Source organism: Pongo abelii, chromosome 7 (assembly GCF_028885655.2).
Source record: "Pongo abelii isolate AG06213 chromosome 7, NHGRI_mPonAbe1-v2.0_pri, whole genome shotgun sequence".
NCBI lineage: Eukaryota > Metazoa > Chordata > Mammalia > Primates > Hominidae > Pongo > Pongo abelii.
This window is the reverse complement of record NC_071992.2, coordinates 34,487,267-34,631,445: the sequence shown is the minus strand read 5'-3', so window position 1 is coordinate 34,631,445 and position 144,179 is coordinate 34,487,267. Positions and strand designations below refer to the sequence as shown.

Sequence of the window (144,179 nt, the reverse complement as noted above, 5' to 3'; positions counted from 1 at the left end):
GTGGTGTGGCAAAAGCAATGGACAGACAAGAAGCAACGTACAGACAAGGTGATCATGGGGTCCATGGAACACAATCCTAAATTAGCACAACTATGGGAATGAGATGAAAGGTGCTGGTCTAACAGACTGAAGCTGTAGTCTGCTGAGCAACACTCCCAGGTCTCCACAGAGTAGCATTTTTATTGCAGTATGTCTTTCATGGAAAATGGACAAAACTTTAAATAAATCACAATTACTTATTGCTTAGTATTTTGAATAATAAATTCTTTAGTTTATCAGTACCTCACGGCCTTCAATGTGCATTCTTCAGATAGTTTCAGTTACATATACATTCTTTCTCCTGAACAATAAATTATTCTTAAAAAAAAGAAAAGGAAAAGATATATAATTTTAAAGCAAAGAAAAACAAAAGAACATATATTTTTGACATTTATCTTAAACTTATATGAAAACAACTCTATATGTTAGATGCTTAAATATAAATAATAAAGGACATTATGTTATTTACAATGTTACATAGTAAGTTGAGAGAGTAAAAACTGACATTAACTCATAAAGACAGTAAATGATATAAGAAAACATCCAAGTAATATACAATATGTATTTACAAAAGAATATATAATAGAACTTGTGATATGTGGCCATTTCCTTCTGCCTACATTTCTCTTCAGTGTTTCGTAGGTCTTCGCAGATAGAAATCTCTGGCTGGTGGAATGCAGCCAGTATTATTAATACAAGATAAGACCAGGCCTTCCTTATTTTCACAAATGTGAGCCATGCGCCCTTTAACCCCAGGCCATAAAAAGGAATAGTTACTGAGCAAGTTACCCTGGATAAATTCCACCTCTAACAAGACAGTCACACTGAAACAAGAAAGAGATAGCAGGTTTGGGACACATTCACCTACACAGAGGACCATTTTGTGGAAACTAGAATGCTGTCCAGGCACTCTTGGGGGCAAAAGTCATACTAGGCAGGAAGGGAAAGTAAGATAGAAAGTGAATCTTAGGTGAAACAAAAGGAGTTTTGCATGTATTTGCATGTATTATGCTCCACTGCATACACCTCAGTGGGATACGATTTTAGACCCGGGAAACAAAGTTGCTGTCAAACTCCTGGGCAATTTCTACTACCTTAAAACCCAGGATAGCTTTCCATATGCTGGGAACATAGGTTCACACTCCGATCACCACTGCACTGTCGGAATTTATTAACAGAGGTGGTCGACAGTGATGTGACAAGCATCACAGAGATATCCCTGTAAACACAAATCTAGTGGCCTTGGCAGGTGGCACTGAACAGTCAGTTGGCCTTTTTTATCAAGGGAGCAAAAGACGTCCCAACTATAATAATATGCCACCTCTGTGAGTGATCAGAATCAAGTTAGAAATACAATTTCCTCCTGTCTTCAATTTTCATATATATTTGCAATTTAAAAATGCATAGCAATTCTCATTTTAAGAAACATGTTGCTCATGGTTCTCAACAGAAACTTCTATTTATTCTTAAAATTCTTCCATGATAGGACATCTGAGTACCCAAATGCCCAAGGAATTTGAAACAGAATTTTTAGGGTTTTAAATTCATGGTAGGAATTTCTTTATTGAAATAGCTAAGGATGAGTCAAGGCCTTCACAGGCCATGTTAAAATAATTTAGAGAACTTCATTGGACTGACTGTCTTCTCCATGCCATGAGCTTACTCATTACTGCAGAATTGGAAAGTCAGTGCAACTTGACAAAGGCTCCTCAGCGTAGGTTAAAAAGCAAATGAGGATACCACTGAGCACAGAGAAAGTGGCACGTGAACAGTGATGGAAAATTTGAGATACCAAATACTAACAGTAACTTCAAGAACCTGCAGACAGGCATCTCTGTGGATTGTAGGAGCATGTGGGAGCGTAACAACATGACTCATACCCAGCCTGCATTTTTCTGCTAGGACCTACTTGCATGCCATTTCTTCTTTTTAATTGTTAACATCAAGATTTGGTGAAGAAATACATTCAGTTCACCCACAAAAAAGAAGCAATTACTCTCACTGACTTCATGAACCCCCCGATAACCTGTTTCCCATTTATCCCATGGTTCCTAGGAGGCCACGTGAATCCTAAGTAAAGCTCCAGCCCTGATTTCACAGATATCAGGCAGGCCATGAAATGGGTTCTGTGTTTCAAGTAATTTTTTTTCTTCCATTTTCCTGAATTAGCAGTTATTTCAAATGTTAATACTTATAGGCCTTCCTTTGGATTTACCATCACAAGAGAACATGCAATGCTTAGACCAATCTTAGTCCTACTTTATGACAGTAAAGCAAAAATTAAAGGAGATGGGGGAAATGGGTGAGAGAGCCTGTAAATGGAGAGATCAGGACACAGGTGGGGGTCACTTCTGCAAGTAAAGGTGCAATCTTTCCAACAGGATCGACATTTCCTGATGAATCATTACTTGTGATTACAAATCACATACACATTGGCCATTCCTGATAAAAAAATGTTCATGCATAGTTATGACCTGATCAAGGCAACATGGAAAAATAAAAGAAAAATAAGGGGGAGAAAGGGGTGGTCATCCACATTTTAAAATTTCAACTGAGTCACTAAGCTTCTCTCTACCTATACAGTCACTCCTTCTGAACACTCTATGATGGAAATACTTCCCTATGATGACAAGTCACCGCTATGTACAGCAGGCACGTTTGACTCTAGAAGTATTTCAGACAAAATGCTGCATGTGCTGTCTGGGCTGGGCTTTTTGTGCCGTAATATGCTTCTTTTTGAGTCAAGAAGACACAACCAATCACTAGCTTCAAAATCAGTGAAAAATACAAGTCAGAAATGATTGCACCTTTGTCAGCCGTGGTTTGATCGTCAACTAGATAAGCTGCTGGATCATTCCCCCAGAGAGAAAATGACATTGAGTCCTCTTGTAAGGTGTTAGATTTACCCTGATAGCAAGCCAGAACCCATTTTCTAAGCTATCCCTAAAACTGTTGCTTTTTGTCAAGAAAAATAAATTCAAATAAAGTAAATGAGAGCTCCTTTTAGTAAGAGCAAGCTGTCTTCTGATTAATAATATAGTTTTTTTTTTAAATCACAGTATTACTTTCTTCCTAATATTTAACATTACTTAATGCAGTTTCTTGCTGTATTTAATAGTAGCATGCTATTGGATCTACTATTATCTCAGAGCCCAATGAGGCAAACCTTTGGCTGGCAGAGTAGACACAACTCATTTCATATTCTGAAAGCAAAGAAAACTTCATACACAAGAGAGGAGTATCTGGATGGATGTGCCATTACAAGACATACTGATCGGGTGCTACTACAAGCAAACAGAGGGACAGTTGCAAGTCTTGCAAATCATACATCCAGTCAACATCATAATGCAATGCACAAGAAGCCAGCAAAAACTGAATCTATGAGAGGTTTTGCCGAAATACCGTGGAAAAGCAATCACTGTAACTGTACAAAACTTGCTCTCGACATAACATAACATAAAGGCACCATTGATATCTTTCTCATTTTGAAATACTGTAAAAAATTGCTACATATGGCACATAACACATTTTTACATACATATATTTAATTTATAAAAGTTTTTTTCCTGTTTTCTATTTGCAGAACTGCTAAAATAAAATAAATTGTTTAATTTAAGGTGGAATACTTTATTATATAAAATAAAGTTTTACAGGTGAATCTATGTGTTTATTTAGGTTTTATACAGCAATAGGGTCTTGGTTAGCAATTACACTAGACAGCCTGGCCTGGATTTCTTCCTGTGTCGAGAAGCGGCCTGCTGGGTTAGTCCTGCTGTCAGCCAGGCGGAAGGCAGGTGTTGCCTCAAGACTGGCTGCCAGGGGGTTCTGTATGCCCAGGAAAGGCGTATCTTCACCTACTCTTTCATCTTCTGTTTCACTCTCTGAGTTACTGCTCTGGGAGCTTGTGTTGCTGTCCACTTCCAATCTGTTAGCAATGTGGCCATTGGGCTTGGTTCTTTTGGCCCGCCGGCTATTGGCGAGTTTCTTAACAGGCTCTTGGGCTGGCTCGTACTCCTGGGTCGTTTCATACTCCTCATCCTCCACTATCCTCAAGGGGCTAGCGGGGAGGCTGTTACTGTCATGCGCGGGGTTGTGGTGGAAGGAGCTGAACTGCTGAGGGTGATGGTCAAACTTCTTCTCCCGCAGCCTCGGTGGTGTCACAAGAAGTAGAGGTCTCTCTTCTTCCACGAAGGGGCTGACCGCCATGGAAGGCATGGACACCGTCATGCTGGACACAGGTGGAGACATTTCCGAAGGGGGCGATTTGGGGGAGCTTGGCGTGTGGAAATCTACAGGTGACATACGAGCCGGGGTGGTCATGGCTGACACATACCTGTGTGAGCACAGAATACCCTGCATAAGTGTGGTGCAATAAAAGGCACATAGCAGGGAAGGTAAGGGGACAGAGTTCACGATATTACATCATCAGAGAACAGAGAATTTCTATTCATTGTAGGCTGCTCAATTATTTAGGCTAGGAAATTCCACACCCTTGGAATCGAAAATTAGGTAGCCAAGAGTTTCCTCACAGGAGTGCATGCAAAGATCAGCTAAATTGCCTAGCTCATCAAAGCTTTTGGGATTTTCAATATCACAATTATAAATAAAGGCATATGAGCCAAGACAAGAAGGCATTAGGTCCTGGAAACCTCTCAGCTTATATAAGGACCAAGGCTCAGGGATTCGGAAGGGAAAGAAGTATTACTTAAATACTATACCTTCCTAAAGGCCAAGGGGTCTTAGAGAATGAAGCCCAAATGGGGAATGGAAGAAGATCTAAGATGAGTTGCTGATAGCTGGATCTGCATGCATTTGGATCTGTGTGCCTTGTTTCTCCTTAGCTCAGCTATAAGGTTATGTCTTATGAAAAAAAAAGAGCATAGTAACTTAGATTTATTCCTGATAACAGTGTCATACATTTGTGTGCTTTTCATTTTTTCCATGAAATGCAACTAGTTAACATTCAATTTGGAACTATCCATCCCAGTGTCCAACAAACACAGTCAAAGGTAAGCCTGAGAGAACCTAATGTTGGCTTCACAGTTACCACAATGGAGGTTATGTCCAATCTTTGGTCTATCTCTCTTCCAAAACCAACAGCTATATCAGTCTTTGGTTAATCTCTTTCATGATGCCTCAAGGGTTGGCTGTACCCTGTTACCTTCTATCATGTTATGTCTGATAATGCTCAGTGACTCTTGCCATCAGGCCACCGAGCACACTGTTTTCACCACACCATGCATTCTTCCCCCAGTATAAGAAGTCCTGACTTTTGGCACTGAGGAAGACGTGGCTTATTCAGAGTCACATTTCTCAGCTTTTGATAAAAAATGCTACCAACGTACAACACTAAACGACTCTTTTCTTCACACTGGCATTCACAGAGTCTAATTTGACGTGACCTGAAATGACATGGAATGCCATCATCTGAACTCTCGCTAATAGGAACAGAAAACGTATGAACCTCCCTGCTTCTCCAGGATTCACAGTGATACAGATGTGAGAGCTAGCTGCCTCTAAACTGGGAACGTGCCTGAGAAATTGAAATATGTGGGCCTTGAGTCTTCAAACTTTTGGCTTTGGGGGTACTTAAATTAAGCTCTCTGAGAAATGCTAATTTAAATTCAACCAACATATAAAAGTGATTCATCTTTTCTCTCCATAATCTCTAGGTTCAGGAATATTTCGTAGTCCTAGATATCATCTAGAAGCCCAGCACAGTGGGGAAATGTCAACATTTAAGGATAAATATCACTTGTAGTGATGAAGAATGATTTCATCTCTAACTTCCTTTTCATGTTTCAAAAAAAGACTGAAACAGAATGGATAGACTTCCTTAACACATAAAAAAATTATATGAATTTAAGACTAAAGTTTTAAAACAGTTTAAACCCTGCCTACTTTTTCATAGATTGGTTGCAGGGAAACCTCTGATTTCATAAATTCCATAACGTTCTAAAATATCATTTTTGGGGAAAGGCCCTTGAAGAAGTAACCAACAGGCTTACAAGTCCAGAATGTGTAGTTTTTTTTTTTTTTTTGAGGTGGAGTCTTGCTCTGTTGCCTAGGCTGGAGTACAGTGGCACCATCTCAGCTCACTGCAGCCTCCGCCTCCTGGGTTCAAGCAATTCTCCAACCTCAGCCTCTCTATTAGCTGGGACTACAGGCGAGCACCACCATACCCAGCTAATTTTTGTATTTTTAGTAGAGATGGGGATTCACCATGTTGGCCAGGATGGTCTTGATCTCCTGACCTTGTGATCTACCCACCTCAGCCTCCCAAAGTGCTGGGATTAGAGGCATGAGCCACCGCGCCCAGCCTGTCATTTTTTTTTGTAAGTACTCCCCAGTCCATGAGTGGAAAGAGTCTATAAAAGTCATCTCTACCCATGGAACTACCACATCAGTATGGATTTGACATTATGTAAACCTTTCAGTAAATGGTCAAAGATTGGACTAAGATGACAATAAAATAAAATAAAAATAAATAAAATAAAATAAAATTCAGCGGACTTGCAAACAAACAGGTAATAGCTTACCTCTGATTTCATAAATTCCACAAAGTTCTAAAATGTCATTTTGAAGGAAAGGCCCTTGCAAAAGTAAGCAACAGGCCTTCAAGCCCAGAATGTGTTATTTTTTATTGGAAGTACTTCCCAGTCCAGGAGTGGAAAGACTCTATCAAAGTCATCCCCACCCATGTAACTACCACATAAGTATGGATTTGACATTATGTAAACCTTTTAGTAAATGGTCAAAGATTAGCCTGAGATGACAATAAAATAAAGTAAAACCCAGCAGACTTGCAAACAAATAGGAACAGGTAACAGCTTACTGATGGGCTAGAAATACTGGTCATCTTCCAGCTCAGGTGAAAATGAAGAAAGAGAATCTATGAATTCAATATTACTATTTAATATCTCTTTGTTTACTTTCCTCCATTCTTCATTTTACCTTTGCTATAACTCCCCCAACCCAACCCAATCTCCCCAAAGGAAAGCCAAAACATTCTGGAATAAAGGGCCATCTTGAAGGCAGTATCTGCTTTGAAAACCACCCGTGAAGACTGCTAGACGCAGCATCCAAGAGATTTATTTATTCATCCCTTCTTGGAATTTCATAAAATAGATACTATAGGGTGGAAGGCAAGCAGTTGCCCCCCTTGACATTCAGCAATGACATAGCCCTTGATTTGACTTAACTGAGGCTAGAAGGTAAGACAGGGTTAGCAGATAAGAACACGAGGCCAGCTCGACCACCGAAATCAGAGTTTGGATAACTGGCAAATTGGAATTATAGAAGGGTCCTTATCAAGCATTGATGCCATCTCTCTAATGTTACAACTGAGGACACCGAGACCCCGAGTGGGTCTGAGCCCATGGCCAGAGCTGGAAACTCCATGTGCTGCACCTTCCGCATCAAAGCATCCCAGCTCTTTAAGAGTCTGTTGCCTGTCCGTCACTGGGACGATGAGAGAAGCTCAGAAGAAATAAGTTCCGTCAAACAAAGAGATGACTTCATCAACTAGGAGCACTCCTAGAACAGGTAACTGCCGCCCCTTATTCTGATTAGAGTAGATTTCCTGAGGTGAGACCGCAGGTGCTCACGGGGATTCTCTGACTGAGTTTCTCCTCTGCAGTAGCTTTGCCCTTCGGTTTTACCTTTCACTATGAGGAGAGTCTCGGTAGGAATCAGGGGTTTCTCTGGCATGCCTGAGGAAGCTGTTACATTCACGAGGGCCTCCTGTGCCATTAAGACGTCCTCTTGGGCCCCCAGTTGGGCTGCTGTGCCTACTGTTTTCTACGGATGACATCACGATTACAGAGTGGCTTTCGGAAAGGATGCTTTCAGTGTGTCCATTGCTCCAGCTGCGGAGGAAATGGGAGAGGCAATCAGATATTTCGTGCAAAAATTATATGCAAAAAATGGAAATGAAAGGAATGGATTCTGACAAATGTTTCAAACTACTGATGCACCCGGAGCTCACTGTAACATCACTTGTCTCTGAATAGAATCGCCACAAAGGTAATTTGCTATAGAGAGGATCTTGATTCAGATTGGCTTTGTAAGGATACAGTATATTCACTTGTTCACTCATTCAATAAATATTTATCGAATGCCACTCCTCAGTGTATGATTATAATCTTTCTGTTCTTGAGTGGCTTAGATTAAAGAAACATTTCCTTGTATGAGCTACATTTGGAGATCTAGTGTTGGTCTTGGTAGAGTAAGTGCACTCAGGTGGGGATCACCAGGGCAATCCAATTACTGAAAGAAATTGACTTCTAAGTATTTTGCAGAGCCAAAGACAGACTTGTCCCAGTGTAGCAATTCGGTGAGTAGCAAGGCATGAGTAAAGACAATCTCAGGAATGGGAAACAACGGCCCTGTGGAGTTACCTAATTGAGGTTCAAATTTATGCAGGAATTAAGGGCAAAGCCAGTTGATTTTCAAAATCTGTTGCTGCCCAAAGACCATCCATTTCACTGCCTCCTTTCTTAGGCAGTGATTATCAAAAGGCAATGTGCAACAATTCATTCTGAGAGAAAAGCCGTGGAATTTTTAAATTCTCATACCTGTGGCTAGGAGTCTGGGTGACAGTAGTGGAGTGATGGGCTGTGGAAGTATAGTGACTGGTGGAAAAGGATGTCTCTGCTTCTCTCTCAACAATATGCTCACTGGAGATGACGTTTTTAGATACGTATTGCTGGATAAACAAAGACACAACTTGAAGATTCATGTCAGTCAAAGCACTAATATTGTCATGTAAATAAAAATGCTAACACTGTCACAAACACACAAATCTATTTTTGTACAGATGCTTTGTAATAAATTCCATTTCCCCAATGGCCAGATGGAAAATCCTGTCCTGGCTACTGTGGCTTTTAGATTAGATGAATAGAGTTAAAAAAAAATACTCTCTGGATGTGCATCCAATGTATGGCCCATCATCCCAACTACATTTTATCAGCAAAAGTCCTATTTCTTCTATTTTATTTTAAATTAATAACATGACTAGAATTCCATACAAATATCCATCCAATATTCATTTGTTTCATGGTATTGCAAGGTGAAGAAGGCTAAATGCTATTTGAAATAGAAGTAGACAGGTGGTTTGTATAATTTCAAATTTCAAAGCACTAGAAAAAAATATTTAAAATCTCTATATTTTGGGCCTACCTTTCTCCTTCCATTTCCTAGTGCCCATGTTGCCCTACTAATGTCATTGAAATGTTTAACTTGTTAGCAGTGGTAGGGCTAACAAGGCTACTGATAAGGGACTTAACAATTGTCAATGCACACATCTTGACAAAACACATAATATATGGAGGACATTTCTATTTAATGCAGGTAGATTCTACTTTTCTCTCTTCTTTCTTTCTCTTTCTTTTCTTCTCCTTTTTTTTTTTTTTTGAGATGGAGTCTCACTCTGTTGCCCAGGCTGGAGTGCAGTGGTGCAATCTCAGCTCACTGCAACCTCCACCTCCCAGTTCAAGTGATTATCCTGCCTCAGCCTCCCGAGTAGCTGGGATTACAGGCATATGCCACCATGCCCAGCTAATTTTTGTATTTTTAGCAGAGATGGGGTTTCACCATGTTGGCCAGCTGGTCTTAAACTCCTGACCTCAGGTGATCCATCCACCTCTGCCTCCCAAAGTGCTGGGATTACAGGTGTGAGCCACCGCGCCTAGTCAGAGTCTACTTTATCTTCATCAGCAAACCACAGTAGTTTTTACTGTTTCTATTAGGGAGGGAGGTCCCCTTTTGAAGTTGTGTTTTAATTGCTGTTAGTATTTATACCAAATTGAGTTAAATAATAGGAAAACCAATAGAAAGGAATACTCTTTGATGAAATAAGGCACTTTATAATCTGATGGTCTGTGGGCTCTAAATATATTCAGGGAGATCCAAAAATATACAGCTTGAATTATGCTTGAAACTCTAGCTGGTTCTCTTAGTGGAAAGGCTATTCCATGTGGATCTTCCTGGGAAGTACAGCTAGCTTGATTTAAGGAAAGGATACACAGTGACCTACTTCTAGTCCCTGCACCATTTCACTATTGCTTCTTGGAAGGCAACATAAGCTCAGTGAATCTAATGAAAAAAATACTTAACAATTATTGAACACTCACTAAATGCCACTAGGCTAAGTGTTTTATGCAAATTACCTTATTTAAGGCTCACAAGGAGTCTCTGAAGTAGGTATTATTTTTAGGTCTGTTTTTATATTGAAGAAATAAGGTTGAGAAAGGTTAAAGCCCAAAGATGCACAATGTGAGCAGTAAATGTAATGCAGGCAGTCATTCTATGGTTTATATATTATAACATGCAGAGTGACAGATTGTAGTTCCTTTTGTAGTGAATATCGTTATCAAATGTGGAGAACATTGTGATGAACACTGTTAGAGGGTGAAAAAGCAACAGAGTGTGTTAACCTATAAGCACCTTGCTCCAACAAAGTCTCGAAGGTTTTTGCTACAAGACTTGCTGATAGTTTAGTAACCACCAACTCTGTAGTTGGGTCTATGATATATCTGTTCCATTCAAAATATGACTTTTTCTATAGGATAGAAAATGGTACTACAATATAAGCTTCAAGCTTTGTGTATTAAAAAAACCATACATCAGAGCAATAATTTGAAAACAAGAAGGATGATGCTGAAATATAAAGAGCAATACTCAAAAAGCCAAGAGATAGTACAGCTCTGGCCCTTATCTGTAAAAAGAAAAAGAGAGATTTGAAAGATAATATCTTCAAACTCTCCAGAACCTAATATTCTATGATCTAGTTGTATTTAAAAAACTGAATGCTGAGTGTTTGGTACAGTATGAACAAAATATTTTAATGATTATGAATATATTTCATCTGGAGGGCTTGACATCATTTAGAAAGGTCCAGGGAAGAAGCTGGCATGACACTCTTCTTTTGCTACTGAGAAGGGTGTTTGGTAAGTCACTTGACCTTTCCACGCCCTAAAGGAAATCAGAATCCTTTGGAAATCATAACCAGTAAATCATCAGGCACTGTGAATTGCCCCTAAGAAAATAACTCTAAAGCTCTTTGCTCGGTTATCTGTGCTAATCAGTTACAGAATGGAGTAGCCTGTATTTCCAAGTTATACATGAAAACATTCTTTTTGATTATTGTACTATTAAATTTGTTTTCTCCCCACTCTCTCCACGCAAGCCCCAGCTCTGGCCTCCTTGCAGAACAAACCCAACACTATTATTCCAACCCCTTAATGAACACTTTATAAGAGGAAATGTGCTGATTTTACAGTAACCAAATCCACTTTTAAAAATGTTCCCATTATTTTCTCCTGGCAAAAACCTGGATTCCTGGAAGCCATGGTGATTAATGGCAGCAGCTAAAAGCTTAAGAGCTTTCGAAAATAAACTTCAAGGCGTCTGAACAGAGGAGAGAGGCTCAGTTTTTTCCACTGGCCAGAGTCAACGTACATTCACCAGCTGGACATTCTCGGGGGGTGGGTTAGGATGGTGAGGCCCATTGGCAATGTTCATCATATTGTTTCGTTCAGACCGAAGGCTCTGCCGAAGACGGTCATGAAGCTTTTTCCGCTGTTTCCTGGACATAAGAAAGGGAGCATTTATTTTTTTCGATTATTTTCATTTCATAGTAGAGGCAAATCTTTATTCTACCAACACCTATGAGTAGCTCAAGGCAGTAGATTGGTGATGAGGAAGAGGGAAGGGAGTGTGTCCACTGTATCCCAGAATAAGTGAAACCACACATCCTTACCAAATAGATTTTAAAAGCCACCTGGGATTCTTATGGAAATTTAGCTGTTTTACTGAGAGACAAGAAAAAAAGAGGATAACACAAATAAGTTGATAATTGACTAAAATCACAAATTTCCTAATTAATCCATCTTTGCCTAAGTCTTACAAATGGACACTTATTTGTCTTAGATAATAATTTGTGCTGGGCTGGGCGCGGTGGCTCATTCCTGTAAGCCTAGCACTTTGGGAGGCAAAGGCAGGAGAATCAATTGAGTCCAAGAGTTTGAGACTAGCCTGGGCAACATGGAGAAGTCCTGTCTCTACAAAAAATACAAAAATTAGCTGGGCTGGTGGCGTGCACCTGTGGTCCCAGCTACTCGGGGGGCTGAGGCATGAGCATCACTTGAACCAGGGAGGCGGAGGTTGCAGTGAGCTGAGATTGTGCTACTGCACTCTAGCCTGGGTGAAAGAGCCAGATTCTGTCTAAAAAAAAAAAAAAAATGTGCTGTAGAATTTATAAGAATGATTTCATTTATAGCTTTTCCTGGGGTCTCTTAAGAAAATGAACTGAGTTTTGAATATACACAGTTAGCATATTTGTGAGTGTATCCCATGTATACGAGTGAGAATGTGGACATATTTTGCCAATGGACATGGCACATAACGTGTTCCTACTCTGGTAACGCTTTTTGTGCAATTAGGCAGCGAATATTGAGATGGAATCTAATAAGACTCACCAGGTTGACTCCAGGAAGGCTTATCTCTATACCTTAATTCTGGCAACACACTAAATCATGGGATATTGAGAAAATACAATCCATGCTTTGGATTTTGTGGCATAAAAGCATATTATTTTTCTTCCTCAATGCAACATTCAGATTATGAAATATTCCCATGGATGGTTTGGCAACAGAGTATTATGCAGCAATATTTTTTCAAAAACCTTGTTAATTTAACATATTAGGCTTGAAATATAAGTTATATGTAGGAGAGAAAAGTGAAGAGAATCCATGTCACATAGTAATTGAATTTGTTAACATGGACCAGACTTCAAGACCAAACATAGGGAACCCAAATCTATTCTAATATTTTCTCTTTTACGTTTTCAAAGAAAGTTTTGCTTGATTTTCCTCCCCTGAGATTCCTTTTTTATATCTCACACTGTGAGAGCATTCATACTGGCAACCTAATTAGATAGAATTTAAAAATAATAATAATAATCACTATAACTCAGAAAACTGCATTTCAGATACCACGAAAGGTTTCCTTTATCTCATAATTTTCAGTGTAAATTGGATTTGTTCTCAGTAGTCCTTTCAACTGAAGATACTACTGCACCCTGAATGCAGTCAGTCTCTAACTCATAGAAGTTTTTCTAGGTGCAAGTTAGTTTCTTTTGGGGTTAACTTAATTATACTAAAGCCCTCAAATGGACTTTTGGTACCCTCCCTCTCCTTTTAGAATGAGGTGCCTTCATTCTGTCCCACCCATACACATACCTTCCATACAAGCCTGTCACTCCAGCCCTTTATCCACTCAGGGCCTGTGGTCATTGAACAGAAATCTTTACACGAATAGGCAAACAGCTTTCTATTTCTGTGTTTAGGAGACATCCTCAAAATCGATTATTCAGAGGAAATAATCTCCCCCTGCCCCTCCTTTTTTTTATCCCCAAGACTAGGCTGTGGAGCTCAGATTCTGCAAAGCCCTGGCCAACTAAGCTGTCTCTGCATGAAAGAGAGAGAAAGGCATGGAGAAAGAAGGTTTACTTGGTTTTGCAGTAGGCCACCACACACATGATGCCGACCACGAGGAGGGCGATGCAGATGCCGGTTATGGTCAGCACTCTCTTCTGGTACAGCTCCTCTGCCTCTGGAAAGGGATGAGAGCAGATATCATCACAGGTCCCTTCCACTTGCCAGGACTGACAACAACCAAACAGTGGGCATGCTGCATGACACTGTCCATGTTCACAAGAAAATAAATACATGACAATTCTTTACGTTTACACACATAGCTAAGGTACAACATGCTCTGCACTATGCTTTGAACATAAATATAAAAAAGCCAGCTGGGGCCATTGACAATACAAATATTACACTCAGAAATTACTTCTAATTATAAGCTGCAGATATATGTATATAGTTGATAGTAAATTGGAAATCATAAACATTAATTATAAAATAACTATTTGGTTAAAACTCTGTAGTTTTATTTTTTTTGTAGTCTCTTGGAAAATAAAATATAAAAAGCTCTTGCAAAGACAACAGGAATCAACACCAATTAAAGGAGCTGGGATTGGCATCACTGAGCGCCCCCCACTTCCTCCTTCCTCCCCTCTTTATCCCCTAGCCCCTGGCCTTTTTGTATTTCCCAGCTATTTTATATCATCACTTTATATCCAGTGGTCTTTACAAAGAGTCATTTCTAACTTAAATATATTAAATTCAAAGACATTTGCAAACATGAACTTGGCTTGTAGTTAACTAGTAAATTGAGTCAGGCTCTCTGTGATTTAACAGTAAAATGTAAACACAAGAAGCAATACAATATGAGGTAGCAGGGCACTGTATCAAAGAAAATCCTATGTGATGGGTAGGACAGTTATGGGCCCAAATGGTGACTTGTCCTTTGGAAGACAATTCTAATTACTCCACCAATTGTACTTAGGAACAAGTTTTATTTGTCCAAAGAGGTCACCAGTACAAATGATGTGTGATTTGGAATAGAGTGCACATTCATACGTTGGCCAACTTGGCAAATGAGCTAATGTAGATTATACTAAGGAAATGTGACACTTAGAACTTTGAACTAAAGATACTACTGCACCCAAAATGCGATCAGTCTCTAATTCATAGAAGTTTTTCTATTTGCGAGTTAGTTTCTTTGGGGGATAAGTTGATTATACTAAGGTAGGTCAGGTTCTTAACAAGATTTGCTGATTTAATAGGGACCCTGATCCCTTAGGACCTGAGCTTCCAGTGAGTCTAATTACATTTATTGGAAGATCTTCACAAGTTCACTCAGAAAGAGAACTCAACTGGTATGAAATAAGCAGTGTAAGCTGTTCACTTGCCATTATGATCAATAAATTGGTCAAGAACTGGGGAATACTGTACAAGCAGAGCTGACTATTCTGGACATCAACAAGGGACACTCAAAGCATATTTCCATATTACATCTGTAGTGGCACAACTACACCTTTACACCTTTTTCTCTTTTGAGAGAGGGCAGCTTGCAGGAAGTTTTCTTGAAATGAAAAAGTGAATTTTAATTTCTAGGATACAGTGGACCTTATCATGAAACAAAACATTTCCTACAAGCCGAGCCCATGATAATCAAATTCCAGTAAACAGGTCAAGAACATTGTCAAATCAAATTAATATAGCACTGATTATTAACAGGAGGAGAAGGAAAAGAGAAGTCAGTGGGTAAAGGACTAGAATGCTGCATAGATTATACAAAAACAAATCAAAAGGGTTGGAGGTGGAAAGGAAAAACAAACCAAGAGGACAGACAGACTGACAGAATGACAGAGAGACCGAGGAAGGGAAAACAAGGTTAAAAGTTAAGGAGCCATCTGAAGTCCCTGGCACAGCATGCCTGATACTAAGGGAGAAAAAATAAATAAAGAAAAGAAAACCAGAGGGAGGAAATGCTTGGGTGGGAAGAAAAGGTGGATGCAAAGTTGGAAGGGTCATTCCATACAGCATAACTCCTAATCTAAGCTAGCAGTCATGTGGAAGCCACAATTAGAAAGCGAAGCGGCTGGGGCATTGCGGTGAAACAATGCACCAGGAGATATTGAGTTGGTATCACGGATTTTATGTGCAGCAAAACTCAGATAAGGACATGGAATGTGAGTGCTTATATGTTAATTGCGTATGTCTGCTGCCTCCCCTCCCCCATAGCCACAGGACAGGGAATTAATTTCTATGGGGTGTTATCTGGTTGAAGCTGCTGCTATAGCCTCTCTTCCTGATCTTGGTATCCTGATCAGGTTTGAGGATAGATGTCTAAGAAGCAGAGCTGTCACCCCACTGGTCCTTCTCTCCCTGGGACCCAGGACGCAGAGCACAGCTCCCTGGGCTGTGATGAGTTGGTGAAGAAATAGGAGTGTAGGTATTATTGCCAAGAGATGAAGGCCCTGTATGACTGTCCTCTTTTCCTTCCTCTATTGTTTTCTTCTTTGAAGATGGGCAAGCCTGTGGTTATTCTTGTCTACTGACATCTTAACATCCTATCTTTAGAAAGAAGCTGGGAAACTGCTTCTGCAAACTTCAAAAATGGGGACATGGACAAGGGCTAAATGGGAAAAAGGCAACATGCATACTCTCAGGGATTCTTGGGACAAGTTGTCTTTTGGTTGTTGTTAATTACAGAAGAATAGATTGAGCTGCGTTTGGAAACATATGGTGCATGATGATGGGTGCATTCTTTCTATGCTGTGTAGGCAGACACACATTTTCCAGTAAAATGATCATTTCATGGAAATAAAGAGGTAGCTCAGTAAAGGCCAAAGGGTAATGTAACAGCACTAGAATGAGCTGATTCAAGCGAAGGCCCATAGAATACAGACGTGGGATTAAAATCTTATATTCACATCAGCATTGACCAGAGGCACTACAACCCTTATCCACATTGCTATTTGAATTTTTCACGGTTTGGCTCAATCAGGTGATCCCACACTATGAATGTGATCAAGGAAAAATACTTGGTGAAAAATAATATAAACAATGGATTCTTTAACCTCTTTTTTTCCCCATATTAATTTTTTTCTTATGTGTCAGGTCATCTGGGGAAGAGCAAATTAGAGACAGACAGGGCTAAAAACAAGAGTCCGTCATTCCGATCGGTGGGTCTGTCTCTCAATGAGCACAAATGCCCCAGAGTCTTCATGGTTTGGCTGGACTAACATGTTTCCAGATCAAGCACATTTTTCAGTCTGATCTGGCCCGGCCAAGAAACAGAGCCCTTACCTTTCTGAGTTGTACTTGACCTTTAAGGTCTGATTTTCCTGAAGGATGTGATGTTCTGGTTTAGTACACCGGCAAGCCTGGAACTATGAGCCTCTGGAAACTGTACCTTTGAGAAGCATGCGGATAGCAGCACTCTGTGTCTTTCCTAACCCATAGAAGATCTTACTGAGGGGGAAGTTATATATCTCAACTATCTTTCACTTTACTGTTGGGGACAGAAACAATACATTCTATAGTCAAACCCTCCACCTATAAAAATGAGAAATATGCTGTTAAGGATAGAAGGGTACAGAGTAATGGTATAATTTTTTCCCTCCCTGCAGGATAGGCCAATAATCTGTTTCATAAGTGGGACAATTTTTTTTTCCCCGAGGGAAGAAACTCCAATAGATAACTCCCCTCAGTACACAATGTGCTCCCTAGTAATAGAGGTGCTCCCCCTTGTGTTTCTCCCTCTTGGGAGATGTTCTGCAAGGCACAAAGGCCCATTCACATGCACCTGGGGGCTTCTCATCAAATTGATAGTTTACCCGTTTTTTTTTTTTTTTTTTTTGAGGAAGCAATGGGCAACCCATTGAGCAATCCTTGTAGCTGCTAGAGCTTGCGACTGCTTCATTTCCTGCAAAGTCTGGAAACTACATTATGTGCAGCCTGTGATGTCATCATCCAAAAGAAGGCAGCGGCTGTAGGATGCCCCTGCTGCATGACGTCTCTGAAGCCAGCTGGATGGGGACCGGATATTCTGTGAATCAGAACATTGTGTCACTGACCCAACCATGGTCCGGGACTGCAGGCGGCATTGAAAAAGACTGACTGGCCTGGCCCTGTGGAGTCTCTGGGAAGGTAGCACAGCTCCTTACTCCCCAGAGACTGGTCTTCAATCCCAACTATGTAGGATGAAGGCCTTCCAAAAAAGTGGGTCCAAATTTTGTATACTCATATATTTTTCTTTTACTTTGACAGTGTGAAATTTTCTATTTGATTACTTGTCTGGATAATCTTCATGACTCAAATTTAATTCCATTACCACTGGAATCTCCACCTAAAATAGCACAAGGCTGCTTTCTTTCTGTTTTCTATTTCCTTCTTATAAGATAATGAAGTTGACTAGGGTGGTGCTTGAGTATCTCCAGAAAATCTGAGTAATTCAAGTCTGTGCACTTAATATTGTGTTGTAATGTAAGGGCTTTCTATATACATTATTTATATTAAATAGATGATTTTTACATTGTATGCCAAAAATCCTACCAGGCTAAGATGCTGTGTGTTTTTTAAGCAGATGGATTTAAAAAGTCTTTTGTTCTCAGGACTCTGAGTGGATAGCCCCTGTATCCTTTATGTGCTACTACTACTTACCCCAGCTTTTATATAACAGCAGAGCTAGATCCAATCAGTGGGTTAAGCAGCATGGGATATATGTGAATTTGCAGCAGGTGGGGTACTTTTAAACTCTAAGTGAAGGATGCTTGGGAATCTAAAACCTGCTGCACTCAGTAACATTTCAGTAAACTAATCATAGATTGAAGGCAGAGAAATCATTGTTATAGCTGTATGATCCCTTCTAAAGAAAAAGGAAATTAGTTAGGAACTGAAAGGTAAGAATAGGAAGGGAAAAAGATTTCAGCTCATAGGCTCTAAATTCTGCAGGCTAAAAGGAATGATGATTGGTCCATACCCATAAATTCAATCCCAAGATGCTCTGCCAATGCAGAAAGTTGACAAAAAAAAGAAAGAAAGGGAAAAAGTTTCAGAAAAGAGCAATACACTGCACTCCAAAACACATTACACATGACTATTATGGCTCTCTGTGCGTGCACATTGAACCAGACAAATGGTGTGTGGTTAAGAAGCAGTGCTCAGGTACGCCTCTGTGAGTCCACATAGGGAACGTCTCTTTTTATGAGGTGTGCAAAATACCAGCACACTGTGTCTTTATTAACCCTTAAAAGACCTTACTGAGGGAGAAGTTCTGTCGCTGAACTATCCCCTACATTATTTCCTTGTGTGGGAATGGAAAGATTATCTTTATAATCAGAAAAGGCATTTGACACTATTTCATTCCTTTTTTTAAAAGGCAGAAGCAAAGTTCCAAGGAGGTGAATTTTATTTAATTAAATTAATTAAGTAATTATTTTTTACCCAAAGACACCCATTGGCAGAGGCAGGAGCAGAAGCCAAGAGGATGGTAATTTGGTCTGAAAATGTTATCAGGTTGGACTTGGATTTTTGATTGTTTGTGGGTAGTTGGCCTCGAATACTTCTTGCTCATTGGTTATGTAATTATTTTCTTAGCTGTATCTCTTTTACTTCTTCTAATCTTCCACTTTCCTCATCACTTGTCTGTTTCATTCACAGAAAGCAACAAATGCTTCTGCCCCAAAACCCCAAACAGGGACTTGGGACACTGGAGACTCCTTCTAGTTTTTCTCATAGAAGTTCTGTATGGCATAGGACAATTCTACGCCTCACTTTTTTCAAACTGTAAGGAAAAAATAAGTGGGATGGATCCAATTCCTAGAGTTTTTCATCTTATTACTCCTTTAAATCACAGACAGCCAGCAAAATCACTTCTCCAGAATGCTGGACTCCCGTGCACACAGCCACTCAGAGGACCTGCAGGGCTGCCCAGGGAAGTGGACTCAAAGGTATGAGCCAAGAGCCAGCAATCCTGGCAGCTGGGACTCCAGAGACTCCAGGATTGCAAGAACAGCAGAACCTGCAGAGGCTCCATTGAGGAAGTGGGGGAAAACAAGGACAAAAAAAAAAAAAAAAAAAAATCTCCAGGGATGACACTTTTCATTCTCAAAACCAAAACTTATAATCAAATTTCATGATGCGGAAGGCTCTAGGACTTCCTTTATCTCTCTCTGTGTGTGTGTGTGTGTGTGTGTGTCATCAAGAAGCAGGTTGGAAGGAGAGACAGTATTATCAACAGAGATCTATATTTTCTTTCTTTGATCACTGCCTCGAGAGATACTAGGGCTATTTTTCAATGATATGGCAAGGTATCTCTTAAGTGTGAAAAAAATGCCGTGGAGGGGTGTTTCTCTTACAAAAACTTGCATTTGGGCATGGAAAAAGTACCTCATATAGAAAGGGAAAAAGCAGGAGATGAATGTGCTGGAATCATCTTGGTTTCGGGTCCTGCCTCTGCCGTGGACCTTTTTAGTGACTTTGGACATGTTAATTTTTCATTAACAAAATATTTCTTATGCAAACACATGCCTCACTGGGCATGCCTGGGGAGTAAAGGAGACATGAAATATGTTGGCAAACAGCAGAAGAGGTTAACAGCTTGGGAAGCAGACACATCAAGAGATGTACCCTGGGCCACTTGCTGTATTCTCGTTAACTAGCCAGAAAAACTCTGTAAGCTCTGAGGATACTTGAAAACTTAAAAACTTGCTGCCCTTTAAGGAAATAAAGCTTCCCAGATTTTTTAAAGTATATATATATATATATATATATATATATACACGCACACACACACATATATCAAAAAGTACATTGCATAACAAGGATAATGGGAAGCACTATATATAATAATTTCCTCTGCCTTGGGTCCAGTGTACACAAGCAAATAAGCTATATTTTTCATAAATTAAAAGCTAGGGGATTTAGTTATGATTAACTTTGTTGCACAATATTCACAGCAAAATAATTTATTCAAATCCAGATAAATTTCTCTTGCTTCCGTGCAACATTCAATTGGTCAAAAATTGGTCATTTTTTTTTTCCCATTTGCTTTCTTCATACAAACTTTGGAACATCAACGTGAAAACATTCATTTTCCAAGAAAGTCAATAATAAATTGCCTTACTCATTTCCATGAAGGTGGGACCCAGATTTTCTTTCTAGAATCCCCTCCCTTCTCTTGCCTTTTTCTCCTACCAGTCAGTAATACTTTAAGGGTTAAAATCAAGCGACGTCTACAGAAACTCCTTCCAGAGAGTCAGGATTCCATGCCTACATGAACACTGCTCGTGATCTATATTAGTTGCATAGAAAGCTTGGTTAAGTCTTCAATAAAATTAGTAGCATGCCCATGCATACATATTACTGCATTTACAGTTTTATAGGTAAGTCTGTCAGCCTAACTATAATTTCATTTCACGGGAAGTCATTCATATCAGGCAGCTCCAATTTCAAATAATTCAATGGGAAATTGGTACTTAAAACTGGAATCTCTTCTGGCCATAAGCCCTAACAAGAAAACAAGCAGAGGGAACATGCATCAGTCATACTAGACCCAGAGCAAATAATGCTCTAATTTATTTTTACTATTGGTAGCTACATTTCTTTCATTGTGAGTCAAAAAAAAAAAAAAAAAAAGCAGAATACAGGAACACTTTTCATTTTATGAAAAGGTTATTACTTTCTATCTGTTCTACTTAATCTAATGTTGGCCTGGGCTCATTAAGAATCACATGCTTCCTATTGAACTTCTGCCTAGCCAATACATTTTTCAAATTAAATTAATAATTCAAAAACACAAAGTTTACTGTAAACAATCTAGTTTCCTTTTCTACATGTGATTTCCTGCTGTGCTCTGAGCAATATAAAAAATTAATTTAAATCTAAAAGTCTTCAGAAACTATTAAATATTGACTCACGAATCCTTTGTCTTAGGATTTTATAATTGCTTGAGGAAAACTGATTAACCTGTAGGTTAATTTAAATTTTCAATTGCATTAAAGGAAAGAACAATAGAACAACTTTCTTTTACAAAAATTATATATCCATGCAATCATGGTTCCTGTTAAAATTTGAAGACATTTAGGATTTTTCTCTTTAACATCTTGGGCCTGTTTATGCTAATCATCTCAAAGACTTAAAATCTTAAAGTCTTGACTTTCTGTACCGCTGAGATTTCGAAAGGAGTTCTGTCAATGCCAATTCTAAACAGGACCAATTTAGTGTCTGTCTTTAAATTTCAGACTTACCTTTATAAAATGGAGATACTTTTTTTTTTCACACATGCCAATCCGTAGTGTCACTGGGCCCTTTGAAATGTTAACAGGAGACTTTCTCCTTAGTTCCAAATTCCATGTGCACATAAAGCACACTCACAAACACACACACAGTAAAATCTCACTAACACTTGGCTGGAATTTATGGCAATTTTGTCACAGGTGAAGTGTTCCTCTATTCTACTTTTAGCAAGATACATGTTTGATGAACAAGAATAATTTCAACAGGTTGCATTTAGAAATCCATGCAAATGATGGATGCACTAGTAACCTGTGATTCAAAACTACTTTTAAGGATATCTGCTAAATTTACTCAGTGTGAGAATGTTCCTAAAAGTTCTAAAATTACAATCTTTTAAAATATTCTAAATTTGAGCTATTCTATAATTAGGTCCTATTATATGTTAGTTTATATATGACATACCTGCTCTGTACTGTCCCTAACTATTGAAAGTGTGGGTGCTTTTTCTTTTTTCCTCCCTAAAATCTGTACATTGATTATGGAGTGCCTGTATACACACGCATATGTGTGGACACACACACGAACACACACACACACACCCCCCACACCACATATTGATGAACACAATTTTTTTCAACTAGGAATTCTGTGTCAAGTTAGGTCAAATTTGAAGCAGACTAACCTTGACAATATTTTCCTAGAAAGTACTATAAATATAATGTTTTATTTCGAGGCAAATGGCTGCCTTATAAAATATACATTTGTCCCTCTCTTTCATATTTTAAGTCAGTTTTTATAAATCAGTAAATGGCCCATTGGACATTCTGACCAGAATCACTGTATCAAGTCCGAATAATGTAAGTTTTATGTTAATAAACTTAAAAAATGATCCATTCTTTAGAATGTTATTTTTCAACTGAAAATGCAGTTTGGTAAGTTTTGAATGTTTATCTTTGAAGCTGGGGACTATCTTTTCCCAGTTTGTGTTCAAAATTTATGTTTTCCAGACTTTAAGACTACAAACAATTAAATTTTAAAACGGTCACTGTGGTGACATTCTCTATCTTTATTCTGGCTTTCATTGTTACTTGAACATAAAGTTCTTAGAGCAGCACAAATTTATTTTTCTGACTTCTATGTAGGGGTTTGCAGAGATAAAAACTGAAAATTTAAGACATAGAGGTTAGAACATTAACTCTCGGTAAGACAACACTGGAAAGCAATTTCTGATTGGAAGCTCTTGCTTTTCCAGACATGAGGCATCTCTGCTGCACAGCCATTACATATATTGTTCATAAATGTGCAATCAGTCTTTGTTAAATCAGGTTAAATATGAATGCTGCTTTCCTGGATGTTGTCCAAAAGTGGCATTGAAAGTATTTCAATTTCTTAAATAAATTCTTTATTTAAGGAATTTATTTAAGGAATCACACTCTGAACTTCACAAATACATAGTGGTTATTTTAAAATGATATCTTCTGAAAAAGCAAACGGTCTAAAAGAGAAGTTGAAAATATTTTCTCTGGTTACTACTGTCAGATCTAACTACATAATTATGCTGGAAAATAGCTTCATTTTTAATGCTTTTGTTTATATAGTGCCTGAACATTGCCTTCAAAGCAAAGTAAAACTCTAACACCAAAAATGTAAGTGTAACTTAATTAAGTGATCAGAATTGTCATTAAAATCTAAAGTATGATTTTACTGTATTTATCTAGCCACATGGATTTGCTGAGTCTATGTTATTTAAATACAAATACACATTTCTAAGAGAAATGCTTTAAGGTATTAAATAACATTCTATTTTTCCCTTTTATTTTTATTTTCTATCCCAGCTTTAAAAAATTAAAAATTAAATCAAGCTATTTGCTTTAGCTGTGGATAGAAAAATTCTCCCTACTAAATGCATATTATTTAAATGTTCGTGAATAAAGTGAAGGCTGTTTGGAAATTTTGCAATGCCAGTTTACTAATTTTTCACAACGAAAATAGCCTAGGAAGCTGTCTTTGATACGTAGCCTATGTAAATAAATAAATACTACCTCCCTAAACAAATGATTGCACATTATGGGTCTAATCTTAACATTATACATTATAGAATTTATTCTGGAAACTTCTATGACTGTTAACAGGAATTACAGAAACTTATTCTCTGCATGCATCAGAACAAGGGTAAATTTGATTCTTTTAGGACCCCTAAATAACCAACTTACATCACTGTTTCTTATGTTAGGTGACTTTAAACTGCAGTAAGCTATGTGACATATTTTTCAGGGTGAGCAATTGACAATCTAAATCAGTGGTTGACAAATCCAGCCCACTGTCTGCTTTTGTAAATAAAGATTTAATGGAACACACCCATGCACATCAGTTTTATGCATTGTTTACAGCTGTTTTCATGCTGCAATAGTAGGTTTGAGTTGTTGTGACAGTGATGGTGTCACCAGAAATCCTAAAATATTTGCTCTCTGAACCTTTACAGAAAAAAATTGCCATTCTTTCGTCTACACAGATAACTACATGATATGCATTTTAAATGCAATGTTTTGAAAGCTCCAGGATCAGAAGTTATAAACCCGGTTCACAATAGGACAAATACATGGTTTGGTTTATATAATTATGTACAATGTGAATTGGGTCTTTTAGGAATGATGTTCAAAACTTCAGGAAGCCACGAACATCTATCCAAATTTCCCAGTTTTGCCTTAAGTTTATATATATATATATATATATATATATATGTTTTGCCTTAAGTTTTATATATATATGTGTGTGTGTATATACACACACACATATATATACAAACACATATTTATCCTATAGTTGAGTTGTTATATCTCAAAATAAATATTTAAACAAATAACAGTAACTATTTTATTCTAAATTACTTTTGAAACTAACATAAAGAAATGCTAACATAAATAAATAATTGTTTAAACTAGTGCCTGAATTACTTGTTCCCTAAGCAACATAAACAGAAGCCAGGATATCTCATTTGCTGTGAAATGTTTGTTTTTAATTTTCCTACTTGATGCTTTTTTTAAAAAATGCCTCAATGCAAACTGTTTGGTTAATGAAGAAAAACATCTGAACTCCTTTTATTATGTTTATTTGTGACAAATAACACATTCTGAATCAAAATTAACTTACCATCATTTCAAGTGCATATCGGTTACAGCTTAGCAACACCCTTTTCAGGATGTGGTCATTGTATAAAGAAGATGGACTGTTCAGTAGAATGATTTTTATTTTATCAATAAAAGTGAGACTTTGAAATGCCTTTATTATCATTTCACTGCTTGATATTGACTATCAATTTGTATCACATCATTCAATATCAATTCCAGAAACATCCGGAGCCTCACACACCTATTAGTATCTCAGAGCCAACTAGTCGCGAACAGAGGAAGTAATACAATTGCTTTTGTTAATGTTCTCATGCGACAGGCAGAGGCAGTCAATATTAGACCTGGTAAGACACATCTAGCTCTAGGTGGAATCTGAGGGGAGATGCAGCAACAAGAAAGCAGCACCAACTGAGCATGCTCCTATTCAGGCAGAGACAGAAAGGGAGTGGACGTACTGTAGAAGCTGGCCATTACGTAGTTTTGGCAGCGATCACCAGTAAACTCATTTGGGCACCTGAGAGAAGAAACAAAAAAACAATGGTAGAAAAACAGAGAAAAAGAGAAGAGGTGAATATATGCTAGAAAGAAGCTCCTTCAGTGTCATTTGACTGAAACTTGGTGAATTCACCCTCAGGAACTGAATCTTTGCCCTGATCATGGCTTTCAGGCTCTGGCACTTCCCCCAAATGGTTAAAAATGTAGACAGAATGCAGTTCTTAAGTTGGTATGGTGCAAAGATGCCAGCACTTTAAGTGGTTGCCTTCTTTCAAAGGGAACCCCTTAAAATGAAATCTGACATTTTATTCATCTCAGTTTTCCATATGATGGCTTTGGTCACACACGTTGGAAGAAGATGTTTCTCGGTTGGCTTGCCTGCAATATTTTGTCAGCATCACGGGCCATTGTGACTGGCCATTCTTGTAAATTGATGACTTAGGGACCCACTTTGAGAGACAGTTAAATAAGGTAACACTGAATGGGTTTATGCCTTGAGAGGTTAAGCCATAATTAGAACAAAATGAATCAGTTACGACTGAGCTGTAAAAGCACCAAGTGGTAGTGATTGTTGCTGTAGTTGGGAGAGAAAGCAAATTTCAGATTATTTTAACATACTTTCTTGGTTTTGGACTTTCATGGGCACATTCTCAGTACATCTTGCTCCAGTGAATCCAGGTTGGCACCTAGAGGGCAAAAATGTGGTAAGCAAAAAAAAATGCTAAAGACACTGAGCTTTCAGACTGGCAATTTTCCTCCTATGGAATATGGAGATTCCTAAAAATGATCTGGTACCAAGCAACATAAAGAAAAGAAAAGACACAACATGTAGAAAACCATGTCCCACGAAAACTGTGGGTTACAGATTTTTGTTGTTGTTTGCTTCAGTCTTCAAATGATTGGTTAACTGAAATTTAGCTAGAGTGAAGTTGAAATGTGGAATAAGAGGCAGGATGGCCCGGAGAGCTGTCAATTTCCCTTTGGCATGACCCTATTTGCCACTGATCATTGATTCTCACTATGTTGAAACACTGGTTTTGATAAGCGCTAACATGATTCCATCCCTGTCTCTTATCAATAAATGATCTTGAGCTTTTTCTTTTATATACTTATTTCAATTGTGTATTTATTTCATGGGTGTTTTATGTTACAAGTTAAGTCATTAAACAATAGAAGTCAAGTACTTTCACACTATAATGATTATTGACAAGAAAAACTACATTCCCTGTTTTTTAAAAAGACATTACAAATAAACTCTTGTTTTTAATGTTCAAAGATACTAGCAACAGATTTTTATCAAGAAAAATTTCACTTAATTGCATTATCCCAAATCAAAGACAAATACATTTTAAAATTTAGATCAGTTATTCTTACACAGAATTAATACATGTCACTTTGCATTTAAGGTAAAACTATTTTAAAACTGTATAAAATTGTTCACGTTATTCACTCACATATATTTAACTATCAAAATTCTAGAATCTTGATACAATATTGTTCTTAAGGTCATGCAATGGGGCTGTGCTTAAATATGGAAGCTCTTTATAATTACCACTTTTGTTGTTGTTGTTGTTGCTGTTACTCTAATAACTAAAGCATTTTAAGTAGGATTGATTTTACCAGTATATCCTCTAATAAAAAGGGCCACTGAAAGGTTCTAGGAAGCAATATACTTACAGATAGAAAGACCATCATTTTGAATCCTCAACATCCATCATCATAATTATTATTAATAGTTCAACTATACAGCAACCATCAAGCAAAGAGCCTATCTAAGTTAGCTCTGGTAGCTCATACCTAGTGATTTTTACACCACCCTTTTCACTACAGAGTAAATAAAAATGCATACTATATTTTTGGCATCAAAGAGATATGAGCAAAACTGTTCCTTGTTACCAATATAGGGGTAATTTCATTTCCCTTCAAACCAATTCACCAAGTGACTTGGTATATGTAATTCTCCTACTTTATGAAAATGGCCTGTGAGATAAAATACTAGCAGTTTCAGATTTTTTGCCTTGTGAGTATGTGTTTAAGCTTAAACAACAAACATCTTATATTGACACAGCTCTTTCAAACTCTTGGAAACACCTTCATATAAGTAAACAGATTATTTTTGTTTAGAATATTTTTGCTGCAGGGAATAGAGGAAGAGCTACCTTGAGAAATATGTCAATAAGAAGTATAAGCTTGGCCGGGCGTGATGGCTTATGCCTGTAATCCTAGCACTTTGGGAGGCTGAGGCGGGAAGATCACAACAAGTCAGGAGTTTGAGACCAGACTGGACAACATGGCGAAACCCTGTCTCTACTAAAAATACAAAAAATAGCCAGGTGTAGTGGCGGGCGCCTGTAATCCCAGCTACTCAGGAGGCTGAGGCAGGAGAATCACTTGAACCCGAGAGGCAGAGGTTGCAGTAAGCTGAGAACGTGCCATTGCACTCCAGCCTGGGAGACAAGAGCAAGACTCTGTCTCAAAAAAAAAAAAAAAAAAAAAAGAGGTTGGGTAATTTCTCAAAAAGACGCCATTTCTCATGCTTCAATAAGAACGTCTTCACATTCTTATTGAACACATAAGAAAAAACACAGGGGAACTTTTTTCATGTAACTTATTTGACAAAATTATTTCTGAAGTAAATACAGTTTTTATTTGTTTCTCAACCAGGACTATAAGTTCATATAGATAAACCCTATAATTAAAGCAGGTGTTTCCAGAATTAATGATGTATTCAGTAATTATCACTTCACCTTGCTTCTTTGAATTCTTGATAAAAGTTAAAATTCTCATACTGAGCACAAATAATCCACTTGTTTCTTACAAAAGAACATGGTGTAAGATATGTGAACACGCTGTGTATGTGTGTATGTGTAAGAGAGAGACACATACACACCACACAATTGCTCAAGGCAGGAAACGCCCTTATGTTAGTAAGAATCATGAAATTAACAAATAGCTAAGGAATCATGAGTTCCTTAAGAGAAGGAAGGCATTTATAAGAAAATTGTCATTAGGCATCTTATAACCAGTTCTGTGATCAGAAGGCACAGGACAACTAGGTAAAGGGAGTCAGAAATCCTATCCAATCAATTTTCTAATTACTATGAATTTCTAACATGATGTTTCCTAGGAAGCTAGCATGAGATGATGGCTTATCTCTATCATAAAATCATACGGAAAACTGGGTGCACTAACACTAGAACTACTTGAGGTATGCAAGTCATTTTTTGGAAATACCAACTACCTCTCAACCAGAACTATCCTTTTTGCTAGTGTTTGTCTTCATTTGGGAGATGAATTTCTCAGCATAGTTTCTTAGTATTATAAGACCCTGTTATTACTTAGAACTGACAGCATCAGCATCTCCTAGGAGCGTGCTAGTGTAAATGCAGGCCACAGCCGAGAACTATGGAATAAGAATCTTCATTTTAACAAGATCCCTAAGAGATGTGGATGTAGAATAAAGTTCAAGATGTAAGGTACCCTGAACTGGGAAAAGGGAGGCAAACGCCCTCTCTCTTAGCACTGTGGTATCTTGCTGTTTGGACATGGACAGGCTATTTTGCTTTACGGGGCCTCATTTTCCTCCGTGATAAAATGAAGGAATGTAATTAAGTGATTATCAAAGACCTCTTTTTCCACTAAGGTTCTGGGAAACGATACTTATTCTAACACATGGAATCACTGCTAGAAAACCCCAACATCATTTCTTCTGAATGCATTACCAGTCAGGGACAACAGAACTCAATGACTTCTAAAAATCCTTCTTGATAAAATGGATTTTTAAGACAATTGTTGAGGTAAAACAAACTGCAAGGGCCTAAGCAATTCAAGTGTTCAGCAACAAAAGGATGTAGCCTTCAGAGACATCTAAATTTGTTGCCGAACGAGATGGAAGGGAAAAGCAGAAACTGAGATAGTTTCTGCATAAGCGAACTGCACACTGCATTGATTGTGATTGTGTAGAGAACGCACATGCAAATGAAAACCCAGTTGATCTATAAGCTCTGTGAAATTCTATGGAATTAATTCTAACAGACTAGGGAGACTGGCTTCTGATACATTTCTATTATCAACATTGTATGTTAAACATTCAATCCATCACTTTCCTGGAAGATAAGAATAACAGTAAATCAAACCTGAATTTGAACAATAAGCTTTGGCATGAGTTTGAGCAAATTCCAAGAATTCTATGTCTGAGAATAATCTAAGGATCTGAATAACAAGTACTACTTGTTGTAGCTTTAAATACATATGTGTGTGTGTGTGTGTGTTTGTGTGTGTGTATATGTATATACCATTTGTTTCATTAATCAGATTAGAAGATGGAAATCAGGGTTTTTAAAAATTTTAGTATTTGCTCTTAACATGATCACGTTTGTTCTATATTTGTTATTAATGGGGTGAAAATTCAGAACTTAGGCATCACTTTTTCCCTGCCCTCCACCTCCCCATCACCCACTTCTGTGCTCTGGGGAGAATTCTCTCCTTGGCTCTTGCATTGCACCCTATCCTGACCTCTTTCACTGCACTTATCTGTATTGTGATGATCTGTGACACACTGATCACATTCTTTCAGACAATGATCACATTCTGATCATTTTGTATCTCTAATGCCTAGCACAATGCCTGGCTCATAATGGGCTCTCACAAATGTCGGTGAAAATCAACTTAAGATCAGACCACAATGTCCGTATCTGATGAACAATTGTATCAAACGAGACTTTCAGGCCGGATGTGGTGGCTAACACCTGTAATCCCAGCACTTTGGGAAGCCAAGTGGGCTGATCACTTGAGGCCAGGAGTTTGGGACCAGCCTGGCCAACATGGTGAATGTCTCTATCAAAAATACAAAAATTAGCTGGGCATGGTGGTGGGCGCCTGTAATCCCAGCTACTTGGGAGGCTGAGGCAGGAGAATTGCTTGAATCCAGGAGGCGGAGGTTGTAGTGAGCAGAGACTGTGACACTACACACCAGCCTGGGTGACAGAACAAGACTCCATCTCAAAAAAAAAACAGGAATATTTTCATACAGTTAATTGATTTGCAAGCACAGGTCAATCTTGAACATCTGTTATTTTTATAGTTTATGATACACTCTCCTCTGAGGACTCCCAGATAATTTTTTTTTTTTAATTTTTTGAGACGGAGTCTCGCTCTGTCACCCAGGCTGGAGTACAGTGGCAAGATCTCAGCTCATTGCAATCTCCACCTCCCAGATTCAAGCAATTCTCCCGCCTCAGTCTCCCAAGCAGCTGAGATTACAGGCGTGCACCACCATGCCCAGCTAATTTTTGTATTTTCAGTAGAGACGGGGTTTCGCCATGTTGGTCAGGCTGGTCTCAAACTCCTGACCTCAGGTGATCCACCTGCCTCGGCCTCCCAAAGTGCTGGGATTACAGGCGTGAGCTGACGTGCCTGGCCTCAAATAATTTTTACAGAAATTCCCAGTATCCTTCTCACAGACTCCCTCCCTCCAATAAAATCCTTTAACAACATGTTTGCAATTTGGAAAAGACTCTTTGATTCTTTAAAAGTAAGTCTGTTATTTTGAATTTAAATACTGTTAGTGAAATACCGGTTTATTTCAGATTCAATAAAGCAGTGCATTCTACTAACCAAACTTCTGCCCAGCACCAGTATAATAAAAACTGTGGTTAATAATAACTTCAATACACTGTTAATATCCTGATATGCTTACTATGTAATCAATCATAGATGTATGTATTTTGAAATAAATTTAATGCTTGGTGTATTTTTTATATTCCAACTGAATAAATTATTTTCCATTTCTTCTTGGTGGAGATTCTAGACGTATTTAAAGATATTCACGGACCCCAAGAAACTTCTAGTTAGGGTTGGCTAATTTTATAAACCACACATTTATGGTCAATTTATAAACCATCCTTAGACATACTTTCTCTTCTCAGCTTCATTTTCATCAAACCCTCCCTTGATCAGGAACAAGACGAAGAAAAAAAATACAGCTGATATTTCCTCTCTCTCTGGTCATCATTCCACAGTGAAATATTTGGACAATTTAAAAAATACCTTGTCGAAAAATGAAAAGTCCCTATTATCTGTCTGCTTTTCCTCAATACTAGCTGTGGTATTTGAAATTATTTGATGTCTATGTTTACAAATATTAAATGATAGAAATATCAACAAATCTCTGTCAAGGAATATTGGTGAGTAAGTATCACACACCAAAGCCTTTGCTCTCTCTCTGTGTAAACTCGAGGTGGCAGTGTCTACACCAGCTCCAACTGTGCTGGTCTGTTTTCCTACAGTATCGTGTTGCAAACACTGACTTTTCTCACCTCTTAGCCAGCTCAGCATTCTGCCCAGAACTCGCCCACTCACGGTTGAGTATCTGTGTTGTAGATTATCCTTTCCCAAATGTATTGTTACTATTAGTCTGCATTTTTCCAAGATGAACCTCATTCTGTTATCTACCTTTAAGTGAAGTTTCTTGAGGTTTGTATATGCTTTTCTAATTTGTGTTTTACCGTTCTTTCTAGCATCATCTGCAAAAGACATTTATTTCCCCAAGGGAATGCCCTCTTTAACATCATTAAAGAAAATATTAAATATAAAATGTTCCAGTAATGTTTCCTTCAGATCCAACCTATATCTCCCCACCACTGTTCAGACAGTATATATCCTCCATTTTCTTTTTAATGACAATCTGGGGACTAGTTTCCAATCCATGAGATAAGAGGATACATAGAGTGGCCACACTAGACTCATGGGTAAATGCTGAGAAAAAAACAAAACAAAACAAAAACCTAAGTTGTCCTGCCTTTTCAAATGTTGTTTTTCAATGTCCAGGACATACAATCCCAATAATGAGGGTGGCAGTGTTTGTGAATTAACTTCTTGTTTGAACCTTGGTGCCCTTCCTAAATCTCTGTTTGCACAGCTTGCTCTGAAATGCTCATCTGCAGAAAGACTAAAAACCCTTGCCCATGTTTACTCTACATGATGAATCCTTAAGTTGGGGGTCAAACAATTTCATCGGATGTGGGATCAATCTGCATCCCATACATCTCCACGTCATTGTGACACAATGACATATCGACTGCTAATTTGTGGTTTGGTTTTCCTCTCGAGGAAGTTTCCCTGTCTTGTCAAACAGCTTAGGGGTTCTGAGGGGCTTTATAGCTCTATCCACTTCACCAGCCTCATTCTGCGATAAAACATCTAAATATTCACTTTTTCCTTAAATCATTCAATATAAATATTTCAAAATTGTGTATTTGTTTTCCTGTAAATTGACAATTTGTACTTGTATACATTTATGGGGTAGAAAGTGATGTTATGATTTATGAATACAATGTGGAATAATTAAATCAATCTAGCTAAAATATTCATCCACTATTCACAACAGCCAAGTTATAAAATCCACTATTCACAATAGTCAAGTTATAAAAAAATCCACTATTCACAATAGCCAAGTTATAAAATCAACTTAAGTGTTCACCAACAGATGAATGGATTAAGAAAATGTGGTATATATACACAATGAAATATTTTAAATTGACTCTATATACATCTCAAGAGTATGACTGCATACTCTTTTTTTATTCTTTTTTCCACAGAGCAGAGTCAGTCTCTGACTAGGTCTTCCATTGTACATTCCCTTAGCTCACTTAATATCCTTCTTCATAGCACTTGGCAAACCTGTGATTTATAATTCAATTAATTATATGAAACATGATTGTTACTTGCAGTAGCCTACAGACTCCATCAGGCAAAGACCAGTATGGTTTTGTTCACTACTTTATCCGTAGCATGAGCACAGAGCCTGTCTCATAGGAGCTCAACAAATGTATATGGCTGCCCAACTGATTTTTATAAGAGAGGAACGAAGCTATTCAGAACACTTAGTCAATGCACCTGATTTTAGGCAAAACTACACCTAAACTGAATCCTATAAAAACTAAAAATTTTCTTCAACTCTACCTCAGTGAGTTAAAAGTCTAAATGAGTTAATAAATTCCTCATAAGAACATAGTAGGATTCTAGATACATGAGGACATGAAAGAAATAGAGGACAGAGTTGTCTGAAGAGCGCGTTATCTAGATCCACATGAGTCCCACCACTTGCTCTCACAAATGCTGTCTGTATCTGTTAAATGTTACTATATTCAAGAACAGAGAAGTACTACAGGCAAGTGTAACACTGATTCTAAAGAAAGAACTCTTCTAGGCTGGTATTGGTATTAGCAGCAATACTACAAATACAACAAATACTACAAATACAACAAAAGTGTGTTCTTATGGACTGGAAGTTCTAATCCAGTCCTGTTTATTTTTTCCAAATTTCTCTTTCTGCAGCCATGATGATGAGACTGCAGGACACAACTGTGAGTTTGTACCGTTGCCCCCTTGTTTAATTATATTAATCCAGCTACTAATACATATTATAAAAGTTACTATCATCAGCATCATTATGTCAGTATTTTATAAAATGTCAACCTTAGCTAGTGCCCTTGATGTCTTTGACTTTCTCTTCCCATCTTACTTAGTCCCCAGACTTCTTCTAGCCTGTAAGGAAGACTTGCTTCCCCAAACATCTGCTATGTCTATGGTGCCACTCTCCTGCTCCAGATGTTACTATGGCTCCCTATTAGCTATCACAATATCCAAAGTCCTCTGCCTGACCTTCAGAGGTCATTAAGTGGCTTCACTGTTTAACTTAGTTCTTTTATTTTGTTCATTTGTTTGTTTTACTTCCTAGAATTAAGCTGCATGTTACCGTGTCTCAGAGAAAGAATTCCTACAACCACAATGCCTTCCTGGTATAAAGGAAAGACTCTATAAGTGATGATTATATTTAAAAAGTCCTCTCTAACTTATTTCAGTCTTTTCTTTCCCTTCTTTAAATTTGTATTACCTTAATAGTCAGCATTGTACCATTTGGCATATATTCACTTATTGTTTTTCTATTTTAGCAATTTAATTTTCTTAAACAGACTGAGTTCCCAGAGATCAGACACCATTCCTTATATTTTCTCTGTGTTTTAAAAAATGCCTGCAAATAGCTGTTCTAGAAACAAACTTTAATCCATTTATGCCTAGTGTTCCATTACTGGAACGCTAAGCCTGTGAGAGTTTTTAATATCCTATTGCTCAAGGTCATTGCCAAGGTCTGATTGCAAAAATTAAAAAAATTGCGACCTCAGGCATAATTTGATAAATATTTCATTTACATAATATATATTATCAAATATGTTTGATAAATATTTCATCTATCAAACTTAATGTATTATATTTGCTGTGATTTTGTCTCCCATGGTTATGTTTTTCATACCTGTCTCTTATAATAACGTGTAATATAATAAGGCCCTACATGGCTTCGTAAACATTCATTATACAAAATTATAAAAGTCTATGTTTATAGATACCTTCCATCTTTCCAAGTTTAGTTCGTTTTTTGTTGTTTTTGCATTATAAGGAAACTAATGAGCAGAAATATTAAACGATCTGTCAAAGAAAAGTTATAAAGATAGCTGGTGGTCCCAACAAACCAAATAAAACTGCTACTCTTAAATAAAATAAAGAATTAGAAATTAAACATGGGCCAAGTGTGGTGGCTCATGCCTGTAATCCCAGCACTTTGGGAGGCCAAGGCAGGTGGATCATCTGAAGTCAGGAGTTTGAGGCCAGCCTGACCAACATGGTGAAACCCTGTCTCCACTAAATACAAAAAATTAGCTGGGCGTGGTGGTGCATGTCTGTAATCCCAGCTACTTGGGAGGCTGAAGCAGGAGAATCGCTTGAACCTGGGAGGCAGAGGTTTCAGTGAGCTGAGACTGCACCATTGCACTCCAGCCTGGGCAACAAGAGCGCGAAACTCCATCTCAAAAAAAAAAAAAAAAGAAATTAAACATGATAACACAGTCTGTTAAAACAGGTGTATATATTTTTCCAATGTCTACTGAGAGAATGTAATACTACCATTTACTTTTTATTATAAGGAAAAATAAATTTTGCTTCCCCAGAGTTAAAAGTACTTTAGCAGAAATGAACTCATTTAATTTCACTGACTCCCTGGGAAGAAATTTGGAGAACATATTAACTTCATGTTATAAATAAATATATTGTCCAGAGAGTTGAAGTGAAAGGACATAAGACTGTTCACCAAAATTGGTAGTTTAAAACTCTAATCCCCTCCAGACGAAGGCACATCTGTCCACTGGACAACATATTGGACTTATAAGCACAGCCTGATATAAAATAATTTTTAGATTAAAACAAATCACATCAACATATTCCAAAGTAGTTCTCTACCGAAACTGTTCAGAAGAACAGATATACAAGAATAAAGAAAAGATGCAAGAGGAAATCTGGACAATTTCATGTTTGATTTCATGTACCTTGTTTCCTTGAACCATAGCACTACATAAAGCATCGGAGGGTACAAAATGGAATGATTTTTTTCTCATCTTTATATAATCTGGAATAGTAACTTTTTTCCACAGAATAAATTTTAAATTACTGTAGAGAAAAAAATACAAAAGATGAGAACTACCACTGAAATTCCCACACAGTCCCCAGGAGGAGGTCCAAGCAATCCGGAAACCTCTCAGAGAAGTTTTTCACTGTTAATATGTTTAATCCATTCGAAACACCTTGTTCTAAGCAGAGAGACAAAGGAGATTTGCTGTAAAATCTTCTACTTCAACTCCCAAGAAGACAACAGCAGATTAGGTGACCAGAGAGACTACTTGGAAACTTCCATGCTTGCGGTGTTTCTGAGTCATGTCTTTAGTCAGGGATAAAGCTGATTTTCAATGATGTGGCTCATGCTTCAGCAATGCTTAGCTCTAGACAGATAGATCATATGGAAACTATGAACTGGCTTCATAGACAGGACCATGATGAGCCAATGCAACATTTTTATGTCTTCTGTTTCTATTCAAGTGGTCTAGTGAACAATGTATTATCACAAGACCTAGCATATTATGTCTTTGTTTAAATTCTGACTAGTGATTATTTTAAATGCTATAGATATTTTACATACAGGATTTTAAAAAATAAAAACAGTTTCATGTAACGAGAAAGGTTTGAAATATTTTGGATGTAAAATATACTCTCCAATTCTTCCCTCGAGGTTGTGGCTTGCTTTAATATGTGAATAAAGTCACCATCCCAAAGGAGGGAGAAAGTTATCAAAATCATAGATGTCAAAGATTTTCTTTCTGATAAGATCCAGTAATAATTTAAATCACTTACCTAAAAGATCCTAATTATAAAAAAAAAAAAGGTGCAATTTCTTAGAACTACAAGGCAAGAATGATCCACTAGACAATTAGCTCAGAGGATGGCTTGGGGCTTTAATGATTATCAGAAGAGTAACAAATGTTTCACTTCAAGATTTTTAAAATATAGCAAGTTTTTGCTACTGGATTAGGCTTAAGACTTAATGAGAAACTGTGTTGAGTGAAGAAAAATTACAGTTGTTGGCACAATATTAAAATGAAAAGACTGAACAGCACTTACGCGATTGCATGTTTTGTATTGGACGTGGGAGGGCTAAAGAATAGCTGAAATTAATATGTGGAAAAGAACTGCCCTAGTTCCTTAGAAGTATGCAGAAACTATCATATGTACTCACTCAGCTTGTAAATCTTTGCAAAGTGATGATGAAAAATGATCATATTTCATTACTATAATTAAAATATAGTGGTCTCAGATGCTTTTCTGAAGAAGTAAAAATATGAGACATAGATAATATGAGTACATTGTTTAAAAAGGAGAAGAATTTAAGGACCTATAATTTAAATGCTTTTTCAAGGAGATTTATTAAAATACAATTACACTGTATGCTTAAGATTAGGAAAAAATAACAAGATTTCCCCCATAACAAATGAAACTCATATTTTATAGATTATAATTCTCAGCTTCTGGCATTTTCTATTTTGATCAGAGAAAACCTTACAAACTAAAAACCTGGTTCATCTCAATTTGCTACGATAAATATGGGGATGTCTCATATTTGTGCTGTATTCACAGCAAGTCAGCAGAACTAAAGACTAAATCAGACAGATTTTTATTCTGCTGCAAGCATATAGATTTGAATATTTTAATGACCAAGAAGTGAATCTCTAAGATTATTTTTTAAATAATAAACATAGTCATATGAGATAATTCAGATCTAAAAGGAATGATCTTTTCTACATATTCTTTTTTTATTTTTTATTTTATTTATTTATTTTTTTTGACAGCCTTACTCTGTCACCCGGGCTGGAGTGCAGTGGCATGATCTTGGCTCACTGCAGGCTCAACCTTCCGGGCTCAAGTGATCCTCCCACCTTAGCCTCCCGAATAGTTGGGACTACAGGTGCATGCCACCATGCCTGGCTAATTATTTTTCTGTATTTTTTGTAGCAATGGTGTTTTGCTACATTGTCCAGGTTGGTCTCCAACTCCTGGGCTCAAGAGATCCATCTGCCTCGGCCTCTTAAAGTGTTGAGATTACAGGCATGCACCTGGCCTCATACTCGTATTTCATCTTGCTTTAATATTTTTGCAAGACTTTTACCTATCATTTCACTTTGGCTTACAAAAATTATTTATTTCCGTGAAAGAGATGTTCAGTAATTGAGATTAGAATTCTACTGTTCCGGCTCCAAGTCTTTTATTCACTCTAACAGATTATATTTACTTTTACAAATTGTCTGTCTTTGATAAAATCAGCTATACAACCACCAAAACTTGTCATGTCTTGGCACTGTATCTACTTTTTTCAAAGAAGAGCTTTTGAGTCAAGAAAGGAGAAGTTCTGGAAGGTGCTTGTTCAGAGCCATGAGGTCCCATCAGGCACGCTACAGACACGCCCAATCTACCACAGCTCAGAGAGGAGCAAAACATGGCCTACAAAATGGCATTTTTGATCGTTGCTTTTTTTGTCTTTAAAACATATGTTTTTTTAAGATGCACTTCCTTACTTATAAATATAATTAAGATTTTATTAGAATTGGCACCTAAATATTTATACAGTATTTCTGTGATGCAAAAGGGACATGGCCTTGTTGACTATTTCTGGTGCCTTTTTCATTTTGCTAATTGCTCCTATCAGTTCAATTGCCTCTCTAACAGACTTGTTCTTCCTTGTCAAGATTTAAGTCACATGCCAATATCCAAGCAGAAAACAATTTTTGTGACAAAATGGTTTTCCCTCCTTTACAACAAGCATTACTGCTTTAGAATAATGTCCCCACTGCATGTTTTCAGCTGGGGACTGCTGGCAACATTTATTAGATGTTCTACACTACATTTTTTAAGGAACGACTTTTAAAATACCTTGCTTTTGGGATATAGCTATTGGTGAAGAGCAAAACAAATGTGTATTTTCATCATTTCAATAAAACATTAAATATATTTTTATGCCCACATCAAATTTTAAGTCCATATACCACATGTAGACTAAATATCAACAGTAAACTTAAAATGCATGGCAAAATAAATGTACTTTTTAATGAGTCCTATTAGTTTTTACTACAAGGTTTAAATATTTAATGTATTGATACTATCACTATCTTATGCTGCCTGTTGAGAGAGAATAAATTGGATACTTCTTTATTTTTATTTATTTTTATTTTTTGGGACGGAGTCTTGCTCTGTCGCCCAGGCTGGAGTGCAGTGGTGCAATCTCGGCTCACTGCAAGCTCTGCCTCCCAGGTTCACGCCATTCTCCTGCCTCAGCCTCCCGAGTAGCTGAGACTACAGGTGGGTGCCACCACACCCAGCTAATTTTTTTTGTATTTTTAGTAGAGATGGGGTTTCACGGTGTTAGCCAGGATGGTCTCGATCTCCTGACCTCGTGATCTGCCCTCCTCGGCCTCCCAAAGTGCTAGGATTACAGGCGTGAGCCACTGTGCTCAGGCCTAAATTGGATACTTCTTAATGGTGCATCAACTCCTTCAGGTCACTGGAAAGACAGTGCTATTCTAGATATATCTATAGACAAATGAAAGAACACTGCTGTCACCCACAGGGATACTACATACAATGCATTTCCAGATATATGCAATTTACTTTTTTCTCTTTTTTTACTAGCAATATAAAACTAAACTCCGTTTAAAAAATAGTTATGCAACAGTAAGACAATCCCAATGTAACAGATATATGTCAGTAAATAATCTTCTGCCCTTCTGCTTCTTTTTGTTGTCTTATTCATTTTGCAGGTGATCACTCGGATAAGAAAGCAACATTACCTTACAGCTTAATTCATACATTGGATGTAGAAGTAGATATCAAAAGTTATAGGCCTCTGTGATATCTGCACATCTTTTCTGAATAACAACAAGAAAAACCACAAGGAAAGCAACACTATAAATAACATGGCAAAAAACAAAAACAAAAACAAAAAACAAAAAACACCTCACACACATTGAAAAGAGCAAAAAACAATTCTGGATATGACAGAGGAGTGATGACGAATGGTGTGAATGTTTTAAAACACTCTACATATAAAACAGCATTGTTCAACATGATGCAACAAAATTGGAAAAAAAGCAACAATACATCATGAGACATAGAATCATCTGAAACAAGGAGTTATAGACATAAGCCACACACAGGATTTCTTTTCTTACTTGCACAAGTATCTCGAGGGGTTTGAAAGGTCTTTCACCATGAAGCACTCGCCTCCATTCACACAGAAAGTTTTCTCCTTCTCCGCGCATTTTACAAGATGGCTTGTCCCAGTGGTGGATGTAGATGTAGCTGAAGAGGAGAGAAAGGAAAAAGGTTAACAGTGAATTTTGTTCCCCTTCTAAGCAGCCTTTAATCTTAAATTATCCTAAAAGGAAGAGTTCATATAAGGTACAGATTTCACTAAACTTGCAGACCTTACAAACAATAGCAGAGAAGTTAAGCTCTTTGTGGGTCTCATTATATAGAATCAAATTACAAAAGAGAGAATTATAGAGTTAACTAATTTTACTACAACTAAATAGGAAAAGGGGCTCAACATTTTTTAACCAATATTTTATCTTCCAGGTAGTTGGAAAAGAGAAGCTCTATTGTCATTAAGTAAAATACATTTCTCAGGAAGGTTCAAGGTAACGGTATAAAGTCATGTCAGTGCAGCTCAATTTAAACATCTATTTTTAATGGTAATCAATCGATAAAATTATTTATTTTTGAAATGTTTTACATGCCTATTGACTTTACATTTTTTAGACATGATGTATATATTGAAAAAGAAACACAAGTTGGCTTATTTGTTACAAATGAAAACATAGATTATTAGTCAGATACATATTAACATGCAGATTAGAAGCCATTCTCTTCTAAATTTCTTTTCTACTCTAATTTCTTAGAGGAACATGGTTGAATGTCCAAATGCCATCATACTTTTAAGGAAATGGAAAGAGTCTAATATCACTGTAAATGTAGACTAAAGCACTACAAAATATCTCCATTTAGAATGAGAGGTAGAAATAAGTTTCAAGTTTGGTTTGCAACACCTTCATATAATGAACTTAACATTCACTTGTCAACCTTCATGTTACATGAAAGTAGGCGCATGAATTATACAAAGCCAAAGTTCTCAGCCCCAGGCCACCAGGGCATTTAGTACCAGGATGCTTCTTCTCATATCATTGGGAACACCATGGGCAATACTCAGTCCCAACCAAAAATAGTCCAATATACACAATGTTTATCAATGATATTTTCAGGATGAAAAGGAAAACCAGTATATCAAGCCAGTATAGATTCTATATACTCTTTTAGGGGGAAAAAAAATCCATCTTTAGAGGCAATTTTTTGTCTTGTCTACTGATACATTCTTATGAATTTTTAATTCCTTTTTAATTCCTTTCTGTCTTCCTTACTAGTTTCTATTTTATTATTTGCATGTGAGTTTCATATGCCCTTGTTTACTTTTATTTGACCTGCCATGTATTACTTTTCCATTTTCTTCTGCCTTTCCTGTTCATTTCCTTCGAAAGTCTACATTTTGTTGTGACACATAACCTAATTTTGTCTTCTCCCCTGCTTGATTTTTATTCTATCTGACTGGAATACTCAACATCTGATTATTCCATTTCTGAATTACTCATGGCCTTGCTTGCCTCTTATTATACTGTCTAAGGCATGTTTTTGGACCCCTTTCATTGATCTCAGCATGGCTTTTTCGAATAACAGCAAAGGACACTCAAAACAACTTGGACTTTGGAGACAGATGTGGTTCAAATCTTGTCTCCTACTGGCTTTGAATAAGTCACTTAACCACTCAGATGCTCTATATTCCCATTAAGAAAACAGGGGTAATGGCACTCTTACAGAATTCTGTAGAGATTATAAATAATCTAGATAAAGGAATTGGCAAAAAAAATTGGCATTCAATGCATAATAGCAAATATTAATGGGCAAGTAGGGAAGGCTCTTAATTTGGGTATGTATCAATGAGAGAAAAATCTTGACAATGGAAATCTGGGGACTTCAAAGATGTATGCTATTTATTTATTTTTTTTAAAGGAGAACTTTATTCCTAAGGATATGCATGTTATTCTGGAATCATTACTATGGATAAATAAGAATTGGACTAATTTTTTATTACTCCAACAAAAAGTTATTTTCAAAATACATTTCAAGGCATCTTTTCCAGGCTTACAAAGCAAACAAACTAAACAAAAGGAATAAGAAAGAATGAGTAGACAGGTGATTTTTACCATCAATTATCAGTTATACTTTAACATCTTCATTAAGAAGAGGGGAAACATGATTTGCATTGTTTGGTCTGTAAAATCATGGAGTATACAACATTTCTATATATCACACAGCATATAATTTTAACATAATATCCTTTCATGTGAAAAACCACTTATTTAGGTGCTATGTATTAATATTTCCATCCACAGCAATTGCCTTTAAAAATATTAGGAAATGGGCTGGGTACGGTGGATCACGCCTGTAATCTCAGCACTTTGGGAGGCCGAGATGGGAGGATCATGAGGTCAGGAGTTTGCGACCAGCCTGATCAACATGGTGAAACCCTGTCTCTACTAAAAATACAAAAATTAGCTGGGCATGGTGGCGTGCTCCTGTAATCCCAACTACTCAGGAGGTTGAGGCAGGAGAATCGCTTGAACCTGGGAGGTGGTGGTTGCAGTGAGCCGAGATTGCACCACTGCACTCCAGCCTGGGTGACAGAGAGAGACTCTGTCTCAAAAAAAAAAAAAAAAAAAAAAAAAAAAAAATTAGGAAGTTTGCCTTGAATGTTAAAGGTTTTGTGCTGAAAGGCTTTCAACTGCTGACAGAATTCCATAGGATGACAAATGGAGCAGGGTATCCTTGCTGTCCCAGGTGACAGTGCTGAATGGGCCACCTGTGGTGTGCTGTCACCATGCAGTCCTGCAGAGGAACTCTGAACCTCAAGCAGACCCTAGTGGCCTTTGCATCTCTGACAGGTTGCTAAAGATTGCCCTTCATGCAACTTGAACAGCAAACACTGCATGGGCTCTCTCAGGACAAATGCCAAGGCTTTCGCTAAAAACAACAAAACCAACATTCCACCTCCCCCCAAAATGTAGACACTCCTTATAAAATGTAAACAATAAAAAAAAAAGCAGTGATATAAGCAACACACAGACATATCTCTTCCTTAGACTCTGATCTTACGAGATTATCAAAATAAGATTAACAAATATGTTAAAAACTAGAAACAACCCTCTTTTTAAAAGGCCTTAAAAATATATCTCTCTGAAATGATTATCCTTGTAATGCTATCCTGAAGCCCCTAGCTCTGACATAGTCATTTAAAAAATTCTTAGATCATTACCTGAAACTAGTAATGGGATATTTGAGAGCAAAATGATTCTTGGAGGGAAATGAAGTAGCAAGTATCTCATACAGTTACGTATTATTATGCTTAGCACTTTCATCCTTTAGCAGTAGTGAGATCAAAAAATGATCACGAATTGTAAGGCAACAATGAGTTCCCAGGCGATGCGAAGTGTTAACTGACTGGATGCAGCTGCTCCAAACCAGCACCCAAGCACAGGAATAAGTTGCAATTGTCAGAAGAAGCCGGATGGAGATGGTGCTATATACACTCTTCAGATTTTCGCCAGGTTTCCTTTTGCTCTCCTTATTTGAACACAGTGCCCTGACAGTCTTACACAGGCCTATAAATTTTGCAGTGATATTTTTTCTTTGTGCCGTACACACTCAGTATTCCTAAATCAGTTTCCATTTGGTAATTCAACCAGGATGTAATGAAACTGACAAAGTGGGTCCTATGCCAAACAGAGCAAACAGCATTCTTTCTGGGGGAGGGCTGGGAGGAGTTGTATTAAAGGCAAACTAAAGATTTGGAAGATAAAATATGTTTCAATATATAAAAGATGATACCCCCCAACAGTTGTTCCAGGAAGGAGGTGAAGTAGATCTCACTAAACCTTGTCACCCTCTGATTTGTGACTAGTTTTTCACAATTTGGAAGTTGTCTTCTAGTGACTACAAAATGAACAGCAATTAGAAACACTACAAAATCTGACATTACTTTGATGTTTGCCATTTATGTGACCACTTTATCCCAAACACACTTTCCTTGGTATGTCAGCAACTACAGTATTATAAGGAAGAAAGTATAAGGTAAAGCAGAAACTATTAGGTTGGTGCAAAAGTAATTACGGTTTTGGCCATTCCTTTTTAATACCAGAGAATGTATTTTGTAGTATTTTACTCTAGACCTGGTATGCCTTGGCAAAAAAGGTCAGGACAAATGATCATTGCTGGGGAAGCTGGACAGTTCTCTGAAATAGCTGAGAACTTGGGGACTACTATTATCATTTAGGGGTTCCAAAAGTCCTTTACCACACAAAAGGACTCCCTCCTTCCTTCACGCCCTCCCTCTTTCTTCCTTCCAGCCTGCCCCTCCCTCCCTTCTTTCTTTCCTTCCTTCCTTCTTTCCCTCCTTATTTCCTTCCTTCCAGCCTGCCCCTCCCTCCCTTCTTTCTTTCCTTCCTTCCTTCTTTCCCTCCTTATTTCCTTCCTTCCTTCCTCACCTCCTTCCACAGTTCTTTTTTTTTTTTTTTTGAGACGGAGTCTAGCTCTGTTGCCAGGCTGGAGTGCAGTGGCACGATCTCGGCTCACTGCAACCTCTGCCTCCCAGGTTCAAGCAATTCTCCTGCCTCAGCCTCCTGAGTAGCTAGCTGGGACTACAGCCACGTGCCACCACACCCGGCTAATTTTTTTTTTTTTTTTTTTTTTGTATTTTTAGTAGAGACGGGGTTTCACCATGTTGGCCAGGATGGTCTCCATCTCTTGGCTTCGTGATCCACCCGCCTCAGCCTCCCAAATTGCTGGGATTACAGGCGTGAGCCACCACACCTGACCCACAATTCTTTAGTGACTGTTTATAATGTGCAAGACATAATGATAACAACCAAAATCACTGGGGTTAAAAATTGTAAGACCATGACCAACTCTCCCTAGAAGAAAACCTTCATAGATAAAATGTAGTGAAATGAACACTGAAGTTGGCTGGGAAGAATCAGGTCCAAGGCACAATTTACCAATTATTAGCTGTGGGACTTCTCTCTATCTACCTGCCTTAGAAAATTCAGCTGCAAAAACGAGATACCAAAGGGTTGTTGCCAAGTTTATTAAAACACTTTGTCAGCTGCAACACTGCACACAAATATATGATACTGTTACTATTATTAATGACATAAATATTGAGCGAACAAAAGTAAAAAAAGAAATTCTGCCCAGACTGAAATTTTACATATATAACCAAGCCTCAATAGTTGTTTCTTAGGAAATTATTCTTCTGCAAAATGTGAAAAAAGATGGCCTAATTTGGAGTGACGATCATTGAGTGATTATAAAGCATTAAGTAAATATCAATAATCTATGTTTAACTTTATCAAAACTACTTGTCAAAAATGTATAACCACTTACTTTCCTTATAAAATAAAATTGAACAATTTAAGATAAATTAATATCATAAATGCAGGATTATTTTACCCTTTCAAGATCTACACAATTCTTTAATATTTCTGACTGAATTTCCAAATTACAAGAATTAAACTTACTTACAATATTATGTATTATGTGTTATCATAACAATTTTTTAAAGTATAAAATATTTTAAAATAGTGTCATATCCATAGCATGTAGACTGTAATATAAACTTTGTTTACAACTTAAGATTTTGGAAATAATACTATTGCCCCTTTTGTAAATACTCAGAATAAATAGCTGAGAAATAATCAAGTGTTCTCTGCTTGTTACTAAATATTTTCCCATGGAATCAAACAGTATTTCCTGTAGAAGGCTAGGTTTTTTTCTTCTCAAGACAGGCTAAAAAGAAAATAATACTGTAAAGGATGGCTTGCTTTTCTTGCTTGTTTTAAGTGGTGTTTTCCTTATCAGTGAAGTAGACAAAACCAGTAGACCAGGACCATTACACAAATGCAAACTGCTGATAAAAAGCCACTATTCTTCTTTGACAATTAGCAGGAATTAGCATGAGTATACAGTGTATACCCCACAAAGCAATCATTAGATCCTGTTTCCCTTGAATGAATTAGTCCTCACCCACAGCTTTTAGGACAATTCTTTGCGAGTTACTTACAGAAAGTTAAACCAAATAACTCTATGCCATTTGCTTAATAAAATATGCACATTTTAAATATTTGAACATTAAACTGCTAGTCACTACAAAATTACAGATTTTTTTTAACCTTACCTGTAATATCTTCAATGGTTATGTGTTTAGGAATCTGCATACTTTCCTGCTCTTTGATGTCCAGTTAAAAAATCTGAAATGATTATTCTTGCTCTGAATATAGCTCCTTTGCAATTAGGTATAATGAGCAGACTGAACTCCTACTGGGGAAAAAAATGCTTAGGTGGTTCCTGAAGATGAAGATCTGGAGCAGAAGCTGAGCAGAAAGAGCTGTGCCACCTAATGTAGCTTCTCTAGATGCCAAGGGAATGATAGGTGGAGTCGTTAGTTTTCCAAAGGAAAGGTTCAGAGCCAGGCTTAGAACCACGGAAGCCTTGTCATTCTGGGTTGGCATTTTTTCCTGAGAAGTCATTCAATCCTTTGCTGAATAGCAAATATGTACTTGAAAAAGAAAGAAAGTGGCCAGAAGAGATCAAAGAAGCTGCATAGAGTTGGCGGTTCCCAGAGCCAATACAGTGACTGGAAGTAACGTATCATCTCTCTTGACCTCTCCTTGACTGAACTCTGCTCAAGAAACAAAAAGGGAAGCCAGGAGAATTCTCAGGAGACTGTTAATGGAACCAGGACTTTCTAAAGCAGAATTAGGGCATCCAACTCCATGGAGCTCAGGACTTAGCTAATACACTGGGAGCACTCAGAGGTTTGTAGACTTCCTACAAGGTGACACTTTGTCCAAAGAGCAAGTTGACACCAAGGGCCAATGGAGATTAACTGGTTTAACTGATGAACTTGGGCTTTGGCATTGTTGAAACATATATAGAATGGTAGGACTATCAAGGATCTTAGCACATTTTATAGTTTATCCTATATCTTAAAGGAGGATACAGATCATCTCAAAAGAATAGTTCTGCAGTCTTTAATAAAATACCTCTAGCTAAGAATTCACAAAAGTGCACAGGGGAAGGCTGCCCAAGGTCACATAAGTGAATTAGAAAATGCTTCCTAAGTGGGTAAGATTCCTTTCTCCCTTACAAGCTCTCTGGGCAGACCCTGATATTAATTCTTCCTATTCAGCAGAATGAAAAGTGACCTTTGGGTGTTTCTCCTCATAAAACAAAATTATAATTTTTGTTGTAACACTGATCTCATTTGTAGCTAAACAGAAAGCAGATTCTAAGTTCCCAGCAGTGGCTGAGCAAATGATTTGGTGTCATTAGACAGTGTTATCCTTAGAAAAATAAGATTGCCAAGAAAGGTTATTTTTCAAACCTACAAGTTGCTGTTTTTTTCTGTTTTTTCAGACAGTGCATTTTACTCATGACACAGTCTAATCATCCTAAGTCTACTATTTCTTAGGAGAAACATCTCAATGATACAAATACCATGGAGGATGTCATAGCTTTTCCAAAGAAGAAGAAAAGTATCTTCCCATAGTGGATCATTGACTAAATGGAGTTACAAGAAAACTACAATTTCTTCTTCACAAAGCCAATAATCTTTTCTTAGCTGAGAAGCCAATTCCAGAAACACAGTTCTGCTATATATTTTCTACTAATCACTGACAGTTTTATATGAGTATAAAATTTCCATAGCCGGAGTCCACAAACTTTCAAGCTGTCCCTTGAATCTTTTTCCATCAATACTTAGATTCTAAAGGAGTACAATCCGTCTAGCCTGCAAAGCAAATATCAGCAGGCCATCTGACTGGCTTAATTTGATATATTTATAGATCTCACCAGGCTAAATGTGGAAGGCGCACATTCTTTACTATACTCTGCATTTTCTACTAGGATCATTTTGGGTGGAAGAAGGTCATGTCAATGTAGAAAATGTTAACCTGTCACTTTCCAAACTAGTCAAATCTTTCGTACCAAACAAAACAAAGAAGACTGAACATCCAACAAGAATCAAGGATTCAGTTATTCAACAAGCTACTGAAATTACCATGTGACATTTAATGACATATGTTAATTTATTCACCAACTAAAGCCCACTTAGAAATGAAAGTAGCTGAAAGATCAAAAGAGAGAAATCATAAGGTAAATTCATTATCTTATTCAACAAATTAAAAAAAAAATCATGGCACATCAACAAATAAAAGTCATATGGTCATTTCAATGGATACTGAATCAACCTTTGATGAAATTAGAAAGTCAATTTTTGTAAAACTATTAAGTATTATCTTTAAAAATCAAACCTGAATTTAATCAAACATCCACATACATGTAACCTACAGGGACTAAATTAAGTGGCATCAAGAGGGGATGCAATAAAACCCAGAGAACTTTACAGGACAAATAACCTGGTTTCTTTAAAAAAAAGTTAAACGTAGAAAAAGGAGACAAAGGGAGCTAGGGCTAGAATCAAACAAAGAGTGAAAAAAGGAGAAAAATTCGAATATCAACACTTAAAAGAGCATTAGGAAATATAGCAACCAATCACAATGGCTGTGAATTTTATTCAGATCCTGATTCAAACAGTTACAAATGTAGGAAATCTGATCATGGATTAGATAATGAATAATAATATTAAGGGGTTATCATTAATTTTTATGTGTGTCAAACATGTTATGGCTATATTTAAAAATAGAAGAGTCCTTATCTTTTAGAGATACATACTGAAATATTTATACATTAAATGATAAGATGTCTGGGATTTGCTATAAAATAGTAAGAGAGAAGGGAAATGACTGGGATGAAGATGAAACAAAACTGATAACTGCTGAAGTGGGTGATGGCTACATGGAGATTCATTACACAATCCTGTGTATTTTCAGGTTTTTAATATGCATGTTTAAATGGATATTATATATGTACTTGTTTAAATATATGCTTATATTTATATTTAAAATTTAAAAATGCAAAAATATAATGATTTTAGGTTTTTCAAAACATGTCTTTATATTGTAAAACTAGAATGATATTCTGTATCATTTAAGAATATCTGCTTTTAGCTAATAATCTAAATGATCCTTAACAGTGAAACTCTAGGGGAGATTTCCATGACTGTCAAACACAAGTAAAGGATATTGACTATCAGTGCTACTATTCAGCATTGCTCTTAAAAGTTCTAACCAATAAAATAAGGCAGGAATCAAAAAATTATGATATAGCTTTAGAAAATGAGAAGATAAAATAATCACGATCTGGAGATGATATGGTTGGATACCAGTAGTAACTACCAAGAAAACCCAGTGAAATAATGTGATCATATTCACACCAGCAACAGAAAATATCAATCAGTTAGGTCAGTCAGGCATGAATTTAACAATAAATGTGAGAATGGGAACTATATTAAAAGAGTCATATATTAAGAAGGTGAATTTGGCCTATGGTTGTGGGAGAAGATGGCATTCCACTAAAGGGAAAAAACAAATAAATGTGGAGGTAAGAAAGTAAATGTCATGTTTGGTGATGAGAGGCAGCAGTTCAATTTGACTAGGACATGGATTATAAATAAGGAGGTGAAGTTAATGAAGCTATGAATAAGGAGGTGAAGTTAATGAAGCTAGAAAATAATAATGCAACCATACCAGAGAAGCCCTTGATAACCTGGTTGGAATTCATGTTTAATATGTAGGCCATGAAGAGAGTTAGGCTTTTGAGTAGGGCCATAATTAATGAAACTAATGGTCTATCCTGCAGCCTTTGGAAGGGGAAAACATGGAGATGAGACTAGTGAAGGAGGTGAGAGTAGAAGAGGGTTTGAGGATAACAGTGTTTGCAAGAAAATGATGGAAAAAGAATAGGGATCATATTCAGGAAATGACACTACTACATATTTATATACATTAAAATTTGAGAAGAGCTAACTGCTGAAGTTCCTTTGTATTTCACACCTTGTACTACACCTCTTTCTAAGGCATTCAAACTGCTTATCACACATTTTCTCATTACTCTTCATGCAATCTAGGAAACACTTATCATGTTAACAAAGGAACTGAGGCCCATTCTCAATATTCAATACTCACTGGTAACACTAAAACGTCTGTTACAGCTAAAGCTGTCACTGTGCTTTCCTAATCTCACTAGACTATGTGTCTGTTGATATAAAGGATCCCATTAAGATGGACAATACCATAATTGGCTTGAAATGATATGTTTTTTACAGAGATGATGAAGGCAGTGATGTGCCTATGAGTTATAGAAGCATCTTCACTCCAGGAAATGATTTCTGACAAATGTTTTAAACAATCTAAACTTTCAGTACTTTGCGGCAAGGAGCCTCCCTAAAAGTGTAGCAAAAAGTGGGTTCTAGGATTTAGATACAATCTTCCAAGTGTTTCGGGTTTGAGCCAGGCCTCTTTGAACAGTGGCTCTGCAGGCAAAAAGCCTAATATTCCTTAGAATGTCGCCCGTGCAGCTTGAAACACGCCTCTCTAAAACCCCAGACTGCATATTGCTATATACCATTTAGCCAAATCACTGCAGTTCTGTGTTTGTGTGATGGTTGTGGACATAAATAGCCAGTTTACGTTTCCACAAACACAATATTTTCCTCACTGAGGCCAAAAATTGCTGCACGGAAAGCAACGAAGCAGTAAAAGTAGGTTTGAGCATATGAATCCTGCTCCATAACACTTGGCTAATTTCAGTCCATATATTTTCCCACAACTCCCAGGAGTTCCTTGTTCCCAAGTTCATGATCAGAGTAGCAAAACATCTCTCCCTGTAATACATTGTGTTATTAAATGTATATCTGCCGTTAGGTTTCCAGTAGAAATTCTATAGTAACCAAATAACACATGAAAATCTAACTTTTTTAAGTACTCTATGTCATTTCACTCTTGACCAATCTGAACAGGAATAAAACCAGGTTTCAAAAAAAACATATAATTTTAAGTGCTTTACTTAAAGAAAATGATTTCCTTTTTTTCTTGCCCCCCCCCCCCCCCCCAGCAACCCCAGGACTAGCTCTGGTCATAATAGTTCTTGTTTCTCTAAAGAAAATGTACATTTTAGGTCAGAGAAATAAGCCATGGGAGGTAGTATTGCTGCAAATTCTGTGTCTTTAGCGGAACAGGGCCAAAATGATAAGTTAACTTTACATTATGCCTAAAGAAGCCTTCCCTAAAACTCCGTGTTTTTCTTTTTCTTTTTCTTTTTTTTTCTATTTTTGGGGCTCCACATTCAAACATAACAAGCACCTGTTTTTCTACTGTTGGCTTTCAACCTAATGTTGTTCAATGGGAAGGAAGCAAACAGGTGTGCACACTCCTTTTCTACATTACATAATATTAAAAAAAATTGGGGTTCCGCATCCTGCTAACATCATCTGGCCTTGCTGCTACGCACACACACACACACATGCACATGCATACACACACACATGCACACACGCACACACGCACATCATGCAGTTGTTAGAAAAATCTAATGGAAATCATCTTGGTTATATTTAAACCAAAAAAGGGCATGTGGAAGAAAATCATAAAAAGAAAAGTAGAGCAAAGGTTAGGGCCTTATCTCAGCTTGCCTGGCTAAATTCCTGCATTGTCAGACACAAGGAATATTAAGATCCATACATAGGACCTTAGTTATAATTCATTCGTTTTTTCCTGTTAGCACTGTATCTATCTATGTATATGGGCTAATAAAACACTTCCATCTCCTGGAGCTGTAATAACTCAGAATGACTGAGGTCTTCCCCCTCTTCTTTTAAAACATAAACCATTTTTGTAGATGCTGCAAGCATGTGTTTAATACAGATCTTTGTTCTTTCCATCCATTACTACAAAGCCACCTAAGAATCAAAGCATCGAAAACCAAATAGTAGGCTGTGTTCATTCTTCCAATTCAGTTCCTCACATTTCCATGCAGTTCCTGTAGAAGAGTCAAAGTCTTCAGTTGAGATTTGCCATTTACTCAAAAGCTTTCAAAAAGTAGAACACTTTGTAATACAAAATATGTGTAGCAGGAATTTGCATTTCTAGTTCAGCTCAAATAGGCGTAGCCAACACCTAGTGAGGCATGTTCTAATTAAATAACCACAGAATCCAGTGACTCCCATAATGGAGAGACATATGCAGGAGCTACACTTCTGAATCCCACCAAGGGAAGAGTTCACAGATGACAGGCTGGTTGTAGTGATGCCTCTAAGCAGAAAACAAGGCCTTACCAGGAAAACAAGACCTTGCTAAGAAGAAGAAACCAGACCTCTGATCCTATTCTTTAAAAAGGCCTGGTTTAGGCCAGGCACGATGGCTCACGCCTGTAATCCCAGCATTTTGGGAGGCCGAGGCAGGCAGATCACAAGGTTTGGAGTTCAAGACCAGCCTGACCCATATTGCAAAACCCCATCTCTACTAAAAATACAAAATTAGCTGGGTTTGGTGGCACACGCCTCAGGAGGCTACTGAGCTACTCAGAAGGCTGAGGCAGGAGAATCACTTGAACCAGGGAGGTGGAGGCTGCACTGAGCCAAGATCACGTCACTGCCCTCCAGCCTGGGCGACAGATCAAGACTCTGTCTCAAAAAAAAAAAGGCCCGATTTATTCATGGCTTTTCCGTTAAGAAATCCTTACTTCCGAAAATTTTTGAAATATGGAAAACTTTTATTGAAAGAGAGACTTTTCTTGGTTTCACACCTTTTCAGTGTATTGGAGCTTCAATCACAGGGATGGCATTGTCTCTGAATAGAAATCAGTCACCGGTGGGAGACCTTTTCTGTCCAGAGGCTCCCATCATTTCCTCACGCCTTTCATGCCTAGGATTATACTACAGACTGATCCTTGGATTTTCCTCTAAGTCTGAAAACCTGAGGGAAGTGAGTCATTGCTCTACTGAGATCACACAAGTCCTAGGAATTCAATGGTCATAGTTCAAAGGATCTTAGTTACCAGAGACCTGTTATAAAAATTCAGCAATCCAGTTGGGTGTAGTTGCTCACACCTGTAATCCCAGCACTTTCAGAGGCTGAGGCGGGTGGATGGCAAGAGCCCAGGAGTTCAACCAGCCTGGGCAACATGGTGAGGCCCCATCTCTACAACAATTTTAAAAATTAGCTGAGCACGGTGGTGCGTGCCTGTGGTCCCAGCTACTTGGGAAACTGAGGTCCAGGACTTCAAGGTTTAAGTGAGCCATGTTTGTGTCACTACACTCCAGCCTGGGCAACAGAGCAAGATCCTGTCTTAAAAAAAAAATCAGCAATCCTTCATTGGCCCTTCATGCTGCTTTGCAGAAAAAGGTTATCAAAATCTGTCAAATGGCTACATGGGTCTATCACAGCCACTGAGTCTGGCCTGAAGCTCATGCTTGGGGAGCTAACACTCTACTTGCCAAAGTACTGTGCGTGCACACGCTTGAGCTTGTGTGTGTATGTGTGAGTGTGCATGTGTGTGTTTGTGTGTGTATGCATGTGCATGCCTGTGATCCTAGCTTTCCTTTCCTGGAAAAATCAAAGTGCATCCTGTCACCCAGTGACTGAAAGGCTGATTTTTATTCTTTAGTTTTTTGTAGAAGAAATGATCTGGAACTGAAGGATTCACTGATAAATAAGCATGTAGGTTACTTTGTGCTTAATTATATCTCATCACTCCTTTTATCAAAGCTCTTTTCCTACATCCAGGAAAGTGTCCAAGACATCTCATTATTTTTTCCCCCATTTGTGTTGTCTAGATTCTTGCTTGTTTGTTTTCAGTCTAATCAATTGATAGCAGTAGTCCATCTTGAATCCAAATATAATTTTAAGCAGACTAAACATAAATTGATTCATTAGTTAACAATACTATTAAAACACATCATCATTCTTTAACATTTAAAAAAATACCATTTTATTCTTTGCTTAATTTAAGCCTTTAAACACCTACTTGGCCATTTTGTTCATTTGTCTGTTTTCATTTTTTGTTTTTGTTTGTGTGTTTGTTTTCAAGAACATAACACCATTTCATTTGTCAATTATTTTCACTGTAAATGACTACTACAAAGGTAAACAAAAGAACACATGGATGAAACAGAATAGAAATGACAAATGCATTCATAGCATCAAAATATTTCTTTTTGGCTGGGTGCGGTGGCTCACACTTGTAATCCCAGCACTTTGGGAGGCCGAGGTGGGCAGATCACTTGAGGTCAGGAGTTTGAGACAAGCTTGCTCAACATGGTGAAACCCCGTCTCTACCAAAAATACAAAAATTAGCTGGGCATGGTGGTGCGTGCCTGTAATCCCAGCTACTTGGGAGGCTGAGGCAGGAGAATTGCTTGAACCCTAGAGGCAGAGGTTGCAGTGAGCTGAGATCGCACCACTGCACTCCAGCCTGGGTGACAGAGCAAGACTCCATCTCAAAAAAAAAAAAAATATGTATATAATATCATATATATTTATGTTATAAATATATTATACATTAGATTTTAATTATATAAATATATTATTGTATATATTTATGACATAAATATATTATATAATATATTTATTTAAAAGTTGGAACTAGGCATGGGCAGACCCACAGCAATATCCACAGAAAACAGAAAACTCTGGCCACACATTTTTTTTTTTTTTTTTTTTTAAAAACTTACTCATGAATTATCAGAGAGAAAGTAAACAAAAAAAAATCTGATGTTGGATGTATGGGAGAAAAGGAGAGAGCAGGCAGGATTTGGGGTTTGTGAAAATTCAACATTTCTTAGGATTTAGATAATGAATTTGAAGTTCAACTCAATTAGGAAGGTCTAGGATGCCAGTTTTGTAAGGTAAATAAGGCGTAATACCCTTCAGGGACTAAAGTTAGATAGTCACAGGATAGTTTACCGAAACCAGAAGGGTTTTTGATGTACAGAGCTGGTTGCTTGTCTTAGTTTGTTCCTTCTTTTTGAATGCACCACATTTCTTGGGTCAACAGGCTGGCAGCTGTTGCAATTTATGGTAAAGTCTAGCTTCAAATCCTGATGGGAAGCTGGAGTTTCCTATATAGGACTATCATAGCAGCAATATGGCAACAAAGGATCTTCGTTGATAAGTCTAATGAAATTTAACCTGTTAAGTGGGGTATGTAATCTATGTTGCTGGAATCACTTTCGAGAGACAGGTACACTAAGTATATACACAAAGGTCGAAAGAGAAAAGATGACTGAGCTAGGAACTGAGTCACGTGGTCTTTTGATTTGTGGGATCAGTGCTTCAGGCTCAACGTAACAAAGCTGACCACTTTCACAACTCTGAGAGAGGAGTCATGGATGATCCAATTCTAGAGATAAGAGATATAGCTGAATTAATAAAATTTTGGCTGTATTTTACAAGCTCTGTGACTAGGCATAGCATGAGGTCAGTACAAAGTTCCAACCATGCTTACATCACAGAACCACTAGAGCAGAGGTCCAGACAGAAGAAATCCATCACTATCACAGTAATGGTAGGAAATACCAGGCGTGGCACCAAAATCTTAACCATAACTACCCTAAAAACCGTCAGGAGGATTTCAGAATCAAAATAACAAAAAGGACATACCCTCAGTGCTTAGCTAAACTCTATGACTTAATAAGGTAAAAATGAATATTTGAAGTTAGATGAGAAGTCATCATTTTAACGAGGTTGACATGGATCTGTACTGATTCCAAAGACAGAATTTTTATGTGTAGCGCTTCTAATTCTCCAGACATAATTTACAATAAGAGACAAGTTCCTTAAAAATTATTTAAAGATTGAATAGCATGAGCAGTTGCTGCCAAATAGGAGGAGACATGCTAAATTCCCCTTCACTTTTCACTTGCTCGTTACTTACAACTCCTTTTACTAAAAGAAAAAAAAAAGGTATCAAATACGCCTGCTGACCATTACATGTAAGGCTAGTAGACTCTTTATAGACAATTTCCATGAAACGCAGCATCCAAAATGGAAAAATGGAAATTAACTTTGAAAGTAAAGAAAGGCATAACAAATTTAACCGGATTATCATCATTACCTGTGATAAATACTTTTCTGTCCCAGAAGCATGAAAATTGGAGAGGCTGTCTAAATTCTTTCACATGCTAGAATTGATGTCTAGAAAATACTGTTTGGGATATGGTTTCTACAAAGTGCAGAAAGACTGAATCATCAAAGTCATTATTGGCTCAAGGAGAAAAGTATAAGGAAAAGGGCCATGTGCGGTAAGGGTAATAATAATAAGTTATTACCTATGCAGGCTCACTCTGCCATCCGTTATCCAACTTACTGGGTGTGAAATGTTAAAAGTAGAACTAAGATTCTGGGACTACCATTCTGTTGGTTTTCTTATTATTGAAGAAATAAATGTACTCATTCTTAATAGTCATATTTCTAGAATGAGTCATCACCAACTATATTTCAATACAGCTGAGGGTAAAACATCACAGAGCACTTTAAATATGCTCACAACTACCATTTCTCCTGGGCATGCTATTTATCATGTTCTGGTTATAGGTGATCTTCAAGGTAGGTCACGAGGGAGGAACTGGAGAAGTGAGAAGCAAAGAAGACATTTTGTAATTGCAAAAATGGAGGTGTGCTCTGGATAGCATGTTTTGTTCTTAAACATCTTTTTTCCTCTTTATAGCATAACAACTTCATAGCGTAACATTATGCCATAACTTGATAGTGTAGCAATCATTTTTTACAGTAATCTTGTCTTTTGAAGTAGAAATCATATTTACCACAACCAGTAGGTGTTTGGCATTGATAATGTTAGCTAGGCATTGTAAAGGTATATCTTTTGCTTCTCTTCTTCCTGGTTCCCTTTTTTTGGAGAAGAAATGAATGCAGATAAAATTCAAGAGTTATCTGTATAGTAAAGCAAGAAAATTCTTAGCTAAGACAAGATAAACTGACATTCATTAAATATCTACTATGTGCCAGACATTCTAGCATTTTAACACCTTTAGTCCTTAACAAGAAATAGGTGACACTTTCTCTTTCTCACAGTTGGAAAAAAACAAAAAACAAACTGAGGCTGAAAAAAGTTAAATGGCATGCCTTTGTTCTCAAAATAATAAAGAGGAATTCCAAGGCAGGTTACTTGCTAGGCCCATAATACAGCCACTGAAATATTCTGTCCCGTGACGCCTCTTTCATTTCAGAACTATATATGTCACCTTGTAGCTAAAAACCAACAAGGCCATTAGAGAAGCCATATTCTTCTACATCTGAATATTTCTCTATGTTTGCAAACTATATTGTCAGAGAATGAGACTTAAAATACTACCTTTAGGTTGTGCATTCTTAGCAGAAGGCAGGAGGCCACTGTGAATCAAATTGATGCATTTTAATCTTCACTCACGGAAAGCGCTCTGTCTACATTATCTAGTTTTCTGTTGTCTGTTTCAGTTTATCTATCTATCTAGTTTTCTAGTTGTCTGTTGTCTTATATTTTTCATTAAGCTTTCCTAAACACTAGAAAACTAAACTGATCTTGAATAGTTAGACTAAATTATAATATGAAAGTTATCAGAAATTCAGTGATGTGACCACATAGTGCCAGAGTGTTATAAGGGATTCTATGTAACCTTCATTCAGATTATCATCATTTTCCTTTTAAAAAATATGCCTTAAAGAATAACTTAATTTTCATTTAGTAATGATTGTAGAGTTAGAAAAAAATACATACTTTACTTTTTTATGAGACCAAAGAGAAATGCATGTACATAAAAATGCATATACAAATATAAATATGCTGAGTTATAAACACCATCAGGGAGTTATGGCAACAGGAACTATTCCAAATGAAATGCTAAATTTAGTTATGATGCCTGTGCAATATTTAATATCTGCATAAGATCTCTGATTGACCGCAATGCAAAATTAATACCACTGGATCCTTTAAAAGCTGATTGTACACAACAAAGAGATAGGGAGAAAAGACAAAAAAAGTATTTCTATAAGAGATGCAGATAAATTATATAAAATAAAAAAATTGTCTCCAGGGACATTTGATGTTAGGTTCATTTTGTTGACTTGTAATTTTCTTTAACCTCATTTGTACATAATATGCAAATCACGCACAAGAAACTTTTAAAAATAGGTCTGATGGTAGCACTCCTTAATTAAAAGTTAATTCCTGACTGTCAAGTAATTTAAATGAGCAACATTTAAATAAATGGGCTGTTCTAAATAGTTAACATAAGATATCTTTCGTTTGGTTAAATTACATATGAGGATCATCTAATCAGACTTGCTTTACATAGTTACTCCTAACAATAATAATGCTAAAAATCAGAGTGGCAGACATATTTAAAGTGTTTACTAATGGCAAATAACTGCAAAGTTGGAAGAACAATGTAAAATGTGAGTTAATTTGTGTAATTTTCATCAGTCTCTTCAGTATTCCCTTGATTTTTTACTAAATTTTATTCAATTGACTATGCCAAGCCTTATCTTCACCCATTTAAAATTTGAAATACAGGCACACATGTTCTCAGAACCTCTTGAGACAAAAAAAATATATAATAAAATATGCCAGGCTCATTGGCTCACACCTATTATCCCAGCACTTTGGGAGGCTAAGGCAGGAGGATTGCTTGAGCCTAGGAGTTCGATACCAGCCTGGGCAACATAGTAGTACCAGACCCCATCTCTATAAATAAAACAATTTAAAAATTAGCCAGGCATGGTGGTGTGGGCCCATAGTCCCAGCCACTTGAGAGGCTGAGGTGGGAGGATCATTGGAGCCCAGGAAATTGAGGCTGTAGTTCATGCCACTGTACTCCAGCTGGGGCAATGGAGTGAGGCCCTGTTTCAAAAAAATAAAAATAAAAATGAATAATCATAAAATAAAATAAAATTTGAAATATAGCAAGGTAAGTCACAGATTTGTTCAAAATAAGTTAAAGCTATGGAAGAACTCTGAGAATCATAGAATTTTCTATTTACTTCGGTGGATAAGAGAGCTGAGGCACATGGCAAAAATGTTATATAGTTTTTACCTACAATTACATATAAGAGGCGTGACTAAAATATTGAACTTTGTAGTTTCAAATGCACCATTAACATTTTTCACTTAGGCTTCTTTGTTTCCTAAAAATAAGCAGTCAATGTTCAGTAGAAATGTCAAGAAATCAATAAAAAGTAATTAGGAAGAGTGTTTAATGTCCTTGAGAAAAGCTTTGAAAGCAAAAAGGGAATCTTCGGCTTAGTGAACAGTCAACATGCTTACATTTTCTTCCATAATAAAAAGAAAAGGCAATAATTTAAATTTTCTTTTAATAAAAATAAAACATACAGATGTCAAGTGTCACCCTGGGCCATATTGCAGTTAATGCGGTTGCTTTCCATCATAAAAATCCACCAGTGAAAGCTGTCCCAGGGTACTGACTCCTTCCTATAGGCAGTCACTGTTATACGTACCCATGTGTGATAACAAGCAACAGAGCAGGAACCCTCATGTTAACACTGAGTTGCTTTAGCTAACCATTCCTGTCATCTTAAAAGAGAGAAACTGAGAGAAAGGAAAGAATTATTGTGTGACTTCAACATGCCAAGGCAAAAATACACATGATCTCATAGGCTCTCACAATAACCTGTAAATTCTGTATTATTTATCTGCACTTATTAGAAAGTAAACAATATCTCAGACAGATTAGGAGTTTGCCAAGACCCTACAGGTGGAAAATAGCAGAGCTGGGATTCAAACTCAGATCTCTGACCACAAAGTCCCTACTCAAATGTCTTATTCAATGGAGGTTCTTATTATTTTGAGAGCTAAGGACTCCTTTCAGAATTTGGGGAAAGCTATCAATTTTTGTTTACATGTACAAATAAAAACCAAGCATACAATTTTGGAGTTTCATGGACCTCTTTTTCTGAAGCCAATTCAAGTTAAGAATTCTTCACATGAGGTCTGGCTCTAAATGACCTTTGACATCTTCCATAATTTAGAAAACTCAATAACATGATTCCACTAGAGATAAGACTAAAAGCTGTTTCCTTCTACACATTATTTTCTTTGCTTCGTTTCAGAGGTTTTCTTTCAATAATCTGTTTAACTATTTCAGAAGCAGATATAAGAACATTTGAGAACATCACCAAAATTATTGTAGATCATGATAAGTTAAGAAAGGAAAACTTAATTAGGGGTCTTTTGGATTATGTTAAGTATAATAAGGATGATTTAACTTTTAGGACTTTATTACAAATACTGCCACTATTATTTTGTTTTATGGATTATTTATGATAATAAAGGAATATTTTATTTAAAAGGTATCCCTGTAGATTAAAAAAAATACTTCATACATATAACTTCAGAAGCTGATGGGGGTATGAGGCCAGGGAGAAAGAGAGTCTCTAATTTTTTTCTTTTTATTGAGAGAACAAAGATGCTTATTAGGCTTAAAGATTTTTATTTTTAAGTTTGGACTAGCATTATTTAATACAAAAGCCCAATTTTCTGAAAGAAAACTGCAGTAATTTAATTTTTTTAAGTACATTCCTTCTGAAAAAAAAATCTCAAAATGCCACAAACCAATTAGATATATTTTTATTTATGTGTTTGCAGAGTGCACAGCTTCAAACACACCAGGGGACTGTACCTAAATCTTTTATTAATATCATATTTAATGGGAAATTCCAAGTTGAATTATTGTAACATTGAATACAGAAATCCACTCATATGATTGTAAACATCTTTGGAATGAAATATAACTGTGTCATTGCTGAATAGTTAAAGGTAACAGTTTATTTCATATCAAATTTGAAACAATCTCTGACTAATTCTTTCCTTCTCCCCTTAATTGCTCTGAAACAGTTCTAAGAAGGCATTTTGCTATAGTGACTTTTTTTCCCCTCATATCTTTCTCTCAGGAGCACGACAAAAGATTTGAAAGAAAATCTAGCTTTTAAGTTTGTACAATCTTCTTATCATAGGACATTATTACCACTGATTTTAGGTCATATATTGTTACTACTACTAACGTGTTGTTATTATTACTAATCAATGTAAACATTACAATGTATTTTTATTTTATAGAAATGGAATGGCAAGTCTGCTATATCTAATAATTTGTTATAAATTACTCTAATTATCTGAATTAAAAGCATCATTTATCAAGTGATGAATAAGATTGCAGCCCAGCACAAAATACATTTTTCTTTAAAAGGTATTGTTTTCTCTACAAATAGATTTCTTTTTACTTTTTTTAGAATATTCAGATGATAATGGAATGAAAAAAATAAACTGGCTTTATAATAGAATCTTGCAAACTTCTAAATAATTTGAATTATATTAACTCTGAAAACTAAATAGCATTTATCTGCAAAGAAAGAGAGATTCATTTCTAAAGCTTTCTTTCTATTGAAATCTCTATTCCATAGGAGTAATTATGACTATACATTTTAACGTCCAATGGAGTCAAAGTATACAAGTGTGGCTAATATTTGGTGAAATATTATTTGAGAAAATTTAAAATTCTGAAAGAAAACTACCAATCCTTTTTTATGACCTCAATAGTTCCTTATAGGTCTCAGGGACTATTGTAATGGAAATTTTTAAATTTGGGTATCTGCAGTGTCATAATTAGAGGCTAATATTGGTAAGTGAAACTGTCAATCAAATATTCCTTAAAACAAATGTCATTTTATAATTCTACAGTCTTGTAAAATTACACACACACACACACACACATACCCCTATATATACCCATGCACTTCTTAAAGTTCTTAGTTTTCAAGTTTAACTTAGAAAAAAGCTAATTGACGATCATATGGACAGCAAGCCCCTGCCAAAACTAGTCCACTTGACTTGGTCTGTAGCTTATCACAGAATCTCAGATAAATTAATAAAACTGTATGCATTCTTTCTTGTTTGCCTACTCAGATACTTATAAGTCCCATTTATCTAGCAGTAGAAAAATAAACGAGAGAAGATATAAAGTATTCTAATATATCTATGCCTACATCTGATCTGTTTGTAAATATAATTAACATTTGAAAATCCTGCGTAAAGCTTCATCCAAAAGGGGCTTCTCCACGACAGTCACAGACGTTTGGTCTCTGCTACACTGCCATCAGCTCAGATCCATTAGAGACAAAGATTTAGTTTTTGTGAAACTGCTATAGGCATCTAAACCTGGGTTTGGATAATTTTTATCAGTCCAGTTTATCTCATTTGCTAGATCATCTTTCCGTAAGCAAATTCCTCTTAAGTAGATTAACATCCTTCAGATCTAGGCGTCTACCCTCCCTCTGTGTCTTAAAATATGGACACAATTTTTAAAAAGAAATTTATAGAAATAGTCAAAGATAAAATGGGGAAGCCTTGGTAGGTTGGGCAATTCCTTGTAACTAAAGAAAGCAAAGACTTGTTGAAGACATGTAGGAAATGTTTTTCAATGGGACTCATTGCAACGGCAGGTAGGGTTTAACTTCAAACTATTCAAGATTTATCTTCCAACCTTGAAGTTCTATTATTCCAAGCATAGGATTAAACTTGATATACACCAATGATGCTGGTAATTTTGGCTAAACTCAAACATTTTCATATTTAAGTAAGATCTCATATGATTTTTACAGATCACAAAGTGCTACATCTAAGTCTTAATTTCAAGTATCCTGATTCTAATTCATCAACTAGTACCTTGTTCACACTGGGATGGGAAATAAAGAGTAGATCAAGAGGAGATCCCCTCTCAAAGTGGAGAAACACCTAATGTCCTTCACAAATTTTCTACTTCTGTACATCTCTAAAGCAAACATTTTGCCACTTCAGCACTTTTCGTCAAGGACAGCAGAGGCTACTTAAAATACATTGTCACTTGGCCGGGTGCGGTGGCTCACGCTTGTAATCTCAGCACTTTGGGAGGCCGAGGCAGGCGGATCACAAGGTCAAGAGATCAAGACCATCCTGGCTAACATGGTGAAATCCCAGCTCTACTAAAAATACAAAAAATTACCCGGGTGTGGTGGCTGGAGCCTGTAGTCCCAGCTATTCGGGAGGCTGAGGCAGGAGAATGGCATGAACCCGGGAGGCGGAGCTTGCAGTGAGCGAGATCACGCCACTGCACTCCAGCCTGGGCGACAGAGTGAGACTCCGTCTCAAAAAAAAAAAAAAAAAAAAAAAAATACATCGTCACCTATCCCATGCTGATTGCTATTCCTAAAAGCTATATTTTATTAAATATAGTTTTAAAAATTCAAGTGGCTACCAAAGAGCATTTTTATGTTCAGAATTTTATAAATATATCCAACAATAGAAACAACTCTACATTTTTTAAAGTCAAACTAATATTTTCAGATGCCATAAAAAGCACGGCAACGATCACAAATCTCGAACGACAGGCACTAACGGCATGTTTGTCCCCACAGATTACTAATTTCATTGATGAGACTTCCTATAGCTTTTATTGGCCATCAGCAGATGAATGGAGGTGGGGGGAACTAAATGCACCAGGACCAATAAAACCTGTCTGTAAATGATAAATATAATCTTGTTTGTGCTATGACTTGAGAAACATTACATTTTAGTGATATTTTTCCAAGAAGGAATGCTTAAATGTGATCCATTAATTTCATGACAGTAGTGACAATAAAGTATGAAATAATGAGATTTATTGCACAGAAGTGCCAGCAACACTTAAGTATTTTTCTCAAATCATAAAATTCTTGAGCCTTGGGAAACCAAGGCTTTTTCATTTGCTTTTTCTTACAGATTTTTAACTATGCCTTTTGTCTGTTTATCTTACTGTTGTTTCATTATAAAATATACGATTGCTTGTTTTTTATTTGCTTATGTGATATGCAGATTAATCTTCCAGTTCATTATACAGAAGTTGTTTCACTTAGTCTTCTGCAAACTCACTTGTACAATTTAGTAAACCTTAGCCCGACACTATCACTGCTCTTCAAATGAAAATATCCAGAATATAAACTCTTGAAAAAAGGAAATGATCATTTTGAAGATTCAACTCTAAATTCACTTAATCCAGCTCAACAAATCACTAAAAATCACTCAGCAAGTGGTCACACTTTTTACTTAATATGTCCCTCCCACCTCTACTGCCTCCCCAGAGGACACTGGGAGATGGGAGATAGAAAGAAGAAATTAAGGAAACATTGCCTTTAACACACCTTGCATATATTATTCCTTGCTATGATATCTGGTAGGCAACTAGCAATTTGTTAAATTAACTCATTTCCTCTGACTCATTCTTTGTTACTGAAGGGCTACAGCTCTGTTCTATAAAGAACCCCTACTTTGTAAGTGCTTGTTCAGCATATTCCATTTTTGCTGATGGTATCTGAAATTAACCAGTGTGCCAATCTGAGCACACACAAAGGTATCAGAAAAGGCAGCGATGGCAAAAACCGTCTTTAGCAGGAGTCACTGGGGTAGAGGTCTAGTGTTTCCCTGGTGAAGCCAACACTTTTTCAAAGATCGATTGTGTTGTAACACCACCTCAATGAAAGCAATAGGTTTCAACCACAAATTTTCTTAAAATATTCTCAAATTAAACAATAGATCACACATGTTGTGAACATTTTTATATCTAATGCTTTGTTAAATTTTCCTGTCTTAGTTCTAAACAGTTTGTATTCTAAAAGAAGCCACGTCATGGGTAAAAGTAAGAATACAACAGGTTTCTAGTCCAATGTGTTCTATCCTGTGAGCTGCTGACCAGAAGAAAGTGAATTACATTTCTTTTCTTCTTTTCTTTTCTTTTCTTTTTTTTTTTTTTTTGTAGACAGGGTCTTGCTCTGTCACCCAGGCTAGAGTGCAGTGGCACAAACATGGCTCACTGCACTCCAGCCTGGGCGATGCAGCGGGACTCCGTCTCAAAAAAAAAAAAAAAAATTATTAGTGAGATATCTCTACAATATCATAGGACTAAAAAGATCAAAGCATTTCTGCAATCATTTGGGAAATCAAACAGATATGATATTTCAGAACTAATAACATTTATTACAATATTTAGAATCCAAAGGGGTCAATGTAAACCCTTTTCTGACTTATGCTGTTGGTATTCAGCCCCTAATAAATTCAGTTAAAGACTGTCGTAGTGTTTCAAGGCCAGATAATAAGACTACAGAGGTGAAGAATGCCCTTGTGGTCTTCAAATATTATTTCCTCATCCCTCCCATCCTTTGACCACAATAAACACTGTTATGAAAGAAATTCAAATATAAAAATATTTCTGTAAACAAATATAATTAAATGCCACCCTGTTAAAACTGTTGATTTATTTAAGGAAAACCAACATGAAACCCAATCAAATTTGCAATTCTAGGTTAGCCCTCATTTGCTAACTTTTATGCTTGCCTGTATTATTGTTGAAAACCCAGCCATTAGAGAGAAAGAAGAATGAAAGACAAAAATGGGACTGTTAAGACAATAAAAACAGTCTAAACAGCCTTATCATTCACCTCATTTTCTTGACTCCTCGCTTCCTCAAGTTTTAAGAAATGACTGATAATTTTGCAAGTGAAAATTCAGGCCTGGCATGGTGGCTCACGCTTGTAATCCCAGCACTTTGGGAGGCCGAGGCAGGCAGATCAGGTCAGAAATTAGAGAACAGCCTGGCCAAATGGCAAAACTCTTCTCTACTAAAAATACAAAAATTAACCAGGTGTGGATTGTATGTACCTGTAATCCCAGCTACTCAGGAGGCTGAGGCAGGAGAATCGCTTGAACCCAGGAGGAGGAGGTGGTAGTTAGCCAAGATTGCGCCACTGCACTCCAGCCTGGGCCACACAGCGAGACTTCTCCTCAAAAAAGAACAATTCATAGTAATACCGACAAGAGAATCATATATTAATCCATTCTCCTTTAAAAGCCAATCTCTACCAACACAAATGCCCAAACATGGGTTGCTGTTTATTTCAGCAGATTCACTTGATTTTCATACAAGTGTGATTTTATGTATGACTATTAGGCACATGTGAACACTGACACACGTCCCACACATAGCCTTTTAGAAGAAAACACATTTTTCCACCAGCTTCTTCACGGAAATACATGAGAGTGATGTCCTAGAGTCATTTTTTAGATGTGGGCAGTCTCCAATCAATGCCTTAAAGACAGCATTCAGGATACACTTCCCTAAACCATCCATTTCCTATTGATTTTTTTTTTGTTGTTATAAATGACTCGTATTCCCACAACAGGAAAAAGAATTCAAAGATTTTCCATTTTTGATATTTGGTATGTGAGACAAGTCTCAAAGATGAGAAGTTGTTACTTTTACAAAAAGAGTCATCTGAGAAGGATACTTGATTACTAGGAAAAGAGAAAATACAATTCCTAGCACTTTGATTTATCTTGTGATGAAATCTTAAGGAAAAGTCACATTTGTGATCTCACGATCTTGGTATCCATTGTCAGTTTATGGACTTTCAAATGTACTTGGGAAAGTTTCAGTTTAAGGGGGTCCCTTATTTACCAAGGTGTACCATACACGTTTTCTTTTTGTTCAACTAAATGAATGTCGGATAGTTAAAATATCTTAAATTGTTCATGGAATAAATCAGGGTGAAATCACAGAAATAAATTAGAAAGTGATAATTGATCTATAATCTATAATTTTCTCCATTTATTTGTGTCAAGTTAGAAAGTGAATCATCTTTTAGTTGAAAACATTCACTTTAGTTGACAGCTTGGCCTACTTCAAAATAGATTTTAATAAAGGGAGAAATCAGGGGTTTGTAAGATATGAAACCTTTTGAAAAATGCAGGCTTACTCACATTGAAGACCACAATAATTAATATTTAAAAATCACCTTCGAATATGCTGGCCCCATGGTCTTTACACCCCTCTATCACTGAGTTGTTATTCTTCTGGGAGAGCAATGCCAGGCTTTTTAATAGTGAAAACTGGGTAATTACTGGCAAGTCATCATTTCTTGCATTCTTGTGTCTTGATTTCAACACATGGAATGAATGTCACAGTCATAACAAGAGAAAATAGTTCAGATTTCTCAGAAGCAAAAGATGTCTGACTGAATAAAAAGTCCAAAATTGCAGATTTTCTAAAAAGATATTGAATCATTAGTATACTTACACAATATATATTAGAATATACATACATTCTTTGATCCTTCTTTGAAAATAGAGAAGATGAGGATAGGAGCATGAATGCTACTTCCAAAAAATCAGGGTGCTCTGAGAACATGAACAGGACCTGACTTCTGGAAAGCTGCAAAAGGCTTCTAGGGAAACTACTACTGAGTTGAAATTTGAAGGATGGTAAGTTAATTTAAGACAGCAAAGGGCCAGCATGGTGTGGGAGGTGTGTGGATTGGGTTTAGACATGCAGAGGAAAGGCCTTGCTTGAAGACCCAGAGGCAGGAGGGGACATAGCCAGTTCCAGTAAGTGAATGCAGGCCAGTGTGACAAGGGTCTAAAGGGAAGAGGATGGGACAGGGGAGGAAAGGAAGGGAAAGGGGATGAAAAGGAATCAGGGAAGAATATGCATTAATATGGCGCTTGCTTATCTTAAAATGTATCAGTGTGCTCACTCACATGAATTACATATACTATCTTAGCATAATACACTACACATTCCCTTTCTACTCTTATTTACATTATCAAATAGTTTATCAAGTCCTTCTATTCATAGATATAAACTTTAACTCTATTCTTTCAGCTGATGTGTAGGATTAACTCAAGATATCAACTAGCGGAGGCAAGCAAAACCAGGATTTATTGTATTTGTAGTGAAAAGAAAATACTAGTTGAATAAATTTAAAAGGATGCATATTTTTATTTATGTATTTATGTATGTATGTATGTATGTATGTATGTATGTATTTATTTATTTATTTATTATTATTATACTTTAGGTTTTAGGGTACATGTGCACAATGTGCAGGTTAGTTATATATGTATACATGTGCCATGCTGGTGCACTGCACCCACTAACTCGTCATCTAGCATTAGGTATATCTCCCAATGCTATCCCTCCCCTCTCCTCCCACCCCACAACAGTCCCCAGAGTGTGATGTTCCTCTTCCTGTGTCCATGTGTTCTCATTGTTCAATTCCCACCTATGAGTGAGAATATGCGGTGTTTGGTTTTCTGTTCTTGCGATAGTTTACTGAGAATGATGATCTCCAATTTCATCCATGTCCCTACAAAGGACATGAACTCATCATTTTTTATGGCTGCATAGTATTCCATAGTGTATATGTGCCACATTTTCTTAATCCAGTCTAGGCATCACCATTCAGGACATAGGCATGGGCAAGGACTTCATGTCTAAAACACCAAAAGCAATGGCAACAAAAGCCAAAATTGACAAATGGGATCTCATTAAACTAAAGAGCTTCTGCACAGCAAAAGAAACTACCATCAGAGTGAACAGGCAACCTACAAAATGGGAGAAAATTTTCACAACCTACTCATCTGACAAAGGGCTAATATCCAGAATCTACAATGAACTCAAACAAATTTACAAGAAAAAAACAAACAACCCCATCAAAAAGTGGGCGAAGGACATGAACAGACACTTCTCAAAAGAAGACACTTATGCAGCCAAAAAACACATGAAAAAATGCTCACCATCACTGGCCATCAGAGAAATGCAAATCAAAACCACAATGAGATACCATCTCACACCAGTTAGAATGGCAATCATTAAAAAGTCAGGAAACAACAGGTGCTGGAGAGGATGTGGAGAAATAGGAACACTTTTACACTGTTGGTGGGACTGTAAACTAGTTCAACCCTTGTGGAAGTCAGTGTGGCGATTCCTCAGGGATCTAGAACTAGAAATTCCATTTGACCCAGCCATTCCATTACTGGGTATATACCCAAAGGACTATAAGTCATGCTGCTATAAAGACACATGCACGCGTATGTTTATTGTGGCACTATTCACAATAGCAAAGACTTGGAAAGGATGCATATTTTTAAAGATAATTCTTATCTAAGTTCTATGTATGTGTTAATAAATACATATAAGTGTCTTTACACTCAAGGAAAAGTAATTACCTGTTATTTCCTTAAGAGAATTTACCCTCGACTTGACTAGATCATTTGATTTTTTTTGTTTGTATCAATTGTGAGTTAAAGAAAAGCATTCATTTTTGCCCTATCATTTCACTCACAGTATTGCCGAAATTATTTTACCAGTTATACATATTGAAATTTCAGTATTATTTCATTAAAAGTGAAATGAAAACCATTCTAATAAATTATATATACCAATATATATGGGGAGGCAATTGTTTTATATTCATTTTTTTTTCTGCTAGCTAAAGCACCAAAGACAGATACAGAGTTTTAATCAGAACATCTGCTTAAAAAATAACTTGAATAGCTGGGGAAAGGGTGGAAAGAGGAAATGGGAGGGGTCTGCTAATGGGTATGAGGTTTGTTTTTGGAGTGAGGAAAATATCCTGGAGTCAGATAGTGGTAATGAGTTGTACAACATTGTGACTTTACTAAAAACACTGAATCGTACACTTTGAAGTGTGAATCTTATAACATGTAACTTATACTTTTAATAAAGTTGTTAATAACATTTTATAAACAATTTGAGTTATTAAATCCTAGAAAAAGAGGTATGTACATTTAAATATTTTCTTAATTTTTTCTTTGTCCTATTCACAGCCAGACCTCTACATTGCTCAATATGGATTTACACATTGACATTATAGGAACATTTGAACCATCTGTAATATTAGCATGTTTCTAGAGAAAAGATGGCTCAAGACAACAAAGGGTAAGAAATTCTAAACTAATAATCTCAAAAGCTGTACCAATCACATTTATGTGGTGACATAAAACAAGAAGTAAACAAAGAAAGCAGAAAATTTTGTTCTCCTATGTTTGAAGCCATTTTTCCATTCTTTTTAAAGTCTCAATATAAAATTACATCTGCATTTGACTAAGTTCAAAGATGGTTCACACAACCGGACAACTGTCACATAATTCTACTCCATTAAACGTTCTCTACTGACTTTTCTAGGAAAGCAGATTTCATTCCCTACAACTGCATTAATCACTAACCCAGGCAAGCTGTTTAGCTAATCAGAATCTGGGTCTGACAACTGCTCTAATTTACTGATTTCCATTTTTGTGCCACTACAACCATACCAAGCCCCTCAATCACTGTCAACTACAGAACAGGAGGAAGTAGACAAGTTTCATTTTTAATGATTACTTAATTAAAGGCAGAGTTAAAGTTGCATGGTTAGTTTTTATCCATGCAAAATTACTCATACATACTTTCAAACTAATTGGCCATGGAACAAACGCACTCTCTTTTGAAGAAGTGGAAACCCAAATGCAAATTCACAAGGATGGAATCGAGAGAACGCATATTACTTATGTAAGATATCTAAGTATATGTGGCAAAATAACTTTGGGTTAGCTTTAAGGTCTTTATCTGTAGAAGCATTTATAATGGCACTTGTGAATGTTTTTCCAGGAAGGCTTACACCTTATTTGTAAATGAATGAGGTAGAATATACTTTCAATAAGGAATATATTTCCTTAGTCTATCTAGGTGAAGTTCTGTCTGGAGGTAGTGGATAGACTTTATAGCTTCTGGAAATCGCTCCTAGTCCTGAGATTTTAATATTATATGAAAAGTGAAAACCAAGTAACAGCTCTATGGGGGGTAGTTTTATTGTTTCAATTTCATGATATATTTGATCCCAAAAGAAAGACTAGAAAGTCTCCAAAATTAGCCTTGGAAGAATAGGGTAAGCCATAGAGGATGTGAGCCATTCTTCCCCAAGCACTGGTGCTAAGGCCACCCTGAAATCAACTGAAGAAGGGGCCTTTGCTCCCTTGTACAGTTCCCAGCTCACCTCCTCCTAGGCCTTTATTTGGTCATTCTTCCTTCCCGTGAATGCTCATGCCTCTTTTATGAGCCTCGGCTTTCTCCCCACTGCAATAAAGACAGGTATGTCTGCTATTGAAACACCTTAATGCTGTGCTTGTGTCTTAAAATGCCCTCGCTGAAATGTGGGCACATTATCAAAATCAGTCCTTGATACTGAGAAGATCCTGTCTGCCTGCATGACTCTCCTGTAATGAACTTTTCCTAGAGTGGAATCACTAATACGTATTTCGTGATATTTCTCTCCTTCTATGTTTCTTCCATTTTCCAGCTGTTCCTTGAATGCGATAGAAAAGAGGCAATTCTCTCCTTATCTTTTACTTATGTGCTTACTCATTGAAAATTGCGGTTACCTTTTCATAATTTTTTTTTTTTTTTGAGATGGAGTCTCACTGTCATCAGCCTGGAGTGCAGTGGTGCAATCTCGGCTCACTGCAACCTCTGCCTCCTGGGTTCAAGCGATCCTCCTGCCTCAGTCTCCCGAGTAGCTGGGAGTACAGGCATGTGCCACCATGCTCAGCTAATTTTTGTATTTTTAGTAGAGACGAGATTTCACCATGTTGGCCAGGATGGTCTCGATCTCTTGACCTCGTGATCTGTCTGCCTCGGCCTCCCAAAGTGCTGGGATTACAGGCGTGAACCACCATGGCTGGCCATTTTTCATCATATTGATGTCTAACAGCTTGTCCCATATTATATTGAGATATCAGTGACGGCACTGAAATTTGTTTTTCTAATTCTTAATAAGTCTAAGCCATAATCCAGATGCTATAAAAAGTAACAAGGCCATACTGCACTGATTTGTGAAAATCTTATCTGCTTCTGCAATTTATTTCTGTAAGACAGCTCAATGTGAAGTGATCGCCATGTCTTTTAATTGGTCTCTAATTGCTCTATAGTAACCAGCTCTAGCACATACATAAATAGATTGGATACAGGCCTCTTTCTGGCTCTAAAATTAATTAGTTCTCTCTTTTAGAGAATTTTATCACTGAGTTGAAATTCCGTTGCATTACACATTTATGCATTTATGCTGGAGCACTATACCAGCCCCAGCAAAGACTGTAGACACTTGAAGATTGTCCAACATTATCATATAGGCCAATAAGAAAGCTCTGTCAAGCTTTTAGAACAAAGAGGCAAGTATTCAGCACTAAGCAATCCTCTAATTTGTTCAAGCCAAAAATGAGCAGTTAACTCTGGATATGAGTAGGAAAAATTTAATAAGTGAATTGAGAGTTTCTCTAATTACCCATGCATCTCTAAGAAATATCTATTTGAAAGACTGACTGGTGATGAAAATTATAGGCATGACAAAGCTCATAGAGGTGACTAGCCCAGGGCTGTCTTCTCTGATGTAACCTAGGGATTCTCTAACAGAATAGCTGACTCAAGCTCAGCTCACACAATACTACTTCAATCTTTCCCAATCCACTTCTCTGAAGAACTTGTTTCTTAAGCTCTAATGTTTAATGTGACAATGAAATCTGCTCTACAGAAGGAATTAAATTGCAGGTAACATCCATCTAATCCTATGGCTTACAGGACTTTCACTCTATTAACCTACACCAAATACACAATTCAGGATAGCAAACCATCTTTAAACATAGATTACATTGGCCAAGCGCGGTGGCTCACGCCTGTAATCCCAGCACTTTGGGATGTTGAGGTGAGTGGATCACCTGATGTCAAGAGTTTTGAGATTAGCCTTGGCAACAGGGTGAAACCCCGTCTCTACTAAACACACAAAACTTAGCTGGGCGCAGTGGCGCATGCCTGTAATCCCAGCTACTTGGAGGCTGAGGCAGGAGAATCGCTTGAGCCTGGGAGAATCGCTTGAGCCTGGGAGGCGGAGGTTGCAGTGAGTCAAGATTGCGCCACTGCACTCCAGCCTGGGCAACAAGAGCGAGACTCTGTCTCCAAAACAAAAAACAAAAAACAAAAAACAGATAGATTATATTGTATTTTAACCTTTCTGAAAAGAATCACGAGGCTTTACTGCCTTCCATCTTCAATGAACTTGTGAAAAAAGTCAGAAGGGCAGGTATAGGCAAAAGTGGTAAAAATTTTTGATGCTGTTTAATATGATCAATACTTCTGAAATTATAATTTGCAGGGCTCTTGAGTTCTTTCTAATGCAGAACAGCCCAGAGGTTATTGTTGCTGCAGGAGTTAAAGGTGAATGAAAAAGCAAAGGCAGAAAGTGGGGAGGGCAAAGATACACAGGTTTCAATTAAAGAGTGCTGTGTCACTTTTTCACTAAATAAAAGGAAGTGTTGATTTCTACCAGTAATATAATTTTCCCCTCTCTAAGGGAACTAGGGAACTTTGAAAGTGAAAAGGATCATAACATTATCCAACATGATCCAACTTTTGGGAAAACTTTTCTAAGACACGAGTAGTCTTTTATTTTCTATGTATTCCCAAGAATGTTGGTTTTGATGAAGATATTTTCCTTCACATTAGAGATCAGTGACATGAAGCTCTCTCTTCAAAACAAAATGGAAAACCATCTTCATTTTCACCTGGGGCTGGGGGTGAAGAGGGGAAGAGCAGACATGGAAAACTGGCAAACACTCTGGGAAGGGAGGCCAAGGCATTCTTTTGGGTCAAAATCATCTAATTTTGTGGTCGCTTTCATTGACTAGTCAGTCTGATTTTTAGCATCCAGACACTGGCTGAAAGCACTGAGCACATTCTTTTGTTTTGCCTTTGGACTGTTTAGAATTGGCTTGATTATATCCTTATTTGGATATTACAGTTTGATAACAAGGGGACACATAATACCTTGCTCCCTCTGATTCTTTAAATACTCTCATTTGTAAGCACCTGATTTTTAACAGATGGCACTTAATGACATTAGCAAAAAGAGGGTCCTTCTGACCACGTGTCATTTGGTGAATCTGGAGACCCACACATACCCGGCACAGTGTCCCAGCCAACATCACAGTGAACATCAAGCAACTTCACACTGCGTGTCAAACAATGTGTGCTTTTCGGAATTCTGCTTTGTAATCCAACAGAGAACAGAATAACTAATTCTCCCTCGATTGCTCTGTGGTATCTCTATTTCTCAGTACAGAAAATGCCATTATTTTGCATTTTACTCATTTGTGTACTTTCCCATAAAACTGTGATAAGGGTACATTGCTTTTCTCAAGTTTTGTTCAGTCTTTTTCTTTTCTTTTCTTTTCTCTTTCCTTCCTTCCTCTCTCTCTTTCTTTCCTTCTTTCTTTTGAGAGAGGGTCTCACTCTGTCACCCATGCTGGAGTGCAGTGGCACCATCATAGCTCACTGCAGCCTTGAACTCCCAGGTCCAGGCGATTCTTCTGCCTCAGCCTCCTCAGTAGCTGGGATTACAGATATGCGCCACCATGCGCAACTAATTATTTTTGTTGTTGTTGTTCTTGTTGCCTAGGATGATCTCAAACTCCTGGGCTCAAGCAATCTCCTTCCTCGACCTCCCAAAGTGCTGGGGTTACAGGCATGAGCCACCATGCCCAGCCTGTTTAGTAATTTTCGAGTTCACAACTTTGCCGGTATATTTTAGTATCTCAAGATTGATCAGTGTGCTAAAATTTCACCCGCTCTTACCTTTTGCATCATGAGTAATTGCAGGGCACCATGCCAGGTCCCGTCAGAGTTGACTCAAGTAAAGAGGACTGAACCAGGAGGGTCCTGAAAGCCGGAGTCCTAGCTCCCGTGGACCCTTGCTGTGGGATTTCAGGCAAATAACTTACTCTCTCTGGGCTCTACTATTCTAATCTGTAAAATGAGCACACATCAAAGCTCCTTTGATTTTACTACAAGGTCATTGAGTAGAAGCTGTCTGGGAAAATATTATCAGTGTCAAGGCTGTGTGTGAGCAAACTCTCCCTCTGTCTCACACATGTGCACACACCCACACATTCTGCTTAACTCAAAGGACAATATCTTTTAGACATGACCTAATTTTATTTAGGCTCAGGATCTTGTCAGTGTGGGTCTTCATAGTTGTTTTATACAATTAAACTATGTGATATGAGACCAGAGCTCAGACTTTATTATTATTAGTCATGCTCAAAAGAAAAAACAAGGAACTGATCGAGCACCATGATGGGTCATGAAGAAAAAACACAATAAAGAATACTTTAAAAAATGAAGCACCTCACGAGACTAAATATTAGTAATAGCACAATCTCTGAAATGTCAGAATAGTTACATATAGAACACTCTGGAAAGGAAAACACACTTAAATTGGAACACTTATCTATGGGAAAAAAGAAACAGTCATAAGAATATTGGCAAAGTATTACGATGAACATCTGCAATCTAGGCTTTAAATTATGATAATAATTGATATTAACAAGTGTTGGACACAATTTAGGACATGCATTTTTAAAACGTGAGTTTTAACCAGATAGATTCTAGACGTGACAGGCAGAATGGAAGATTAAAGTTAGAAGACCATCTACCCTCAGTGAAAAGAATACACTAGTCTCTACCTGGTAGGATAGGTTTGATGTGTAGCAGCTATGGAAGCACAGCTAAAACGAAGCCAAAAACCTTCTCCTTTGGCTGGACAGGAAGAAATTAAAGTCCAGGGGAAGGCAGACAAGCATGAGGTATGCATCATTATGTGCAATCTTTCAAAACAGAATCAAAGAGGAAAATGCTGTGCTTCTCTTTCTCAAAATTAAGAGGGTTTATAGAGCTAACTTGTCTTTTACGTACTCCTAACAAACATAATGTAGGAACAAGGGAATGAAAATTGTTTGTGTTTATGGGGGCATATCTCCTTATTTCACAATGGTTCACAAAATTTAGACTTTACTGTATCAGAGGAAGGAAATGAAGAAAACTAATATATACATCAAAGTACATTTTCTCCAAGGGGAATCAAAATTTCATAGTTTTTTTCAGACCAAATATGTTCTAGCTAATGATTTCTGAAATAGAGACTGGCTAAAAAGGAGGAGGCTCTGTTCTACACTCTACATACCAGGACCTTTTATGCCACTTTGGAAACATGAGGCTTTTTTTTTTCAGAAATGAAAATATTCACTTAAAAAATGAGTGACCTGACCGGGTGTGGTGGCTCATGCCTGTAATCCCAGCACTTTGGGAGGCTGAGGTGGTCAGATCACAAGGTCAGGAGATCAAGACCATCCTCGCTAACACGGTGAAATCCCATCTATACTAAAAATACAAAAAATTAGCCAGGCGTAGTGGCGGGCACCTGTAGTCCCAGCTACTTGGGAGGCTGACGCAAGAGAACGGCATGAACCCAGGAGGCGGAGGTTGCAGTGAGCCGAGATCGTGCCACTGCACTTCAGCCTGGGTGACAGAGTGAGACTCCATCTCAAAAAAAAAAAAAAAAAAAAAAAAAAGAGTGACCTATAGAGAAGACAAATGAGGTTGTCCTCAGAGCCATTAGCTAAAATAATAATCTTTCTGCATAATGTAGCTTTGGTATCTCTTCTAAGATTTTATGTATGTGCAAACAGCAACCCTCACTCCAGTCTCTTCCTTAAGAATAAGTGACTTCTTCGTTGTCCACAATCAATCACGCCAGCTACTGGCAAAGGCATTTGGTGATGTGGCTTCTTTCCAGAAGGACTATGAAAATTTGCTTGTAGTGAGAACCCTGATAAGTGTAGTAATGTGTCCTTTTCAGCTACCTAACTGGACCTGCACATGTCAGGTGGAAGGACCCCTGACAGAGAAATTCCATACTTGGCCATCTCAAAGGAGTGGTGGTAGAGAAGGAAGGTAGAGAAAGAGGGTGTTTCTCCTCCTGCCCATCATGGTGCTCTAGTATCCCATGCACTCAGCAGATTTCCTTCAGAAGTGCCACACTGACTCTTGTAACACTGGCCTGTGACTATTCTGTCCCTTCCAGATGTACTCTGCTTTTGTTATTTTTCTGCTGCTTAAAAGAGAAAGCTCATTTGGGCCCGAAGTAATCAAAAGGCAAATGCTGTTCGTTGCACACAAAAATATTAATCCAATTTAATACATGGATATTTTTGTTCCATGACCCACTTTTGGAGATGGGTAAATTGTAGGGTCTAATTTTTCCAGGAAGCCTTCATTATACCATCTTTCTCTCCTTAGAGGGGACTTTGATTACCTAAGCCAGCTTTCCAGGGCCAAAGCTCAGTTGGAATCTAGGGAAGCAAAACAGTTAGACTGTGTTTGTCACAGCAATGCCAGGCAAAGACCCTACATGACAGAAAATTGTGTGCTGCTGGACAAATTGACTTTGCTAAGAGGCTGAATGAAACTGACTCACTCATGATCCATTAGGCAACTGGCTGGAATCCAGCAGGCTAGAAAATAGCTACACAGAATAAATCTTTGCGTCTGTTGCCAGAGTCCAACTGTGCTAAATTCTCATAGTGAATGTATGTAATAGGTAGTTTTGACCCTGTCCTGAGAACACTCAGCACACACAAAAAAATCACTGATTGTATTTGGAAAATACTTCAAGTCATTATGCATATTAGAATTGGGCTTTGAAGGCTAATTAAGTTATGGAAATAAAGTAAGAAGAATAAGAAATGGACCTTAAAGGTTTATTGAGTTGTTTTAGATTAGAACAGTCTTATATATATGGTGGATGTTCAATAAAGGTATTTCACTACTAGCTATGAAGATTATGACGACATGATAAAGTCAATATCATCTTTTCTTTAGGGAAAACAAGATACACACAATTCGCTTTTAATTATCGAGGCAGAAAGCAACCCAAATATTCATATGAAAAGCTAAAAGAAGGATCCTGCTGATGTATTTCAGTAACAACTCCCTAATCAGCAGGAAAAAAAAAATACAAATTAAACTATTTAATCACACCAACAATTCCCATAACTTCTTTGATGTTCTTCCTTCATTTAACTTTGGCATGATCTTACAACTCAAAAAGTTACATTTTCCCAAAGTTTCAATCAGTTGAGCAAGAGTACATGAACTTTTAAAAAAATTGCTCAATGTGTCACAATAAATATCTTTATCCATTCACTAGTATATAGAAAATTTTGTGGTTGCAATTGCAATTCTCTTTTTCTCATATCATTTTTAGATTCTGTGTTTCTTAACAGCATGACTAGTGCAATTTGAAGAAATGTGGTCCTGGAAAAATAGGTATGTTTGGGGTGATATTATCAATAGGGGAAATGGAGCACTGCGTGGAGTGCAGAGTCAGGAAGAGAACTGGCATCTCACCTATTTTTGTTTGTTTGTTTGTTTTGTTTTTTGAGACGGAGTCTGGCACTGTTGCCTGGGCTGGAGTGCGGTGGCAGAATCTCAGCTCACTGCAACCTCCCATTCCCGGTTCAAGAGATTCTCCTGCCTCCCAAGTAGCTGGGATCACAGGCACCCGCCATGTCCAGCTAATTTTTTGTATTTTCAGTAGAGATGGGGTTTCACCATTTGGCCAGGCTGGTCTCGAACTCCTGACCTCGTGATCCGCCTGCCCTCATTCAAGATAACACTAAGTCAACACAAAGTGCTGGGTTTACAGGTGTGATCCACAGCACCCAGCCTGCATCTCACCTTTTAATGTGAGTGAAAATGAAATTTATAGATTGTCTTTTTTGGGGGGAGTTAGGATTAATAAATGGCTAACGCACACACACACACACACACACACACACACACACACACACACAGAGAAAGAAACAATAAAATCTCCAAGTTTCCATGTAACGAATAGAAGAGATTCCTTAGATAGCAGCCAGATACTCCTACTAAAAATATAAAATAAAATAAAATCACCTTAAATTTCTAATTCTTTCCTTTGTGATTACCAGCTCAGCCTAAGTATCAAGAGCCCTGATAAAGAGTCATTCTGCTCAAGGTTACTGTTGATACTCAAAAGAAAAAAAAAAAGCTATGTGTGTATCTTTCTTGCTTTCTTTACATGCCCATGGAGTTTATCTTCACCAGGAGATCTACAGGTGCTGATTTTAAATCTTTGGAGTCCTGGGCTTTTATAAACTATCACTGGCTCAGAGCTTTGAAGCCTAGAGAAAATGGAGCAAGGCCCAAAATGTTGTGTTCCGTGTCTTGCAGCTATACCACCTACTCCCCTGGGAATGAATGCAGCAGGAGGTACTTAGCTGAGGCCTCCATTGTCCTTATGGCATACATCTCTGGAGGATGGTCCAGCCACGATAAACTTGCAATACAGTAGGTCTGCTCTGGCTGCAGCACAGCAGACATTTTCCCATGGTGCTGGGTGAGTGGAGGAGTCACTGAAGCTGCCTCAGGGGTAAGGGACTCGCTGCGGGGGGCGGGGGAATAAGTAGACCATGGGACCAGTGGAATTAAGGGTTCTTGGGATCCTATAATTACTTCAAAAGAGGAAATCTGGTCTTACTGTTTTAAATACAAAATAGGATTTCATTTGGAGAAAACAGAGAGTCAAGTGCTTTAAAAATTTGATTTTCAAAAGCATTGAGATCTAAATCAGCATGGAGTAGCTGGCTCTATTGGACCCCCTCATTCAAGATAACACTAAGTCAATGATCTCAAAGTTGAAGGTGTATCAAATGTATAAGGAAGGGCAAGGACATTCTAGAATGCTTTCCCTAAGATAGACCTGAAGTCCTAGATTGACCCCAGAACCAAAGCAGCTTCCCACTCGTTCCTCTCTTCTAAACCAGACAATGATCCAATTCATGCAATTAAGATTAGAACAGAAGCTAGCACATTTTCAGAAGCAAGAGGTAGGACTGAATCTGACTAGGACACTATCATGACATGTATGTGAAATTCCATACTTTGTCAGGGTTTCATACTCAAGCCATAAGCTATATTTTGGTTATGAAAACGATGTGAATCAGCTAGTAGGTAAATGAAATAAAAATATAGATATCATTTATATTTCATATGTATAAATATGTATATGTATATTACATATACATAGATGTATACACGTAGCATTACATTGTTACATATACATATGTGTATACATGTTACATTAAGTATATGTATATATGTAATTTGCTTCTTTGTTAATAAGTAAGCCAAAAAAGAGACCTCACTGCAAGGAGACAGAACAATTTTTTAAAAGCACAATTGCAGGTATCTCAGTTCTCCACAAGAATATAAAAGGCAAATATTGTCAGAAGAAAAGAACAGAAACAACAACAAAGTCGTTTATTAAGTTGCCTCAGTCCAAGTTCAGTTCTAGAAGCAATCTTTGTTCATTCTTTATGTTATTTTCAAATATTAAGAAAGAAAGGTAATTTTTATCGTGTCACATTCATTAAGAAACAAGAGTCCATGAACTCTTCCTTTTTCTTTTGGTTTCTCTTATTGTTGCCACGATCCCAGTTTTATCTACAAACTGCTGAACACTGGAGTCCACACTACAAAAGCAGATATTATGAGAATCTGTGAAGCAAAAGATCTTATCATGAAAGTTTTGCAATTTTTACTATTTGATCACAAAAACCTGAACTATACAAATAATAGGCTCACTTTTTCTTGGACAGCTCTACAGTTGGCTGTACGGTTGCTTTTTAGTCATATCAATCCCTTTGGGTATTCAGGATACTATCTTGCTTTTCTTGGCTGCAGCACTCCTTCTTGGAAAACATCTGGGCCACAAGGCACATGTTGTGTTTAAGATTATGGTGTGACGACCCTAGGAGGCCAACCAGAGCCTAGACCATATAAGAACAAATGCAACTCAAAGTAATTCAACATTTCAAATGCCTAATAGATGAACCAGCAGCAAGCTGTGGTTTCAGGAGTATAATAAAAACTGGAATAGGAATTCATACAGAATCAAACTGTTCTAACAGTAAAGAAAATATACATTTATTTTTATTAATGAACAACCTAAAGTAACAATTGCTTTAATAATGTTATTTAAGTAATTGTTGAAAAAATGTCACTGTTATTACACTGGCTCTAAGTGGGGATTGGAAAAAGATTTTCTGGGAGTTTTAACTGAGGCATGAAACTCCTTGCATGTCAGTATTAGGTATTCATTCATAATTCAACAAATATTTATTGTGCACGTACTGCATGAGGGGCTAGGGTTGAGCAGAGGGGAGGCAGACAGGTGAAGATGAAAAGTAATAAATGGTAATGATGATTTGATCATAAGATTTTTGACTTAAAAAGTTTACAGTGTGATAAGAAAAATTAGGCACGTTCGAAGATAACCGTTTTAAAAAGCTGCTTTTGACAAATCCTTGTAGCTGGGAAAAAGGGCTGTATCTGCTCCATGCTTTGAAAGATGGGTATAATGTCAATTAATGGGGCACAGAAGTTTCGGTGAGTTGAGCGGCTTATGTGGGAAAAGCCATGAAAAGTATAAAGAGCACTGAAGGATCATGGATCTAAGAGCTGCATGTTTCATACGTATGTTAGTCACTTATTCTTTCTTCCTTTTATTCCCATTAAACATATTGGTAGCCTTATGCCTTGTTTTCACATGGTTTCCTTTCTGAATACCATCAAAACTAATTCCTTTTGTCTTTTGTAAGATCTAGCTGGAACGTTAAGGGAGTTCATTTCTCCTCTTCTCTACAGTAACCACCTGATATAGTTTGGATATTTGTCCATACCCAAATCTCATGTTGAATTGTAATCCCCATTGTTGGAGGTGGGACCTGGTGGGAGGTGACTAGCTCATGGGGGTGGATTTGAACTCCGGACCTCAAGCAATCTTCCCACCTTGGCCTCTGAAAATGCTGGGATTATAGGCATCAGCCATCATGCCTGGTCTATTTTTTTAAATAGTTTTTCATTCATACATTTTAATAAAAATGTTCAGCACATGGATAAAGAGCTTTACTTGTACTCTTACATACCTCTGAGCTGCAGGTTGACTACAGTTATGATTATATTCAATGTAACCATTTACTCTATCTTTCACAACAACAGCTTGTGGTTTGGACCTAGTGATGTTCTCACGATCCTCACGGAAGAGGCAACTACCATTCCTATGTGAATTCAGATCATCTCCTCAGGCAACCAGAGAGTCCCTGCCTGGGAGGAGCACGGTCTCGGCTAACGGTTCTGAGCTTCTGGCTTTCCACTGGCAATGGATCACCTCCCTAATGGTGCTTCCTCCTCACAATGCGTTCAGACTCGGGCTCAGCTTTGCTAATTTCATATGTGGTTTCTGGTTTTCCCTTTTCTTCCCCCGACCTTTGGAATAACTTCAAGTGACTTCAGATGATAGTGCTCTGTTGCGGTTTCTTTCAATGCACATACCCACTTCAGCCACCATCCATCCATCATCTATCCAACCATCCATCATCTAGTCACCCACCTTCCTCCTAAAATAGTTTGTGTAAAATTCCCACAGATGATGATACCAGAACAACCTTGTTTGCCCCTTTAATGAGGAAGGGATAATAAGAACACATTTTATATTTCACTAATTCTTGGTAGCTTTCCTTGTCTCTTTTTCTCTGCTAATTATCTTTTCTATTCTATTAATATACAGTGGTATGCTAAAGTAGTTGCATGTGGTTAATACAGCTTTATATAGATCAGGCTTTTTAAAAGAAATATCAACCATCCCAAAGACTCCTCAATCTGGCACCCATTCAGGAACAAGATTATGAAGAAGTTAGCATGCAAGATACCATACAGGCTCTTGCATCCAGATTCAAACACTGGGTTAATTCAAATCAGTTCCTAACTTCAGTGCTAGCAGGCTACACCTCCTGTGCTTTGTGGTATCGCTGTATCATTAATACCAAATGATCTGTCTTCAAGGAGCTCCCTGAGCCTGGCCCATACATTGAGCACATTTTTCTCCACCTCCTGTGAGTCATCACTGACATTCTCAGGCACAGAACAGGTCTGTCTCACAGTCTCCAGGGCTCCCTCATCTAAACCTTGCTCAACGTACTCCATCTCTAGACAGCCTTGTCATTTGCCTTATAGAATCAGAGGGCTGGATTTAAAAGGGAGCTATCCAGATTTAAATCACCTTCCTTTAACTGTTGATATCTCTTAAATGGTAATCAGGTGTCCTACAAATAATCTTGTATCTGAGGAAGGAATTTCTTTCATACCTTCTGAGTTATTTTAAACCCAGGGCTGACACATGAAGAAACACTTTTCTCCTGTCACTACCGGCCCTGTCTCCCTGACTTCACTCACTGTGGCACAGGTCCAAAGATCTCATTTAGCTGTCATTTGAAGGAAAATATTATTTCCAGCTATCCTCACTTTTTCTTTAATGTATCAACCCTAATGGGATACAAGAAAACTTTATTTCCTTTTCTGCCTTTTTGTTTGATTTTCAGTTCAGGCTCATTTTTTTTTTCTACCTTTCAATATGAGTAGTGCTTATAATTTGGAATCCTAGATTTTTTTTTCTCTTTTTGCCATATATTTTGTCTCCTTATGGAAAGAAGTAGCAAAGAGTCATATTGGTAACTTGTATTTGCCACGATCAAGGAGACAGCACTAACCAGAAGTAAAAAACTAAGGAGGTTTAATAACTTAGACTAGACCACAGAAAGAAATGCTTAAGGCAGCAATTATAATGATAAAAACACAACCATATCTTTCTTTGTGCTCTAACTTTATAATAAATCTTTTCTGAAGATAGGGTATCAAAATTATAGAGAAAGCTATGTATTCCAAAAATTAGAAACTATATTCAAATATGTTTGAAAGTAGCATCAGATAGGGTCAAATTCTCATGTAGTGTGAGTCACTTTCTTCAGGTTCTCAAGCTGGAAGATTCCATTTCTGTGGGATCATTCCCTAGTGGAACTGGATTTCCTCAGATCTCCTTTCTCTCACATCCCTGTTGGAGGAAGCCTTCTGCATGCACCACTCTGAATTTGGCTCATGGATTGACCACATTTTCCTCTACTCTTATGAGTCATCAGCTAGATAGTGTGAAGCACAAAGATTTTTAGTGTTCTTTGTAGATATTTTTTCTTATTATTATTTTAAAGTTGAAAAGAACGTTAGAAACACTTGAGACTAGTTGCTGACACACTATACATGAAGATTTGCTAGGAATCTATTACATTGTTTCCATAAGCAATTCTCAATGGAAGATGAGGGAGTCAAAATCTTAGAAGTCTAGGAAAAAAGATCAGAATTTGCTTGTGATGGTGGTGGAGGTAGGAGTGAGGAGGGAAAAGAGTTGGGCTGTGTCTGCAAAACGTCTCCTCCAAGATTCCGACAAGTCTCCAAGAAAGGAGATCCCTCACTTTCATTCTAGTTGACAATCACTGATTTAGACTAAGTCCCTCCAAAAGAATAAATTGAGGCCCCACCACGCTGTGACTCCCCAAATGTAATTAAACCAGTGACAGTGGCAGAGCTGAGATGTGAATTCAGGTGTATTGACTCTCTAGTCAAATCACTTTTCCTATAAATCCTGTTTTAGTTTCTCTAGATGTAAGAATATTTAGTACTAAAGAATTTGGAGGTAGAATAATCCTCAAAAATTTAAAATTTTTTTCTTATAGTCACATTCCTGTGCTGATGAAAATATTCTGTATGTTGACTGAATCAAGGTCAATACATTGCTTGTGATACTGTTCCATGGTTTTGTAGAATGTTACCATTGGGGAGAATGGACAAAGGGTACAGGGGTTCTCTCTGTATTATTTCTTACAACTATATGTATATCTAAAATTATCTCAAACTCAAAAATTATGTTCAGTTAAAAATGTATTTAAATTTTCAGCTAGACTTACTCTAAACTAGGATATGTATGCGTTTTTTTTCCTGAAAATATCAGTAGTGTCAAAATTGTCAAAAATTTTATACCACCTACCTAATTACCTTTCTGCTCTTACAACTAATTTCCTAGCTATCTCACAATAAAATGTTGAAATGGACATGAGTTGTCAAAAAATCAATGCTAAGCACTGACTAAAGTTGTCTGTTCAAATTTGAGAAGCAGAAAGGTTCCCCCATAAATATTTGAGGAAACTGTTAATTTTAAAAAAAGAATGATATTATAGGACTGTTTCCTCAAATAACACCTCTTGTAGCTTTCTTAATAGTAAAAAATATGTGAAAAAAGAAGGCAAAATAATATAAATGGAAGATGATGATACCTCAATTCCATTAAAGTGTAAATAATTTATCAACATAAAAATAACTTACCAGTACAAAGGAAAAGGTAAATCCCTGCTAAAATCACTTTTTTCCCTACCACTCTATTTAAAATTGGAATGCCTCTAGAGAAATAAGGAGAATCATCTTATTTTGATGACACAGGTCAAAAGCAAAAATCAAATATTTTTTCCTGTATGTTTATCTCTTACATACAATAATTCTTTAAATGTAGGTAATGTTTAAAGAGATCTGAGTATAAGCCTGACACAATTTTTTAAAATGGTAATGTACCTTCTGATTTGTTAACATTGCCTCTATGCCCTAAGAATTCTAGAGCTGACTACTTTTTTCTTTGAGGTAGAGTCTCGCTGTATTGTTCAGGCTGGAGTGCAGTGTCATGATCTCTGCACACTGCAACCTCCGCCTCCCGGAATAGCTGGGATCACAGACGTGCACCACGATACCCGGCTAGTTTTTTTGTATTTATAGTAGCGGTGGGGTTTCACCATGTTGGCCAGGCTGGTCTTGAACTCCTGGCCTCAAGTGATCCACCCACCTCAGCCTCCCAGAGTGCTGGCATTACAGGCATGACCCACTGCACCTGGCCAGATTTTCTTTTTCTTTTTTTTCAAGAAGCAAATTAGAAGAGCTTAGGGTTTTGTATAACAGGAATTTAGACCAGGATCCTGGCTACAATGCATGTTGAGTCAGCAAGAGACAATGACAATATCTGAACTTAAGTAAAACATAACAGCATTTCATCAGTATAAAGGCATTACAGAAAGGTAACCAAAGAGATGGTTGGCTTAAGAGGAATCTTTTCTTCTAATCTTAAAAAGTAGGAAGGGTTGGAAGACTTCCCCTATGTAGGAAGGAGGAGAAACATTAAGATGAATTAGCATGAGGCAACCCTTCTCCTGGCAGAATTGCAGGCTCCAATAAAACATGGGGGTGGCAGAATGTGGAGTCTGAATATCCATTGTGAATGAACAAATGGGATCCTATTTTTGTCTTCATGAAAGCTACTATGCCGAAAAGTGCACTCTGTTTGGTGATTCCACCCTTTCCGTCTCTTTTGTTAGAGGGAGACTGTGAAGTAGTTGATGCCAATTTGCATCTACAGTCAATTTCCAAAGACTGACACTGAATCTTTCTGCAAATGCTTTTCTTAAATTGTGTTGTTCTGCAGTGCTGAGCCTCCCTGACAGTACTATAGCCTGTGTTTCCTTGCTTTATGGCAATTTACATCAGCACAAGCCCTGAATACTGCCAACTGACATAACATTCTAAAGCAAAGAATAAATAAACATGAAAATTGACTCTGTTGGCTTCTGGTCATAAATGCAGATATGGCAAGGTTCTCATTTGTCTGCATTTAACAATAATGTGTTTCTTTATAAAGCTGATCCAAAATTTTAAAACTAATTTTAAAAAGTCAGAATTCTTGTTGTGCATAAACAATAGCTAAAGCCTTTAAGCAATAGAGGTAAACTAAAATTGCCTTCTCGAAATAGCTGTGATAGTATTTATTATTATAAAGATAAGAGGTTATATATAAAATTATACTGTAAGTATAGTTGACATTGTTATTAGGCTACATTGTTTTTGGTTCCAAAGTTTATCTAGGAATTTTCTTAAATATTTGTAAAAATAGCATGTGCTCTATAAATCAGTTTAGATAAGATGCATATTTCTTACTCTAAACTAAGTTATTATGCAGGAGAATTGCTTAAAAGACAACGTAAGTTTTCTTACATAAATTTTCTATAAATTACAGATTTACAACAGTTTTCAATTCTAGAAGCCTTACCATAATGATTTATTATTCTAATATTTTGTACATGTAAAAATAAAAGCAGTATACACTTGGGATACAGCACCTGCGGCCTTGCCCATGACAACTGTTAGAGATATTCCAAGTGGCAAAACAGTCTATAGCTCTGTAGAATATTACATTTAACTTCCAGAAACCAACCAATGTATTTAGAAAAATTAAAAGCAGGCATCAGAAGCAGATATTATGCAACTAGTGGTATTACAGGGATTATTTTACTCATGACTAAGGTTTAATGAATTTACTACATATTTAGGCATCATAAAATCTCTTTTTAGTCATGACATATTGAAAACCACAAACCTATATTGTGATCATGGGAAGACAGATGATTACAACCAAGGTGACTTTTTAATAATATGTAAATAAGGTACAGACACTTAAAACGCTGAAAAATCTAAATATTTATCAATGCTGCTTAATGCACATGAATGGGTGATTCATCATAATAATAGCATAATAACTATAAAAACAGCATCATAATTTCCTAAGCTTCTAAATCACCTGATTACCTATAAAAAATAATTACACTAATTCTGATTAAGGCAAAAACTTTCCAGTCATTTTGTCACTCATAACACATTTTACCTGTAATTGATTTATTGAAAATAGAAATTGAGATCAATGAAAATAGTAACATTTATTTTTATCTGATCACAATTTTCATTAATATATATCTGGAATACGTGCCTTGCACATAGCAGGTCCTCACTGAATAGGTACTTAAAGAATGTATTACTCCATGTGCATGTTAACATTATCTATCTCATTTTGCACTGAGATTTGGAAATATTCAGCATTTACTTCCTGGAAAGTATTTTGTGATGCCTTTAAAGTCCCTCCTATATCTGTGTAATGGACCTTAATAACTGGGTCACTGTCTGTTTCATGTCATATACACTAAAATCATTATACATGTTTATTTGCAGACAGTTTCCTGTAAGTGTCCCAAACTTGTTGAATTGCAGCATTTGTAAAAGTGACAATATTCCAAGAGTTAATTATTATGAAACTTTGTTTACAGATATTTCCCAAGTAGCTGTAAAACTGTTTTTTTGTTTGGTTTTGTTTGGTTTAATTATTAATTCATCACTGTGTAAAAGATGCTGGTATCAATATATTCTCCATGTAGTTCTATGCTGTCTTACTATACTTTATAATATTGACAACACTTTGCTATCTTTAGTTTTCAGTTAATACATTTTAAAATGGGAGGCAATACATAGGAAAAGATGCAGAAGAAGGAAGAGGGCACAGTGAGTTAATAAATAATAATGAATTTCTGCCTATGAAGAATTTCTTAAGGCAGAGACACTTCATTGTACTTGAATGAAAAAGGCTCACTGATGATACAAGAAGAACACGTAAAGAACCTTTTGCTTTGTCTGACTAGGGCATGCATTTTGATTTCCTGGTCTAAACATACCAGCAGTGATTATATTTTACATTTAGTCACTTCTTTTCCACAGCAATTATCTATAAAATCTATTTTGCAGATTACCAGAAAACTTTCATCAGTATCCATGACAAGACTGACATAGTCTTCATTTGTGTATCTGATTCCTACTCTCTTACTGAAAGGAGAGGGTCCTCCAAGTCGCTATGTTTGGCTAGCATTATTTAATACAGAGTAATGGAAAGAGAACTGGCTTTGCAATCAGACAGATCTGATTTTCCATCTTTGGCTTCATAATTTATTAACGTATTCTTCTGCTTGTTACAGAACATCTTAGATACTTGTTTCTCATCAGTAAAACAGGATGGTATCATGTATTTTATTGTATTACTTTGAAGAGTAAAAAAAATACCTGGGTAATTCATTCATTCATTAAATATACTGGATGCTTGGGGTACAAAGATAAATAAAATAATGCCTCTATCCTCCTAAAGAAGCTTATATTCTAGCAAAGAAAGACAAACAAATAAGGAAGTTTAAGGGCATTATAATAAACTTCGGTACAGGGTATATTGGGAGTAAAAAGGAAGAAACAGAAAATTCTGGGTAGGGTAAGCATATCAAGAAAGATTTCAGAGAATGTTATCTTTGGCTAAGTCTTAAAAAAGTCCAGTCCTGTCATCAATAAATGGTTACCATTGCTATCATTAACATCATCATCTATATTATGTCTCTCCTTCAGCCACCTATGGCTAAATCTCCATGTTCACAGAAATCAGGTTCTCATACAGGCAAACTGGATCATGCCTCAATAAACTGGGTTTATTTAAGTTGCATACAGAATCAATTTACTATAATTAATTGTACAGTAATCTATGTAGCCTGATCCACTCAGCACTTGCCTGGACTTCCCTGGTTTTAGCACTGAACATTCAGCATCCCAGGTACCCCTTGGTATCAGTTTTAAAACCCAAAGTTCCCTGTCCTGGGCAAACAGGGTCAATTGGTCACCCTAGATCTATATTAATGGTTAATGTGGCTTAAATTATTATTTTCCATTCCACCCACGGTGCATTCATCTTGAAAATGTGGAACTGAAGATAATTTCTAGTCAACCAGCCATCATCAGACACATTAACAATCATCTTTTACTGAGGACATGGTAATTATGTTAGACATTTATCTAATTCAACTCATTACTTTAATTCATAGTTAAAAGCAATGAAGAGTAAATCTGAAGGATTAACCAAAAAGTAAAAATGTCATAGGTTAATTTACGAAATGACATCCTCAATGTCAAAAATAACGATGTTTTATTATTTTGAAATTTATCACTTTTTTATCTTTTAAAATACTAGAAAGGAGCAAGGTAATAATGACTTTCAGTAATTGAGACACTTATATTAGCTCGCAGGGATAAACATATTTGTAAGTGCATTAGCAATAATTTCCTTCATTCTGATCACAATGAGTGTGTTTCCATGCAAGAATATCTGAACTCATTATTTTGCTTTCAGGTGAATACATAAGATCAGAAAAATAGATTGGACTTGCAATTTAGCCTTTACCAACTATATGCCAAAATTAAGCCATTTTCACTGACATGACCAGCTGACTTCTTTAAAAAGTAGGTATCAGATTATTTTGGTAAGAAATGCCTAAACACTCAAATCAATCTTGAATAGTAGTGTGGTATCTTGTAATGTAGATTAAATTTATACAACAGTGGAGGAAAGGAGTCCATTCAACTTTGTTATGTATTAGGGTAAAAAATAAAATGACAACATCTTTGAGAGAGCTAAATGCTTAATTTTTTTGAGAAAGATAACTATATTATGCAGCAAAGATAGTTACTGGGCCATAAAGGGAAGGTATGGACTTCTATTACCATGATTTTCAATTTGCAAAAGCTGCATTTCATTTATAACATTAAAACTACTATTTAGAAAATAAACATGTACTATATATTGTTAAGGATTTAACTACTAACAATACAGTTAAATCGCTGGCATTATGCTCTGGAATTCCAAAAAATATGATGGTTACAGGACATTTTACCATTTATGTACAAGAATGAGCATGAAAATACTAATCAGTCATTTGTCTAGAATAGACAGCTTATTATATCTGAGTACAGATATTTCCTTTTTCCTTTTATTTTATTTTATTTTATTTCGGGGTGATGTCTTGCTATATTTTCCAGGCTGGACTTGAACTCCTGGACTCAAGCGATCCTCCTGCCTCAGCCTCCTAGTGAGTAGCTGGAAATACAAGTGCACAGCACCCAGTCAGGCTACTTTTTTTTTAATGCCATTCTTTTTCTTGTATTTTTCAACTTTCATCCTACCCAAGCAGTTGCCAGTATTTAATAGCCAACCTTCACCCAGCTCAAGTCACCAATAAATTAAAACTTTTTTTGAGCTATTAAAATTACAGGAAAAAAAATCTTTCATAATACATGGACTTAAAAGATAGCACATTCAGCATGGGTTAATTTTGTACTAGTCTGGGTGCTGTGCATGTGATAATCTGTCTTTCACATAAAGTAATGAAAATGGTTATCTACTTATTGTCCTTACCGGTGAAGTGGTATTAATTAATTTCACCAAAGCCCGGAAGTCCAATTTAACCTCCTTTATTCTTATGCTAATTGCTCTGAAGAAGGTGAAGCAATTGATTGAGACAGGAGCTTATTTCAAAAGCCTTGTATATAATGAGAGTGCTTCTGAGCATTCATTAAAGCTGACCATCATATAATACTAGCGATGAGCAGTTTAAAGAACCTGTAATTGGACTCAAACAGAGTGAGAAAGTCAACACCAGTCATTTCCTACAAGCGTAATTTTTTTTTAATAGAAAAAAGTCTATGTTAGGTAGGCTAGAGGACCAAAAGCCAAAATAGCTGATACTGACAGCAATCTTAGATCACAGGTGACATTTACATTATTATTTGTTTCTTTGCTTCCCAAGCCTGCAGCACAATTCTCTGCCATCTCCCCATCCTGTCCTTTTTAAGTAGCTTATTTCAGATAGGTGACCTGGGACGTTAGTGGAAAGAAAACAAATCCAGTGAGACTTCTATGATGGGCTGTTGTAAAATGTGAATTTATACTCCACTTGACTTGAAAAGAATTTAAATGTAATTAAATCTCTAAAGGAGATTTTTTTATGTCCATCATCCCAGGAAACAGTTAATATGCGTGATTCACCCATATAAGAGATAAAAATAGCATTTGTCAGTAATACAATGTGATAAAAACCATTGTAGAAAAACCAATGAGTTTAGAGGATTTTTGTAAATAGAATCTGAATTGAAAAGATGATGTGATATAGCAGAGGACAGCAAAGGTTGTGTTTCTTAATGATAGGCCTGATTAGGTACACTTGATATAGGAAAGTGCCATTGGTGACAAAAAAGTTTTGGTCCTTGTTAGAAATGTGCTTACTCTTAACTGCATAAGTGCGATTTGTGGGGGTATGGCAAATTGGAAGGAGAGGCTGCTAAATTTTGCTTTTAGTTCTGTGGTCTGAATGGCCTGCTAGGCAAGTGGAAATTGTTTGCAGGAGTATTTTTAAAGTATCTGGGAGAAATTTTAGAAAAAATTCCAGAAAATATAAATGATTGAATAAATTTTTTCTTTTTTTTTGAGACAGGGTCTGGCTCTGTCACCCAGGCTGGAGTGCAGTGACATGATCTCAGCTCAGTGCAACCTCATCTCCCAGATTCAAGTGATTCTCCTATCTCAGCCTCCCAAGTAGCTGGGACTACAGGAGTGTGCCACCATGCCTGGCTAATTTTTTGTATATTTTGTAGAGACAGGGTCTCCCCATGTTGCTCAGGCTGGTCTGAAACTCCTGAGCTCAAGTGATCCACCCGCCTCAGCTTCCCAAAGTGCTGGGATTACAGGCATGAGCCACTGAGCCAAGCTGAATGAAATTCTTGTAACATAAAGATTCTGAAGGAATCATAATTTATTTTAATAGTCATCTGTAGTGTACATGCTATAGAAAGATGACTAAATTGTCCAATTTCCTAAAATTATCCGACTTATAGAAGAAAAGAAGTTAGGCAGTATTTGGGAAAGAGCCAACTTAAGTATTTACTAATAAATTTCAAAATTATTCACCTGTTTGAAGAGGAAAATTTGATTCATGAACCTTAAACTACAGGATTATCATAATTTTACATATTTTTCAGTCTCTCTCTATACTCTTGAGGTAAACACAAAAGCCAATCATTAAAAAAGTATTTTCTAAGAACCTAGCATATGCAAAACACTGTGGATGATGAGATGACAAAATCTTTACTTTTTATATAGTGTATTCCTATATTACAGTCAAGGAGACAATAATTAATTTAAATAATATTACGTAATATTAATTGACCTAACCATCCCCACTTGAATAGTGACATCAATCTCACACTTATACCCCATTTCTCATCACTTACTGTAAATGGAAGAAACTTAGGCAAGTTAGACAAAACTTAAATGTTCATTGTTGTTCTTCCTATCAGTACCACGTTGCAGGAACTGGGATGACTGCACTGACTACGAATACTAGACATTCCCCAGGCACCAAGGACAAGGTGAGAACAGAGAAGCTGCATAACTCAATCCATGCCTATCTGATAAAACCATAGCCAATATTGACTAAGTGTCAGCCGTTGTTAAAGTTTACAAAATCCTATTCACATATATCATCTCATTTAACCTTCACAGCTAACCTGAGAAAAGTATATTAATTTTATAGGTGGGAAAAACATGAAAATGCTAAAATTTAAACAGATTGCCAAGGGTCACACGAGCAGTAAATGGTGGAGTTAGAACTAAAACTAGGTTAACAAACTTCTGTCATATTGAGAAATACAGAACATAATTATGAGAAAGACAACCCAAGTGGCAATAGATCTGCCACTGAAGGTGGCAGCCAGACAGCAAAATGTTGCACAACTCCACCTTTCCAAGTGTGCAAAGTCCCCCGGGGTCATGGCCACCTGTTGTGGTCCATGATCACTGACTTATCAGGAGCAAGTCCCCAGGTAGCTTTCCTTGGCACCTTCCCCAAACCACTGAGGCCATCCCTTAGAAAAAGCAGGAGTCACTGACCTGAGTGTCACCAGACGGTATCAGTTAGGTGGCCACTAAAACATCAAAATGAGGCACATGGGCTTGGCTGTGTTGTGATACTGACCTTGATGGCAATACTCATCTGTTATGACTATTAAAATAACAATAATTGCTACTTTTACCATGATTATTATTATTGTCATGATCTCAAGCATATATCCTAAATAAGTTAGTGAAAAGTGTTGGCTAAGTATCTAAGTGTTCCTGATTCTCTCAATTTGTGGTCATTTGAATCGAGAATGGTTAGAAATTTCTGTTTACTTAGTAAATTCAAGGAAGGCCAAATTAACATGACAAATTAACTTGAGTATTTCACATACAAAAGAGTATTTGTTTAATCAAATAATTAATAAACTAACATATTTTACCATATTTTATTGATGATTAAAAGCTGTGTTATAAATGTGTTTTTGTAATAGTTCTCTTTCTTCCTCTTCCTAACAATCCCCCTAGTCACCCATATACGTGCATACCAAGCTAGTATCACTTATCTCTATTCCCCAATCTCAAGCATTTAAAACAGTTCTGGAATATAGCTGTTGCTCAATAAAAGAATAAATATTTGTAGCTAAGCAGAAATGATAAAATTCAGATAGCCTAAAATTTGAATTAAATATTTTACTCTTTGAATACAGCCAAGGTGTTTTTATCTGTAGACAAGTAAACTACTCTCATTCAAATCTGAGCAACAAGTACTTTTTGGGGAAAATAATAAATAAAGTCTTAATTAAAAGTCAGATTGACAAAGTCTTGAACTAGGCCAAAGAACATCCACAAAAGTGCTTCTCTTAATTAATGTGTAAGGAGTCTAAATCAACATTTGCTTATAATTTTTAAAATATCTTTTGCAAATAACTAGATCTGTGCTGTGGAGGAAGAACGTTCTTTGTCAGTGCAAACCAAACAAGAAACAGTATGGATTCAAAATTCTCAAGAAAAAAATATACAGCTTGGTTTGGGTGGGTGACAGCAGAAACACTGGAGAGTAATTTTCAACCAGAACATATAAAAATGTGATCTTGCTCTTTTTATGGCCAGTAATATGAATAACACCATGATTTTGTACAGTGTCCAATTCAGTACCATGAGAGCCATTCCCTCATCATTGCATTGAACTGGTGCAAAGCATGGAATTCATCCCTAAGGTGAAACTGTCATGCTTTCTTTCTTGCAGTGGTATCCCATATAATACAAAAGCCAACTACTCTCACAACCTTGCTCCATGGACATGATTGAGAAGTACCTTAGTGTAACAGCTATAGCTCTAGATTCAGAAGGAGACTTGGGCTCAACCAAAATATATCACTATCTCCTTGTGTGATCAAGGGTAAGCCACTTCATGTCTCTGAGTCCTAGTTTTACCATCTTTAAAACTCCGGAGGTGAGGGGAGCAGAGAACCATTTATACTAAATGATATCATTTGTTATTTCCATAATTCTAAGAAATTAAATTAAATTACTACTACTTTATAGATGTAAAGTATCTATAAATTGTTATAAATTGAAAAGCCATGCATCCAGCATTCCATTCGGATATTTTGCCTAAGTCTTTTGGACATAAAATTCTTTGCTTTTTATATCAGCTGCTCTAAAAAGAGCATCAGAGAACATATTCAAGCAGTTTCCTGTGGTCTGAATGACATTGTCCCAAGGTTTTTTTCAGTTGTCATATACCAATTTAGTGGAGAAACCTTTTAAAACAACACATTTACAATCATTGCTCTCACTCTTTGCCTATTCATATCCTTAAATGTTGCCTAAAATTGAGCACAAATTGAAAGGAAGTCTCTGCCCAGGGTGAGGAAAGATTCAGGTGAGAAATTTCATGAGCTTTTTAGTTTGACTGATGAGCTTCAATTATGCTTTCTTACATGTATTAAACATGACTTTTTATTTTCTGTTCATGTCTTGGACTTTGAATAATTACAATTTTGTTTCATAAAATAAAACTGGATACCTCTGGCAACCCCTTATATGTCAAAACACGAATTCTTCAGTTAAAAAATAAAACTGCACTGTATTGATGAGACAAAGACATATATAAAATTATGTTCAGTGTTTCTAACATACCTGTACAGGGTTAGAAATAGAGGCAAATAATAGATGCTACTATGGAAATAACTTTTGTCCTGTATATTAGGATAAAGCTGGAGTCAGACATAGGTAAAATAAATTAAAATGAGTCAAGATTACTTTATTCAACTTTCATCATGACACAGTAAATTTTAGCCTTATAAAAGGCATGTTGTGGCATTTTTCCAGCCACATAAAGAACCTTAAATTTCTAAGTAAAAGGTTTCATGTGTACCCTACAGCAGTGGACAAGAGCATTCAGCTCAGGTGTCATTCTGGGGCAGTGTCATGTAACCTCAATTTTGAAACAGGATATTTCTAGCTGACTGCACAATTCATGGGTCTTTAGAAATGTGGGGCAATGCAAAGGATTTTCACAGTTCAAAGGCAGGCACGAATTCACTAGAGTGGATTCTTTTCTTGTAGATGTCTGACTTACTATCTCTAGATAAGAAAAGATCACATGGAAGAAACTACAAGACTTAGTAGGTTGTTGTGTGTTTTTTTAATCCATTTTCCACTGTCAAAGAGCCATAACTTAAAATTACAATTTGCTATTTCATCTTCTAACCCATCAAAAGAAAATGCTGGTAGTGGAAAGAGTGGAAGACAGTGATTTGTAAAACAACTGTATTTTAATTACTGTATTTGTTATGACAGTCATTTATTACACAAATATGATTTAATCGATTCCACTATAGATAAACAGAAAGGCTTTAGAATATGAGGTTCTATGATTCTATCTCTATACTTAGAGGTACTTTAAGTGATAAAATGATCTATAAACTATATCATCTACCCTCTTATATGATAGTGCCATTTCTATTATTACATAATTAACTGAATTGAAATATGTATAAAGTTTTGAAAGAGATTTTACTTTCCTTCATGTAATACATTATCAATTGATATTGACTAGATCAGCAGTATTTGCTCAGTTGCTAGAATCCTCCAATGGCTTTAAAATAACTCGCTTTGTGGTCTGACACCAAACCATTTGAAAGATATGTTTTTGGCTTTGGTTTGTTTTAATTATAGGCATAAACACTATCGTCAAGACTAGATGCTTATTCTTAAATACAATTCAATTTTAACTTTTAAGTTCAGTGAGAATAATCTGCACATTCTTGTTTTAACAAAGAAATTATTACTTCATTGTTTGTGGCTTATAAAAAATGAAAAAAAAAAAAACAGAGTTCTTTATATCCACAACCTATGAAGAGTGAGAGAGATGGCATCAAGAATATTTAAGTACTTTGTCAGTTTTTTTTCTCAAGATTCTCTGGGCTAAATGCCTCAGAGAACATAACAACAATAATGGCCATTATTACTATTATTGTTATTGATACTATTTTAATGAGGATAACAGAACAATAGTGCTGTAAGGTCAATATTGCAAGATTGTTTTTGATCTTAAGATGAAAGATACTAAATGAAAGAAACATTTTCTAATTAAAGAAAGCTTACCATGTCATCAACTGTGTACCTACGTAAATTAATTTTTTGGCTACAATAATATCCATTCTACAGAATATCATAACACGTAACCAATAAATCATGGACATTTGGATTTATTTACAGAGTTTTGCTGTTATAAATAGTAACATAAATGTGGATTAATCTGTCTAAACTAGAATTTGGGAGTTCCAGAGGTGCCACTATTTTTCATGTGGGAGATTCTCATAATGAAAGAATACAGAGCAGGTAGGAGAGTGATGTCAGCAGTAGTGAATAAAAAATATTTAAAAATAAAAAAAGTAGAAGACGAAGGCCAGGCGTGGTGGCTCACACCTGTAATCCCAGCAATTTGGGAGGCCAAGGAGGGTGGATCATGAGGTCAGGAGTTCGAGACCAGCCTGGCCAATATGGTGAAACCCCATCTCTATTAAAAAATACAAAAATTATCGGGGCATGGTGGCACGTGCCTGTAGTCCCAGCTACTTGGGAGGCTGAGGCAGGAGAATTGCTGGAACCTGGGAGGTGGAGGTTGCAGTGAGCCGAGATCGTGCCACTGCACTCCAGCCTGGGTGACAGAGCAAGACTGTCTCAAAAAAAAAAAAAAAAAAAAAAAGTAGGAGATGAAAATCACATATCGGAATAGGAGTCAGAATGGCTCTAGTTTCCAGGCAAGCAGAGGTGTAGTTAATTTAGAAAAAAATGACAAGACACCCCCATAAAGTACAATTCAGTGCCAAAAGGAGGTTTGGAAAAGTAACACAAAAATGAAGACTTTTTCTTTTCACTTAAAGTGGATATAATGATTTTCTAATCACATAAATATGTTTACGTCACATTAGTTTGCTTTTTATTGAATTTACTAACTGAATTGTTGTTTAAATGAAAGCACATTAAGCTTATTTATGGAGACATTTCAGGGGCCCATCTTAAAATACTAATGATTTAATCAGTGTAATTAACATTTTATTAGTATTTATTAGTTTCTGCTTTTAGGATTTTCCTTATATTTAAAAATTCATATTTTAAGAATTAAAACAAGAAAAAGGTGCAAGAAATTGGTTGTGTGTGTGTGCGTGCATACATGCTGCTTAACATTTTTTAAGCATTTTAAAATGAAAATCGCCTTGTTGATTATGAAAATGTCTATATTCCACATATTCCATTTGAGATGTAATTAATGAAGGCAAGATTTCCCTTAAAGGGTAGACAAAAAATTATCTCCAGGAAACTTCTAATCCATTCCTCTCATTTGTTATGAAGGCTCCCTGATGCGAGATACCTGGAACAAAGACCTCCCTAATCAAATCAGCCTTTGCCTTTCCGGGTAAGGCCCAGCATGTCAATCCTGCTAAAAAGCAGAAGGAATCCTGAAACAGAAGGTTGTAATATGATGAGGAGGAACAAAGGAAGAGGTGAGGAAAAGCAAAATAATCCCTGGCCTTTGTCACTGAGCTCCTTCCAACATCCATTAGTCAAAAAGCTAAACTAGAATCATTCAAGGATAATTTTTTAAATTTGCTTAAAAAAAAAAAAAGAAAGCAGCATAAGAACAAACCGAAATGAATATAGTGGTCTTGAGAGAAAGAACAATAATTAAGTGGCAAAAGCTTCCTATGTGTATTGTCTGCTAGTCTCCCATATATGCCTCAACTCTTGGGGATAACAGAAATCTGGGTCTAGGCTGCCCTCCTCTCAATGTGAGATGTGTGATTTTATTTACTTTATTAATATTATTTTTAATTGACAAATCACAATTCTATACATTTACAGGGCACAATATGATGCTTTGTTATGTGTATATAATGTAGACTGACTCAGTTGAGCTGATTTTCCATCACCTTGCTTACCCATGGATGTGTGATTTTAAGCAAACCAAGGGACCTCTCTGGGCCTCCACTGTCCCTTGGTTAAAACAGCTTTGGCCAGGGTTCACTCCTGTAGCAAATGCTCTCTGAGCACCCTCTATATAGTAAGGGGTAACATATGTCAAAGTACTTAAATATTTTAAAAATGCTATCCAAACAAATTTAACTTACTAAATTCATTGATTTTTCACCATTTCTGCATACATAACATTGACATCTTCTAATATCTTGATATGTTTCCCTGTTCCCAGAGATCCCAAGCTTTGATGGGGGGAGGTGTGAGAGTGTGTGTGTTGGTGGGAGAGTGGATAAGAATGGAATAACTCCCAAAATATCACTAATAACCCTTATAGTCAGCCATTCTCTTTAGAGACTGTGCAAGAGGAAGAGAGGCCTGGAAAACTAACTGAAGAAGAGAAAGGAAGCCAAGGAAAAGGAAAAGTTGTGGATTCCATGTGGAAGCAAAAATTTAATGAATTTATAACTTCCAAAACTTCCTCTCTCTCTTTTTCCCTCAAACTGGAATGCGGTTTGTCCTAAAAACCCTTTCACCTCAAACCCTAAATACATCTGCACTTAATCAAAGAGCCAAAGCAGCTCAAGTTATCCTGAAGTCCTGTAGCATAACAGGTTTAGCCAAGGAGAAGAGAAGGAGTTTCAAGAATATGTTTTAATTGAAAGTGAAAACCCCTAAGAATCAAGAGAAGTACTTTTTAGCAATAACAAATCAAACGTAAAAATTCCAGGTGTTTGGACATTTAATGACATAAAAATGCACATGATGTTAACTTTTAAATGGCAAGATACGAAATTGAATGTTCATCTAGACATCAGTTTGGTAAACACACACAATTCCATGAGATAGAAATGGGATACAACAGAATGTAGTGTATTGTGTCATTTTCCTTTCTTTTGTAATTTTCACTAGTCCAATGTTCTTTAATAAATACAAGAATAACAAAAACAATACAGACTATTTCCAAATGATGGGCTTAGGGTCCAGCCTGGCTAGGAAACTCACAATTCAATGTTTTAGCATATACCATCAGGCAAAACTACCAATTTTGAAAGCCCCGACTAAATAAGACCAACTCTATTCACTTCCTCAAAGTAATGAAATATTTTTTAACCAAATCTCAGATGAACTGTCTTGTTTCAAAGAAATCCACCAGAAATCACTCTCTTAACTTAAATGTTAGCGCACAGCAGAGAAAAGCTGCTTAACTCCAAATGCCAGGCTCCAATCTTACTTTACTTATCTACTTCTTTCTAGACATGGTTAGCCATTGGGTTTTATACATGCTGAACAATTAAAAGTACATGTAGCTTTCGGCACTCTTGGTTATTTCCTTTTTCTGAGGTCCACACGAAAAGTTCTAGAATATGGAATTTACTAAGCTATAGAAATTTTTGATTACTTCTTTTGGGCTCCAGAGTTCAAGTGGACCTCAGCAAAAATGAAAACCCTAAGTGCTTGCCAAAGATTGAACACACCTGATACATCGAGAGTGAGTCCAAATCAATATCAATGGGGAAAACCATCATGAGGTATACATGCTTTATTCTATCTTTTGCTATTTGCATTTTTTCTCCATAATTTTCATGTCAGCTCCCTTATCAATCCCATGCTCATCATGAATGAGAAGTGGATAATGAGCATCTATCCAGAACAATGTAAAATAAGCAGCATAATGGCAGAGATGTTTTAAGGCTTAAGTAATTCCCAGAAAGGATTCAGTTGTCAAAATATCACTTGAGTTTCTGTACACATCAGCACTAAACTCTGCCTCACAAACTGTGGATGCTTTCTTTACTGTATTCCTATATTAAAGAGAATACTCTCTATCAAGGAACATCAAGGAAACAATTCTATTCGACACAACCAAAAGAAAATCCGTTACTAAATGATAGAGTAGAAGAAAAGATTTTTAATGTTGCTAGCAGAAGTTAGGCCCATACCAATTATAATAATAAAGGCTATTGATACTAACATGTTCTCATCTTTTTTCTGTTTCTAACATTATATAGTCTTGAGTCAGCAATGCTTACAGAGGAGGAAACTCCTATTTGCTGAAAACAATAGGAATTTTATAGAATGGAAATTAAAGAGAAAATTAATGTTTTACCCTGGAAACTAAAAATCAAACAAAATATTAGATTAATAGTTGGTATAATTAATTATGCTAAAATATGACCAGGAAATTTACTATATTTTTCACACACATGAAGCAAGAAACAGTTCCAAGATACTGGGTGAGACAGCTGTGTGGTGAAACTAGTAACTCAGAAGTCTCCCTATTAAGAGCCTTCATTCCACCATGTACTTCATTCCCAGTAAGCACACAGCCAAGAGGGCCACCACAACCCTGACACTTCAATAACCTACATTCATATTTTTCTGACTGAGACCCACTAGTGATAGAAACTAGGTTATTTCCATGAGCTTAGATGGAGAAAATAGTCTGTTGACAACGCAGAGCAGAAAAACTCTTACCAGGAAATCCTGGCTAGGACTTTGCTGGGGATTAAATAGTTGTGGTTGCAAAAGGGGGATGTGGACAAGGACCTTTAACCAGGATGTCACTTTTTTTTTTTTTTTTTTTTTGAGATGGAGTCTCACTCTGTCGCCCCGGCTGGAGTGCAGTCACGCGATCTCGGCTCACTACAACCTCCACCTCCCAGGTTCAAGTGATTCTCCTGCCTCAGCCTCTCAAGTAGCTGGGACTACAGGCACCCACCATTACACCTGGCTAATTTTTGTATCTTCAGCAGAGATGGGGTTTCACCATGTTGGCCAGGCTGGTCTCCAACTCCTGACCTCAGCTGATCCGCTTGCCTCGGCCTCCCAAAGTGCTGAGATTACAGGCATGAGTCACCGTGCCAGGCCAGAATCCCATATTTTAAAGGAGCGGCATAATGATCCCTTCTTCCCCTTTGCCATCATCGTTATCTATGGAAAAATGTAATGAGACCCTTTTTATAAATAATTCAAAGAGGCAACTGCATTTTTGAACTAACTGGTTTGAAATAGTTTGGGTGTGTCAGTAATCAAAGTCAATCAGCCAGTTTTAATGAGTTAAGATGAGAGATCTTATAAATGATTGAAAAAAAGAGAAGAAACAAGTGAACTCTAAGTCTCTGCTCTAGCTCCCTGGATAAAAACATCTCTCTAGCAAGCACTTACTGCATCTTCACAAACCCATAGTACTATTAGAAGCTGGGTTTTCCCTAAAAGCATTTTTAATATATAATAAGAAAAGTATGTTTATCAGTATGTTTCCATAGGAATTCTTGTTTTTCAGAAATTTGACTAAATTCACTAAAAAAAGGTTCCATTGGTTTAACTTTCACACCCACCATAGATGAACAAAACATAATTAGAATGTTATACCCATGTTCATATCAGTATTATTAACCGGTTAATAGGTGGAAGTAACCCAAGTGTTCACTGATGCAAGAAGAGATAAACAAAATATGGCATATACCATCATGTGCCATATAAGGACATTTTGGTCAACAGGAAACCGCATCTACGATGGTGGTCCCATAAGATTATAATACTGTATTTTTACTGTACCTTTTCTCTGTTTAGATATGTTTACATATATAAATACTTACTATTGTGTTACAATTGCCTATACTACTTAGTACAGTAACATACTTGCACAGTTTGTAGCCTAGGAGCAAAAGATTCTATCGATTAGCCTAGGTGTGTAGTTGGCTATACCATCAAGGCTTGTGTTAAGTCACTCTATGATGTTCGTACAGCAACGAAATCGTCTAATGACGTATTTCTTAGAACATATCCTTGTCATTAAGTGACGTATGACTATATATATAACGGAATATTATTCAGTCTTAAAAATGAAGGACATTCTGATGCATGTTGCAATACACGTGAACTTTGAGGGCACTGTGCTAAGTGAAATAAGCCAGTCACACGAGACAAATAACGCATGATTCCACTTATATGATGTTTCACAGAAACACAAAGTAGAATGGTGGTTGTCAGGGACTGGAGAGTGGGAAAAACCAGGAGTTGTTGTTCAATGGGTACAGAGTTTCATGTTTGCAAGATGACAAAGTCTGGAGCTCTTTCTCACAACAATGTGAACATACCTGACCTACCAAACTGTACGCCTAACAATGGCTAAGATAGCAAATTTCATGGTATGCATATTTTACCACCATGAATCAAAAACAGACTGAACAACAGCCACATAGAATTTGCATGCTGATTCCAGTGCATCTCCCGCATGAAATCAGTTCCAGACAAACTGGAAGTGATACAACAGGGCCAGGGAACCATGCTCTTTTTTTTTCCCCCTCTTGAAAAATATTAAAATGTTGCTTCTATTTGCAAATTTGAAAATGAAAGGCAAAATTCAATGGATCTAAATGGAATCCTTTCATATATACAGTTTCCAGAAGGGTTTTTCACTTCAGTTACTAGTTAAGTTCCATTTCTTCTTCTAGAAGGAGGGCCTCATAGAGCAGGGTCTGAAGCAGTGAAGCACAATCACGTTTCTGATTTCTGCCTACATTCCCACATTCATCTGAACATGTGAGTCTGAAGTCTGTCTGCAAAGGAGTGCCCACAGGTTTATATATTCACTATACTTAAAGGAGAGGTAAGCAGAACAAAAATCTAAGTTCCAGGCCAAAATGGAAAAATGTAGCCTTCTCTTAAACTACTGCTTTGGACGTGAAGGAATCTGGGTGCAAATGCAAAAGAATTGCTCATAAATGAAGTGTCCCTCAAGAAACACAAGATCAGACAGCAGCAAGAAGCAATGGAAACTGGAATTCTTGCATACTGAATGAGTTTTAATTAAAATAGGAATGCATCTTTGAATTATGTTAAAATAGCATACTCACTAATTATATTAAAATAGCCTACTAATTTTTTCTTTTCATACGTTGTTTTAATCTCTAGAAGTATTTTCATTACTTTTAAAATTCAGATTCTAAAAATCAACAGTTAATATTAACTTATCACTGTTCTAAATACACAACTAAACAAGAAAATGTTTTTAATGTTAATTATTTACATCTGCAACCATGTATGCTTGATACATGTCTAATATCAATGGCTTGTTTTTGAACAGCACAAGTGGAAATTGTACAAGTAGAAATTGCACCCTTTCATTTAGCAGCTTTGACACACTGAAAATAAGCACCAATATACTGATTGCCTCTTAAATCTTCAACTATTCATTTCCCTAGAACATAGGGCATACATCACCAAAATTACACGAATGAAAGAGCTACAAATTGAGTATGCCATTATTAATAGCCTGCCAAAATCTTATATTAACTGCTGGACATCAGAATTCATATTTTGAACAAACTGAATGGACTAACTTGTGGAATGTGATGAACACACAGCTCTTCTTTGAATACTGCATGAACAAACAGGAAAAAATTAACAGCAACAATTTTGTAGGGGAAATATTTTTACCTTCTTTTTGTAATAACTGTACAATTAAAAGCTTGAGAATACACATGTAGCAGATATAAAAGAATGTAATATTAAGTAGGATGCCATGGATACACTATGCGGAGACTATGTACTAGAACAGGCTAGATATAAACTCAATATGAAATTCCACTTGTAATTTCCATACAGAAATAAATCTTAGTACATAAATTACCAGTGCCTATTAAAGGGAACGCACACTTGAAAAGAGGTTTCATTCATCAGCAACAAACAATGAATAATGTCAAAAAGTAAAGTAAAAATGTCTTTAAGTTCTGTATTCTATCCATTTTAATTTTTGTATAACATCAGGGGAAGAACAATTAATATTATTTAACTGAGCAGCTTCATCAGGAAGAAGTAATGAATGTTTTCTGGAAATTGGAGCACAAGTCACTTCCTGTCATAAGTCTACTGATTCTGCACATTAATAAATACATAAAGACTTAGGAGAACCCAATAAATACATGTTGAATAAATGTATGAGGTTGTCATTCAGAGATTCGTTAATCTAACAACCACTGAATTACTAATGTGCATGGAATCATTTCCTTCCTTCTCTGCATTCAATTAGTTCAGTGGTATTCCTTCCTCATAGTCTTCCTTAGACTAATGCATGGCATCCGATTTCCTTCTGCACCATTCAGATTGTCATTATCATCACCATCTTCATCATCATCATCATCATCATCATCATTTCTACACCATCAGTTTATTTCCAGAAAGGAACAATTTTTTTTTGTATTTGAGGATTAGACAATACATGCAAAGCACTGAGCACACAATACATGCTTAATAAATGTTCACTATCAGTAAATTCCTTCATACTGACTCAACTGGCCGACTCACTATGCACTTAACATGTCTGTTTCCCTTTGGCCTTTACTCCTGCCTGAAATAACCACACCCATCAGAATCATATGTTACTCTCAAGGCCCACCTCAACTATCCATGCAATATGAAGATGCCTCTGATTCTCTTCCTTCTTAGCCCTATTCCTTCTTAGTTTTTTCTTTTTTTCACCTCAAACTAAAGGATTTATTCTTCATACATCTCATATACTACCTTATACTCCAGTTAATGGCAAGGGTTTTATGTCTTTGATGAAACCAAACTCTTGGAAGACAGAAACTAGCTCTTTCTGTCTCTCTCAATTCTACTACTCTGAACCCAGGCCAGGGCCTTGTAGAGAACAAGGGCTTAATATGTTTTTCTAGGTATGAGAGGTAAATAAAACCAAAGATGAGACTTGCAAGCTAATTCATAATATAAAACACACATGACTGAATCAAACACGTATGCAGTAGGATGGATGTTTAAATACACACATGAGTATTAAAGATGATTCGAGCTGCTGGAATAGGGACTAAGGAGGAAAGTTTAATGATGACCACAGAGTATAGGAAATGTCTCTAAAGAAGAGTGGAACCTGATCATGACTTTGCATAGTGGGTAAAATTTGAGAAGCAGAGGAGGACAGGGATGTAAAGAGACTGCAGACACGGGCTGAACTGAGTACTTGGTATTTGCAGGAATATGTGACCATCACTTCTGCAACAGGAGCCTTCACCCTGTCTAGAGTACTAGAATATGAGAAAAATGAAGTAGATTGTCTAGAACTTTTCCTGTTTCTCCTCTCTTGATAACATCCATTTTGCTGCTTTTTACTTTCCAGAAAGTGAAATAGAGAAGATATAATATGTGGACCAAAAAATAGTTGGCACCTTGGCAACTTGACGAGTAATTTGAGAAGTAAAATAAGCATTTACTACTACTTTTGCTGTGTATTTTCATCACAAATATAGAAAATTGACAGCTTAATAGAGAAAGGAGAAAACCTCTACCTGGGACATGCAAGTACTTCAAAGTCTTAGAGCTTATAGTGTACATGGTGCTATGTGAAGCATCTGTACATGGATAAAAGAAATGCTTGACCTTGAGGAATACATGCATGTCAGCAGCGTACATGGGAAATGGGTGGAAAATACTGGACACTGTCAAAGCCTAGACGAAAGAGAGGAAAGTACTTAGCTCACCTTAGGGATAAAGTACACATTTCTAAGATGAGTAGACTTCTGAAATAAAGTTTAAAAGATGACTGAAAGTGAGCTGAGAGGGATGGGGCAATATGCTTTGGATAAAATGAACAACTTGAACCAGGTTTGAATGCTGAACAAGATGAATGAAAAAGAAACCATAAAATAGGAATACAGTGGTTTGTTGGAAGCCTATTCTACATCCCCCTGGGACTTCATTCCATCATCACGTGTTGTGGGTTCTGGATAGTGTTACAAAGCAGTCTAGGCAGACATCCTCAATTTCACTGCAACTTTTCTTTTGTATTTATAAGGATCTCTAGTCACACATAAAACTGTATTGATGTACAGGAAGCTCTCAGGCATATCTCGCTTTATTTTTATGAGAAGGTAATGTCCACAGTTCTAATTTTGATAAGAACCTTGATTTATTTGGCACCTATGCATTGGGAGACTGAGCAAAATGATCTTTAGATCATCTCCATCTCAGTTGGTGATAACTGTATCCTTTCAACTACTTAGACTGAAATCAGCCTTGACTCCTCTCACTCAAATCCCATATCCAGTTCATCATTACATCATTCTAAATCTATCTTCAAAATATATTCAGAATCTAATAATCCAATAATGTCTTTACATCCCCTCCTACAACTCCTACAAACACATCTGGATTACAGCAACAGTCTCCTCAGTGGTCTGACTATTTCCACAGGGATCTTGGGATCCTTCTCCACAAGGTATTCTCAATACAGCAGGCAGTGATCCCATTAAAACCTAAGGCATCAAGTCCCATGTCACTCAAAACTCTGCAATAATTCCTCATCTCTTTTAGTGGAAAAGCCATCGTTCTTACAATGAATGGCATGCTTCCCTGATTAGGCCTTCATCACCTCTCTGATCTCATCTAATACTTCCTGCCTCCCATGCTACACTTAAGCCATTGGCTTAAGTTGACTACATTGGCCTGCCTGGGCAGTAAGACCTTTTCCCAGCATCTGGAACATTCTTCCATACAGCCATATGGTTAACTCCATTAATTCGTTCAAGTCTGTCATCAGCTGTTACTTTTGCAAAGAACCTTTTCTGACCATTCTGTTAATGTATTTCTTAAGGGTACTTTTGAAATTTTATTTCTTATTGATACATAAGAGATGTACACACTTTTGGGGGTACATGTAATAATTTAATATATTCATATAATTTATAAAGATCATATCAGTTTAAATGGGATATGCATCATCTTAAACATCTGTTTTTCCTTTATGCTAGGACATTCAAATTATTCTCTTATAACTGTTTTGAAACATGCAATAGACTCTTAGAAACGATGGTCACCCTACTAATCTATCAAACACTAGGTGTTATTTCTTCTATCAGGCTGTATGTTTGTACCTTTTAATCTATTTAAAATAACTATGCTCCTCCCCCAGTACTCTGATCTCCTCACACTTATTTTCCCTATATGATATACTGCCTGCTAAGATAGTATATGATTTCTTTGTTTATTGTTCTTTTGTTTGTTTCTCCTTTTAGAGGTAAACTCTTCTCTATTGAGCAGGCACTCAGTAAAGAATATAGAACAACAAAAAAAGATAAAGTTTTCCACCATTAAAGAATTATCTAATTTATAAGAAGCAGCATGGGATATTGAACAAAATAAGCCCTAAATGAAGTGGCATTCCTGTTTTTTAGACCAGCCCGTGTTTCTTACTAACTGTACATGTTTAAGACCCAGTCATTTCACAATTCTGGATCTTAGTTTCCTCATGAGTAAAGTAAAATATTTTGATTAGGTTATCTACAAGATCTCTCTGTTTTTAAAATGTTACTGGCTCTTCTGTGATCTTGTTTAATAACATTGAGATACTTCCAAATCACTGTTATCTTATCATTGACAGCACCCATCATCACATTAATTTATTGAGTGCATCTGGATAATGAGTAGATTTCTGTCTTGGTAAAACGATAGCATTGTGGAATTCAAAGCCTTTGCAATGGTTCTTCAACAACTAAGATAAGTTATTTTTCTCCTTGTGAATTTGTCCACCATTTTATGACAGAATAAGAAGTTGCAGCAATAAATTCAGATATACACACATATGATTGTCCATGTCAATGTCAACAGATGGCATTTTGCCAGAGAGGGCAGCATTTTTATTCAAACCATCCACGTCACTCTATTTCTGACTGACAGGTAGACTGATGATTATCCTTTTCTGTTCTCCTAAATCCTGAGAACAATGCATGTATGATGGTAACACATAAATCACACAGAGGAAAAACCACATGAACAAACCAAACCAAAATAAATAGTAGCACATCCATAGCTTTGTCAATAGGTCCCTTGGAATTCCTGGCCCTTTCCTGAAGCCTGTTATTGTAATCGCAAGCCATCAAACTTGAAATCTAAGGAAATGCACTTTAATTTTTAAAACTGCCTAGTAGTGACAGCTCATGCTTATATAGCGCTATGAGCCAGAGACTATTCCAAACACTTTATGAACACCAACTCATTTGATCCTCACAAAAAGCCTCTGAGGAAAGTACAGTTATTGCCACCATTTCACAGATGAGAAAATCAGGGCACAGATAGTTCATAGTGTGCATGCTGTCACACAGCCGGAGACAGGGCTGGGACTTAAAGCCAGACAATCTGGTTCCAAAGTGTGTGCTCTTAATCACCATACTATCATGAAATAAAATTCTTTGCTGCCTGAAGTCTCTTAAATTCCATAATGTGAATTTTTTACATCGCATCAGACTTCGCAAATTATATGTTAAAATGTCCAAAATCATGTCTCAACAAAGTTTGTAATGACTAAAGTCTACATTGAATTCTTCCAAATTAAAATGTCAGTGATTTAAGACATGGTTTCAGATTCTTTTCTTCCTCCTCCACTCCCATAAGCAAGTTACCCTCAGTGTAACTTTTATTCCATAAACATACAAATGAGATACCTACTTCATATAAAATACAGGCTGAGTATCCCTTATCCAAAAGGCTTAGGGCCAGAAGTGTTTTGGATTTTGGAAGGTTTGCATTATAGTTACCACTGAGCATCTCCAATCTGAAAATCCAAAATCTAAAATGCTCCAACGAGCATTTCCATTGAACACCATGGTGATGCTCAGAAAGTTTTGGATTTTTGGAGCATTTCAGATTTCAAATTTTCATATTTGGGATGCTCAACATGTACACTGTTTGGTACTATACAGGTCATAAAAATGAGTTAGCTATAACTCTGGGCCTTAGGAAATGGTCAGTCTAGTATAAGCAATAAGAAAGTATCCAAATAAGAACACACAAATCTAACTGTGATAAAGCACAAGCAATAGGTTATGGGGGGTTGGAGGAGGTCTTCAAGAAGAGGGGTCCCATCATCTAATTTGGAGAGGTGAGTCTTGAGGCCTAAGTAGAATGTGGGAGAGGAGGGACTGTTTGAAGAGCACATTTATAGTAGAAAAAATAGAATGAGCAAAAACACGGAAGAGAAAAAATAATATTCAGAGTCGAGTTCTAGTTGGCCAAAACATGGTCCATCGAGATGAAGACTGGGGAAACAGCTGGAGTTAGGGGAGACAGCTGGAGTTAGGGAAGACAGGAAGTTTGGGGTTCTGCTGCAGGAGTGTCTTCAATATCACAAGAGAGTTTATGAGATACGTGCTTTGTAAATATTGGTGCTATGTTGTCCACAAGAAATGAAAACAAAAGTAATTTGTGCTTTATAAATCATAAGATTTCACAATAAATTTCAAAACAGATCCCATGAAGCCCACTGACGAATTTAGTAGTGCTCATACATTCAAAAAACAATTTCCAATTAGGTGCATGATCATGGTCTAAAGATTTGTAACTGGCTGGCCACGGTGGGTCACGGCTATAATCCCAGCACACTGGCAGGCCAAGGTGAGCAGATCACCTGAGATCAGGAGTTCAAGGCCAGCCTGGCCAACACGGTGAAACCCCGTCTCTAATAAAAACAAACAAAAAAAATTAGCCAGGCATGATAGTGCATGCCTGTAGCCCCAGCACTCGGGAGAATGAGGCAGGAGAATGGTTGAACCCAGGAGGTGGAGGTTGCAGCGAGCCAAGGGTACGCCACTGTACTCCAGCCTGGGCAACAGAGCAAGACTCCGTCTCAAAAAAAAAAAAGAAAAGAAAAGATTTATTATTGCCATTCTACATATTATGAAAGGAGGAACAAGTGAACAAATAAAACATCTAGGAATTAAACTCAGCTCCCTAAATCTGCCCTATAAATCCAAGGACCATCAGAACCAAGTAGTTACTCTTCCTCTTCATTTGTGATTCACCTCTCATCCTTGAACTCTGTTGATCCAGAACAGAGCAAGAGTGACATATAAGCAAAATATGTCACCAAAACATGTCATCAAAATGTATGCATTTCCTCAAGGAGAGAATCTCACTCAGAGAGATTTTATCCTTTATACAAATGTTTAATATAAATGTTTAACCTGATTAAAATTTGCCTTTTAAACCTGCAGGAGACCAAAACTGTACATCAGAAGTGCAGAAAAAATGTTTCAATTAACATACACTGGTTGCAAAGTGACCTGGTAGCTGAAAGCCTAGAAGAGATGAAAATGTCAACATTTTCTGGCTCTATGTGGTCTCTGGCAAGAAGGTTAACATCTTCGGGCTTGTTTCTCTGTGATAAAATAAGAGATTTGGTTCAAAGTGTCTCTAAGATGGCTTAAAGCTCTGTAATTCTAATTTTGATTATGCAATAACCCAACACACAATCAGAACATACATAGGTCTGGGTTATTTAGCAAAAGAGCTAGAATCCCTAATACAACTCAATATGTCCTAATGAAATAACAAGAGTCAACAAAGTTATAACATAACCCAACTATGTCCTAAAGACATTACAGTATTCAACATTGTGAAGATCCTATATTCAATAAATCCCATTTAAAATGACAGCAGTCACTAGTATTGTAAGTTATTACAAGATTTCAATCCAAAATAGATAAAAAAGTTTCAAGGTGACAAATCATCAGCTATTCAGAAAACTCAGCAATCTTGAAGAATGAATTTTGCAAGGATTTTGAGAATCCTTGTATTGATCCCACTGATTACATGTATAGTTTACTAAATAGGCAGGGGCTATGTAGCTTATTGACTATGTGTACCACAGGTTCCATAGTTCAGATCAATTAAGATTATAAGGATCATATTCATGCAAGACTAAAGTTACTGGTCAGGGGTTAATTTAGATGTCTCCCTGTTATCGTGGAAGTAGGAAGATTTAAAAAACTGAAGTAATTATTTTACATATTTTTGTTTGTTTTTGATGTCAACTGAAGCCTTTATAGATTACATGACATTATTTTTTCTCTTCGTTTTGAAGAATCATAGGAGTTGCTTGATGGGAAAAACTGTGAAATTCAGCTTGCTTTAAAGATTATAGTAAAAAGAGATCAGAGTAGTAACCCTGAACTCTGCCACTAATCATTCTTAAGATTTGCTTTGTAGGCAGTACTTAGCATCATGTAACAATCAATGGTTACTGATTCCTTTTGCTCCCAGAAGAGCAAGCAATTATGACCCAGGAAGCTCTACCAAGGGATTACAAACAAATGCTAACAAGAGTTCAATTCTACTATCCTTAGATCATTCCATTTATGTGTGGAGCTTTTATTGCTGTGACACCAACATATTTCATAAAACAATTACTTCCTGTTACTTAGCAAAGGAAGAGGCAACACTGAAAGTCATCAGGCTAATCATGGTCGAGACTGTGGTTAAGGTCTCATTCACTCTCTCCCACTAACCATCCAGTGAGAAACCACAGGTCTGGGCCATCTACTCTATAACCTCTGATGCTTTAGGACACTGGCTTCAGAGCAGGGTGGGAGAGAGAGGTGTGGAGCCATGTGCCCTGAGATCGCTGGAGAAGAAGGAATAGGTGGGGTATGAAAGAACAGAGGAAAGAGAAGAGTAACTGTGAATGGCAAGTATGAAAGAAACAAAGGGAGGGAAAAGGAAGGTAAACGGGGGAGATAAAATTATATTACATTGTACACCAATACAGGTAACACAGTTAGGAACTGGAAGATATAGGGTCTTCTGCTTGCCTATGAATTAAGTTTCTTCCTAATGGCAACTACCATTGTCTTCAGTGTTGCTCTCATCTTTCTTCCAAATGCATAGGCATATATGTACATTTGGTTTAATTTTAAATCAATAACTTTTAAAATAAAATAAATTATGAAGATTTTTAAATTTGATAATTACATGCATATTAAATTCTGTGCTAACTCTGGCTTCAAAGAGAGTTCATGAATTTCTCCTTTGGCTGGCAGACCACCACCTCATGAAATGCAACTTGAACACTAAGTGCCTATCACTGAAAATCACAGTAAATCGAGTCTTGTCCTATCATGTCTCTGACGAAAAATTTTAAATGTTTTACCTGAGGAAGTGTTCCATTTTATTTCACCAAGTTTTATTGGGTCCATCAGCTTATTTCCATTGTACAGTCAGAAGACTTATACCCAGGCAAAATATACTCTAGATTGTTATCAAATATTTTATGCTTCGAAGGGGCTGCCTCATTGCTCCAGTATTGATGTAGAGTTCAATTTCTGCAGCAAATGTATTACACTTGAGTGAATAACAATCAAGATGAACAAAGCATAGAAGTTCTCACATATTTCTAGTTCTACTTGAAAGAATAAATAAAAATACATATATTATGCCCACTACTATACATTTTTGTAAATGGCAAGCTCTTACAAACTTATATCTGTCTGTTAGAAAAACCATAAGGTATACAACAAAAATACCAAAATCCCTTAAGTGTGTATATCTAGAACAGCACTGGCTTCTTCCCTTTTTTTAGGATTGTGGCCAATAATCCAGCTAATAAGATTTCATTTTAAGTTACTTGCAATAGAATCTCCAATATATACTTAAGGTCCAATTATTTTCTACTTTTAAAACATTTTTTTTCTCTTTTACTCCAGCAGTTAGGCATAGGGCTAGAAGTTTTTTTGTCCACCCCTCCCAAACCTATTAATAAACAACCTGTTTGTCCAAATTTAAAGATATTTTTATCTGCTCATTTTATTGTCAAATAATTTTCCCCTTTACTTAGAATATCATGTGTATGAATTATATGTATGTGTATACACACACATAGATACACATACATGTATTACATTCAAAGAATTTCTACATTTGATTTGGCTCATATAAAATTATTTGATGTATATTTTTCCATGGTTTTTGTCAAATGCTGAAAACAACTCATAGACGTTAATTCCTATCTTTTGAGATCAGGAAATCCCAGTTTGGAACAATAAAAAGAGTAAGGTGAACATAATCTTAGGATTCACGGTATTTCTAGCCAAGTTCTTCCCTTGCACCACATCTAAACTGTATAGATTGTTTTCCGTTGTCCCAATCTTTCCAAAGACAGTACTTACTTGACAAACACAATTTTACATACCATGCAGTCTTTTCCTCTCTCAAAAGTAACTCCTTATCGCTTTCCCTGTAATGAAGTCCCTCATGCAGTGATTTTTGGACATTACTCAAAAAGGAATAATCTATGTAACTCAAAAAGTAATAATCTATGTATTCTAACCAATTTTTATAAGGGAAAAATACTCCTTTTATGACACTGGGCTCAAGAAATTAGTAAAGTCCTACAGACCATTTTAAGGCATAACAGATTAATTCACTGGCAAAGAACCCCTACAATTTATTTCTAGAAATGTTAGCACTTGTGAATATATGCATACATGAACCCTGATAGAAAAGGCAAAGAAGGAATTCAATATATTCTTAAGCTCTGTTTTCTTTAGGTACAGTAACCACTTTTGTCCTTATCACAATCTCTTGAGAGTTTTAGATGTTAACATCCCCATTTGTTCGGATGTAAAACTAAATCTCAAGTGAAGTGATTTCCTCAAAGTCACACAGCATGCGAGAGGTAGAGCTGGTATTTGATCTCGAGTTTCTAGTATAATTCCTACTTTAGCATGATGTATCATCAACTCTTCACTTCCTTCAAAGTTTTTCATAAGGTTCCCCTAAAACTCCAAAACGTATTCTCCAGACATTGTTACCAAACTACTGTCAAGATCAAAGGAGAAAAAGAACAAAGTGAGGCAGGGAGTTAAAATAGAATGAGGGAGAAAACTGATACTGGTTTTGTATTTTTTATGTCTCAGGCCTAGGACTCGGAGTTTTCCAAAACCTCATTTAATCTCCTAACAGCCCCAAGACACGTATATTATTATTATTATCACATTTAAATGAGGAAACAGATTTAACGTGATGGTCTAACTTGCTCAAGGCCATGAAGAGGGACAAGTAGGATTGAAATTCAAGTCTACCCACTGGAAAGCTAACACCCTGAGACAATAAACTGAGAGAACCAGAGTTGTAAGAGACTTCAGAAGTAAATATAGTTAATAATCTGCTAGGAACATAAATCTCCCTCAACAGTGTCACTGCTTGAATACTTTTAGCACTAAGGAACTAATTTCTTTCCAAGTATGTAACACATTTCAGTTGGGATAACGTTGATCATTAAAACATTTTCCCATATATTATATTGTTGGGAGACAGATGTCCAGCCTCCGGAGGGGTGTCTTATACATATCAATATCATAAAGGTAAAATTATTTTTTTTTTGAGGCAGAGTCTGACTCTGTCACCCAAGCTGGAGTGCAGTGGCATGATCTCGGCTCACTGCAACCTCCGCCTCCCAGGTTGAAGTGATTCTCCTTCCTCAGCCTCCCGAGTAGCTGGGATTATAGGCATGAACCCCCACCCCTGGCTAATTTTTGTATTTTTAGTAGAGACAGGGTTTCACCATGTTGGCCAGGCTGGTCTGCAACTGCTGACCTCAGGTGATCCTCCCACCTTGGCCTCCCAAAGTGCTGGGATTACAGGCATAAGCCACCGCACCTGGCCAAAATTCTCTTCTCTAAAGAAGACATCTACTATAGGGTGATAAAAGTTTCACTAATTAGTATTTAAACAATAAATGGGAAAATCAAATCTTAAATTATGATAACATAACATATGCTACTTGAATAAATGCTAAAAACAGTTTTGAGAAGAAAAGCAAGTGTAGCAAAGGTAAGGATGACTTCAGTTTTAGTCTCAGCACTGCCACTGATTGGTTGTAGTGACACTGGGCAAGTCACTTCACTTTTCCAGACCTGCCTTTTCTCACTTAGGAAGTGACACAAATAATCTCTAAAAATGTTCAGCATATAAAATTCTATGATTATAAGACATTAGTTATATTATTCAGAAACACCCTTTGAATGTCTACACACACACACACACACACACACACACACGATAAAATTCACTGCAGTAAAGATTACAATCAGCTTTCAGATGATGAGGATTAACTTCACTCATTGCTAGTCAATCACTCTTCATGTGAATAGTATATGAACTCATGTCTTTATTCAGTTTAAGAACTGAACAACTTAATGGCAGATTCTAGTCTTTGTCCGTAACAGTGAAATGAAAAACCCTTGGGAATATTTTAATACTCTTGATGTTATGCAAGCCAAAAGAATACATAAAAATATGACCAAAATATAGAAACAAAAATATTTACAGCTACCAACTCTCTAGAATCTGAAAATAATCTTAGAATCTTTATGTACATGCTAGAAGAATTATGTATATATTTTTCATCTTAAGAGGATGCTCCTAAAGGGCCAGACAGATCACACTTTTCTCACTACCCCAATAGTTTGATTAAATAGTGCTGTATGGTGAATCACCCCTGGCTACTCAGCCTGTTGGTAGCAGAGGTGGGATTGCTGTCACTTAAAGGACATTGCTGGGCAAGTGTTCAGTATTCGGTAGATGGAGAAGAGAAACGTATTAAGAAAAGACAGGAGTGGAAGTCAAGAGGTGAATAACATGACGGTAAAGAAGAAATGCTGAATAAAGAGGGTATATGTATAAGAAAGCAAGAAATATCTCAAATTACATTATGCAATTAGATTCTTAAAATCCACTAGAACATAAGCTCCCTGAGGGCAGGCACTCTACTGTTTTCCACTGCCATATAACCGGTCTAGAACAGAGTCTGGCACAGAGTAGGCACTTAGCATACATTCACTGAATGAAAAAACAAACAAACAAACAAAAAAGAGGAAAAATAGAAGAAAAACAAAGCATTTATGTAGAGCAAAAGTAATAAAAGTAGAAACATGAGCATAAAAGTAGATGGAATGTAGTTAATGCTGTAGTAGAACGTTCAATGGACTCTGTGGACAAGTTATATTCCTGGTTCTCAGGGGCATCTAAACAAGTCATAACTTTTTATGCTTTGGTTTTTCAATCTATAAAATACCTCTTCCTTCATGCTTTAAAAGGATACTATGAAGAGTTGTTAAAAGGAAGAGGGAAGGAGGAAGAACACAGATGTATGGTTTGGAACATCGTTTTCTGGGAATACAGAAATGCTGATGTCCAAAAACAGAAAAACTGGAATCAAGCACACTAAAGAAAAAAAGAGGAAAAGATCAAGAAGAAGGTTAAAATTTGATATAATTATGTCATTAAGAAACTGGTATATTGGTCATTGGCTAGAGATTTTTTTTTGTATGTTTGTAATATATGAAAGTGTCATTCAGCATTAAAATGCAATAAATAAAGTTTCAATAAAGACAGTTGAAATTATTTTGATATGATGCAATGAAATACTGACCTATAAAGCCAAAATGACATAATTATAAAAATAAAAAAGAGTCAATATATAATTGGGAAGGTAGTAAGGAAAGGGGAGAAGAAGACTGAGTTGGGTATCACAAAGGAATAGAGAGGAGAAAACAAAATGGGTTATGAAGAAAATAAGTGAGCCATAGAGCAATCTGCTGTATATGAGGGAAGAACGCACTAGGCAACCCATGCTGTTTTCAGAAGCAAGCTGAAAAACGTATGGATGATCAAATAAAAAGGGAAAAGACCACCACGACTGAAAATTTAATAAGAGCAAAACAGGAAGGCGAGAAGAAAATTTAATTTTAGTGATACGCACTAAACACACACCTGAACAGTGGTCCCACCTAAAGTACTTCCCTAATTCTCAATCTGATGCTACATTAGTCTCTAGCTCCAACTCTCTACAATAAGGATACAATGATAGAAGAAAACAGTAGAGAGAGAGAGAGTGTGTGTTTAAATTCTCAGAGACAGACACATTTTCTAAAACTTTGGATTTTGCCACATTTTTCAGAGTTTAGTATATTCTAATAAAAGAATTTCACTAGGCATTTCTGAGCCTGGGTTTCTTCATTGGTAAATTTATGAAATTATTCAGTTCCAATAGAAGATCTTTCAGTCCCTTCCAGTTTTTAACATTTCAGGCTGTAATCGGCTATGATTAAAGTGGGGAGAAGTTATTTAAAATCACTGTTCTGAAATACCTACAAATATAGTTACCAAGAACTAGAAGAAGGATCCATTAGAATTTAAATGAATGGCACTTTTAAATAGAAGGAAAGAAATCCTATGGTATATCCAACTCATCATGTTGATCTTTTGCAAATGGTTACTGATTCTTATTGTCACTGCGGTAACAATGGTTTGTCATACAATCCCATAATAAGACTTAGGACAAAGCAAAACAAAGTTGGCCCAAGATGAAAATACCAACACATTCTTGCATCCCAGAATCTGTTGTCAAGCAGGGAGGATCTCATATCCAGAAAACATTTTCTTTCAAGGTGGTACCATCATTTCCTGGCTATAATTTAATTAATCAGCTCTTTTTATGATAATCTAAGTTTGCAATCTCCCAACAGTCAGGGCAGGAAAAATTTTAAAGCCCAGACAAAGAAAACAAATGAATAGTGCAAGTATTATGTGACTCATTGAGAAGTAAAAACTTAATTAGTATCATGACAATATAATCATTGTGGTAGTGGGAAACAATTAACCACATTTAGAGATACTTTAGAATAAAAATATATACTTATATACTTTCATTCCAATTCTGCATTGGACTTCTTAAGATCTACATGAATGCATAGATTAATATCATGAAAATATGAAATATTACTTTATGAAAGAAATATCCATTTTAGAAAATGCGACATAGCCACTATACCTTAAGGCAATTTAAAATGTCATATTTTGCCTTTTATTATAACAAAGACAAAGAATGTTGTAATTTAACAAGAGTAAGTGAGGGAGTAACTCTAGTATTTATAAAATAAAACTCTAATACTAGTAGGTAGATTGGTTTGGGGAGCAACGCTGCAGACACAATTACTGGGATTGTCTCTCTTCTACTCTCTCAGGCTCCAGGATAAAGAATAATCAATTAGCCCTCAACAGTCTATGACCTTGAAGGCTACAGCTCTGTGCATAATGTGCTGAATATGCTGAGACAGAAAAAAAAATGGAAAAGGGAGAATAAAGTCCTAAAACCACTGAAGAGCATGTTTCATATATGATAATGTCATTTTCAAATATAAGCCATGACAGCTTAGTTTATGTCAAAAACATGCACGGTAAAAGGAATGCCCCAGTTCTTTCTGTGACTGAACAATACTTTCTTAGTTGAAAAATACAATCCCTTTGTAAGCTTTTTTTTTTTTTTTTTTTTGCTTTCCATTAATTAGTGGTTACAACCTTTTTAAACAACAACAAAAACAACCACTTACAAGTCTCTAAAAACAAAGCTGCCTGGACCAATCCCTTTCAAACACTACTCTTCCCCCAATACCCCCCTCCCTCAAAAAAAAAAGTAGGCTCACAATTTTTAGAATAGAAGACTTGATTTTTTTTTTAAGGAACTAGTCCAAAAAATTAACAGAGTTTCCTTATAGGTTTTAAAGTGTTAACCAACTAACTGTCTACCCCTAACTTTTCAGGAGAAAACTACTTCCCAGACTGCTTCTCTAGGCTTATCTCCGATGCACTTCAAAACGCTGCAGCTGTGCATCTGGTCAAACTGGCCACAATGATGCTTTTAGGCAGCAGTAAATCTTTCCCATTTATTGCAGATGCCACAATATCAATGCCCTGGCTTGGAGAAAAAAAACTGATAAGGAATATGTAATCTACTAAAACACTTAGTAGAAACATTTACTTTACAAAATAATTTATCAAAACTTCACAACATACTTTCTGACATGGTCTTAGATCAGGAAAATGTGTTGGATGTTTCTTTGTTTTCTTGATTTCCTCAGATGACAAAATTATAGAATTTAGTTGAAGTGTTTATCAAAGGGCATTTTTTTCTTTCTCTGGACAATGAAACCTGTTCAAGCAGATTTCAATTAAAGACTTAAGTTTAAAATGATCAAGTAATCTTGTCCTACTGGTGAATTTCACTTCTCTTTGCAGGATCCGTACTTGCTTTTTATAGCCTGTCATTTCATCTGGGTATTATTTCCCGGTCACTTTGCCAGGTGGGAAGAGGCAGCAAAGGCAGTGATGTCTGTCAGACTTTTAATGATGCTTCAGGGATTTGATAAAGATACAAAGCAGCGTCTGCATGAAGGAGGTTTTCCCTAATTGCACCTAGAAAACAAGACTCTTTTTCTTTTTCTTTAAATCTTTGCCACTGAATCTGGTGTGTGTGAAATGATCGGGAGTTACAAGCACAAATCAAGTTTTTCCGTGTTTCTATAGCATGCTGCACTACTTCACACTGAACATGATGTCTGGAAAAGGTATTCTTTATTCTTCATTACTGTCCAGAGGAAAAACAAGAGGCATTTCGTCAGAGAAATTGTCAACTCTCTTTTAACCCTAAGAGCTTTCATGCAATTTATTAAGAACCAAATTTTCTGATCTTGTACTTTTCTACTAAGTAAATATTCCTCATGGTAAAAAGTGATAGGAGATAGAGACAACAAAAATAAACTAGAAACATTTTTAGAAGGCTATAGAAAACTCCTCCCTTCTCTATTGATATTTAGAACAGTCATGCTTTCATTCCTGTCAACTTTCCACTCTAAAGCTATTGCAATTACCCAATGCAAACAGGAATGTATTGTTTTTAAGAGCGTGGGCTCTCTTCACATCACAGGTTATTAAACTGGGCTGCTGCAATCTGCCAGACTAAGATGACACACGTCAAAAAAAAAAAAAAAAAAAAAAGATGTACCTCACTAATGGATCTTGTATTTTTTAATGACTGCCAAGGAAGCTATTTAAACATTTGATTATACAAGACAAAACTAATTTGGGAAAATCCTTCATGCAGAATCCTACTGTGTCCTGGACAAAATAAAGCTGCCACTAATAAGTGCTCACTAACTGAAAGTACCACCTGGGCAGGACAGCAGTCATCTCAAGCTAGTGAGAGGCTAGCACCGTAAATGTCTTAAGACTTGCTGCAACCTCAGAAAGAACCAATTAAGATACAAAAGTAGGGAGAAGTGGTTAGGGAACAGGAAAGAGAGAGAGACAACAGGCAGCTTGGGGTCGCTGAGAGGTAGAGGGTAACAGAAAGGTGACAGGAAATCTATGATGGGGAAGAGAAAGACACAAAATAATACTCACTGGTATATGAAAGTCACATTTCTATAAAACATAAGAGATGGCCTGATGTTTTAATTTTAAAATGTGTTAGAAATAAATTGAATTTAACTTAAATTCAAGCATGACTTGCAGATGCTGAAGTTTTGCATTCCCGGTACCAGATTGAGCAATGTGGCTAGAGAGAACTGCTGCTACAACACTGGTTCAGACCCGGAGTTTGCAAGATCATTTTACTCGGCCCTTCAATGCCATCCCAAGCATCTCAAACACAGGCTTTGCTTAAACAAAACCAGGCAACCAAAATGCAAGAAGAAAGGGAAATGCCCTTTGGGGACCTCAAATCCACCCCTTTCCTTTATTCATCATCATCATCATCATCTCTCTCTCTCTCTACTTACAAAGTTTGGGAGCAGTTTGGAGATTAGTTTCTGTTGTTTGTGGCTGAGTTGCTGACTTGGGCGTTCTCACCTCAGGGTTCCGCGTGGGTGAAGGGAAGGGTGGCGCAGTGGACGGCAAGAAAGAAAAGGCAAAAATACGATTCTTCGGTGTCGGTGCTGCTGATGGTTCAAAGGAGACAACAGCCTTGTCACCTTGCACTGTAACTTGAACCTCACTTTCAGATTGAGCCCTAGAGACAGGTGAAGTGTATGCCTCAGACGACACCCACACAGCTGAGGCAGCAGATGGGTCCAGAGAAATAATAGGGTCCTGGCCTAACCCCCCAGGGTCAAGGTGAGTAGGAGAGTCATATTCAAAGATCTTGTCCACAAATACCCACTTGAGGCCGGCGATGCAGAGGCAGAGGCTGACCAGGCAAGCCAGGATGGGGACAATGCAGATTTTCTCTGAGTTGAGGCAACCTCTCAGGCGCTCAGCTTCTAGGCACGCACAGCAGGGAACGGCCAGGCCCACGAGTCCAGGGGTTCTCCCATCTTCAGTCTGGGGCTCTGGCATGTCTTCTGCTGCCGGAAGCCCATCAAGAGATGGGTCTGCACTCAGCTGAGTGGAGGGGCTGGAGGACCTCTCGGCGGCGACCTCAGACATGTCTGGGGAATAAATCTCCATCGGCTCACCTCCAGAAGAAGGCCTGGCCGCTCTCACGGTCCATTACCACGCAGAGGCCCCCCCAACCAAATGATACAGCATCTTACAGGGGGAAATCGATAAATCGTCCAAGTCCAAGGCCATTATTAAAATCAAGAAGAGTTCAGAAAGATGCAAGGGGGGAAGAAAAGCTCCTAGCAACTACAAAATCAAAGTATATCGTAATAATTCTTTAAGCTGCTGTTTCTGGGCCACTTTTCTAGTTCTTTTAAACGCTACTCCAAACCATCCCGGGCTCGTCAAGAGGACAGGGACCAAAATAGATCGACGGAGCTGCCGGCTGGTTAATTAAGTAAACCAGTAGCCCAAACTGAAAGGCATGTTTCTCACCTCGAGCATCTGAAGCTGGTGTCTGCTCAGATGAAGAAAACAACTGTCATGCAGGAGAAGTAAAAGCAGAAGGAGGACCAGCGGCGGCGGCGGCGGCGGCAGCAGCGGCGGCGGCAGGAGAGGCAGTAGTGACAATAGCAACAGCATCCTGTTGTGTTAACGCGACGACGGCTGAAAGGGGCTGAATCATTACAGAGCAGCAGGTGCCTGCCCTCGGAGCATCACTGCAAACAGGATCAGAGGGCTCCGGAGGCAAGAGTGCAGCCAGGAGGGGCGGTCACTCCCTTCCCCGCCCTGCCTCCACCCCACCCCCGACTACTCCTCTTTGTCCTTCTTGAGTGCTCATTCACTTTCTTCCTCTGCGGCTCTTCTCTGCTTCAGTCTCTTTCTCTTTCTTTACCTTCTTCATCCAAGCCTGTCCTCTCTCTCTCCTCTCTCTTTCCTCCCCCTCTCCCAACCCCCACTCCCCACTCTCTATCCACACTCTAGATCTGCAGGCTGGTCTGAGTAAAATCAGTATCCCCAGCCACACAGGACTGCCAGTGACTTCCTATTTTATCCAATTAGAAGGAATAAAGGCCATCAAATCAAAGAGAAGCAGGCAGGCATCAGTTAAGCCTAGTCCCCATGGCCCCCACCCGTTTTCCTCCTTTTTCTTTCTTTCTCTACAAATCTGTCCCAGTCTTCTTCCACCCCCACCTTGCCGGCTCTTTCCTTCACCCACTGTTGGGTCAGAAAAAGCCAGCGATCGATGCTAGCAATCTAACAAAGCTGGGATGGGGATGGGGGTGGTGGTGTAGGTGGGACCTTATGGGTTGGACCTGAGGCTTGGTGAAGTCTGCTATCTGATTCCTCCCTGGAGAGGTAAGCTTTTCAACAGCAATTTCTTCCTGCCTGCTGCTGAGAGATAGCATTCCTTCCCTAGCCCTCTAATAAGTTTCGTTCACTAAGAGGACTGTTATTACCTGATTTTCAACCAACAGTTTGAACATTTTTTTCCTAACCATGGACAGCTCTGCCTTTAGCTGTTTTTGCAATGACTGTGTAAGACTTTGTCATGCCCAGGGAGAAATGCTGAGTACAGGCTGGAGGAAGGGAGTGCTAGGGGAGGGGTTGGCAGCCCATATATCCCCTGCTGTGGTCCCCTTTGAATTTCCATTTATTCTATCTCACCCAAAGAAGACTAGACTAATGTCAAGCTAATAGGAAGCACCAGTAAGCAACAGAGTTATGATGCGAGCAAAGCTACCACTTCATTTTTAGATTAGCCTTTCACGGTGACTCCACACTGCAGACGTTTGAATTCCCTGGCACTGTAATATATACCACATGTCCTCAGCTATCACTGCACTGAAAGTACTAAGAAGAGTTTTCTATGAGACCATGCCTTTTGGGTTAGATTTCAGGAGTTCAGTAGTTTCTATGCTGACTGTTTTTTTCTTTTAAAACAACAGTCATTAAAACACTAGAAGAAATGCACTGTTCTTAATACAGACCACAGGCTTCCCCAAGCACTGTGCTGCACATCACTGCACACAATATGCATCTGAACCTGTAATCCACACTTACTGTGACTGGACATCTAAACGGTTTCCAAGGAACCATTTTGTTCACTTATGTCAATAGGAGTCTGTAAAACTCTCTCTAAATCTATACTACATAGCCATCATATGAGTTCCTGAAGCAGTAAAATTTAGAATTCAAGTCCTGAGAAAATCCGCTTTAAGCACACTATATTTTGTAGGGCACAATCTCCACTACTTTGAGGTATGTTTCAGCTTTAAACGGCAGGAGATAAAATATTATCACTTCTTCCTTCAGGATGAAATTAGTCCATAATTATACATGATTTAAAGGGTCTTAACATCTTAAACTGTGTTTGCAGTACTATAACTAACAACAACAAAAGCCTGTGCCAATTTGCATAATTGTAACCATGACTATGACAAGTTTATGAGCAACATGAGTTATCCTTAAGTTCATCTCCCTATAATCTGCATTTATATACCAGTAAATGGTGTTTAAAAATAATTTCTATGCTTATTTTCTAGGTTTATTTGACTTTAAAGCAGTGAGAGCTCTCTTACAAAGATTCTAGCAAAGGACATACAATTTCACAGTGCAGAAAATGTCTATTGAAGCATTTAAAGCATTCAAATTGAAAGACAGTAAGATCTCAATGATCAATATTCATGTAAATATTCAGAAACAATATCAGCAGGTGTTTATGCTAAACTAGGGTAATTTATAATTTCTTCAAAAAGCACCCAGTTGAAATATATGGCACTGAATTCCCCAATTTTGACCTAAACCAAAACTATTATACTCAATACACTAGCGTTTCATCCAAGGCCAAGGTCAGCTAAATTTTAAAGACCAAAATGGGGTTCAGGTGGCCTCAAGTCAGACAGATAGGAGAAAATACCAAGCATGCTAACCCATAGTTTAGAAAAGTGGTCTTTAACTTACACCAATAGCAATTATTCACCTTACCTCAACCATTAAGAGCAAACATATTCGGCAGAAAAAAAAAAAGTTACTGGGCATTGCTCTAGCTGTTACACTGAAAATACCCAACACTTATAGAGAAAACCAACATTTTATACAAAGACTAGGACAACACATCAGAGAGAGAATCCTATGGACTGCCACAAGTACTCTTTGCCTTGGACTACATAAGCCAGACTTTGGGATGTGTCTGTTTTTCCCCCGGAAAGGCATTCCACCTTGGTGCTAAGACTAATCTGCAGCCAGCCAGCTTCCTATAACATTGTTTTTTTCCACAAAATTGGAAAATGAATGTAAATGGGGAAATGGAGAAGGATGGGAGGTAAAGAATAAAAGAATTCTCCATTAGTTCTACCCTTGGGACTAGGACCCAGAAGTTGCCTTTCTGCCTTCATCAAATCCTCTATAGCAATAAAAGACTGAGCAAGGAAAGTGTGCATGGGGTTAGAGGTCAGAATTTCCTTTGGATAAAACATGCATGTTTGTAGGAAAAACTGCAAGGATATATCATTTTAACCCTTTAAGCTCCACCCCAGTAGAGCCCAGGAACACCCCATTTCCATGTCCTCTTAGAAAAATAAACTAGACAATTTTTTACTACCTTTTTAAACCTTTTATCACCATCTCCCTCACAATAAAAAAAGCTACCTTTGTTGAGTTCCACCCAGGTGACAGGTACTCTGCTAGGTTCATAATATACATTATTTCTGATCTTCACTAATCCCATACAGTCCATATTTATCTTAATTTTTTTTTTTTTTAATTTCATTGGCCCAGGCAACTTAGGTAATTTTGCCATGGACACATAGCTATGTGGCCAAGATTTGAGTGTGTTCTGATTCATCCTATTTCTGCTAAAAAATACTGCTTGTGTTATTTCATCAAAAGGGTGCATTTGATTATATTATTGATTACATATCACTTCAAGGAGAGACTATGAGAACCAGAATATGTAACAATGAAATAGGAATTATTACCTTAATATAATTTGTAAACAAACTTAAAAGGATCTAGTTTCCAAAATAAGACTTCTACAATTTTGCCTAATAATTTTTAGAAATTGTTAGAATTAAGCATAGGCCATTTAAATACTATCTATTTGTCATTTAAATCAAATGAGCTCTTCCATGGTCTCATTCCAGGACTTTCCTTGGGAAGCGATTTCAGTTATGTATTGCTGTGAAACAAACCGCCCAGAAATAGCTTACAACAACCGCCATTTTATTCTGTAGGTTTACTGGGTTCAGCTGAGTGGTTCTTCTGCTTCATTTGACGTCAGCTGGTGCTGCAGGTGAGGTGCAACTAGGTGGAAACATTCAAGATGGCTCCCACACATGATGACTGGCAGCTGCTGCTAGATGCCAGCCGGCACTGTGAAATGGTGCACCAACCTGTGGCCTCTCCTTGTGGCTTGAGCTTCCCACAGCATGGTGGCCAGGTTGTGAGAGAAAGCACCCCAAGAAGAAGAAAACACAAGCTGCCAGTTCTCTTAAAAGTCTGTGCCTGAAAGCAGAACAAACTATTTCCACCGCATCCTATTGGTTAAGAAGTCACCGTGCCAGCCCAGACTCAAGGACAGAAGAAATAAATTTTGAGGGAGAAAGTGGCAAAGATTTTGCAGCCACAATTAATCTGCCATAGAGGATGAGGAAGTAAATGCTAGTATGCCAACCTGGATCAAGAAGAGACACGGTAATATAGAATGGGATTTGGCAGAATAAAGTAAAATATACTTGTATTTCTGATCCACTTTCATAATATTTCAGCTTCCTTCTAAGCTAGCTTCAATGAAGAAAAAAAACCCTGTAATATCATCAAATAAAAAATACTAGAATTCCTCTGCTACTTCAATTCAAGCTAGGCTATGAATTCAAGCTAGTCATTCTGCTTTACTTTTATTTACTTTATCATCAGAAAAATGTACGGTAGCTCCAACAGATGAAAGAGAATGATAAATGACATTTTGCTTTTGACCTTATTACTCACTTATTTTCTCTTTGACTTTTTTCCTGTATCTTGGTGATATAACTCTAAAAATATTATCTCCAAAATCTAAAAATATTATCACTGAAAAAGTTTATTTTTGCTCCTAAATTTTACAGCTGGCAAAAGAGTAGAATTTACTTCATGGTATCTAACATAAAATAAAAATGATGGTACCAGTCGTTTCATTTGGAGAGATCCCTACATACAAATGGCAATTATTTATTTATTTGCTGAAGAATTATGAAATCATAATTTTCACAAGAAAGCTCCATGCCCTAAAGTTGACTTTAAAAACTTGCAGCTTCTCTGGAGGATAAAGTACACCAATGGATCTATCGGCTTCCTCCACCTATCCAAAAAACATGCCCTCAGCTAGGTCTCAGCTCCTTGATGAAGCCCTTCCCATTTTTCCAAATCATAGACCCAGCATTTCTTAACTGTACCATTTATTGGGGTACATGTTCACAGTCATGTGTCATCATTTAATTACATCATGTATACAGGGCTGAAGAATGCAATTTCTTTGAAGGCAAACACTATCAGTATTTGATTGTCCCAAACTTAGAGCTGGGCTATCCATTCAATACATACATTTAGTTTGGTTTTACTTTTGATTGGGATTGCATTACATAGATTATGGGGTCTCTAATAAATCAGCAGGCTTTATTCATAGCCATCTATCTAAAATACCCTCTATACTCCTCTCCATTTTTTCAAGTCTTTTAATGGCCTATTCAGATACTTCCTTATCAAATTTTCTCTGATTGTTCCAAAATATGCCTTGAATTAATTTAGCCTGATCTAGTGAAACTCAACTACCACAGATCCTATCAGTGGAGGGAAAATTTGGAATATGCTAATATTTAACTATTTTTTCTTATCATTCCTCTCTCCCCAGCTAAACAGAAAAGTTCTCTGAGAGCAAACCAAATCCATGTGCTGTTTGATGTTCTTGTACATTATTTATGATGCAAAATAGGTGAGATGAATGAAACTCATTTTACCTTACTGGGCATGTCTTTTCTGCCCACTTTAAAGGTGAGTCAAGACTGATTATTCTTACCCAGTGAAAATGTTCTCAGAACAGACAATTTGACTTAATTTTAAGCATTACTTTGTGAGATGCTGTATCAAGTACTTGATATTGACTGTGCTCTGTGTTCTCATTCTGTAACACGATGAGCAATTTACTCTGGTACATTTTGTTTTTTATGAGTTTAGATCCTCTGTAACTGAAGATACAGTAAATGATCTCAAAGATGAGGATGTGAGAATTTCATACGGAAAGATATTTTAATTGCATATGATAGTTACAGTGAGTTTGCTTTACTTTGGGAGAACCTATTAATTTCTCACTCTCCATAAGTAAAATCATTAATTTTCTACAAACACAGTTTACTGGTCATTTTACAAGTTGCCCTTGCCCTTCTTTTAAAATTCCACTGGAGAAGTTTTGGAACTAGATGGAAGGGGTGGTTGCACAACAGTGCAATAAATGCAACTGAGTTGTTGACTTTCAAATGGTTAATTTTCCTGTGTGAATTTCAACTCAAGGGAAAATGAGACTTTGTTATGTGTCGGCTGCCCTTTCTTCTAGAAAGTATCAATAGGCAATATGGCACTGAATCTCAGGCAATTATTAACTATGAACTCTGAACTTAATACTAATTTATGTATATAAAAATATATTTATGTATATATATGTATATATTTAGAGACAGGGTTTCACTCTGTCTCCCAGGCTGGAGTGCAGTGGTGCAATCCTAGTCACTGCAGCCTTGATGTCCTGGGCTCAAGCAATCCTCCCACCTTAGCCTCTCAAGTAGCTGAGACTACAGTGCATGCCACCATGCCTGGCTAACTTATTTTTGAACTATTATTATTATTATTATTATTATTTTGTAGAGGCAGGGTCTCACTTTCATACCCAGGCTAAAATGCAATGGTGCAATCATAACACCATAGCCTCAAACTCCTGGCCTCAACAATCCTCTCACTTCAGCCTCCCAAAGTGCTGGTATTACAGTTGTGAGCCACCATGCCTGCCAATATGTATATTTTAAATAGGGAAATAGGATGGAGTTGAACAGTGAAAAATAATATTTTAGTATATAAAACAGGATAGAAAGATACGCCTTTGCTCATGTTCTCATAAGCCTTTTGAATTCAGTCTCAATGACATATCCATTTACTAGTTTCTCTGTGTGTGTGTGTGTGTGTGTGTGTGTGTATATGTGTGTGTGTGCGTCTGAGATCTTTGGGATGAAGGACTCCACTGGAAATAAGTGCCAAGGATGAGGGGCAAATAGCAGTCTTCCTGTATTATCTGTGTTTTCTTATCAAACGTGATAAACTCAACACCAGAATGTCAGCTCCATAAGGCCATGCACTTGTGTCTGCATCCACTGCTATATCCCCAGTACATAGAGCATGCCTGGCACACAGCAGACATTTGTTAAGCAAATGCATCCAAATGAAAACGACATAGAAGAGGGATGAATAAACTATGGGAAACATCTCTGAGACATGAGTTTTACCAGTGTGAGTAAATGCAAATAATGTTAAATTACTCTCTCTGTGTGTGTGTGTGTGTGTGTGACAAAAAGAAGAAAAAACAAAAGAAACATTATCTTTATGCAGACTAATCTGAGGTTATGTGGATGAATGGTCATTTCTAACATTTACTGGAGCAATATATGTTGGCTTAGCTACCTTGAGCAAATATCTTTGCTGTGTCTCATTAATATTCACTATTACAGTTACGTTCAGGGCATAGAGCAGCACAGCTCAGAGAGATTTTTCTGTTGTTTGTTTTTCATTCTTTTGGCAAATGTAACAAAAATGCAAGATATAATTTTGCTTTTATGTACATATCCAATGTGCAATCTTATTTAATGAAAATGATAATGGATGTAGTTTAATGCAGTAAGAGAAGTTTTAGCTAAAAAGAAGGAAGAAATACCTTGAATAACCAATGTCGGTTTAATATAAATTCAGCAAAGTTTTAAAAATGGGAGTGATTAAACTTGACTTATACTTAAGCACTAGCTATTTGTTTTAAAGTTCAGTTGCTTGTCAGCCAATTCTATAAACTGGTCCCCCAATCAACCCAGAAATGTAGTTAGTCAGTATATAGCACAGCATATCACTTATAGCAAATGCTCTAGAAATATGTGTTAATTTGATTTTTAAATCTCCTGCTTAAAATAGAGAGAAACGGTTGAGCATGAGATTATACACATGTGAAGCAGTTATGAATTACTCATAAGAGAGTACCAGCTATTCAAGAGACTGAAACTTCACATAAGCCTGTGTATAAAATATACTTGCACAACATTCCCAGAATAAAGAAAGCTTGAGGAAAGGGATTACCTGAAGTATTCTACTTTTAAACATGGTTCAAATTTCTTTTCTCTTTTATATTTATTTATTTATTTTGAGATGGAGTCTCGCTCTGTCGCTTAGGCTGGAGTGCAGTGGCGAGATCTCACCTCACTGCAGCCTCCACCTCCCAGGTTCCAGTGATTCTCCTGTCTTGGCTTCCTAGGTAGCTGGGATTACAGGCATGCACCACCACACCTGGCTAATTTTTGTATTTTTAGTGGAGATGGGGTTTCTCCATGCTGCCCAGGCTGGTCTCCAACTCCTGACCTCAGGTGATCCGCCCACCTCAGCCTCCCCTATAGGCGTGAGCCACCACGCCTGGCCAGTTCAAATTTCCAAATCTGAAAAGACCTTAGCCAGAGAAAACATCTTACGATATACATTTTCCTTAGAGTACACAGTTTTTTTCTCCTTGTTGCTGATCAAAATGAAAATACAAAGTTGCACCAAAGGAAAAAAAAAAAGAAGAAATAAAAATATATGCAGTTTCCAGAACTGATTTGGCATTCTTAGTGAGCCACCTAAGTGTCAGGCAACACTACCGTAAGGTCATAACCTTTATGATGCTCATGGAAGCAGACGTATCCCATTTAAAATGAAATGCCAATCTCATTTTCCTGCTGCTTTTCAGCTCAAGGGGTGGAAACCTTTTCTGTTTGCAGAAAATTGTTACAATTTTTATTACCTAAAAAGATATGAATTTGAAAGTTATAAGATAAAAATCTTATGATTTGACCTCCAGCTCAAATGTTTCTATCATAAATTATACAATAGGTTGCTAGACTCAGATTTGTTTAAGAATGACTTGTTTCTTTTCTGTCCAACATGGTAGCTCCTGCCTGTGATCCCAACTACTAGGGAGGATGAGGCAGGAGGATTGCTTGAGGTCAGGAGTCCGAGACCAGCTTGGGCAACAGAAGGAGACCATGTCTCTAAGACACTGGGAGAAAAAAGAAAATAGACTTGTTTCTTTTCTTTCTATTTCAGTAGTTATTTGGAATAAAAGAATTTAGGTTTAATGCAAAGGTCAACTGTAATCTCAATAATAATTAGATTTAAATTTTTTTATTGACTTTTGGAGCTGCAACAGGTCTTACCCATGAATTTTATTTATTTAATTTTTTTATTATACTTTAAGTTCTAGGGTACGTGTGCACAACGTGCAGGTTTGTTACACAGGTATACATGTGCCATGTTAGTTTGCTGCACCCATTGCATGAATTTTAATTTATACAAGAAGAAAAAAGTTATTGGGAGGTAAAAACAAACAAAAAACCTGCTTAGAGTCACACAGAAATTAATTTCAAAGTCAGGACTGGAAATCACATCTACTTCTCCTTCTTTTTAATTAATTTCTACAAAGGAAAGCACTTTAGTTGCATACTGCCAATTCAGATACACACACTTGATTAGATAGTTTAGATTTTCTCTCACTTAGGGCCATGAATGATGTCTGTACCAATACCTCGCTTGGACTGTTTCCCTGGACCATTTCTACAGAGAAATGCAAATCAAAACCACAATGAGATACCATCTCACACCAGTTAGAATGGCAATCATTAAAAAGTCAGGAAACAACAGGTGCTGGAGAGGATGAGGAGAAATAGGAACACTTTTACACTGTTGGTGGGACTGTAAACTAGTTCAACCATTGTGGAAGTCAGTGTGGCGATTCCTCAGGGATCTAGAACTAGAAATACCATTTGACCCAGCCATCCTATTACTGGGTATATACCCAAAGGATTATAAATCATGCTGCTATAAAGACACATGCACACGTATGTTTATTGTGGCACTATTCACAATAGCAAAGACTTGGAACCAACCCAAATGTCCAACAATGATAGACTGGATTAAGAAAATGTGGCACATATACACCATGGAATACTATGCAGCCACAAAAAATGATGAGTTCATGTCCTTTGTAGGGACATGGATGAAATTGGAAATCATCATTCTCAGTAAACTATCGCAAGGACAAAACACCAAACACCGCATGTTCTCACTCATAGATGGGAATTGAACAATGAGAACACATGGACACAGGAAGGGGAACATGACACTCTGGGGACTGTTGTGGGGTGGGGGGAGGGGGGGAGGGATAGCATTAGGAGATATACCTAATGCTAAATGGTGAGTTAATGGGTGCAGCACACCAGCATGGCACATGTATACATATGTAACTAACCTGCACGTTGTGCACATGTACCCTAAAACTTAAAGTATAATAATAATAAAAAAGAAAGAAAGAAAGAAAGTTTACTCTTTAATGCTCCCACAACCACTTGTAGTCACAACTCTACTTAATGGGCATCTTTCTGAAAGATATTCAGAGACTAATATTCATATTTGGACTCCGTTATTAAACAGCATTTTATCAAACTAAGGGAGCACACAAAATGTGTGCTCCAGAACCCAACAACTTTCCCTGAGAACAGACTGGAGATTAGACGCTACTTGAATTGTGGGAGCATTACAGTTAGCTTTATTGCTTACACAGGAAAGTATAGAATAAAGAAACCATGGAGGATAGGAAGGCAATGTATCCTCAGGAAAGAAGACTGTCACCAAAATGGGAATTGCCCGAACATTACTGCAGTAGCTCAAACACAAACTGTACCAAAAATTGTCAGTATCTGGGAATCAGGGAGCCAAGGTTACATCCTCTTTTAATTTGGAGAATTAAAAGCCTGGGAGAGGGGAAGGAGTAATTATTAGGGAACAGGAACAAGAAGGCTGCTACTGTCTGAGTTATACTCTGAAATATGATGACAAGAAAACCCTCGGTCCAAATATGGTGGCTTATTCGAGAGAAACGTATATTCTATTTGATAGCATAATCCATGACCTACATGTTCTCTTAAACAATGTAATAAAATATATACACTATGCATGCTGGGATATTTGGGGGTAAAATGAACTCATGTATACTTGAAATTTCATCAAAAAATAAAAAGTTGATAGATAAATGGGTAGACATTTGGTAAGAAAATATAGGAAAATATTAACTGTAAAATCTTGGTAGTGGGCATAAGTTTGTTTACTGAATGATTAATTCTCTTTTCTCTATGTCTGAAAATTTCATAATAAAATGCTGGAACTTTTAAAAAATTTTTCATGGTGTTTCTGGGTTCATATATGAAAGGAGCCTATCTTGATATACTACAGTAAGTTTTATTATAAAACTCATTTCCTATGCCAAACAAACAAAATAATCCACCAATTCTACATTTAGTAACCTCCACTTGCTTATTTTTTTCCTCCTCTGCATCGTCCCCCAGCCTCCACCCATCACTACCTCTTTCCCTTACTACTTTTATTTTAAGGAATTGATTTTTAAGATGAATTTCAAAATGATATCAAGGGTAAAAGATTCATATAATTTTAACCATTATCTAATGACAATGAGGTATCTTTATATGGCAACCATTAATTGCTATAGAACATCTAAGAGCTTTTTCTGCTCCCCTCCCCTCACCCAATACCATTTATTTATTGAGAAGGGATTTTCCTTAATGCTATACTTCGATCCCTGGGGAATTAGAACATCTATGAATAACGTGACTTGAGAAAATGTAAACTTCACATTACTGAAAAAATCTGAAAGGTTAGATGTTAAGCTTATTCTGTTGAAATCAGTAGAATCCTCAGGTTATTCAGGACACTCCCATTCTGAACACACTTTTCCAATGGTCAACTGGTCAGTGGACCATAAGGCCAGAGGCTCCAATGTGAAGGTTGAGCTTCTCTGCTGCTGGATTTTCCACCCAGTGATTCATACAGATATTTTATAAACTATTAAATATGTATGATGCAGTACAAAGCCCCTCTAAAAGCATCTGTATTTAACTAAATCATGTCCCTGACAGCAAGAGGCATGCAGAGCAATTTAACCTAGCAGGAAAAGTACTTCTTTTACAAATCACTGCAGTGCAGAGCTTCAACCATATGCTTCTTTTTGCCCCCACCCCCCACGCCAGAACACATCCAGTAAGAAAGGAACGGCTTAACTTAATTGGTTTGAAATGCTTTTAGATAGGATTCTAAAACAAAACATAAGTCTTTAGAAGTGTTTCTCAAAAATTCTGCCACCTTAAGGCTTTGTCAGTACTCTGTCCCTAGAGGTCAGAGAAATAACCCAGCCTCAGGTTAAGTCTCCTTAACCCGGGGTTAAATACCTGGAATTAGCCCTGTGTCTTCTATCATGCTCTTCCAAATGTCTACTGCTGTTTACTGACTGATATCAAAGGCATCTAAAAAGTATCAATGTACACCTAGATCCCCCATATTCTTCTCTTTCACCCTAAAAAAGATTCAAAGAAAAAAGTTTTCGATGGGAAACTTCGGGGCACATCAAAAGTTAAATGATTGTTACCCATTCACAACCTAAGACCAAAGAATCTAGTGAGATAAAAAGAACAAATTAAGCAGTTTTCCAAGGTACATAAGCATTTGGCAATGCAAAAGAATAGCAGAGGGATCTCTACATTTTTAAAAAAGTGCAATGACAATGTAAAAACATTTTTAGAAATCTCATGCACAGAATTAACTGTGCTCCCAGAGACAGGTTGTTTTACAATAACCTGTGGTGGGGGAAAAATGTGTTGAATGAGTAAAAAAATAACTAACTTACTGTCAAAAAAAAAAAATCAGGGCTAAATGCTTGAATTGTCCAACTCAAAATGAAATGGCATTACTGTAATTCAGCCAACTGATCAGGAAATGTGCTGTACAGCATTGAAATGAACTTCTTTTCACAATCTGGCAGGTACAAAATGGAAAACCTCAGGATGACCTGCTTTTCAAAAGCAGTAGATTTCAAATTTTAAGGTCATTGTACAGGGTGTAATAAAAATAGCTACCATTTCCAAAGACCTAATCTATATGTTAATTTACTTAGCTACCCATCCACCTATCCATCCAAAAGATGTTTACTAAATGACCGTATCTGTGCCAGGCATTGTGCTGGGGTTTGTAGATTTGGTAAGAGAAAATTAAAATAATTTCCATATTATAGTTTTCCTTTTCTTCTAAAGTAGCAAGTGCAATCTGCAGAGAGTGAAGGCATGATTTGAATTTTTAGAGTGGTAAGGTCTGAGTCACCTTAGAAAATGGAAGAGAAGGCTGACTGTGAAAAACAGAAACAGGTCGGACATTGTGCCAAGTAGTATATATACATCAGTTCTTATTTATAATCTTTACAATCAGTATGCAAAGTAACTGATATTATTCTTATTTTACAGATGGAAAAAGTGAGGATTAAAAAAGATGCACAGATAACCCACAATTACATAGCTAGTAAGTGGTGAAGCAAAGATTCAAACCATCTGAACTTCAAAAGCCATTTTTTCTGTACCACTGTACAATATCTTTATACTGATATAAAGTATGGAGGAAGACTTTCAAAGCATTTTTTAAAATCATCAATTACATAAGAGATCATTGTTTTTGTTGTTGAGCTCTACAGTAAAATTTTTATTTGGACTTACACAAGACTCAACGGGAAGAACAGAAAAGGAAAGAAGAAAACAAAAAGCGATGATGAGAATGTACATGTTCACATACATATTACAGTTTCTACTTTGGACAGATTTATTTTTCAGATCAGTTTAGCTTTTTCCAACACCAGGATTTAATGTGGAATATTAGGTTGTCAACTTAATAATGCTATGTGTCTTAAGTCTGGCCATGACGAAACCAACCCATTTAAATGATGTTGCTAGTAAGTACATCAATCAAAATAATTTAACATACTAAACAGTATGATGGCCCTCTGTTACATAATTCTTTGAGCATCAACAAGATGAAGGAAGAAGGCATGCCACAAACTCAGAGTTTAGCAGAAAAATGTGATTTCTCTCTTTCAATCTTTTAAGAGTTTTAATCAGTATTCGAAATCACCATACAATTACAGCAAATTAGAAATTAAATTAAAATGAAAAGGGAAGATCCGGTCAGTAGTTACTGTTTCCTCTGCCACAGATTTCCTATTTATTTTTAAGAATGTATGCTTTTTCAAAGTTTTTCCACAGACATTCTAGGTTGATCTTGTCTCTGCTGCTTTATGCAACTTTTTTTTTTTTTTTAAGACAAGATCTTGCTCAGCCTCAAACTCCTGGGCTCAAGTGATCCTACTGTTTCAACCTCCCAATTGGCTGGGACTACAGGTACGCATCACAATACCTGGCTAATTTTGAAAATTTCTTTGTAAAGATGGGATCTCACAATGTTGCCCAGGCTAGTCTCGAACTCCTGGCCTCAAGCGATCCTCCTGCCTCAGCCTCCCAAAGTACTGGGACTACAGGTGAGAGTCGACTCACCTACAGACTACTGCTCCCGGCCTTAAGCAACTTCATTCATTCCTTCAGTTATTTTTTTAAGCAAGTGCCTCATATGTACAAGGACCTACCCAAGACTGAGAGGAAGAGGAAGGAAGGCACTGGGGAAAGAGATTGCAATGGTTTCTGCTTCTATGATATTTAAATTCTAGTGGAAGACTTAGTTTTCCTAATCTTAGGTAGGCACAAAGGCAGACTTCAGAAGTAAGAGTCCATAGTCTTATAATGGATTCTATTTGTGCAGTTGACACGTAGTGGAGTAATTCTTTTTTAATGAGCCTGTCAGGAAACACTGTTTATTGTATATGCATGTCTAAGTATCTGAAATTTTCCTTCACTCCGGATCCAGTTATGGAAATGTTTTCTTCTGATAGTGTTTTGTTTGATTAGTGATAGAAGAAGAATGCAGAATTCAATTCCAGAAGGGATCATACCCAGGCAAGAGGCCTTTGGAGGTACTGGACAATTACAAGCAGAAAAACATAATCTATCTGTTTCCATTCTCGGTAACCATCAAAACAAAACAGCCACAAAAGCAGACTAGGCTGTCATAGTAATTTAATGATTGCATTTTTTTAAAGCTGTTGTCTTGATTGTTTTTTATAGATGGATTAAAATAAATAAAATAAAGCATTAATACAGTTATTATCTTTTTGATGAATTGAAGCCTTCTTATTTACTGGTGAAACCAAAGCACAATTTTAAAGTACAGTTAGTCAGATTTCCTGAATTGTTAAGGAAATGTGTTAATTTCATAGAAATTCTAAAATATCAGCATAAAAAAGTAGTCAAAAATCAAAGAGAAAAAAATGAATTACATGCATATAGATATATATCTGATTTAAAAATTTGTTGCTTATAGACCCTGGGTTAATTAATAAGGAAATTCTACAGGAATCAAAGAAATAAGTGTTAAACATTTTGACTAAACATTAGTCCTGATAACAACCCAGCTCTGCAAAATCATTGGCATGTCAAATGCTAACGAGGATGAGAATGAGTTTTAGAATTAAACTTACAAGCTATCATCTTTCTAAATGAATGAGCTGCTCAGAGATGAACTGATGCTAACTAAAGAAATCAATAATAAAATGATCAGGATGAACACCCTGCATCATATTAGAAACAATTTTCCCTTCTTTCAGTTAATTCTGATGAAAATATACAAGGCTCTAGGGCAACAAGTTTCTCATCAACATCTAAATCAATTTGAATTTTTTATCCTTACAGTATAATCATAACACTGAACATTGTCATTGTGTGACATGTCCAATTTTTTTTGTTTTGTTTTGTTTTTTGAGATGGAGTTTTGCTCTTGTTGCCCAGGCTGGAGTGCAATGGCGCGATCTTGGCTCACCACAACCTCCGCCTCCCAGGTTCAAGCAATTCTCCTGCCTCAGCCTCCCGAGTAGCTGGGATTACAGGCATGCACCACCATGCCCGGCTAATTTTGTATTTTTAGTAGAGACGGGGTTTCTCCATGTTGAGGCTGGTCTCGAACTTCTGACCTCAGGTGATCCGCCCACCTCAGCCTCCCAAAGTGCTGGGATTACAGGCGTGAGCCACCACGCCCGGCCAGTGACATGTCCAATTAAGGCATGTCCAGTGAAGAAAAGAGTGTATACTTCGATGGAACTCACTTATTTTATATTAACATGGCTTGAAGGTACATTTTAAAATGATTTTCACTTTAAAAATCGGTTTCTCTTGTTTAAATACTATTTTCTCTGATGCTCAAAAATAAAACATTACTTTTTAATGCCACATGTTTATAAACACTTTGAAGTTAAAAGTATAAATATGCATTATTTACTTTGCTATTAACTTATTAACACAGCATTTACCTTTTTCATTACAAATTCAATAATTTGTTATACCACTAAGTTAGATGGAGCATTAGATATTATGTTAAATGAAGATCTTGTTGCTATTGTTCTTAAGAACAAGTGTGTCCACCCCCAAAAAGCCAGTGAATTCTGTGCAAATTAAAACAGATTTTTGAAATGAGTAGTAAATCAGGTCCAATTATGAGCAACAGAGTCTCAAAGGGTCCTAGATTAACCTCACCAGAACTTTCCATGTTGAATTAAGCATGCAGTTTGGTCAGCAAAGATATTCTTTTTCTATATCTTGTTTATATCTACTATAAATACCATAAGCATTCCATTAGCATTAACCCAGTGATTAATGCATATGTCATGGACTCAGGTTCTAATCAGTGATAATAACTGCCTACAACTATTTCCACAACTGTTCATCTCCCAACTCTTTTACCCTGACTAACAAAGAAATGCCTACTAAAGTCTAAGAGTTCATGTAGTTACAGGAAACCAGATGCATTATTTATAAGGATGCAGAGGCTAGAAAGTTCGGCTGTGTCGCTTACCCCAGCAGCAGTAGGCTCTAAGCTGTTGGCAATAGGACCATTGCCAGTGCATTAGAAGATGAGATAGAAGGGATCCCTGCCAAATAAAATAGCTAAGTAATAACAAATGTTAAAAAAGGAGAGCCTTGGGGGTTGGAAGGAGTCTTGAGATCACTGTTGAAGCACAATTCAGGAGATCACCAAGCTTTTGCACTCAATACAGAAAGAAGAGTTGTAATCCCAATTAATCCTTTGTGTCTTATCTTTCTTATTTGCTTTTTAATTACAGTAATACATTCTTTTTTTTAAAAAAAGAGTTACTATAGTATCTGTACATAAATGAGAAATTACAACTGGTATAAAAGAGGTAAAGTGCACAGTATGAGATTTCAAGTTCAGATGTAATTAATTGTGTGTTTGTATGGTCTGCCCTGTTTAGAAATCCATACTACTGTTTTAGTGATCCAGGAAAAATCAGTAGTTTTCTTCTTTGATTTCAAAGAAAAATAAACGCAGACACAAAAAGCCACAATTTCTTATTCTTCATGTGTTCCAACTGATATATTGCTACAGACAGATACCTGTTGTGGCTTTAAGTAGATTTTGAGATAGTGCCATTCAAGTTTCATTTTCTGTTTAATCATCGTCAGTCAGTTGGAATTTACACCACAGCACAAGAGGCTGCATGCTTTAAATGTTAACAACAGCAGGGGATGAGAATGCCATCTAGCCTGAAAAAAAAAAAAAAAAAAAACCTAAAATCTGACAAAATAAGTCAACTGAAGCACAGAAAAAAGAAAACTTAACATAGGGATTGTTAAAACAAATAACCTTCCATATCAATCTGAAACTTAAACTAAAAGCTATGGTTGTAGTCTGTTTCTCAAAACTGATCTGAATGTTACCATCAACTTCAAACATGAAGTAGCTGAGGCTACATATCACATAGTGTGTTTATTCTTTTCTTTGAATAACCTAAGCATTTCAGATGTTTAATGCATATACCTTTTATCTACAATGTCATTCTCATCATTATCTCTTCATCCCAAGTGTGTGCGCACTGGGAGGTAGACGGGATGAAGTTTGTGGCATTATTTTTAAATTATCCAAGTGCCAAATAAATATAATTTGGTACCTAACATTGTTCTACTTTTAACACCTTTTATCATACTAACTTGGTGTGTCTATTTCTGTATCTTGCTTAGGAAACTGGGTTCATAAAGCAGATTTGGTCATCTCATTAGGGAAAAAGGACCATTTCTGAAAGTAGCTGCAATGATCATTTGCCCTTTAGACTAGTAGGATAGAGGTCACAGAAGAGCTTTCTGAGCTCAAGAAGTGTTCTTCTGAGCCTTCAACCTCTACCATCTGTGGGTGAAAAGAACACAGGATGAAGAGTCAGAAAGACTGAGGTTAAAACCTGCTTCTACCACTACTTGACAAATATTGAATTGTCTTGAGTATCAGTCTCCCCATCTATATAATGGGACTAACAATATCCATTCTGAAATGAAAGCATCTGACACATAGTAGATGCTTATTAAAATATATTGTTGTCGTCTATTATTACTTTTAAGGATAATAAATGAAAAATCCATGTTATTGACACTATTGCGGCACTTCTCTTGTTCCCAAGCAAGTGCCTCTTCAGCACCACAGAGAGGAACAGCAACCAGTTAATAAGTAGATTCTGGAATAATTTGTAATAATCCTATCAAAGGAGAAACAGAATTTTATAAATTACCATGAAAACAAGTACTTATGATAAAATGAAAAAAATCTTCCAGATGTAAAAAACAGAAATAAATTTAAAATATACATATATAGAACGTGAATGCTTCTCAAAATGTTACAAGTTCTCTAATAAATATTATTTAAGCCAATGTTAGTTTTTTAAAACTTTGAGTTTAAAATACTTCAATATCTGTGCCCATGACTTAAGGTGAAGGTAGTTCTCTTTTAAGGTGAAGGTAGTTATGGGAATAGAAATACAAATCAACCAAAATTCTTCCCTCTAGTATTTTACATTCTGGTGTGGGAACTGATGTGCACATCACTATGGATAAGAAGTGGCAAGACTGTGGTTCAACCAAAGCTATGGGACCACCTAGAGTGAACTGCTGGGGACTAGAAGATAGTCTAACATCTGAGTATAACTACAAAATAATAAAAGGTTTGATTTTACTCCTTGATTGGACAAAGAACATTTTTTATAATTTCAGACCATTTTTTAACAAAATATATCCAGGTCTGCACTTCAAATAAAAAGGAAGGAGAAGAGTTATGACATTTTGAAAATTGAGACTACAGCCAACTCTATTCTTCATGAAGACCTTCTCCACCAGCAGCTTTTATTAGACTAATTCCTCGGTGCACTATTTACCCAAAAGATCACAGCCAATGTTCTAGAAACCTTAAAAAATAAGCAGGGGCTGGGCGTGGTGGTTCATGCCTGTAATACCAGCCCTTTGGGAGGCCAAGGTGGGTGGATCACTTGAGGTCAGGAGTTTGAGACCAGCCTGGCCAACATGGTGAAACCCTGTGTCTACCAAAAATACAAAATATTAGCCAGGTGTGGTGGTGCACACCTGTAATCCCAGCTACTCAGGAGACTGAAGCAGGAGAATTGCTTGAACCGGGTAGGCAGAGGTTGCAGTGAGCTGAGATCATGCCACCGTACCCCAACCTGGGTGACAGAGCGAGACTCCATATTAAAAAAAAAAAAAAAAGGCGGAAAGTTTTATTATACTTGTTTCTGTGTGTACACATGTAGTGTGTGTTACTTTCCATTTTTCTTTATTTTTTTCACTAAGCTGAATGAGTTTAAATATCAGTCCTCTTTACCGGCACTGTAAAATCATTTTTAAAGGTTTTAATAAACCTCTTAGGTATCTTTGAGTCATCTATTTCTCTCCAAACCTTGTCTTCGTTTCACAGTCTCATTTGCACACACAAGGTACTTCTCCCACCCCCATAATCTATATATCCTAAAACATACCCAGGGACCCTTTGTATAGTTTATTTTTTCACAGATAACTTGGAGAAAGTCTGAACAAAGATGCATTTATGCTGTGGAACATTAGGGAGGTGAAATTAAGAAGCTGGTATGAGAACAACAGAGAAAAAAATGCATCTGGATCAAGTAAGAGAAATGTACAAAATTTCTGAAAAATGTATTATGGCCACTTAAATAATTTTCTCTCAGATATATGTAAGGCTATGCCTCTTCGTATCACATTTCATCATAAAAATATCCTGTTTGACAAGGCAGGTTCCTCCTGGTACATTTCATCAGAGCTGGGGCATATTAGATTTTACAGCTAAAAAAAAAAAATGCAGCAACAGCAACTTCCTTTTCATAGCTTTGTAGACTGAGAATTGTTGAAAAAAAAAATCTGTTCTCAAAGCTACATTATTTGTGAAAGAAATGGATTTTTATAGGCTGATTCAATATGTAGATTTCTAGGTTAAAATGTAGGACAATATTTGTGTAGAACATTAAAACTAACATTTTAAATATTTTGTCATGCAGAATTTTATTTTTTAATATATCTTAATTCCCATTTGTAGTTGAAATCTTTATCAAATGGCACAGCAGCTTCTTGTCAGTTAGTCACTGCTCTTAATACACGAATTTTAAGAAACTTGAGGGAGGAATGATCATACAGGCAACATTTTTGTTTTATAATTTTAACAGATTAATTTACTTTACTGGATTCCTTGATTATAACTAGGCATCCTTTTTAAAATTTACCACTTCTCTATTCTTTGGATCAATTCAAGTCTTTAAAAAATAAAAATTAAAAAACAAAACTAGTCTTACTTAATGAATGAAACAAGTTCAGGAAATTGCAAGCTGGGTATGGGGGCTCATGTCTATAATCCCAGCACTTTGGGGCTGAGGTGGGAGCATTACTTGAGCCCAGAAGTTTGAAACCAGCCTGGGCAACATAGTAAGACCTTGTCTCTATTAAAAAAATAAAATTGCAACCTTTTCATATACACACATTTCCAGATGGCCTAAACAAAAGTATCTCCTCAGATATGTAACATAGCCTTTGCAAATCCATCTCTGTATCAAGGATAAGTGTCTGCTCATCAACAATGATTCAACTTACCATACTATAGTCATGCTTTTCTAAAAGTTTCTGGTTATATTTCAAAAAGTTCCCCAAACTACTTTCAAAACGCTATTTAGTGTAAATTAATTTCCAGCACCTTTAATCATCACTAATCTTTTATTCTTGATGGTAAATTATAGAATGTCATAATCTTTTAAAATGAGATAAATTTCAGCATTCTGATTTCTTAGTAAAATGACCTATAAATATGAAGTAGAAACAACAATTTGCTATTTTAGAAGACAGACAACAGTAAAATAATAATAATAAAAATAAAAATAGTAATAATAATAATATTTTCTTTTTTTTTTTTTTTTTTTTTTTTTGAGATAGAGTGTTGCTCTGTCACCCAGGCCAGAGTGTAGCAGTGTGATCTCAGCTCACTGCAACCTCCGCCTCCCAAGTTCAAGCGATTCTCCTGCCTCAGCCTCCCAAGTGGCTGGGATTACAGACATGTGCCTCCATGCCTGGCTAATTTTTGTATTTTTAGTACAGATGGGGTTTCACCATGTCGGCCAGGCTGGTCTCAAATTCCTGACCTCAAGTGATCCACCCACCTTGACCTCCCAAAGTGCTGCAATTACAGGCGTGAGCCACCACACCCGGCCAAAATTTTCTTTTAAATTACATAACCACAAATGGCTTTTCTGTTTTTTGTTTTTTTTTTTTTTGAGATGGAGTCTTGCTCTGTCGCCCAGGCTGGAGTGCAGTGGCGCGATCTCGGCTCACTGCAAACTCCGCCTCCCAGGTTCACGCCATTCTCCTGCCTCAGCCTCCCCAGTAGCTGGGACTACAGGCACCCGCCACCACGCCCAGCTAATTTTAGTAGTGATGGGGTTTCACCATGTTAGCCAGGATGGTCTTGATCTCCTGACCTCGTGATCCACCTGCCTCGGCCTCCCAAAGTGCTAGGATTACAGGCGTGAGCCACTGCGCCCAGCCGGCTTTTCTATCTTAAGGAATATTACAAAAAAATAAAAACTTGATTTGAAAGTCTTCCTCTTACCATATTTTACTTCCCATTATGATTATGTGTCATTATGCACAATTAATCACAATTAAACTTTTTACTTTGCTGTGAACTCCTTCAGCCCAAGGACTAATTTCCTATTTATCTCCCCCAATCATTATACCTCCCACCTCCCACCTCCCAAGAAATACGCATACACATTTCCTAGCCTCGTGCTGAAATACAGTAGGACCCAGTTATTATCTATTCATTTTCATTAAAGACAGGGAAAGTTTTGGCCGAGCGCAGTGGCTCATACCTGTAATCCCAGCACTTTGGGAGGCCAAGGTGGGCAGATCACTTGAGGTCAGGAGTTCAAGACCAGCCTGGCCAACATGGTGAAACCCCATCTCTACTAAAAATACAAAAATTAGCCAGGTGTCGTGGCATGTACCTGTAATCCCAGCTACTCGGGAAGCTCAGGCAAAAGAATCGCTCAAATCCAGGAGGCCGAGGTTGCAGTGAGCCAAGATCACACCACTGCACTCCAGCCTGATGTCAGAGCTAGACACCATCTCAAA

At 36.9% G+C, this 144,179-nt stretch overlaps 1 protein-coding gene and 2 long non-coding RNA genes across 7 annotated transcripts; 2 read left to right on the top strand and 1 right to left on the bottom strand.

Moving 5' to 3' along the window:
• The first annotated feature begins 7,605 nt into the window (after positions 1-7,605).
• Positions 7,606-20,267, top strand: LOC129060947 (uncharacterized). Its single transcript, XR_008527856.2, has 3 exons — positions 7,606-8,064; positions 17,317-17,675; positions 19,312-20,267. It is a non-coding gene; the product is annotated as an uncharacterized LOC129060947 (long non-coding RNA).
• A 4,518-nt stretch (positions 20,268-24,785) lies between these two features.
• On the bottom strand, positions 24,786-122,356 carry NRG1 (neuregulin 1). The gene is given in 3 exon segments (NM_001131553.2): positions 24,786-25,334; positions 39,919-40,048; positions 120,912-122,356. Coding segments are annotated over 3 exon segments (891 nt in total). The 5' UTR covers positions 121,579-122,356; the 3' UTR covers positions 24,786-25,240.
• On the top strand, positions 66,810-104,447 carry LOC129060946 (uncharacterized). Of its 5 annotated transcripts, none has more exons than XR_010141082.1 (9): positions 66,883-67,084; positions 69,452-69,563; positions 78,744-78,942; positions 89,482-89,591; positions 90,168-90,217; positions 92,481-92,552; positions 94,268-94,420; positions 97,885-98,036; positions 101,098-104,447. It is a non-coding gene; the product is annotated as an uncharacterized LOC129060946 (long non-coding RNA). The 5 variants fall into 5 exon arrangements; XR_010141083.1 differs by lacking the exon at positions 101,098-104,447 and adding an exon at positions 98,860-99,456; XR_010141084.1 differs by lacking the exon at positions 94,268-94,420 and having other exon boundaries at positions 66,810-67,084.
• Positions 122,357-144,179: the final 21,823 nt, after the last annotated feature.